At 37.7% G+C, this 123,014-nt stretch overlaps 2 protein-coding genes across 9 annotated transcripts in view; both read right to left on the reverse strand.

Annotated features, from left to right (window-relative positions):
- Positions 1–13,679, reverse strand: part of LOC136850668 (AF4/FMR2 family member 4-like) — a 231,403-nt gene extending 217,724 nt beyond the window's left edge. For 2 of the 7 annotated variants that reach the window (XM_067124449.1, XM_067124445.1), the window contains exon 1: positions 13,155–13,679. In XM_067124449.1, the coding sequence (XP_066980550.1) occupies positions 13,155–13,171 (17 nt within the window). In that variant the 5' untranslated portion in view covers positions 13,172–13,679. The remainder of the gene's footprint in view (positions 1–13,154) is intronic. The other 5 variants (XM_067124448.1, XM_067124439.1, XM_067124442.1 and 2 more) reach the window with 4 other exon arrangements.
- Positions 13,680–42,504: 28,825 nt separating this feature from the next.
- On the reverse strand, positions 42,505–119,515 carry Idh3g (Isocitrate dehydrogenase (NAD(+)) 3 non-catalytic subunit gamma). 2 transcript variants are annotated; one of them, XM_067124450.1, is made up of 10 exons: positions 119,283–119,515; positions 111,864–111,899; positions 111,269–111,375; positions 110,894–111,006; positions 109,771–109,964; positions 102,843–102,976; positions 93,006–93,237; positions 90,391–90,577; positions 73,673–73,795; positions 42,505–43,283 (listed from the first exon to the last, which is right to left on the reverse strand). In XM_067124450.1, the coding sequence occupies exons 1-9, from the start codon at positions 119,361–119,363 to the stop codon at positions 73,710–73,712; spliced, it is 1,170 nt and encodes a 389-aa protein (XP_066980551.1). In that variant the 5' UTR covers positions 119,364–119,515; the 3' UTR covers positions 42,505–43,283; positions 73,673–73,709. The 2 variants fall into 2 exon arrangements, with proteins under 2 accessions (XP_066980551.1, XP_066980552.1); XM_067124451.1 differs by having other exon boundaries at positions 73,714–73,795; positions 119,283–119,500.
- Between the last annotated feature and the right edge of the window lie 3,499 nt (positions 119,516–123,014).

Here is a 123,014-nt window from a genome sequence, read left to right on the forward strand (position 1 = left end):
TCACCAGAAATAAATTCCTCTAACTCTTCATCAGCCGGCGGCGGGAATCGAACTCCGGCCCATCGAATGACGGTCTGAAGCTCAACCAACTCGGCCAACAAAGGGCTCTGTTGCTGAGTAGTGAGACAACACGACACCTCAACAAAATACTTCCCGGGATGCAGGCACTATGACACAGGAAACGACTAGTTCCAGCAATCTTCTAAAAAAAGATTAATGATTGTGGGATCTGCAGACCATTCATTTTGCATTTGGGAGAAGCAAATAACTACAATGCAGAGTTAAATCCTATTTTTATGAATAATGATCCTACCAAGGGTAATAACAGGAAACAGTAAAAGGTCTACAAATTAATCTCATGGAATGCTAGAAAACCGCATATAAAAACTTTGAATGAGTTCAAGAACACAGCTTTCAATGGCTAAGTAAAGTGGTTCTAAGGGACTCATGCTTAACAAAACCAAAGACAGCAAGTGCACATAATCAAGGCACTGTACTGTACTGTACAGGAAGCACCACAAGGACAGATAAAGGCCTACAACTGTGTAACCAACACCTAATTTAAGATGGGCTTTTAGTAAAATGTGGCCCAGAATTACCGGCATCCTACTATGAGGAACAGTCACTTAAGAATTAGTTTTGATACCCTATGAAGAAACTCCTGTGTCACTGATCAATAAAAGAACATTAAGTAAACTAGATCTAAATTTAGACAAAGTTTCCTTGTATTATGCTAAAATGACTTAAGATATTTCCTGTAGTTCATTTTCAAATTACTGTAGCACTGTATAATCTTTCAGCAAATTTACAACCTTCCTGGTGATTTCCAATAGTTTTAGCATTCTAACCTGGGTGTGACTTCAACTCCACATACTTTAATAAGTTTGCTTCCCCATGTACCCTGCCAACATGAATTTTAACACCATGATTGATCACCAATCCAGTTGAGAGTTTTCTTTGGGCTGGAACAAAATATTGCTTCAGAAGGGGTCTCAAACTTTGTTTCATGGGGTGGAGGTTATTGGTTTCCAATACCTCTACTGTTATGCTTCCACACTAATACTTCCCAGTTGGTATAAAGCCCGAGCCACAACTTCCTCAACAGTGGTGTATACAGAACAATGGTCAGACTTTGGCCTTCACAATGGCTGAAACATCTGATAAAACCGTTATATCTGTCAGAAATATTTGTGGGCTCATTTATGAGGAGACAACTGGCAGAAATCCTGAGATGACCTTCCACAGATCAATAACAGAAGATGTAAACCAGTCTCTGTATTCAGCATTCAAGTCTCCAGAAACAAGAGATGATCTGAGGGGCTGAAGTAAAGATGGATTCATCACATGCAAGAAAAGCAAAACCAATTATAAAATCAAGTTAATACTCCAAAGCATGACACTCAAGGTCATGAAAATTTCTCCAAGGTAAAAAATATTTGCATTACACCTTACAATTCCTATCACAAAGAGCTGATGGACCAGGGTTCAGTTCAATATTGCCAAAGAATATCAACATTGGCAATACTAGCAGTATACAAAGTAGAATAAAATAGAATACAGAATTTAAAGCAAAGGCTGAACGCTGGGACCTATGAGGTCATTCAGAGCTGAAAGGAGAAACTGCCAGTAAAATGGTTTTAAACGTGTTACAGAAGGAAAACCTCACAGTTGCACTATGACTCAACTGTTAGGAGAGGGTGGAAAGTATGATGGAAGGAGAATATGAACGGAGGTACATGAAAGGGAATTAAAGAGGTTGCAGCTAGGGGCCAAAGGGATGCTGCAAACAACCTCAAGTGCCCCACATAAGGTGCACTGACAGCACTACCCTCGCAGGGGTATACAAAGTAGGGTCTTGTGATGTACACTGAAATCTTAGTGTCAATGTCTAGGACCTGTATGTTTAAACACTTACAATTTAAAAAAAATGTAAAGCCATGAAATTTCATCACTTTGATGTTGACGTTCACTATCACCCAAAACAAATGAAGCAGGTAAGGGGTAATGGTGCATACAGTGATTATATAAAACTATTAAATCAAAACACAATAAATCTGCTCACCAGAACAAAATGAAAGCAAGAAATCAAGGCAGCATGAGTTCTTTTGCTGTATTTGCCATAAAAAAATACAGTAGTCTGACATTACATATGCTATATTATTTACCATAACATGATATTACAGTACACTAAATACAATGCTTATTATAAAAATTTTCACAAAACAAACTTACGCCATACAAATGCTTTATAATGTAAATAGGCTGAATCTCTAAAAATGAATATTTGCAAAATAAAAAATTAATATTGGCAATAAATTAGGCTTAAGAAAAACTCATGTGTACTCAAGACTGGAATAATAAACATTTGGGGTTCACCAGCCATGAAGTTGCTGTGTGATGCTAGTTTTGGATAGACATGCTCCTTAAAAATACTAATTGCAACTTCTAATCATACATTTTTGCTGGAGCAAACCTAATCACATCATACAGAATGTCATCAGGGTCCTGTAAAAATTCCTCACTATTTCATAGCGTGACAAACTCTTCAGAAGAAAGGCACAGCATTACACCTTTTCCTTAATGGAGTAAAATGTATGATCTTCTAATCTTTATGGTAATTATTTAACAAAACTGTTTCAGCATCACTAGTGTTCTTATCATATTCTCACCTTTGAGATTGATGTGAAATGGCTCTCTCCACTTTTGTTTTGTCTTGCACAAATCCTGCCTGATCTTCCTTTGTTCTAAGCCTTCACCTAAGCTCTCTTCCCATGATTTCCTGGGTAATGCAACATACAGTATCTTGTTTTGCTGTTTCAATACAGTACTGTACCTACTTTTCTGACTAGTTGTTCCTTCTCTCTCCTCATCATATCCAAACCATTACAGTCTTCAACATCTCACTTAATTTCCTGCTGCTGTACCCACCTATTCACCACTTCCAAATCCATATTTTGAGTTCCCAACAGCATATATCTTTTTCAAGTATCTTTTCTTTTCCAGTGACCATATTTCTGATTCACATTGTAGTACAGGCCTTAAACAGGCAGAGTAAAGACTTTATTTTTTGTTCTGTCCACTAAAGGGATGATTAAACAGTAGTTTAGCAATCTTACTCAACTTTATCCAGGCTATCATGCACAAAAGTCCGTTCCCTTAGACATCCAGAGAGTGAGCATGAATCCGCTGACTATGAAACACCGAAGCAGTTGAAAAGTAACTAATGAAGACCCAACAGATGTCATACTGAAAGGGCACATGGGAACAGGACAGAGGAGTGGGAAGCAGGTATTTTTCTTGTGCATAGGGTTGTCTCCATATTCTAATATCGTTAAGAAAGTCATCATAAAGTTTTTGTTGTTGACGATACTGGGTTTGAGTGTAAAATGTGCAGTTAAGTAAATACGCGAAATAAGAGAGTGCTTAGGAAGTCAGTATTCTTGAATTTGTATTTCTTATGGATTATTGTATCTTATCAACAGATATGACTGTCCACATGATCGATACAAAAAATTTCAGCAACAGTGTTTACGGTGTGTTCTATAATCTGCACTGGCATTTGTGCATGTCCCAAGTGACCTCCTACCAAAGGTTTGCCTCTTACCGCAGCTATGGGTAGTGCCATCCTATTAGACTACCACTTACCCAGAAACTCACTCACTCTCTCTCAATCAATTTTTTATGTCTTAATGTTATTATTTTTCTCTGCTTCTTTCTAGTTTTTATTGAATATGAATTTCTTACATTGGTGAAAGTATCTGAATCTCTCATTCTGTGTTAGTATTTCAAAAAAAAATTACGTATAGCCATAATTTGCAAGTGTTTAAAACCTGGCATTCAGTTGTTATCACCATTATCGTGCACCTTCACTATGGATGTTGGTCTTGTTGGCGCAATCATGTAATACAACTAAATATAATAGATCTATGAATGTTTACATATAGAGGATGCACCAGCTGCAGTTTGTGGTTGCTACCTCAATAACGTAAGTTAACTAAAAGTTTTGCTGAATTGCTGCTATAAATGTTATTTTTCTTATAAGAGGTGGCTTGCAGATCATATAAAACCCCATACACACTGATGCTGAAATGTTTTTATCAATTTTGTGGACAGTCATGTCAGTTGATAATAAGATAAAATAATCTATAGGAAATGCTAATTCATGAATACTGACTTCCTAAGCACTCTTATTCTCATATTTATTTTGCATATTTCCTTAACTGCACATTTTACACTAAAACCCAATACAGTATCGTCAACAACAAAAACTTTATAATAACTTTCTTAACAATATTAGATTATGGAGACTTTACTCTGTGCTCAAGAAAAAATACCTGCTTCCCACTCCTCCTTCCTGTTCCCATATGCCCTACGGTTCATCTGTTGGGTCTGCCATTAGTTACTTGTTCAACTGCTTCAGTGAGTCACAGTCAGCAGATTCGTGTCCACTCTCTGGACGGTTAAGGGAACGGACTTTTGTGCACGATAGTACATTTAGTACAGTATCTCTTGTGACATGGTTCATTACATTTGGTACATACGAGGTCACCCAAAAGACCCATCTCGCTGTATCCATGTAGCATTTTTTTTTTTTAACAGTAATTTTCCCTTTCCAAATACCACGAGTTTTGTTATGCTAACATTTTCAACAGCCTGTTTCTTCAATCCATTCTTACACATTTTCAACATTTTAAACAGCAAAACCCTGATTTTGCAGTTACAATTAGGTTAATACATATTTCCTCCATTACATGTTTAAGATAACAGTACAGGGCTCATGATCGACCTTTGTTAAATAGCAACTTTTCAAATGATGATACACTTTTCACTTTATTACCTCTAAACATTATTTGACTATGCAATAATATGGTGTGTCCTCAACTTACAGCGATTTGATCTTACAGCGCTTTTTCAGTGCTGTTACCAGCGTTTTACAGCGCCTGCATCAAGTTTATGGCGCTTACAGCGCTGGAACTTGATGCAACATCAAGTTAACGGCACTTACAGCACTGTAACTTGATGCAATTTGAGTTATGGTGCCATAAGCACCGTTAATGGAGAGAAATCAACTTACGGCGCGGCACTGGAATGGATACCCCAGCCATAAGTCGAGGATGCACTGTACCACAAACTCAATAGTCTACTTAGTAACTTTTGTCTTTGTACCAGTAATTTTCACTAACAGTCTTGGTACTCTCAAATATCATCTAAAGACAGACTTATATATGTGGCATAACCTTTTCCTCTTATGATAATTTTCCTGTAGCTGGTTAAGTGTAAAGAATGCTGCTATTAATGACTTCGAATAAAACTGAAATACTAACTATTGACCTGAAATTATTCTCAGCCTTGCTTCATTATTGACAGAGCAAGCTATCGCTACTCTTATTGCTCAATAATTTCCACATTTTTGGAGGCCCCCCTTTTACACTGAATACAAATCCTATTAATCTTTCAATATACTGTAATCCACTCCTTTTTCCTTTGAATATTATTACAGTAAATTTGGGCCCCTTTTAGTCTGAATATTATTAAAGCAAAGTAAAATACTTTTCCTACTCTGCTGGTTTTGATCCTCCCTTAATCAAATGTTCAAACACAGTAAAATACTGTAATGTGGTTAGCTCTCCAACCGATATTCATAAATCATTAGTCATTCAGATGGTCCTGGGACTTGTCCACTTTTTGATCTCCATAAAGCTACTTATCAACCATCTAGTACAATCCATATTTTATCTCCATAGGGTACTTTTCAACCATCTAGTACAATTTATATTAAGGTACTTTTCAACCATCTAGTACAATCAGTATTTTATCTCCATAAAGTACTTTTCAACCATCTACTAAGGGATTCAGAGCTGATGAAACACGATTTTTCGGTAGTACCTTTTTATGAGAGCATCGGATAAAGGTGAACATTGGCAAGTGTATATTTTATAACCCTAATTAATTCTTGCAAGTATTATTTAGCACCTAACCTAAGTTCAATAGTTCTGATACTTATCAGAGTAAAAGTGTGCTTCCTATGTCAGAATCATCAAAATCGAAGTTAAGGGTTTTGAACACCACAATGATGTTAACCTATGGCATCATGGGGCTCTACCCACAGTGAAGAGAAGTTTATATATGGGGAAAAAGTTTCTTCACTGTGGCTCTGCCCACCTGCCGATGACATATTCACTAACTGATATTAGTACCCATCCTAGGGTTCAGCGATACCAATGATGGCGAGCAGGATTTGTCATGGTCCCCTTGATTGCCTTATCATTCTCAATAATTTTACTATTTTCTTATTATATTTTGCGGTGATTTCATCGCAACTTCTACGGCAGTTGTTGGGACAAGATGTTAGATTGGAATTCTTCCATTTTCTTGATATTCGTGTTGTTTCTACTTTACAAACAATTCAATGTATGTAATTCATCCACTTTATGAATCAGTCTATAGCTCATTTGTTAGATCTACATCTATTCAGGCCGGGAATGCAAAAAGAAAATCCGTTTGGTTTTACCTAAGGTTTTGACACTATAGCCTTCTATTTGCAGCAAGTCAGGAGCAGTCAATTGAAGTAGAATTCAAATGAAAAGCAATGATACCTTATTTTCCTCGACTGTTAAGAGGTGTGAAGGCCATTGTTTTATTTCAGTTAATGTAACTCATTGCTATTTTTTTTTTTTATATCATGCAGCACCCTAAAAAGCACTTGCATACTCACTGCAAATAAAAGGTAATGGTAGGAGTCAAGATTTTGAGGGTAAGCTATTATTTACCTACTTAATATCAATTAAATGTAACACGATTTATATTGATAAGCATGGAAAGGAAAATCAGTTTGAATGAGGAACATATTGTTAAAATCATTGTTTTAATAAATATGTTTTAGATGTACACTATACATAATTTATTTACAAATGTCTTCATCGTCACTCTCGAGGAAGAAGTTATCATTCCATCCTCATCGTAGCTGGCGATGTCAATGATGATTGGTTCTACGCTCTCACAGATACTGTGCGACTTCCAGTACTCCTCCTCAAAGTGACAGGATTGTCTAACAGCTCCTCCCCACACTTCTGGGGTGGCCAAGTAACTGATACCAACAATAGAAATAATTACCTATTCACGCTATAGGAAATCTTGCCACAGGCCTTCTTGCTTGTATACAAAGTGGCAAGCCATAGCACAAATGCAGTCTTGCAACCACAGGGAAAATTCCATATCCTGTTGGCATTATCAAATTTGTTGAAGCCTAGACTGTGTAAGTATATCCATTCACCTACTAGTGACTCACTGCCTACCTGGTGGATAGGCAGAGCCTCATGATGTCATATGTTTACATCACGAATTGTTTTAGGACCCTTGTCTGTGATTTTCTTGGTTCCGGCATCGGCGACTTCATTTTATTCAACAAATATCAAAACTACTTAACTTAGTTAGTAAATAATACTTGCACAAATTAGGTAGTTATAAAATATACACTTGCCAACTTTCACCTTTATCCTATGCTTTGATAAAAAGATGTTACCAAGAAACCGTGTTTCATCGACTCTGAATCCCTTGGTAGTACAACTCATATTGATATAAGGACATGAAACTAATGTTGGCATTTTTTTAAATAAAGCCTTAGGAAGAATATTAAAAGTCAAATAACGGGACAAAGTGAGAGATGGTACTACAAGGATACTCCTTAGTTAGAGAATTTTAAAAGATAGTGTCAGCTGGGCTCCTGTGGTCCTCAGAAGAGTTGGAAGACCCAGACCTACTGGGAGAGGAGTGGTTTGTGGAACCTAACCACAGGAAAGATGTGATGGCATAATTTCAATAATGCCTTTGCATCATACAGCATTGGAGGCAATTTTGATGATTTTGAGCTTTATTTCATTGAGACTAATAAAGCCATAAGTACGGTCCACTTCAAACTATACAATACAGTACTGAAGAAAGCCCTTTCAGCACATTACATTACACCCAATTTACAGTATATTAATTAAAATAGATGTACTTAGGCTATTAGAAAACAGCTAAAGAATGAAGATCTATAAACTGTGACAAATACAAAGAGGAACCCTTATGATAATGAGGCATAAAAGTACAATACCTGCAGTGGTCCTTGTGACTGCCTGAGGTAGGTGAGAATTCCAGTCTTGAATGTGTCTATTGCCAAGCCACCTTTGCTCAATTTAACTATGTTGAACTTTCTTTGGAGAACAATTATCCACAGCATCAATGGCCACCATCCAGCTCAATTATTTCTAATCGGTCTGAACACTATTAATGGTAAATAAATGGCATAATCAACAACATAAATAGTTTTACTTGTTTTAGGACAAAGTGGCCAGATCAACATTTGTATGGCAAGCATGATATCCAAAAAATTTTAAAACTCTTGAATTAGCTTATGAAGAAAATTACCAGAGATTGCTGCTTAACAATCAGTATTTGTGATGTGTACACAAGAATCTAGAGGTCATCTTGGTACATGTTACGTTTAACCCTATAATCAATCATCCAAATCATGGCACATGTAAACAGGTAGTCCTCTACAGACAAAAGCTACATTTCAAGAGCTCAATTTAAAGTCCAGCAGCTCTTGCCTAGGATCCAGCAGTGTGTTTGGCCTATGGCATACAGCACTGTGCAGGAAAAAAAAACATTCTATCAAGACAATTTGGTCTTTGTGCATGAAATAGTTTGTAATAAAAAATGTTTTTAATCTTTTCTTTGAAAAATGGCAATGAATACATGAAAGTTTATATCCCCTCCCACAGTTTGTTAACTTAAAAGTTTGTTTGTCAAGGACTACCTGCATTTTACAGAAATATTGGTAGGAATGTATATATAAACCATTTTAACTCCCCTTGTTTACATGTTTCCTCATCACTAAGGAGGATTTTTTAAGCTGGACTCGTCTGATATACAGTACTGCAATTATCTTTTTTTTTTTTTTTGCAGTTATGACACATCATTAACCCATGACTAAACCTTTTCCAAATATCTACACAACTCAGCCAATGACATAATTCCTTTTATGTCTTGTTGCTGGGTGGTAATTTCACAAAACCCTTGTTTATTTTAAATCTGACCACAACATTTTGACTAATAAATGCATCTCTTTTCTGGTGCAAAACAAGGCGATTTCTATAGATTTTTAATAAAAAACATTTTAAGAATGTTTCATTGCCTTTTTTATCTTACTAAGTACAGTGTACTGTACATACTTCACTGTCAGGGCAGTTGTCTCTGCATTAATGGCCGCTGAATTCCAGAAAAACAATGTATTTAGATGAATGTAGGTTCTCACAACAGCAATTACATACTTAGGATGAGGGTACCGTAACTGTAATAATATTTACTTTTCCTCATATTTTATGGTGTAATTTTAATAATTAGATATTCCCATTGGAAATATTTGGCTAATCAAAGAAGGGAAACCAGGAAACCACAGTCTTAAGGTATGGCTGATGAAGGGATGGCCAAAAAACAAAGGGGTGACAAATAAATGAAGTAAGCAAATATTTCTCTATGATTTACAACACCCAACCAAGGGCAGAATTGGTTGGGAAAGCCTTCCTGGTCAAGTAGAACTGAGAACCCTAAGATAGGTTGAGTTAGGATTATTCCACTATACAATTTACATCCCCCTAAATCATGTTTAGTTACGGCTTCCCAGGTAGAATGAAACTCCTCACGATACAATACCCTAAATTAGTTAGGATTCATGTGAATATTTCACTACAGTACTTCCCTAATGCCCAAATACCAAATAACCCTGTTCTCCCCCCTGGTTGCAATTATAATTTGTTGGGGGAGGAAGGGGGGGGGATTCAAAAGGAACAACCAATGAAGTTATAATTCCTAAAATCAAATTAACATTTTAAAACCTAAAACTTGCCAACAGTTTTGAAGTTTCATTATACATAACACAAATCTTCCCATAATCTAACAGTAAAGGTAGCAAAAATAATGTGCCTTTGAAATGGGTCCCTTGCTCTCCCTATTTTGTGTTGTTATAATTGCTCAAGGATATTTTCTCTATGGTACCTTATGTTTGGTTAAATTCTTTACTATTCTCTCAAAAAAGTTCTGTAAATAATGAGATGTTAAGATATTAATTCTTCTTTATCTTCCTAATGTGGCTGCTGCATAATAAAGATGTTCCTCATGTTGTTGTATGCTGGGCAATACAGAAAATGCTCAAAGTTGACAGTTACCTGTTCACTGTTTCTTTTTATTTTGTCCTGTTGTTTAGCTCTTAGTGTGTTCAATCCATAATGATTAACAGATGCATTATAGTTTTATTGGAACTAGCATACCTCTTCCATAATCTTCCTAATAATTTTCAAACCTGACTTTTCATTTACTTCTTTTTCCCTGCTTTCATGTCCAAACCATCCCTTTTTGTTTTTATTTCCTTTAATTCATTAAAAGTAGCACAAAATTCAACTCTTGTAAACTCTTCAATTTGCAAAATCCAGTGTTTCTTGTTTTTGAACTGATATAAGGTTACTATTGAGGAATGCTTCTGAGAGAGTACAGTGATTTGCTTTCCATATCAATAAAGTGACTGGATACTCTTCTTTTTGTACTGGTATAAGATTACTATTGAGGGAATGCTTCAGAATGAGTAGCCATTTGTTTATCATATCCATCAAGTGCCTGGGTGAAGCTCATATTTCAGATTGAAGCATGCTGTGTGCCCTGATGCTTGCAATATTGTTCTGCAGTCAATATTATCTATTTTTTGCAATTCAGTCATTTCATTTTTGCTAAGCTGCATCAACACCATAACATACATGAACATTTGCATTAGTAGTCCCTTTCAAAACAATCTCCCTACCATCAACCTGCTTCAAATTTTACTTCTGATAGCAATGTTTGCCAACAGTTTTGCCTTGATCTGAGTCCTTTTCAGGTGTTCTCTCAGCAATCTTTTGAGTTATTATTTGTAAACCCTAAGTATCTTATCTGCTTTACTAGTTTTATTTCTTCAATGTATTGCACTACTACATCTTCTATGTCATCTATAAGGTACCAATCACAGACTACATATTGATAAAAAGTATTACTTTTATGCCACTTTCACTAGCCTTTCTCATTTGTCCTCTATCTCTTCAATGATCAGGACATTCTGTAAATTAGCATTATGATGATTTGGCTGACCCATTACAGCCTTGCCCCATGCCATTTGTTATATTTTCCATTTGTTCTCTATTAATGATACAGTATATTACAATAGTTATACTGTATATATCTTTGCAACAGCATTTATAACCCCTACATGTAGTCTATATTTTGACATGACTCATGTTTTATTTGAAAAACTGCTATACTACAAATAAGGGGTCTTTCTTCTATATATGTCTCTTGTATACAATGTTCTAGTACCATATGTACAAATTATTAATCCCAGTTCCTTGCCCAGTGAAACCTGACTGTAGCTTGCAAGCTTTCCTAAATCATATTTCTGATATGCATTTCTATTTTCGACCTAAAATCCTATACAGTGGGATATCGATTCGGTTGTGAAGGTTGTTTTCAGATTTCTAACTGCTGTTCTTCATAATCCTACCCTTTATTTGCCTATACTATGTAAAGAAATTCTGCCCAATAAGTTTTAATTACGGGGCTCTAGTTGAATAACTCATATGATATTGGCTTTACTGGTGCTCTAATTTGTTTTCATTTTCTCTCCTTGGTTTTTCATGTCTTCTTAAGTTACAGCAATTTCTTCCTTGGGTTTAATTTCCAATAATGTAATTACTGCATGCTAAATGAAGTTAGGAGATTACAGATAATTACAATGTGTAAGGAGAGCAAACGAAGAAGAGAGGGATTAGCCTAAGAGGACCATGCTTAGGAGGAAAAAAATGTTGAAGGAACGGTCTTGGATTATGAAGCTGATAAAAAAAAAAGCATGACAGCAAAACAATAGCCATAGTGGGACAATTGAGGAGACATAAGATTAAAGGAGACATAAGATTCAGATCTCAGCCATCCTTTGAATAGGCCTAGCTGGTAAGTTACCATATAGGCCTAAATTAGTAACATATACATATACTTCACAGTACAAAGGACTATCACTGCCATAACTATAGGAATGGATAGTCCCAGAATGACAGCTTTACGTATAGTATCCTGCACAAAGAAAAGAAAATAGAACATCCTGAATAAGCTGAAAACGGATGGCCAGATCAATGGTGTCTGAGAAAGTAACAAATTGATGAATGAACTGTAGCAGTTTGCATGCAAAGTAGCCTTGGGTATCTGAAGATGTTCAGGCTACACTTGGCTAGGACTAAACATCAGCATCCGTAGGTAGCCCATACACTAAGGCGGGCTGCTCATTACTGGTATTAAGGCTATTTAGCCTATTTAGACATGCCAAAAACATTCCTTGTATGCGTGATGGGTAGACTGATGAGGTGACCTCATCTCTTTAAGAATTTAGTTCTGCCTAACCAGTTGGCTAAACAAATACCGACCTCGCTAAGCTTCATTAGGCCCAGCTTACATACCAGGAGACCGGAATAGAAATTATCTTCCCACACAAAGGCCTGGGTTAGGCTAGCAGAGAATGACTAGAAGGGGGTTAGTCCACAGACTAGCCTAACCTAGGTAGCCTAGTTAGCCACGCAAGGTAGTCCTCAAATAACCAGTAACCAGGCTGTGTCATGGCTGAAATAGTCAACTAAAAGTCTCAAACCCATCAATTCGCTCTTGGGAAAGCAGGCTATAGCCTGTACCTAAAATACGAGTATGAGAGAGAGAGAGAGAGAGAGAGAGAGAGAGAGAGAGAGAGAGAGAGAGAGAGAGAGAGAGAGAGAGAGAGAGAGATATTTTTCTTTTGGAAAACTTGGCCTATATAGCCTGTACCTACTCTATGAGAGAATATAATCGCAGCAGGATGGGATAGGTAAAAACTGAAGCCTTATTTGGGTGTTGATGCGTATGCTGAGAGAGAGAGAGAGAGAGAGAGAGAGAGAGAGAGAGAGAGAGAGAGAGAGAGAGAGAGAGAGAGAGTCTACTAGGACTGGGCCTAGTCTCAACTCCATCAATTTGCACACCCTTCGCTTTTGGGAAAGTATAGCCTGTAATAAACTTTGAGAGAGAGAGAGAGAGAGAGAGAGAGAGAGAGAGAGAGAGAGAGAGAGACTCACCTGTGATTGTTGTACATCCCGTCGTCTCCTTTCCCAGAAGGCCAAATCGCTGGGGACTTCTCCTTCAGCGAGAAAGGGCACCAAAAAAAGTCACAAAGTCTAGCCCCACGAGGAAGAGGGGGTTCCCATGGCCCTCGGACGCTCCCTCGGAAGATTCCCCGCTGGAGTATTTCACTTCAGTTTCACTTCACACAGATGACATTTGGCGTGAAGTGATGATGATGATGAAAGAAGTGGCACCACAACAACACTTCTCTCTCCTTTTCACTTCACCAGTAACATGGCTAGAAATCTCATCAGTACGCGAAACCACAGCGAAACAACACCGCCACGTCTATGAACCACACAAAATGTCGGCCGACAGTTAAATGGTCTAAATAACAATCATCAAACTGGCTCGAATGTGCTTTTAAGATTTTCGTCAATGTTTGTCCTCCGCCATTCTTACTAGTTGCTTCGAGGCGCAGCAACGAATATTCCTCCGCGCGCACCCCCTTCAGGGGATCGAGAGGGTTGCTCGGAACTGCGGTTCGAACACCAAGGCAGAATTCCGTAACGCTTAATATATGTGGCTCAATTTCAAACTTCTTTCCATCACATCTTATTTTTATGATAAATACGTGCTTCTAAAATCACCTAAAATCTATATTATAGTTAACCAACATTCCACTCAACGAACAGGTTCTGTTCCGAACTCTCCAAGGTTCGAAATTAAATGTTCGAAATTCCTCCTCTTCCCGTAGCCCTACCACAAGTAACCTTCGGTATAATAATTGTAAATTTACCTATCTCATCATATATTATGATGTATTCAATCATACTCTTTGTTTCCAGGTTGTGCCACGATTACTATAACTCTCAAACATTAACCTACATCAAACCATTTGTTACAACTGAATAGGGAATCCGCATCAACATGTATGTCTGATTAGAAAGGAGTCTTTCACCTTCTATTAGTCAGAGTGACTAAATGAATATTCGTCATTATTACAAATGAACAATTCAAGAGTCAAATTCTTCACGAAAATACCTATAAATCATGCATTCACTGCGTATATGCAAGGAAGTCATCTTGCATAATCAAATGCTTCTTCAGTAATGCATGCAGCTTATACATAACATACAGCGTAATTTGTTCTGTTAAATAAAAGCAATTTTAAACACAAAATGCACATTGACATGAAAAAGAAGAATCAATAAGACTAAACTGTCAAAAGAACTAGTTTTGTACGCGCTTTGTTGTGTGACGTCACTACTTTGGCAGTCTGCCAGAACAAACGGAATAACCAGACACATTAAAAATATTACGCGCTACGTTTGAGTTTACATGTTACACTTCACATCTAAACATCCTATTGAAGAAATAACTACAGCAACTCGATCATCCTGAATCACATGATTATTAAGAATCCTATTTAGAGCAATGTTGGTACAGTCATCTTTAAAGATAAATTAGAATACAGGTGTATTCCCGAGTAGCACCAGCGTGAAGTTTAAAAAGAATATGAAGAATCTTAGTTCTAGCCCGCTTACTCGATAAAATAAACAGCGGGCAGCGTAAGTAACCAACAGTAAGTTATAATAAAAAGCTGGATTTTCAGTATTCTCCAGTACACCAAGCTTTTTGCAGCAAAATCTTAGAATTCCTTTATCATATTTTATGTTGTTATGCAACTGGAAATTTGCCTTATACAGAACGATTTGACTCCGATATTTTTTTAGAAGGGCAATCAGATATATTAATTATAGTATACAAAAAATAAGCAATATTTACAGCGTTTCTGTAGCACTATCAAACATAGTACCTGAAACTTTTTCAACGACAACCCGGAATTACGTAAGTATGATTAAAGAGTTCAGATGACATAATGCGCTTCTTGAGTGGGTGCCCAGTGTATAAACGCAACTTCCAAACATGACTTTTGCATAAATAATAATGACAGAAAGTTGTTGGAGGTATTTGAATCTGCTCAGCCTCAAGGTGCAAATCTGGACGGTCAGTTCCTTGAGTAAACAGACCGCCACAGACGACCAATTAGAGAAAGCGTTCATCTCGCAAACTGAGGTCCAAATAAAATTAGTCACAAAAATACAATATTTTTCTTTTACTAGTTACAATGAGATTATGATACATTGTTTAAGGAGGTGTTGCAAATCTTGCGAATTGCTAAAGATGATGGACCATAATCTGCATTATTTTGCATAGTTCAAACATTACTTCCAGCATTAAATTCTTTTTGACCTTTGACCAATAAGTACAAGATTGACCTTGGTCTCACAATAAACATCTACACTAAATATGAAGTCTCTGCCTCTTATTATGCAAAAGTTATACCCAAGGATAAAAAAATTACAAATAACCCCCAGTCCGAGCCTGGTTTATAGATACCAAATACAGACTGAAGACAGAAAATTATTTCAAGAGGTATAGACTGGAAAGTTTAGGTTTGTGTCAATCGTGGTGCAGATAAATGGCAAAACATAATAGATGTCAGTGTATGGATATACTGTATTTGATATAAGGAACTGACAGAGGAGTGGGCAAAATATTAGCGGCAAATGTAGAAAAGGCACTGCCTGACTGGAGAGCAGTGTGCAGCAGATTACTGGTTGCAAGAATTAAATCAAAGCAGTACTATATGAGTATTATATTGTGTTGATTACCAAAAATTAATCCTTTGAAGAAATAAAACATGAATTTTATACAGAACTGTAGAAAGATATATGAGAACTGCTGTTGGGGATGAAATATAAAATTATTAAAGACAATGAAGCAATGAAGTATGTAATGGGACACGAAGGTCTGAGAGAGGCTGCAGGTGAAAATTGGGCTCAGTTTATTAGTTTATGTGGCAGTCATGGAAACGAAATACATCACACAGTCGTTAATTGAAAGAGAAAAGGAACACAGGAATGTTAGGAGCTACAGAAGAGTAATTTCAGCAGTGATCACCAATTTATAATTGCCATGTTAAAACTGAAATTAAAAGCGTGCCACAAAAAAGTTCACAGAGTATCTAGGTTTGATACAAAAAAAAAGTTTCCTGAAATGATCAATGGATAACAACTACCTGATAAAAAGTACTTGAACTTGGGGTAACAAGACGGAAACCTTGGATATCAGATGACGTCTAGGATACAATAAAGGACCAAGAAAAGCAAGCGGTATGTAATCAAATCTAGATATTGATGTTAAACTTGTCACAAAAAGAAAGATAAAAGAGAATACATGGAAAAACAGGCTGACAAAACCTTGTATTCACGGAGTGGCATAGGTGTTAAGGCAATCCACGTAATTGTTAATGAAATACAATTGGGTGCAAGTGTGTTCAACAATACAGTACACTTGAGTTTAGTTCCATTCTGGATCTATTTTAGCCCTGATGATAGCCGTATATGAATAGCTGGTACACATGGCAGAAGAAAATAAAATTAAATAATCCAGCAAGATTTTGTCTTTTTCCTCAGATAGGAAGAGATCTTGAAAATTGGAGAAGCACAGCATTGTCTTAAAATAGTAGACATCACATGTGTACCAGCATTCAATAATATTTGTTTCTCAATATCCAAAGTTATTTTATCTTTCTCTGGAGGGACAGAGTTCCTTATAAGATGATAAAGCATCAATGCCTGGCAAGGGAAAAGTAGAGAAGAACATATAATAATGAAAATAGACTTAAATTTATGCAGGTATACTGAATGACTATAAATACAATCCCAGAAATGAATTTTCTTTATGCATAAGGTAAGATCTGCTCTATTTTGAGATAACATTTCTTTAATAAAAAAAACATTCGTACACTGAGTAACAGCAGTTTAGGTTTGCTAGTGCAGGTGCATAAACAAAAGCAGATTCATTTATCGCAGAAGTATACAGCTGATGAAGCTATTACAGTTGATTAATCTTTTACATACGTATACAACAAACAGTTAATTAACCCAAGAAGTTCATAGTTTCAGTAGTTGCAGGATGGAAAAATAGATAAGCTTTGGAAAGATATCACATGCACAATCTCACTCACACACACACACACACACATATATATATATATATATATATATATATATATATATATATATATATATATATATATATATATATATATATATATATTTATATGTATACTACTATATATATGTGTGTGTGTGCGTTCATGCATAACATGTAGGTATATTATGGAATAAGAAAATAAAAGAAAATGGAGGGGAAAAATAGTTTCCTGCAATCAAACCAAAATGACTACGAACATGGCTGTCATTAGCTACGTTGCCAAATTCTTCCCGATTTACAATCCGACTACAGTTATTCTGCAGCCGTCAATTCAGGTTTTTTTTTTTTTTTAATCCGGTCATAAAATCTTACTTATCTCTCCCACGGGCTGTGCAGAAGAAAGAGACCGTTCCGGGATAAGGCCGACTTATTTTGCAACCTACCATCACTTGAGGAGCCAATAACAGTATTTTTTTCCCCATCGCATTGTATCATTTATTTTCATCAGTGAGTCTGGGTTAGGTATTATAGATTGTGCATTTGTGTAAAGTTGACGGAATCGGATGGCAAACTGATGAATGTAATGCTGAGAAGAGGAGTGGCTGGAGATATACCTGATCATTATTAAGATGCTGAGAAAGGTGACGTGGAATTGACACCTTCCATGGAAGGTGTGAAAATGTGTCTGTAAAGTAATTAACGGAAAAGAGAAGAACATACAAGTAGAAAATGGATCTATTGCAGGCTAGGGTTAAATATACAGTGCTGGAGGGAGCATATGAGGAGCCTGTAAAATTCAAAGAACGGGCCACAAAACATTGAGGGGTGAAATGAGAAAATGAATGTTTTGAGAAATAAAAATGAAAAAACACAAAAGCCCAGTAAACAGAAGTGGTATTTAATTAATTAATTAATATCTACATAGTCGTCAACTTATAACAGACATAGAATTATAATATTTTAACACGTGTAAGGGTTCCGATAAAGGAACAGCGACTGACTCCAGATGAGGGCAGCCTCTTGGCAAAAAAAAAAAAAAAAAAAAAAAAATGAAAGTCGATAGCAAGGAGCCAAAAAAACATGTACTGTATATGCGACAAAACGCCAAACTCAACAATGGCAGTTGAGTACAATATGTCACACTTTGACAAGTAACATCAAAAGACAAAGGCTTAGATATAAGAGACCGTGACATTACCAACTCAAGAGTCAACCGATTAGATCATCCTTCATACCATTTCTTTCTAGACTGGAATCCTCCGCTTTCCTTTGCGTTTCCGGAAGGATTTAGCTTCTATGACTGCTTAAGAGGGGAAGTCCAATAATATTTTTTACAGTAAAAAATTTTAATATGAGTAAGTGAGATCATCTCAGTCTCTTTTCACACAAGCCATAAAATCGGAAAATACACAGAGTATATTGCAATCACCCTTTAACTGGACCAGGCGCTGAATCTCTTACGTCTGGATAATCTGTAACAGTTAGGCTGTGAACTGAAAACTATATCTAGAATATTTAGGTTAAAACAATCTGAGTGCATAAAATTATTCACAATCGGGAAAAATGGAAATTCTTACTTAATTGCCAATATTCCTAGATTTCAGTTTTAGTGCTTAGATTTACTTCAAAATAATTCTGCAATCTGGTTTTTCATTTGCTCTAAAAAAATTATTCAGCTGACATGAATAACACGTTTATAATACGAATATCTTTGACATGAAACCCTCTATTTCTGTTAAGATTCAACCTAAGTATCCTTATTCATAAATACCAGACATAAACATATCACCGCTCATTAACTAAAAAAAGGCTTGTGTTTTCAAAGACTGAGCTTAAGTGTCGGACACAAAAACGCTGCATATTTAATGACCCGGAGCCTCAAGATAATTTCAGAGAAGGGAAATCCACACGAAACCTTTTAGAAATATATAACACCTCGGCATGCACATTATGAAGAACTCGGAGAAGCTGTAATCACAAGTACAGCAAAACGAAGAGCAAGTGCATGATAAGTTTTCATGCCAAATAATTAGAATTCATGGGATGGCATAATTTACATGCACGCACACACTGCATAATTGTACATACAGATGTTACTGGGATACTGGCACCGCTTCTTGGTGAGAATAACAAGTAGATTTCAACACTGTCTGCTCTCACGACCAGATACTGCTACTCGACGTTTCCATTACATTGTGTAATAACTGTCCTTAAACGAGCATTTTGCAGCATATGATTTATCGTAGATTATAGTAAACATACTGTCGAAAACAAAGAAGTAAATATAGGCAGATTTAAGACACTACATAATAGGTTTTTGGAGGATTTAACGAACCAATAGTTTTTAGAAACTTCAAGCGAGCAAAATAACCCCACTCTCAAAATGTTGCCGTTTCACAATTAAAACCAGCAAACTCAGAAAGGTGTTAAAGATCTGGGACCTTTAACTACCATAGTTTTTTTTAAATCTAGAGGCAAAATGGTAAAATTTAGCCCATAATTGACCCGTGACCTTGGAAAAGTTGGTCAAGGTAAAAAAAAAAAAATTAACATAAATCATCACCCTGCAAGATACCTACCTATTAAGTTAATGAAAATCAGATAAAGATGAAATTTTAGTATTTAAATTGAGTTATAACTTGTTATGGCTATTTATATTCTTCGGTCCCATGAAATTTAAAATGTTTTACTCAACACTGATGCTTGTGGAGATGTAGACCCGAGGTATTCAGCCTTGCTTTCCTTTTTTTGAGATAGCTGCTAATTACTTGGCACCTAAGCACTCTGTTATTTTTCGTAAGTTAGCTAGAAGGGGTTCTATTTGCACATTGTGGACAACTGACAATTTTACTCCATAAGTTAAATGTGAGAGTGCTAGTTAATGCCTGCTGACTACCACCCAGTTTTAAAAAAAACCGCATCATTCTAAAGTTTGTAAAAGTCAGAATGCCCACGCTGAAAAGAATCATCTGATTCTTTGTTTACAGTTTGGCTTTGGCAAAGGCCTGGTTGCTTGTGATGCCTTTCTTTCTATCTACTTCCAAGGTTATACAGAAATCTTTGATTCTGATCATGGTAAGGGTTGTACAGAAACTATATGATTCTGGTTATGAATTTCGTATGACTGATCTTGAAAAAAAGCTGGGCAGGCTGAATAAGAAGTGGAAATCAAATAGAGTGAAAATGCATGCAAAAGCATTGTTATAGATTAATCTTGTACGATCTGTATAGCTACATGAACATGAATCATGGTATGACAATGAAACTATTACTAAAACATTTTGCTGGTTTGAAAATAAAGCTATGGGAGAATATTATTAATCAGATGGCAAGACACGGTGATAATGATGCATAAGAGATATTACCGAAGTTCCATATGTAGACGAGACAATGAAAGGGAGAATGCGACAGTGTTAGCTGGACTCCTGTGGTCACCAGAGGCGCTGGAAGAGCCAGACCTACTTGAATGAGAGCCGAGATGAGAGTCTGGAGATAAATAGAAATGTGGAAGCAATGGCACAGGAAAGGCAAGAGTGGCAGAATTTAACCGAGACCTAATGCGCCACGTGTCGATGGAGGCGATGACGATTTCTTTATGGTGCACTATGATAACTACAAGAATGTAATCTCTGGTGTTCCTCAGGGTAATGTTTTTCGGCATTACTGTTTGTATTATACAGGCACTACGTGTGATTTGGTACAGAAACAAGTTTGTTACTTATGCTACTCTATCCCACCTCCTGATTGTAGACCTGTGTTTGATAGAGATTCAGCTAAAATTAGGGCACTGTGCTAATACGAAGAGAGAATATGAACAACTGAAAAATTCAAAGTATGACTGTTAGATCTTGGACGGGTGAATCTTTTTATTAACAGCTTCTTCAATCAAATGCAACCAATTTAAAATTTTAGGTCATTGTTGACTGAAAATTCATTTCTGAGAATTATTATCTAATGTGTCTCCTTTTCAGCTGAGGAAAAATGGTAGAAATTTTTTTTAAATTTTGGGAGACTTGTCTATCCTCAGGAAATGTTTTAATACTTTTATTCTGCCCGGTTTCGAATATTGTTACCTAGGTTGTTCTCCAGTAACCGACTCTCATCTTAAACTGCTGAATAAAAACTGAAAATGTCATCAATTTCTTATTCCAGATCTCTGGCACCGACCTTCAATTAGCTCGGTGTGCATACTTTATGACTTTTTACTTTTGATCATCTTTTGCATTCAGATCTTCTCGACTACACCATCCAGTGTAGTAGTAGATCTGCAGTTAATTCTTACGGTATTGCTATTTTTTTTTTTTTTAAGTTCAGTACTACATAATTTTCTTGGCGTTTTATTTTAGCGGTAACCAAATAAAGGAATGATTTTCCAGGTAAAGAAGTTGGATCTTTGAGCAAATGAAGTGCAAATGCTTCTTTGTTAAGCAGACTCACAGTTTATTTGTTTTATTTGCGTTCCCTTGTTATTCATCTTGTCCTTTACTCCTGTGTTGCTTTTTCCGTCCTGGGCTGCTTTTCCTGTTGGGGCCTGTGGGAATGTAGTCTTCTGCTTTTCTAAATCCTTTCCGCTTTATCCCTCCCGCTTATTCGTTTCGTTGGTTTTTTTATTGTGCATAAGCTACCATCCTTTATCACAATAAGTAGGTGTGTGTGTATATATATATATATATATATATATATATATATATATATATATATATATATATATATATATATATATATATATATATTATATATGTTTGTGTCAGTTTTACACCTGACATTTATATATTTCAAAAATAAGCCCTAATAAAATATTGTCGTATATAATATTACCTTAGAAAAATCTTACTCACCTGACATTTACATACTATAAAAATAATATATAACAAATATATTGTATATTCTCCTTACCTTATAAAAATCTTATATCATATATAGTATATATATATATATATAGTATATGCATCAGCCTTATCTACGCAGACAGTATGGAAGCCTATGTCTTTTTTGACTGATACGTAGGTAATAGTGACATTATCATTTTACCCATCCGAACAGGCAGACATCACTGTCACCCATGTATCACTCCACGAAGACAAATGTTCGAATCTTGATCATGGTAGATAGGGTTGATGCTCCTGTCATATATATACAGTAATATTCTTTGTGCGTGAGTTATTTCCCCACTAACGTGAATTCTAAATTAATGACTTCTTAAGGCTTAATAACTGAATCTACGTATGCGTGTATACATGCATACAGACACACACACATACACACACACATATATATATATATGTGTGTATATATATACATGTGTGTATATATATATATATATTATATATATATATAATGAGATATACTTGGATAATGATAATAATATTCATAAATGTATGTATCTATACTATCATATATGAAGTTCGAATAATCAAGGCTAATACGGGTGGAAATACCAGATAACTAAAATGATTAGATCGTATCATGTTTGCCTATAACGTGGTGTTGTTCCGGAGGAGCCTACGCAGTTCAGTTTAGAAATGAACGTCACTTCACAGAGTCAACTTGCTTGAAACTTTACGTGTTTCTTGAAACATTTAAACTCACTATTTATAATAGAAAAGTCAGTCGTCATCTGAAATAGGAGATCCACTTTCAACTTTTTATTTAGTACAAAAGAGCAGCGAAATCTCTGTTTATATAAGTACATCACTTTCCAATGACTTCTTACACGGTGCTCTGGAAGCAAAAGCCGTTCCGCTATATTGCTGGCTTAATCTAAAACAACAACCGCAAATGGCTTTAAATGAGCATATAGATATCGTTTCCATTCCCTTAAGGCACTTTTTTCTCCGGAAATAATCCATTTCGCAAAACTTAGCATTACATAAATTTCTCATTACGTGTCAACCAAAACAAATTCCTTTAAAGGGCATCGGAAATCAGGTGGGTCTGGTCCACACTTCCTACCGAATTTCGTCGTTTCTTTTTCTGAACTTTTCACTTATATGTCCTGGACAAGTTCCTGACCTCCTGCCGGTAACTCGCTGTACCGAACCTCATCCACAAATTTTTCGGTTACGGTGTACAAAGAACGTTATTCTTCTTCATATACCCACCCATACACACACACACACACACACACACATATATATATATATATATATATATATATATATATATATATATATATATATATATATATATATATATATATCAAAAAAAACTCTGTCCTACCTGAACTCCTGTCAGGTCTGTCTTCATCTATCTCCCCTTTCTATGATTTCCTGGGCCTTCCTACAAGTCTTCGCCCTGCTGCTTCTGTATCGACTGCTTTTTTCTGATTAATTGTTCCTTATCCCTTTTCATCATAAAGTAAAACCTTGAGATATCCGTCTACTTTTCCGCATTTGGACACCGCATTCTGCAATCATTTCCAGATTCACAATATAATCTCACCGTGCTCTGGCCATGAATCCTAATAGTCATCGAATATACCCCATTTTCCTTGTCTGTGCCACATTTCTGCTGCATGAAGTAGAACAGGTCTTATGTGCCGATCAGATAACTTTGTTTTCTCTACTAATGGGATACTTTTAATTGCAAATGGCCTAGCTACGTCTCTCCATTTCATCCATGATGCAGCTATACCTCTTCTTCGCTGAACTCTTAACTCCTGCTTCACAGTTCAGTGTGTCCGCAAAGAAACTGTACACCTCTAAGACCTGCCATCAATCATAACACGTTTTCCCACTTCCTCCTCTTCCCCATTCGCTCTTTCAGTACATTTCGAGCCCAGAAAATCTCTTTATCCATATGTATTATGTAATCCTGAGCACTTCTTTTGACATCATGTTACATTCGGTACACATTACAGAGTTCACTCCTATATCTTTCCCACAAAAACGGTATGGCCACTTTCCTTATTGTATTTTCTCCTTTGCTTACTTTCCACTCACCACACGCTATGTTCGGCTTCAGGTGATCTTTATTCCTCTCCTTTCCATTCGACTCTTTCCTTTAAACATTTCCACGACCTTTTCTGCACCCTTTTATAGCTTCCTACGTCTCTGTGATAAACAGCAAAAGGATAAGCTTCCTCTTCGATAACAGCGGTTGCTGTTGTTTTTATTATCTTTATTTGAAATTATTTTTCTTTGTGCTTCCTTGACATCTTCGGTCAGGTGGAGCGCTTATGATGATGCCACAGAATAGGTCAGTCATTTGTAAACCCCCTTCTGGCCGACCTGTACAGGTAAGTCTAAAAAATCCCGCCTTAAACTTACCTGAACTTTAGCGACACCTGAGCTGATCCGAATTCACCTGCTGCTTAATTTGACCACTGGGCCATAATCATTACACGCAGTTATATTCGAACAATCAAAACCAACAGTGACCTTTTTTGATAAATGGCTTTCCTTCACAGTGGGAGATTGTTTCTATTTCGGACAAACAGTTTAGTGTTCACCTTTACCAATTCAGTACAACAGTAACCAATTTGTCTTCCAGATTTACTTTAACTCACCTGTAAAATGGTTCCATTCCAACTCCACCTAGAAAAAAGTAAAAGAGATATATTACCATTTACATTCTAACTCTAGTTTTGGTTTCGATTTCGCTGTAGAAGCAGCCACGTGATGCAAGTGTTAAAACCACCATAATCTAAGCATTTGCTGTCTAATGTACAAAACAATGTATCGAATATTTTACAATTGGTGCAAATGAATTTCTTTTGAGCATACAGATTTCCTTTTTTGCCCCGGTATTTAATGAATTTATAGACAGCCTGCTGTAAGTGTAGCGGTATAAGGATGCTACAGATTAAAACTTTGTCTCCTGAGATCTGCGAATCTTCTTTATAATACTTTGATGTGTAAGAAATATTTCGTAACAAACGTAAGGTGCAGGAACAGCTAACAGTCTAACTATACCGTTAGACCACACGCTTTAGTGAAAATGTCCCGTAGACACCACTGTAACTACACCCTTGTTGTACCATTCAAAGCAAGAGAGAGAGAGAGAGAGAGAGAGAGAGAGTGCTACAGATTACACAAATAATATATATATATATATATATATATATATATATATATATATATATATATATATATATATATATATATATATATATATATATATATATATATTTCAGAAAATATGGCTGCTACAAGTTTTAAAGGACACATATATGCATTTCATAGCTTCAATGCTTTAAGATGTGATGAAAGAATTTATGGAGTCAGATGGAAGTAGGTCGAGAGACTCGAGGTAAAATCTTTGTGTTCAACAAATAGTTTGATTCCTCAGCAATATTGCGGTCAGGTGATCTTCCCAGTGTTATGTATATTCGTGAGTACGTGCGTTAATTTGATCTAGATTACGCCAAAATCTGCCCTAAAAGTGAGTTTGATCGTTCATTAACGTGATAGAACTGCAGTTGTCTAGACGTAGCTTTGGAGAGGATCCAGGCTTAAATCGGCAGATAAGGTAGAGTTTGAAATCTCTGTTTTTATGGGAGAAAATTGAACTTGTGATTTTTACTATGATTTTCTAATCATTATGAACTTTTGAACTGGTGTGGGAGATTTAATATGAATATTCATACCTCTTTGTATTATTGTTTTGTCATGTTACGTTTGCCATATCTTGGCTATGCATTTTACACTTTCCATTATTGTGTTTTGCATTTCATATATTTTTGGGAGTTTTCTATCATGTTTGATTCTTCCGACAGATGTCTGTGGACAGATGTCGGTGGACAGTGTGGACTGTTTCGAATAACATGGTAGACTGGTTTTGACATGACTAATTATTGATTTGGGAGTATGTGTGAGTTTGGATATTTTCAGGCTATTAGCCATAGTGAGACTTCTTTAATCAGAAGTGTTTTTACAGTTCAGAGTTTAGTTATCTAACTCGATAATTCATTTATTATGCATTTTAATCTTTGCTTTGTTTTGTTCATTTCTTGTTGGGTTATTTGAATAATAAACCTATTTTTGTAGAAACGATTGCGTTTCTTTAAATATTTAATTGATTTGGTGAGAATGAGTGCAATTCGGGTGGGTGAACTTCGGAAAACGATGAGAGAGAGAGAGAGAGAGGCGATACACAGAGAGAGAGAGAGAGGTGATACAGAGAGAGAGAGAGAGAGAGAGAGAGAGAAAGAAAATAGATGTAAGTGTTGCCGTGAGCGAACGTTCATACGCCTCCGTTTCATGAATAAAGATCGAGCACGTTACGTACACCTTCAAAAAGGTGTTAATTCTGTCCTCGTTACATATATGCGTGTGGATGCGTGTGTGTAACATCCACACACACATATGTACATTCATATACACGTCTACATCAGTTCTAACGTTTGTTTGTTGTTTGCTTATGGAAAAGTATGTTTTTTTTCTCACCCGTAGTGAGAAATAAAAAAATAAACACTTAACAAACAAGTGGTGTCACACGGCCTCGTTTACATAAGCATAGTTTTTATAAAAGCATCTTAGTATCTTACCCCCAAAAGCTACCAAAAAAGGGAATCTTGACAACATTTGCATTAATAGGATTCAACTCACCAACACAAGGACCTTTAATTTTACTCAGATAAGAAAAAAAATTATTGGCACGACGCTGAAAGTGAACCCAGAGCACGTGTTTGTTGTGATACGGCCTTCGACCGTTGGTTGTTTACACACAAACTGGATTATCCCTCCAGTGCCTTCAGGCTACTACAGCTGCTCAGTCACCAACGGAAGACTATTATGGAAACTCTCTAATACTATTGTTTCGTGTATCTTTTGGTCAAAATTTTAATAGGATTTCAAACATGACCAGTTTAGCTATTTACACAATTACGACGGCTATTCGCTTCGTAAACCGACATGTTTTAATTCAAAACCGTTATTTTTTAATCTGGAAATTTGGATCTCAAAAGATGTCATGACATCTTTTCCTATCAATGTTTTTTATTGTGTTGTTATTGTTTCAAGGAAGCGGTAACTGGAGACTACATAATTTTTTCCAAGCAAATAATTTATACAAACCAAAATATATAGTAAAATGCTAAATATTTAAATTCTATGTCTAATAGTCAATTCGTGGTTTGTACAAGGTTTGTACACGACACGATTGCGTCATTATACGACTGAAAAAAAATCCTGTTTTAATCACAGCACGATAAGAAAACAAATACATTTATGGCATATTAATCACTTAATGGCAATCAGTGACGTATGCGTTGATAGCAACTTAATTCAAGTCATTGCACGTCATATTCGTTAAAATTATCGCGGCATAAAGAAAGACTGTAAAATAGCAAATATTTAAATCAGCCATTTATTGACAAAATCACACAGTTAAACGTGTTTTGAAAATGGCAAACGCCAAACTTTGTTTTTTGCTTTTTTTTTATTAGCGTTTATTTGTTATTCTTTTCTCTGATTTCTGTTTTCATTTTGCTTAAGAAACTGAATATTCTTTCCACATTTGTCTTGTGCCGTCATATTCTTAAAAAGTTATTAACTTGTAAGTCAAGTATTGTAGGTAAAAACTGTACTAAAATATTTCTTCCTTATGCGAGTGTTATTGCATGAATGCGTTCCTTCTCTCCGTCATCTTATATAATGAGTATAATATTTTACAACTCACAGAAATATGAACTACCACAAATAATAAAATATGCATTATCACTCAAGAATTTGCAAATAATTTGCCTTAAAAGGTTTTGTTCCAAAGAAGTTTTGTTTTTAGGGGGGTTTCATCGTAAGGGGGGCAAGTCCTGCACGGCTCTTGTCTGAAAGGTTTTGTACTACGCAGAACCCAGGTCCTGACTCAGACTTTTTCTTCATCTAGTCATTGGCAGCACTCGATAACAATGTCTGTTTCATTGCCGTAATTTGCTTTGTCTGAGATATTGAATAGTTTTTTTCTTAATACCTATAGTAATATATGCAATGTTGTCCATATGTACAAGTTAAAACGCAAGTTTGAATATTACTTATCGTATTGCTTTAATTGTCGACGTTATTTGCGGTAAATTGCTACCTATTCACAGCACTCGATAAAAATGGCTGCTTCACTGCCGTCATCCTTTTTCGGAGTTAATGAGTAAAACGTTATTGTTCCCCATATGTAGCCGTTAAAAAGCAAGTTCAAGTACTACTGATCGTATGGCTGTAACTGTTAAAGTTATTTACCGTATATTGCTACCTGTAATTAACACTTATTCCACGACATTTTTCCTGGATTAAAAAATCGGTATGAAATTGGAGAAACTTGAGAGTTTTTAGCGAGATTCCATATTCAAAGCGAATCCACCTCTCCCTCAAGAACTTCACCACTAACTCAAGGTTTTCCCTATTCCTTTTCATCTAAACCATACTGAATAGGTCTCCCTTGCCGTCCTTCCTTCACAGAACTCGAGATGAAACAACCTTTTCACCAAAGCTCCGTCGTCCATACTCTTCATGTTATCAAAGAACTAAAAACATTGAAACATTGTGATCTATCTCTTTGCAAGTGCAATTAGTTTTATTACAACTTCGTTACTAGATTTTTGAACTCTTCCATCTTTGTTTAGCCCCTGTATAATAAAAATAATTCAGCTCGGCAAATTCTACCTTTTCTTTAATTTTCACAGAAGATAGTCTTATATAAAATATTCAATTCATCTTACACTTTTATTCATTTGTATGGTTATAAACTATATCTGTTTTTAGCACTTGTTTTTAACATATGACATTTATGTCTATGACCTCTGATGTCACAACACCAGAGAACCCGGAATAAATCAGTTAACCAGCCAATTTTCCTTCAAATTTTAACAAGAACACTGTAGTTCCATAAAGGAGAGTTCACTCGGCAAACCTCTCCACACTTGAAGGTTTTTCTTTTTTTCTCAACACTCTCCTTCTTTCATAACTCTTGCAAAGTTTCTGCTGCCTTATTAGGTTCACCTAAGAAGATGAAAGTGCTTAAACTTCTTCCCCTGCGTGTCCAAAAGCACTTGACGGCAGAAAACTTAAATATTTCCTGTATTCATCAAGAACACTTTGTGTACGTGCGTGTGGGAGAGAGAGTGAGAGTGAGAGAGAGAGAGGATGTATGACTCCTTTTAGAGAACCTTTTTACTTTTGATGCCGGCAAAGACCTTGCAAAGCCTTTGATCATTTTATTTTGCCTCCGTTGAAATAAAGAAAAACTTCCTTTGTCTCCCATTCCCCGCCTCTTTTGATACTTTTGGAGTACATTGTTAAATATTTTGTTACACCCTTTTGAAGATTATATAAGAAGCGTACGCGCACGTACTCACATATATATATATATATATATATATATATATATATATATATATATATATATATATATATATATATATATATATATATATATATATATATATATATATATATATATATATATACATACACACAAGTAAATACACCATATCCTATAGCAGGAGTGGCCCCTAAGAAACAAGAAATGCAAGTCGCTAAAAAACTCACTGTTTCGATTTCGAATCTAATTTGAACTTCGCGTGGGAAAACTTAGCCAAAATCTTCCGCTTCATGCAGAAGGCTTAACAGAAGCACATTCAGTCCGTTACACAAGCACATACATATACAGACACTGACCTCCATTGTACGTGCTTTGTGGTTCCTGGATGGGCCCTCCTGCCTAAACACCTCTTTCATTCAATTCCAACAACACTGTCGCTCTACCTCTTCTTTCTCCCAAAGATCCCAATTGACAGCGTGCACATTTGCCATAGGCCTATAGTCCTATGCCCACACGACGTCACCAAACACCAGCAAAATGCCGATCATCTTTTCGCTATGCTAATCTTTGCAACTCATGTTCACATTACTATATTCCTCACCTTTGCAGCTCTTCTACCTCCAAATATATTACGACGTCAGTTCAGCTCGCAGCTTCTACCTTTCATCTTTCATCCGCATTCAGACAACAGAATGAGAGTTGGCTTAACAATCCCTTCCCCCAATTTAACACTCGCTTTCATAGAGGCTTCACTTTTAACCTTTTTACTATCTGGCTAGCTTCACCTGTTCTGTTACACATCTATTTCTCCAACCTGATATATATATATATATATATATATATATATATATATATATATATATATATATATATATATATACAGTATATATACATATATATATACAGATGTATGTATGTATACACACTCATATATATGTAAAAATTATATATACATACAGACACATATATACAGTATATATGTATACACACACACACACACACACACACATATATATATATATATATATATATATATATATATATATATATATATATATATATATATATATATATATATGTATATATACATACAAGCCTTCTGTGGAGGTGGGTGAAGTAGCCATTGACGTGCTATTTTTCTGAACAGGGTTCATCTGTTCCGTATGTGCCTGTGTTTATTATTTAGCAACATTATTAAAATCAGGCCTATAAAAACTGTAAACGCACTTGTTTCCCATTTTTTTTTATCTAGTCGGATACACTGAAGACTTCAAGACGATATCAAGAGGCAGTCACACCCACACGCACAAGCAAGCAAACTCTTACATCATTCTGAATGCTGGCTATCCCTAAATCAGTGAAATATTCATTCCGACCCATAATGACAGTTCTCAGGTCACAATTCCCAGAGAAACAAAGGGAGCACGGGATATCGGATGTCTGCCCTGATAATATGGTTACAAAACCTTTGCATAATGTATCACAAAAGTTACGGATTCACTGCACACTTATGCAAAAATTACTTCAGAAATTACACACATTCCCTGAAAAACACCGTTTCACTCTTGCACAAGCAATCAATCACTTCTCTTGTTTTCCGACAATTTTGACACAAAACGTTTGGTAAAAATAAAAACTAAAGGATTTTTACGTTTTCGTCAATCGGTTTTATAAAATATTGACGCCATCTAAAATGAACAGAACTTTTGCGCAAATTTAACTTTAGTAATATCAACCGACTTTCAGTAAAGCAATGCTCTGTCATGGTGATAGTTGACAGAGGAAAGGGATAAATATATTTTGAAATAATATGAAGCTTAAGGCTTCAAACTTTAAAATAATGCACATTTCACTTATCAAAACAGTGAAATTTTATAATTAATCTCAAAGCAGAACTTGAGAACGCTTACGATTCTTCATAATGAATGGTAATGAGAAGTATACTATAACAAAGGAAAACGTTTAACAATCTTATTAAAATTTTTTTCGAGAAACGAACATACTATTTTTCGGCCCTGAAGGTTTTGAAATATAAAAAAAAAAACCAATAAAATAATAAATATTAAATTATTTCATAACCTTTGATTTAAGAAAGTAAAGAGTGCAAATTTCATCGCTGTAAGGACAGGAACATAACGTCACATTCACCTCGTTTAACTGTTATAAACTTTAAAAGATTCTGTATCAAAACTGTTCGATAAAAGAGGAAAGAAGAGAAAACCAGATTTCAAATGTATCTCTTCTGACGAATAAACACTGCCACTAGAGATTCAGTAGGAGAATAGGTACCAGCCCTTGGGCTGGGGAGTTAAACAGTGGGCCTAGCGACACACTGGCCACGTGTCGTAGGCATTGGGACCTGTCCCCCATTGGCTGTCAGCCTACGAAACAGGAGATCAGCGCCTGCCCTATGAGCCTACAGAGGCCTAGGAGGACTTTAATTTTAACCGAACCTCAGCACAGACACTGCTGCTCTAGGAGTAAGAGCCCGTGCAAGCACAAGGCTGGCTTAATCTAAAACAACAGTAGCAACATCGACATTGCAGCATATGACTTATATTAATTTTTAAATGGCTTATGACTTTGAAGAACAAGTAAAACAAAACAGTTTATTTTCCTGAAAATAAACACCAACCCCAAAAATAGCTATTACCAAGTTTCATCAAAACCAAATACATTTTGGGGGTTTAAATTGACTGGTGAATTGGAAAAGTAGGTAAATGTAAACACTTTTATAGAGAAATAGCCACTAAACCCCCAAGGTACTGGCTTATTCATTTTCTCCTATATCAGGTTAAAATAAAATGATCTCTACTGCACATTGACATATGACCTTCAAAAATAAGTCAACGTCAAAAATTCCTTCAAAATATTTACCTACCCAATTTCACTGAATTCATAGCAAAAAAAAATTGCACTTTAAATTAACTGATGACATTGAAAAATGACTCAAGGTAAACAATATCTAAAACAATACTTTAAACTTGGTGTCGAATTCTAAAGAACAGAAAACTCATATTTATTTTATTTCTGAGATGCAGAAGAAAAAACGTGAAAATTCTGGCCTTCGAACAAATTGGCCCGTGACTCGAAGAAAAAGAGGTTAAGGTGAGAAATATGTCATGGGGGTGAGGGAGTTGGGGCGGGGAGGATCTTCATAGGTTCCATTAGAACTATGGAGTTTGCTTTGACATGTGACCTCGAAAAACGATTTGTGGAAAATAATCACCAACGCTCAAGTTGCCTACTTACCAAAATAAGCACAGTCATAAAATGTGACAATTACCTACTGTATAGCGTAACTGACAGACCGATGACTTGCTATTTGCGGCGTCACTTTAATCGTACTGTTACTAAACGTTGGCTCTCATGTCAAATATATGTCTCAATGAACGAGGAAATCTGTGTTTTTCACTAAAAATATCTTTCCACACACACACACACAAGAGAGAGAGAGAGAGAGAGAGAGAGAGAGAGAGAGAGAGAGAGGTTTGTGATCACTGAGGTCTTCGTCATTGTATCATAACATAATGAAGGAATGAACGAATGATATATTATTAGTACATGTGACTTAAAGCAATTTTTTTTTTTTTTTTGTGAAGAGGCCGAGCACAGCTGTCTAAAAGGGTCGCTAAGCGTAATTTTTTTCAGCAACGGCAAACTATGCTAAAAGGAGGTAGGTTAAAGCATTCAAGAAATTCGGCGCAGGGCGGGGATTTCGACATCCTGAAAATGAATGACATGAACACCAAAAATAACGCTCTCGATCCTAACGACAGAGCGAAGGCATCGGAGCCCGGATCCTAGTAAGTAGAGCTGGTTTAAGAGCAGAGATATTTATAACCCATCTATTCTCCCACAAAGGAATTTCTAATTAGTGAGTGATCGTGAGAGGCATCCCAGATAAAATTCCTCGTAAACACTGGACGAGAAAAACATATGCGCGACTATTTTTACTTCGCTGGATTAGGTAAAAATAGAAGCGCCAATTTGCTCTGTCCAGATATAGAAATAGTCCTTTCAGAGTGTCCTCAATAGTGAATTAGATTGCCAAGGTTTCCTTGACCTCCTTCCAACCTATTAATCGACTCTTCTATTGGAATCAGGTAATGCTCAGAGAGAGAGAGAGAGAGAGAGAGAGAGAGAGAGAGAGAGAGAGAGAGAGAGAGAGAGAGAGAGAGAGAGGCTTTCCACTCACGTTTGTCCGTATGTGAGACGAGATCATGGGAACAGAAACACATAAACTAAATAAACGCAAGCAAAAAGAGTTGCATTTATGGAATAAATGCATGCAAGTAATCTCTGTCACAGGGACACTCTCCTAAACTTGTGACATCATCATTCCTACCACAGTTTTCCAGTAATGGGAACAAAGCTCCTCTGGTACAAGAAATTATACATTTAGATGACTTTGCAAAATACAGAAACAGGGTTCTTGCATACAGGGCTACAGTCAAAGTTCCCGTTTGAAATGTAATTTGCAAGAGGCCAAACCAAATATTCCAGAGAACAGCATACAGTACATCGTAGTTAGGAGTATTTGACAAAGGAAAGCAACTAAGGTAGTTTATTCCCGAGATAATGAAGTCACGGCTACAGCTGATATTATTGGAGAACAATGTTACAACAACGGTAGAACAAAAGATCTGAAACACGTAGCATGTCGGTCGTTATCTCTGTAGATATAAGAAACCTGCTAACAACGCTTAGCTTTCTGACAGAATTAGATAATGTTTCTGAGCCCGGGGTTCGTCAAATCCTCAGTACCATTATTTAAAGCGAGCGCCACCAATGCACAATGATCGAATGCAAATGGCAGCTAATCAATACCTCTAGTTTCACTAGTGTTTGTGTCATATCCGCATCTCAAGGCCAACGGTGTGGGTTGAATAACATCACCAATTATCGTTATGACATTCTGGGAACACGAAAACATCACGATATATATATATATATATATATATATATATATATATATATATATATATATATATATATATATATATATATATTTGTCACACGCAACAGGTTCACAACGAAAAATGAAACTGAAATAACTGACCTACTTCTTAAAGAAGGAAATATTTTCTGGCCTCCAAAGAAAGAAAAAGGACCGGTCTATAAAATAAATTGTTACTGTATGGAACGAAAAGCAAATATTAGACATTATCTGTCAAAGATTTTACAATTGTATGGTAACTGCAGCATCATTCTTTTTCAATTTTCATCTGGCTGTGGACAGACGTCTTTACACACACACACACACACACACACACGGAGTGATATTTACTCAGGATGACTAAAAACAGCTTCCATTTAGATAAAATAACTAATAATCAGACATACATACATACACACGAAAATTATATAAATATATAATTGAATGTAACTAAACTTGTATGTATGTGTGTAAAGTTGTGCTCTATAGAAATCCAAACCGCTTGACCGATCTAGACGAAATTTTGCATGTGGCCCTCATTTGACCCAAGGAAGGTTTTTGCGTAGGTTTATATATTTAGATGACTATTTTATCACTGTTTCCTAATATATACACACATGCATATATAAGGTACCCCTCCAGGGTACCTTATTTACTGCAGGTCCCGGCAGCACATTCCTGAGATGTATAAAATGTAGCATTGCACCAGCCCTAGTTTTTTTTGCCATGTCCCTAGGTTAGGTTAGTTAAGTATTCTATAAAAATTTGGGAGTGGGAAACGTAATGAGATTATTTTCAATAAAATTCTATGGTTAGTTTTAAAGATATGGCAGCCTGCTTTTTTCAGGGAAGGGTCCAGGACTGGTGCAATACTCGGTTACATCTCGGGAAAATGTGTCCCGGCAAAGACCCAGCCATGGAAAAACATTTTGGACTGGTGTGAAATGTGGAGTGTCAGGAGCGTAGGTTCGTACACTTTCTAGCTCATTGTCGGGTGAGTAACTTGACTGGAATTCTGCCACACTTAGACTATGTAGAGTATGTGTACTATCATTGAAAATACTTTTCTTTCCTGTGATTGAGAATTCTGTCTAGAATTCATTGCTTTAAATAAACATGTTAATCAAAACCACACGACACATTACTTCCTTTCTAAGGTAAATGATCGACTGTCATTCCGAGTTTTCCAGGGCAGTGCCGGGTTGGTCAGCTAGTATATCATTAAAATTGAAACCGTTAGCCGATTCCCCGAAGAGCAAAGAAAGAAAAAGAATAAAAGAAAATGGACACTGATGCATTCATATTTTTATTGCTTGTTAGTAGATGAACTTATTGTGCAGAAAACTTCCACAACATTGCCGATTCATATACGAGTACCTACACATGAACTGTTGTGGAATGTAATATAATATAGAATTTAGGCCAAAGACCAAGTGCTGGGACCTATGAGGCCATTCAGCGCTGAAAGGGAAACAGATTGTTTTAAAGGTGTAACAAGAGGAAAACCTCGCAGCTGCACTATGAAGCAATATTGTTAGGAGATGGTGGAAAGTAAGATGGAAGAAAGAGAAAATGAACAGAGGTACAGTAACAAGAGTGAAAGGGGTTGCAACTAGTGTCCGCAGGGACACTGCCAAGACCCACAAGTAATGCCTACAGTGCATAAGAACCATAGTGTTTCCTGGGTCTTCCGTCTCCTACATTTTATCACATCTGAATTATACACTCCCTCCACAAGACTGGAACATCTATGCACAATCTAAACCATCCATTCCCCAACATTAACCCTTTTTACAACCTTCTGGATATCTAACCATTTCTCACTCTGTCAATTCTTCTTATACCTGATAAATTACTCAAACAGGTAATTTCCATATTCAGTATTTCTCAGACTGCATCCCTACATTTGCATCTCTTTCTCTGAGATCCATTTATTCGTTAACCTTTCCCTTAGTATTTGCTTTCCTGTAGAACAACTAATTCTCCATAAAGTTCTTGCTCATATTCATCCCTCTGTTTTCCCGACTGAGAAAGATTAGGCTATTTGGGCCAACTGTGTCTCTGCTGACCAAAGCACTGAATTAGGTGCCTAATAATTGGTCAACTGCTATGGGTTGCAACCATGGTGGAGGGCGTGGGACTAATATCCTCATTACAGGCGGAGGGCTGAGAGGACAAGCTTGTAGTTGTATAAATTAGTTTTTGGTTTGCAGTTTGGCTGCATAGAAAACCATCCCTAAAGTAGTCCCTGCGACACCGTATCGGAATTAACGTCTTTCTATCGCATGTGCGTATATATCAGGAAACAGTGATAAAATATTGAAATTAAAATCCTCCGGCTTTATCATCAAAGTAAAAAATCATAAGGTAACCCACTTCAACTATTGGCGTTATTGAGAAAATAGCTCGCAAAAGATTTTAAAAAAATGTATCACTGACAAATTTGTCTCGGACTGTCGACGAGCGTTACTGAAAATAGGAGCTTTTTTTTTTTTTTTTTTTTTAGTAATTTTGGTTTATAGGTCATCTTGCTTCATATCTAAGTTCTAGAGCACTGTGATTTATGAGTTTCCTTCAAATGGGAAGTCTTGTCATCACCTAAGGTGTCGGATTCATTATTATTATTATTTATTTCTTTTTTTTTTGCATATCAGATAGATTTGGATATTTCTGCCTGTGTTGCTATTGTAGATAAAAATTAGAAATTCAGGTGATATCTACCCAAAAATGTAAGTTTAAAGGCCCAATACTGCTAATGAATTTCTTTGGAACTCAGGATTGATATCTGTTTATCCAATTAAAATAATGTTTTATTCAAAACTACCTCGCTTTAAATTTTTCATGTTCTTTACACGTATATCTTTTTTCTGTGCCGTCATATATAACAATAACTTTCAGTGAAGGGTAAAGGCATATCTATCTATCTATCTATCTATCTATTATCTATATATATATATATATATATATATATATATATATATATATATATATATATATATATATATATATATATATATATATATATATATATATATATATATATATATATATATATATATATATATATATATATATATATATATATATGCTTAAAAATCACAGTAGATGCAGGTGACTTTGGTATATAAGCGAATACCACAGGAAAATGACAGGAAAATAACGAAGAGTTTTCCCATCGGCCTATAATAGTTTCGAAGTATTGATGAATTATAACGCTAATTGTCTGCAAATAATTAAGTCTCCATAGTTTTACCTGAGAAAGTAATCTGATGTGAAATACTAACAAACTCGAAGGGGCATTCTAGATATTTTCTTCATGAACTTTTCTTTTTTATTCTTAATGCATGGTAAAAATGTTTAATGTTATCTCTTAGAAATGGGTAAGTGTTTTATCGCCCATTTGAATGAACATAACCGTAATTTGTAAACAAATACGTGACATCCAAACATAAACAGTTAACTGCATAAAGTTTAGCTTATATTCGGATGAGTCAAATGATAAGCTGGCTCACAGTACCTCACATTACCACAGCAACAGCCGTCAAGATTCAAATTAGGCTTAATTAATGCCTGAGATTGGTAAGTATGGTGATAAGACGTACCTAATACCAATCCTTATCGTCAGAATAAACATCGAAAGTAGAAAATAGCATTACATTACATGCAGAACCAAAGGAATAACGTTGTCGGTAGCTTGAGAGAACAGGAGGCAGTTAAACATAAATTTACGTATGAAGTTGCCGAGGGATTTGAACCTAACTTTTTTTAGTTAAAGATCCTCAAGAAAGTTGGTTTTCGTCAACTATAAAACGCAATGTCTATAAAATTTTCGCTAGGCGTAACAAGTTCACAAGGAACACAGAATGAAAGTACCCTACTTAGAGCCGTGGGACGTTAGGTAACATCCCTGGGGCTGGGATTTGCCCGTTTCGATTCTCTCGTGTTCTTGCCGTCATTCTTAAAGGTGTGGGTACAAATATTCTAAAACTTGACTTGCAGTAACTAGGCTTCCTACTTGACTGTGTAAAACATTATCGTGAGACCATTTCTGAATGCCCACTAAACATTAATATTATGCCACAGAACATAAAAACTCAAATCCTCTATACTTGTCAGATTATATCATATCCGGTTCATTAATGTGAACTCGAATGAATGAATGTATGATATTTGGGTCACATGGCCAGGCGGTGTTACAGTATACAGTTTAGGCTGAATGCCACCCGCTGGTACCTATGAGGTCATTCAGCGCTGACAGGAAAATTGAGAGTAAAAGGTTAAACAGATGTAACAGGAGGAAAATCTCGCAGATGCACTATGAAACAATTGTTAGAGGTGGGTGGAAAGTAAGACGGAAGAAAGAATGTGAATGGAGGTTCAGTAAAAGGAATGAAAGGGGTTGCAGCTAGGGGCCGAAGGGACGCTGCAAAAAACCTATAGTAATGCCCAAGATCTATATAAACTGCACCGCGCGTGAGGTGCACTAACGGTGCTACCCAGCTACGGGGACCCCACCGGCGGACCGGAAAGGCCATTATTGTGATGGAGGTGACACGTTACTGAAGACCTCCTGCATAATGGCTGGATTAAAAGTACACAGTTAGTAGACAAATCAAGTATTATATATTTTAGCATCAATGGGTAAGACTGATTATGAAATTTAGGTCTTGAAGACCAAGCGCCGGAACATCAATGGGTAAGAATGGGACACACGAGAACCAATGGAGCGAGATACTTCTTTTTACAGGGGATCTCTTTGATAAACCTAACCCTGTCTGGTTTCTACTGATTATTGAGAACATGTGCATGAAGCAATAAGCACCTTGAAACAGCTGTAGATTTTTCTGCACAACGTTAGCGCACTGAGTACAGGTATTTCTTGAAAGAAGTATACATAGGTCTGGCTTCGAATGATGAAACTTTGGGCAATATGTGAGAAAATCTTGAGTATATGTATTTATTGTTCTTTTAAGAAATTTAACGAAACAGTATTGGGGAGTGATATTCCTCGTTGTTTTATATTTCCATCAGTAGAAATTGCGTGAAATTCTCGACATAACCACACTACTTTTGCTGTACAGTATATCATTGTGATACCCAAACTTCAACTTTTAATGTATGGTTAGTGTTAAATTAGATTATTGCCTTGCATTCTGGTGGTAATTTATAAAATCCTTCTACCTTAGTCATTTCGTTAAATCCTTTGGAATTATCACGTTCTTTCATGGTTTCATACCTAATTTCACACAGACTCGCTGTTGAGAAAAACTGATAATTATGTGGTAAATGCTATACAGATATAAATTGCCATAACTTATGACTCTTGATTTCGTCAGCATTTTTCTGCGGTTGGATCTATCACACTTGTGATTTATGCACGATTTCCTACTGGAATTTTTTTTAACTAACACTATATACTTGCAGATGAAACTTTCACCAAACAGTCGTTCTTTATATATATATATATATATATATATATATATATATATATATATATATATATATATATATATATATATATATATATACATATATATATTTTAAGTTACACAAGCTGAGCTGTTATTGTTGATGTAATATCGTGAAAATACCTTCGACAATATTTTTTATGTACACGACTCTTTAATTTGCGTGTGCAGTAGGCTACAGTACATGGATTTTTACTTTTCATTTAACTAGTCAACCTTCCGCTGCTAAAGATAGATATTCCGGATTTAGCTTGAAAATTTGGCAGAGAGAGAGAGAGAGAGAGAGAGAGAGAGAGAGAGAGAGAGAGAGAGAGAGAGAGAGAGAGAGAGAGAATATCCGCGTACATAGCACGAGAGTACGAGAGTTATATACTACAGTAACCCCTACGGATTTAAAATCGCACATTTTCTCACGATTGAATATTTCCCATTTTCTGTGAGTTTTGTCCTTGTCCCTAAAGTAGTTCAAGTGAATTATTAGTGAGATCACTTGACGCAGTTTGCATAACTCCACAATAAATGTGCGCAGTGTTTGATACCAACTTAATCGTTAATAATAAAAATGAATAAACAGTACAGAGTATGTGGACTTAAAAAAATAAAAAAAAAACACGAATAACTGGAAATTCAATCATCCACGGCGAAGCAACTTAGCAAGATGGCGAGTAACTTGACATTTTAAGAAATGGTCGCAGCTTCACCTGATTACAATCCAGTTCAGTGTTAAAAGAGTTGTAAATATGAACATCAGACAGTTAGATAACCAGGCATTACCCTGATAAAATGATTGTGGGAAGAGGTAATTCCAAAAAAAAGTCTAATCGAAGGACTTCACATTTTGAGCTGAACGAAACTTAGATCGAACTACTGCAATGAAAAAAAATTGTGAATGGTCGAGGACTGAGATAGGTAAGAGTGGGTTTACGGATTTATAAAACGCTTAGTACAAGCTCCTAACGAAGGAGGTGACAAGTAGGAAGGAAGGAATATAGAATTTAGACCAAAGGCCATGCGCTGGGACCTATGGGGTCATTCAGTGCTGAAAGGGAAATTGACAGTAAGAAGGTTTGAAAGGTGTAACAGGAGGAAAATCTCGTACAGTAGTTGCACTCTGAAACAATTGTTGGAAGAGGGTGGAAAGTCTGGTGGAACAGAGAGAAATGAACGGAGGTACAGTAAAAGGAATGAAAGAGGTTGCAGGTTGGGGTCGAAGGGGCGCTGCAAAGGGCCTTAAGTAATGCCTACAGTGCACCACGTGACGTGAGGTGCACTGACGGTACTATCCCCCTACGGGGAGAGGTGAGCAATGTAGTACCCTACACATGGACATGAAAAACAAAGGCAAATGAATCCAGCATAAAGATTAAAAAAAAATAGAATGAAAGAAGTTACAAGCAAACAATACACCCCGTTTTAAGAAAGCAAATTTAGCAATCTGAATTGTGTGATCATCAAACAACCAACCTACATTTTTATGAAGTGAAATAATTGGTGGTGAACATGGAAAAATGAAGTGGAACTACTTACAATAAACAATGAATAAATAGTTGGAAAGAAAGGAAGGAGAAAGATGAAAATATTTGAAGAAGAATCAGGTGGGAAAATAAAAAAATGGCTTGGAATTAGAGAAACTGCGGAGTTAGATATACGCAGACTAAAAATCATAAGGGTAAAAAAACACAGAACATGAAAAGCATCTCAAAAATGTATGAAAAAGAAACCATTAGAACCTTACTGAAAACGGGTCAGTGTGGAAAAAATATATTAACAGAAAAAATATTACTAAAATTGAGAACCTCGTAAAGCTATAAATGTTGATAAATAAATTAATAAAAGACTTGAAAAATGCATGGAAACCCTACCCCATAAAAAATTACAAACAAAACACAAATAAGACAGGCAACCTGTTCAGCTAACCTTTTATAACAAGCAGTCACTTCAGAACTCTTGAGATGATCATCTTTCGCAAACTTCAGGTGTTTAACCTATCGATTAAAAAAAAAACTAAAAATCAAGAGAGAGTTTGCGGCTTATGCAATGTACTATATTTACATATGTATATGTATACATAAACGAAGTCAAAAACATATTCATTTTCTCCAGATCAATCTTTCCACAAAAAACCAACATGAACCTGAGGAAAACTCACATAAGTACAGCTGAAAAAACTTTATTGGTTTTTTTTAAACATAACAATGACTGACTCTTCTTTATAAGATTAAAATGTATAACATGGATGGTCCTAAGGTAAAGTAGCCCTTGTTACAGAGTGGAACAAGGGTCGTGTGAAAACTTAAAAGTATTGCATCACTAAAGTTGGGAAAAATACTGATAAAAATACGTTTAGAAACGCGACAGCGACACAGCATAACCATCACAGAAGAGTGATGGAAATGATAAAATGTTCGGTCTCATCAAGTTTTATAAAGGGTCGACTCACCAGGACTAATCATAATTATCAACATCAAATGTGTTCTTTGTCACATGGGAACCATATTAATTATCATCAAACTACTGCACTAGAATCAGCTTTTTTTTAGTGCTCAAATGAAGCACTAGTGTATTGCCTATGTATTTTTATGTAGTAGCAATATTAATTAAAAAGTCAGTATGGTACACTATCTCAGTAACTGTACTCTGCTACATAATCATCTCGACCGTTGTTGTATGTCTATGCATATGAAGGAAAAAGAAAACACTCAGTCTGGCAACAATTTTTATTACCATGCATACATGAGAGCAGTATATATATATACAAGGACATCTATTAAAGTCAACTGAAAGTGCCAAACATAAGTCATCATAACGTTCAATATCGTTTCCACTGTATACAAACAAAAACTATTGCATTGAAAAACAAATGGCCGAGAGTGCACTGATGAAAGCACTTCTGTGCTGTCCTCAAGAAACAAACTTTTAAAAAAGGCCTAAATGAGACTAGAATTGCATAAATACTTCTTTCAATCTCATGCACTCGAGTTTCCTCGCATAGATGTCCACATATAATAGGCCTAAGCAAGGCCCAATGATTGCTACAAGAAAGACTATAGTACATATTAACATACATATATTAGAATCGCCGAATGATTGTGAAATAAACCATCTGTAATATAAAACACTATTTTACACTAACAATACTTCCGGTTGCTCTAAATAGACAACATTCGTTCTCTGCACAATGAAAATCTAGCTTATATAGGTAGTACTACTACTCGTTGATCCTCCGACTAACCAGCGTGCGTGATTCATCAACAAACTATCCGTTGCCTATCGCATTTTCTCTAATTAAAAAAATATTCCATGTGCAGAATCAATGATTACCGAAGACCACTTCAAAATGAATCCTAAAATCATGGCCGCTGTCTTGCAGTCTTCCAAAACGTTTTGCGTGATTTACCCACAACTTGGCTGTGATCATCAATTGGTCCTGAATCCCGACGATATCTTCCCACCTTCTATTTACAGTACTTCCGCGTTCCATTCTGAAGCGAAACGAAAAATACAGGAATAAAGGAGTAGTTATTTTGCAATCTTGCAGGTTCCTTCCAAAGTAATCTTAAAAGTCATGTCTCAAGATCTTATATTACATTAACCACAATTTCCCTTATATATCTAGAAATAAATTAAATTGAATATAGAATTTAGGCCAAAGGCCATGCACTGGGACCTATAAGGTCTCGATCGGCGCTGAAAGGGAAATTGACAGTGAAAAGGTCTGAAAGGTGTAACAGGAGGAAAACCTCGCAGTTGCACTAAGAATCAATTGTTAGGAGAGGGTGGAAAGTAAGATGTAAGAAAAAGAATATGAAAGGAGGTACAGTAAAAGGAACGAAAGGGGTTGCAGCTAGGGGCCAAAGGCACGTTGCAAAGAACCTTTACCTCCCTACGGGCCATTATATATTTAGTTTTGTTAATTATAAGGTTAAAAACCAGGTGCATAAGTACACCATAGAAATGAAAGTACAGTTATTTCATGCACAATAAGACCTATATTAAAACGAATGGGGTGAGCAACACCAAACAATACACGGAAGCAAAAAACCATCAAAATTGTGTCGTCACTGGTAAAATCAATATACAGGGCAGGAACGCTATGTAAACATGCTAACTCGTTATGCAAATAAAATCAATAATTACAGGACTTGGCTAAAATAAAAAAAACAATACATATAGGATTGTTACTCCCTTACAGAATTAAAATCATTGCGACACATTGTACCATATGCGAATTGTATAAATATGCCCAAAAGACTGGAACAGTTGGTTATAGATTGTTGTGTACTGTAATCGTGACGTTATTAAATAACTTCTTGGCCATATGATGATGCATTTTAGTATTTTCATTTTCGTTGCTGTTGATTTTCCTCGTTTCAACATCATGCTTAAGGTTTTTTTTTAATTTAGCCAGGTCCTGTAATTACTGATTTTATTTGTATAACGGGTTTGCATGTTTACATAGCGTTCCTGTTACCCTGTATATATATATATATATATATATATATATATATATATATATATATACACATACACGAGTATATAGGCTACACACAGACACATACATATATATAGTTATAGTGTATATATATACTGTCCTATCTTCTTAATTTCCATTTACCATAATATCCTTGCTCTTGCCCACAATATTTTTAAATTACTCCTCTTACCAGCACCTTTCAACTCAATACTATACATTTTCTCCTCACTTACCCAGAAACAACACAATCATCTGCAGCCACGACAACATTCACAACAACTCCAGTTTACTATTAATGTTGTTCTTCCGTTTTTCGTACAGATACCTCAGTCAATTTAATCTTCATACAAAGGAACAACTCTCACCCATTCTTCTGGAACCTTTCCCACATCCAGATATACTTTACACACCTTGGTCAACACGTCGGTTACACTTCACTGCAACTACGTCTTCCACTTTTTAATATTTATTTTTTAATTTTTCGAGTACTTCGACATACACATTCGTATTTACATATTTCCTCAACTCTTACACCCTTCAAATCTACCTCGACATTCAACAACTCAAAATCCACACTCCATCAAAACAAGACTGCATTATCTTCCGTCAGCAGCTCTCCTTGGTGTCCGTCACCTGTGTATCCATTTACTCTTCAACCTTAACCAATTGCTATCTTCTTTATCTCATCTTTTCTTGACTACTTTATCCCTCCTGTTGGATACCTATATACAGCTTTTATTCTCTCACGTAGTCACAACTCAAGCATTTCTATTTTCCTTTCATCGAGTGATTTAAAATCGTAGGCGGAAGGAATAAAACAAATTGCTTATATATATATATATATATATATATATATATATATATATATATATATATATATATATATTATATATATATATACTATAATTTGTTTTATTCCTTTCCGCATCGATGAAAGGAAAATAGAAATGTTTGATTGTGACTACGTGAGAGAATAAAAGCTGTTTAAAATCAGTTGGTTAAGGTTGAAGAGTAAATGGATACACAGGTGAACACCAAGGAGAGCTGCTGAAAGTCTTGTTTTGATGGTGTGGATTTTGAGTTGTTGAATGTCGAGGTAGATTTGAAGGGTGTAAGAGTTGAGGAAACATATATATATATATATATATATATATATATATATATATATATATATATATATATATATATATATATATATATATATATATATATATATATATATATAATGCAATACTCATAGGGCAGATATATATTTTTAAGGATGACTTTAAAAAGGTTAAATTAGGGCTTTCTCAATACTAGAGAGTTAAAAGCAACCTTAAATATAATTCCTTGTCCAACTACGAAACAAACTACAATATTTTGGTCGAGAAGTATATCTTTTCTTAGAATTCGTGTTCGATAAGCAATTCAAAGAGTTCTTTCCAAATCAGCAACCTGGGTGCAGACCGTTTCAGTGGTACAAGCAGAGACTGAGGACCTGAACTCTTAATAAATTTATCATGCCAGTTAATGAAAACCCACAATCATGGTAATGTTCTAACATTAAAAGTTGTCTTCTACTAACAAGGACGCGACACGCACTGAATGCGGAGCGCATCCTTGATAAATGTGACCTTTGCATAAGGCAATCACCTCTTAAGCGTCTACATCTCTATGACAGTTACAACGCGTTCCACTCGCGAATACAGGAGGCCGCCTCTGGGGAGTTTCCGTTTGAATTTTGATTCAGAACAAGCAAAAGATCAAATGCATAATTCGGTCCTAAAATCTTCCACAAGGTCTGTTATTCTCCATTTGGAATAACAATCCTTGGATTAATGACCTTACATAAATACTCTAGCAATCACATTTCCCGTACAAAATTGTGCGCTACAGAAAATAAAGGCAAAATTTTTACTAATCACTGAAAGTGTGAGGTGTAGAAAATAAAATCTTAAACCAATTTTTCGTGGCATTATTCCCTTCCCGTCTCACGCTGTTCATAATTTTCCCCTACTGGTTATGGTTAACAATGAAAGATTCTCAATGGGTGAAATGTTCATCAATTTAAAAAAAAAGTATAAAAAATTGGTAGCAAATATTGACGCTGAATAGTTTTTCTCCTCTCTCTCTACGATATATATATATATATATATATATATATATATATATATATATATATATATATATATATATATATATATATATATATATATATATATATATATATATATATATATATATATATATATATTCCATAATATTTATATAATTTCGAAAACGATGATGGGCAACCTTTCAAATTTCGGCAGACTCGAACTTCACGGGAAGTAAGTGGGTAGAATATGTACAAAGTTCTGGAAATTTTGAATAGACAAAAACTAACACGTCTACTCTCAATGTTATCAAGATAATTTTAAAAGACCCACGATTCGATATCTAAAACTCTGGAGTTACTTGTACAAAGTGGAACAATTCCGAATAACTAAAACCAAATTGATTCACTAGGCTCTCTGGCGATGGTCTGAGTACCAAACGTGAAATGTGTGTCAAGACAATTAACTTTAAACTTGTACAAAGGAATTTCGGTATGTCTCGTTATATGGCGGTTTTTTAATTTTTTAACAGACGGATGTATCTTTAAATAAGAGCATGAATATGCATAAAAGAAGTGAAACATGCATACATACATACACAAACATACATGCATACATGCATGCATACATACATACATACATACATACACACACACACACACACACACACACACATATATACATATATATATATATATATATATATATATATATATATATATATATATATATATATATATATATATATAGAGAGAGAGAGAGAGAGAAATTTAATTATATCAACGTGAGTGAGTGTGTGGGAGGGGTCAAAGGCCCCACCATAAGCGGTGATGGCTTAACTAAGCAGTGAGCATCTCAGCAGCAGCTGGTAAAGGTGTTTAGGGTGCGTCCAGTGTGGGTTGAGAACTCTTCACATCACAAACCCCAGGATGGGCACCCGGAGGGTTCCCCCCTCTCCCCCTTCCGCCCTCCAACGGGGCTCCAACACATTCCCCACCACTCGCTCTCAAGTCTCCCGACCTGCTCCTTTTCTTCCTTACTTGAAAAGTCTCTCAGACAGACATAATAAGACATTCACTCCCAGTCTACACCGTGACACGGCAGTGGAAAGTGGCGCCTTGCATACTTTTAGTTTCAGACAAAGATGTGTTAGCGAAATGACACTGATTCACATGAGAGATGGTAAGTACAGTACTATTTCCTAGAAGAATCGTTCGTTATTTATACGACACGTATCACGATTACTCATAAGCCTGTCATTGGTGTACAGTATTATAAGTGAAAATGTTTTTGTAAAATTGTGTACAGTAATATGTGAAAATGTTTTAGCATATCTGGGTACAGTAATATAAGTGAAAATGTATTTGTAGATTGATGCACGGTAATACAAGATAATATATTTCTGTAGACTGGTGTACATAAATATATGTGAGAAACAGAAACAGTACAAAATGGATAACAGTTGCAGTTACGGAATAATAATAATGGTGGTGGTTGGAAAAAAATCAGAAAAATTTACGGTGTTTTGAGTGCAAACATAAACAGAAGGCTTCATATCTGAGGAGACCATGGACTTCGGAATAAATGTTAATATTTACTGTTATCATTATTCAAAACCTGACTAAAACTGAACATGAATTACAAGTTTATTAGTGAAATGAACAAAAGTGACACGATTTAAAAAAAAAGAAGTCTAAAACAAAACATGGCAATACAAGTAAAAAAGAATTATGGCATGAGTTAATATAAATCCAAGGATGGTGGAAGTGAAGTGACTGTGATGATGTAAAGACGCCTACTGTACAAAAGTTGCAGAATGGTGAGGGTCACGAGTTGACGGAGTTAAGAGTGGCGATAGCGTAATTAAAAGGCTGACTCGGAGCGTCAAGTATGTTACGACGAGAGAAACTTGAGTTTACGTCTCTATTGTTGCTTCATACATACACTACATAAATGAGTACGAACACTGGTATGTGCTTGAGACTATACAGTGGCGCTAGTGTTCTGGCAGAGAAGCTCAGGCCTGTTAAAACTGCTTGAAAATGTTGGTAAAAAGAAGTGTCTTGGGAATTAATGTTGGCAAAAGTCAAGGGCACATAGAGCCACAAAAATGTAGTAATTTAATGTTACTAAGGATTGGGAGAGGAAGTCGGGAATGAAGTGACCGATTATTCAAGTTACTTGGGAGTAAGTTGAGAATAATGTAGGCGATACATAAAGGGTAGCGAGAACTACGTAAAAGTTCAGAAATAAAGTTATAAGGCAAGTGAAAGAAGAGGTTGAACTTAGGAATGGAGAGGATTGCTGAGCGAATATCCTGGATGAAAATAAAAAAAAAACGAAATTGGTCAATGTAAATAAAAGAAGAGACGTAGATGCTGTCTGGATGAAATGACTGCGCAGCACGTGCGCTACAGAGGGGGTTGAATGATGGAAAAAAAAAAAAAAATAGAGATAAGACGATGTGCTGAATGTAACAATAAACGTACGGGGATTGAATTGACAAACTTGACTCTTTCTTTCGTGGAAGTGCATGAAACAGCAGTAAGGCTGTAGAGGCTTCCTATATAGTGATTTAGCTTTGATTCGGTGCTTGAAGAATGTCTGCTGCAGTGAAAGTTTTGCTAGTTTATCTTTGCAAGTGAAGAACACACTATCCAATAATATTAGGCTTGCAGGCATTACTCATAATGTGAACAAATCTTAAACTACACTTTAAAGGAGGGGATTCTGAAAAGTTTGAAATACTTAAAGTGAACCACTGGTATACGCATTGAAACTTGAGTTTGTTAGTTTTAAAAGGTAATAATGAACTAGATATCTGATTTAAAATGCTCGACTTGCACAGCGCTAGCCCTAAAGGATGTTTTACAAAACGGAATGCAATTATTACCTTACCTAATAATTTACAGTTACGCAAATTGTAAAATTGGACAGATTTTCTTTATAAGGGGTCTGTATGTGACACTTGTTGTATGAAATTTTGGCAATCACACAGTTCTTCTTATTGTTATACTTCAAAAGGCATTCACAAATGTTTTTGTTGTTATACTTCAAAGAGCATTCACACACTGTTTTTACTGCTACACTCCAAAGAGCATTCACATAATGTTTTTATTTAATTAAAAAATACTCATAGCAGCGTGAGCCTTGAAATGGAGAAACAAATCCACAGTTATGTATGGTACATAAATTTAAAATAAAACCTCCACAGAGAGCTTTAGGGAATCTGTTCGATTTCCCACACATAAATGTAGATTTGTTTCTCCAATGTTTTTATTATTATACTTCAAAGGGCATTCACGAAATGTTTTTATTACTGTATTAAACTTCAAAGACCTTTCACATAATGTTTTAACTATCATACTTCAACGGGCATTAACACAATGTTTTGATTGTTAAAGTTGAACTGCATTCTCCACAGAAGGATATCAAGTCCTGAGGGGTCACTGTAAGTAACTGTGTCTTACATGAGCATGTCCAATTCTCTGACAGGATAATACCACTTCTACATGTCTATTTTTGTACTGCTTACTATCAAAACACTCCTCTTGGTTTCATAGTCTGTAATTTGTTATTTTAAGTTCAATTATTCCACAAATTCTTCCATTTACCCATTACGTTGGACTTGAGTGACATTACTGTCATTAGTGGGATTTTCCATGTCTGATCGATCTACCCATTACAGCTACAGATCTAACTGTTGCACCTACATCTTCATTTTTGTACATACTGATGTGAACAATGATTCAGCACAATTCAACATTTATGTACTCCTTCACTTAATTTATGGAAAGTATGTCACCTGCTAAACAACTGGAATTTTTGGGGGCAGTAATTTTAAGCAAACTGTGTCCACGCCCAAACTGAGTTGAATTATATTGTAATATATAAGTCCTCATTAAGGGCTTTGCATAAAAATTCACATCATAATTATGAATATAAGAAGTGGAAATTGTTCAGAACCAAATAAAACACTATATGATGCACAGAAAGATATACAATAAAGAATTAATATTTGTGCAATACTAATGCAAAGTTTTGTTGGAATATCAGTACTGTTTTATGTAAAAAAAAAAAAAAAAATTAAAAACGACCTTGCTTTGTTTTGTACTTAGGAAAATTATCCTGACTATGATGATAAGAATTTAATAATGAGTTAGCTGGCAGCTGAAAGCACACAGCATTTACTTCTTATTCTTAGCCAGCATTGAATATTAGTCATCAATGCTTAATTTTACACATTAAAAGCTCTTCGGATGTATCACTCTGTATTTTTATGAATATAATTATCTTTAATTTGGTCCAAACCTTCAATATCTGACAGAAGGGGGTAAGCTGAAGCTGTATGGTACGGTAATTTCCAAATATGAACTAGGTAAATCTATTTTCTTTACTGGCCTGCACACACACACACACACACACACACACACAGAGAGAGAGAGAGAGAGAGAGAGAGCTTAGTCATGCTTATATGCCTACAGATCCCTGGTTTTCCAGCCATTTGAGGAGTTAAGCGAGCTGCATACAATGTCAGAGACATTTAAATACTGAGGACTCAGAGATCCATAGATGCCTGTGGAGGGCCACTGCCACTGGTCTCTTGTCTGTTAAATACAAGATTGAAGTTTAAGACATTCAAAGAACACGAATTTAGGCTAATTACTCGTATAAGACGTGAGCTTGCGAAACAAATACTATTATCAATATTTTTCATTTCAGCCAATTCAATCTATTTATTCATGTATCTATTCCACTAAAACCATGGTCACCTCTCATTTCAGAATGTGGAGGCTTTTGGCATACAGTTGTTTTCAGTACTAATATACATGAGTACTTATGAGTGTATGGGTATGTGGATTCCTGATGAAAATGCAAACTACATAAATGTCAAGGGTAAACCTAGAGGCATTTACAATCCTAGGATACTTGAGGACACAAACATCAGTTATGATAATGTCAACTCTAATATGGACAACTGGTCAATAGATGAAGAGTACATCATTAACCCCACAAGGAAAACTTCACTGAAGCAAGGTATGCAAATTCAGAACCACTCTCTCTGGTGAATCTCACATTCAGCATCACAAATTTTAAAATAAGTTGGTTAACTCATAATCCAATTATGTAAAGCTATAGTGACAAATGCAAATTGATAAGAAAATGTGATATTCACTCTGGGTTAGCCAAGCAGGTGAAATAGCTTATTTGTTTCAAAGGTAGTTAACATTTCCTCTGTTTCTGTTTAAAAAAAACTGAGTATTATTGTACTGCCAGCCCATTTCTAACCAAATGGGATGAGAAACCTTATGCTGCTCATAATAAAAAATATTAAAACTTAAGTAAATAACTGATGTTGCAAGGTATGTCACAAGTATAGAAAGAATTTCTTCAGGTGATATTTAAAATTGGTAACTATGGCTTTTGCATAAAATACAAGGTGCTGAACTGCAAATAAGATAATGAATGACCATGGATACTATTCAATATTATGCCAGATTCTGATTTTCTGCTTCAACTTATTACAGGTGACTAAAAATAAATGACCTAAAATATGCAAACTGTACACATTGTCAACATGATCATCAGCTGCCTAATATGAAACACTAAAGATAAAACAAGAACAACTCAGCATTTTCCGCTAAACCATAAAAGAGCCCAATATGAGAGTCCTGAACATAAACTAAAACTGCCTATAACCCTAAAGAAGTCTTTCTAACAACTTACACGGGTGGTAACTGAAAAAATCTGCATTATATACAAGTATTAAAAGAACTTCAAATATGGATGAACATACACATCTCCTTAAGCACTTACTCCAAAAAAGGCAAGTAATCATCAAACTGCAACATATGATTAACAGCTGGCTGGTAAGAGAACTGTATGTAATAATTCATTTTACATTCTCGAAAAAATGTATATAACTGACAAAAGTATATGGTCATTCATAACTGATTGTAGAAACAGCTCACCCTTGTGGATTCCAAGGCATGTAACTCAATTGTATGGTTAAACTACTTTTGACTATTAGAGACAATTGCAGTAAAGGACTTCATGTTTAAAATCTTCAAAATAACAACTTGCAATTTTGCAAAGATCTTAAGTTAAAATCAAGTGTAAATCTAATATGCTGTAAGATTTTCTTGATCCAAAAATATGAAAAAGTGTTAAAACTGGACTGAACTACATGAAAAACTGGGAGTCAAAATAGTGGATGAAACAAAAGCTCTACTAAATACATGAGTGCAAGCAATGTTAATTAAAAATGAGGTTCTTTCAAAAAATATCTTTCAGGATATTCGCTTCCTGGTACAAAGTGATATTTGAGGGAGAGGTATAAGAAACTAAATAGCTGATTAAGCTTGGGAGCCTTTGGAAAATGTACAAAGAAGGACACAAGAGTAATATTACCAATACTTGCTTTCGGTATCCTAATAAAACTTCTGACAAACTGCAGTACTTATCACTGTGGTCAGGCTCCCATTCCCATTTATATACTACCTTAGTTATAAAAGATGCTTTAACTAATTCAGCAAATTAAAAACTTACTCCTTTAATAAATTTTGCATATTCTAATCCTTTTATTTCTTGTGGTCCACTTAAAATGAGCAATTATATAAATGAAATGCCCAAATTACTTTGTCTCATGAACTTTTTCATTTTATGCAACTTTAAATACTTTAAACAATCTCTAAATGCAGTTGCAACTATTATCTGAAATTTCCATCTTAACCCCAAAATCTGTCTGCACTAGAAACTCACCCTCCACTGACTGAGCAAAAATACTTTGACAATTTTCTTTGATCACTCACTGTAGTGTTATACTTCATACTATGTTAATGAATTTGGCATCAGTTCAAAGCTAAAGAGTTAGTCTTCATCAAGATATGTTTAGAAATGCCAAAAAATTAAAAACAAACATTGATATCATGAGTAAAAGTAAGAGTAAATGAAAAAATTTGTTACTTTCATTAAAAAAACAGTCAAGATAAACTGGAGAAAAGAGATATCCAATTTCTGTTTACAAAGTGTAAAAGATTCATAAATTGCCTTTCCAATGATATGAAATTCATTACCATTTGAAATGCATATGACACCACAAAGCACATTTAAAAAAATGTAAAATATACTTGAGTGGTGAGTGGAATAATGGTACATGTCACTTTTTAAAAAAATTTGCCATCAATCACAGTACAACATCAAGCATCCATACACACCATACTCAGATTCTGTTATGACACTTTTTAACGATTTAGGAGGCTTTGTAAAAAAAAAATCTTTTGATGACAACTATAGTCGTCATTTGAATCTCAAAGGTTGGTAAATGGATGATGACTATAATCATCATCAGAATCTAAAAGGGTTAATATAAAGTAAAATAACTGAATAATGGTCAAAATTTCTTTTTTCCTTTCCAGTCTTGAACAGCCTAGGGGACCAGTGGTGGAGAATAACAAATCCTGATGACCCAGCAAGGAATGCAGAGCCAGCTATGTGGGATGGTCATGGTCTACAAAAATCCATTATACAAAACCTTTCAGCAGATTATCAGCTCATGCAAGACAAATGGGAAGAAGAAGCTGTAACATGAGCTAGTATTGTTATCGACAAAATCTAAGTATAGTACTTTAATGTTAAGTGTCTCCACAGTACTTAAGAGAATGATAAATGCATTTTAATCAAGAGTGGACATATATGATTATTAGTGAGAGATCATGGATGTTATGCCCTTTATTTAAATGAGCCAAAATTTCTCTACAAATTATCTTTAAGACTCAAATGCTTAGTCATAAACCCAATAACATTGTCTAAAGTCAAAACCTATAACTGTAAAAGACAAAAAAAAAAAAAAATAATTGCATAATCTGTCCACAGTCCTTCTCATGAAGCAGTACTTATGTGATAATTCTGAAGGTGCTCCTAACAATGCCAAATATATTCAAACTAGTTAATCAAAAGAAAAAGATGACCACCTAAAAATGTAAAATGTTTTTCTTTATCTATTAAGCTTACAATAAGGACCTCAAAATATTGCAAGATACATATTCTTATATTAAATCTCTTTTAAATGATGTTAATTTCCTTTCCCATACCCTAACATTGTAGTTTTTTATGGATGGTATTATGTTGGAAATGTGATGGAATGGAATACAGAATTAAGGCCAACGGTCAAGTTCTAGGATCTATGAGGCCATTCAGTGCCGAAATGGAAAACAACAGTAAAAAGGTTTTCAAAGTGTAACAGGAGGAAAACCTTCTCAGGTTGCACTGAGATGATTGTTACGAGAGGACGGAAAGTGAGATGGAAGAGAGAGAATATGAATGGAGGTACATTAAAAGGAATGAAAGGGGTTGCAGTCAGGGCTGAAGGGATGCTGCGCAGAACCTTACTTAATGCCTACAGTCCACTATGAGAAGCGCACTAATGGCATCCATACAGGGGTTGGAAATGTGATGACACAAGCTTTGAAGAATGAAGCCCATATACAAATTGAACACAAGTAACATATATGAAAAGGCATTTAGAAATAAGTTTAGTAAAACAGACAATGGCCGCATGGCATTTACTGGAGGCCATAATTTAACTAAGTTATGGCAGAATAACAAAATATCAGATACAGTTCAACAAAGCCTGACTTATAAACAGGGTATCTGTATCTTCCACATATACCATACATTTTACTTTTTATGGAACTTTCAATTTTTGTTTGTATATTCATGTGGTTTGCTAGTTTCTATAATACCTACCCTGGTATTTACTCTTGTGATGCTTTTATTGTACTGCAGTGTTAATTTCTTTTATTGTTTTCCAATGTTTCATATCTTTTATCTCTAGTGATCATTCCTAGCTTAAGAATTTCTTTTAAAAAATTCTGGTTACTACCAACATTCCTTGCTTACACCGAGCACCAAATATATGCTTCTGTCCACCTGTCATTAGCCCTTCAAACTGAGGAAAACTGCCAATGAGGCAAAAGAAAATGTTCGAACACGAACGAAAAAGTGACAGGATCATGAGGTAAAGTGAGTAAAATTTGACATTTCCACAGCTAACTTTTTGACAGTTCCTTTTCCAGCTCTTAGTCTTTTTTCACCATGCTAGCATTTAAATATTTTTCCATTGTTTTTAGTTTTTCATAAAATTCTTTAACGGGGTTCTTAATCTTTATCACCTCTATTATACCTGTCCATCAGTTATCTTCTAATGACATATATGAACCAATATATGGATATATTGTACATTTATGGGCAATAAATCTGCCGAAATATTCTAAACCAAGTTATTCATCATCAGTCTCTTGCAAACTTTTACTAAAGCTATTTTCTTTTTCTTCTCTGGTAAACTAAAGATTATGGCCAAAAGACTCAATTCACGTTGTATTGACTCATCATCATTACTATAGGAAGGAGAATGAAATGTGCCAGCTATTATGTTATTTCCTTTGCAACTGTTGTCTGTGTTATATTTTGATCCCAGGAAAGAACCATCTTTCCCTAAAATATGACGTCTAATACTTTGATTCACGGCAACTTTCGATGGGTGCTGATAGCAAGCTCCCATCTGTCATAGGCAGGCAAAGAAAAGCTCAAGGCCATCTTAATTCAGTCTGTATGTAATTATACATGATATATAGAATTTGTCTTTTACAGTTTGTAGCCATTTGGGCAGAGACTGTGAGGGAATTATAAATCCATTTTGAAATGGGTGAAGACCTTTTACTTCCCAGAACCTTCATTGCTTTTGCTATTTCTACCATACGTTTAAGAATTTTGCCTTGGTTTCACATGTTCAACCCATATGCATTCCTGGATATTCTTTTGTCATATGGCAATGGTTTCCATGGATCTTGGAAAGTTGTGAAAAGTTATTACTCTTTTCGTTTTACCTTACTGGAAGAACACCCATAAATAGCACAATAACGAGGCATTTTATGTATAGGTACAGATACCGTAAGCAATAGCACTGAATGTTACGCAATGGACAGTTTCAGTTTACCAGTTTATCATAATAGGTACATAGAAGAGCTTCACCCTTAACACTAGGACTCTCTGTCATCATAATCCAACCCAGTGTTTACCTGTACAGGAAAGGGCATGTTTTGGTATTCTTTAGGCCTTGAACTATAGGGTAATTCCAGCCTGCTTTTTTTTTCCGAACTCCAGCTTGGTTCTCCCGACTCCCTCTTCTCCTTAGGGTCTGATTTCTTCTTAGTGGAAAGCACGGGGAAAGAAAATTATCCTACCGGGCGTGACGGGTAATGGAGGAGTAGTCTGTAGTGTCAACAGTGGTGGGGGAGAGAGAAGGAATGGGTAAGTTTTCTAGAGATAGGGGTGGTCTTCTTCTTCTGCCTCCTTTCATGCTTTCCCCACCAGGGAGATGGCCATGACATGCACTCTCCACAAGGCCTCACGGAAACATCCCTGACCCCTGCATGAGACGCACACAGAATGGGGATCAACGCTTAAAGGTGACATGAATTTTCTGCAGGGCTTGTCCTTGCCCATGCAACGTCGCACTTCGGGTTTCCCGTTCTCTTCTATCACCTCGGTAAGAAAGAGAAAGCTCACTAACGCTAGGGTGTGGGGGAAAAAGACACGAACATGTGCGATCACGCAGGTGCTGAACAAGCACTTTCCCGAACCCAGAAAAAATCTCACAGAATGACACAAAAAACTTGGTAATTACATTATGAAAAACTTGGGATGGGTTTCCCTTTCTCTTCCGTCACTGTAGGAAGAAAGAGAAAGGTCACTAACACTCAGATGTGGGGAACAAAGACACAAACACGTAATCATGTGGGTACTGAACAAGAGCTTTACCCGACCCTGGAAAGATCTCACTCACAAAGAAAAAACAACACTAAACTGTGCACTGTTCACATGTTTCGCGAGGAGGGGCGCACATGGGAGACACTTGCTCCTTTGTGCCTTTGTCCTGCCCTCAGGAACAAAGACCAAAGCCTAAAGCACATTAATAGTGATAATCACCAAAAAATTGAAGATATCAACACTAAAAACAGTAAACAGGGTCAGACAAACGTTAGGCACTGGGAGTACGTACTCCCAATCACACAGAATAAAAGGAAACTATTATGAATGCAAAATGAGAGAGACAAATTGGAAAAAGTGCAAACATGAGTGCAGCTGAGAAGACTATTGGAAAAGGAGGCCAGGGTCAGGTCACACCATGTGACCCAGGTAGCGTTAGGATTTTGTTTTTCGGAGACAAGTTGAGAACAGCTGAAGTTAAGGTAAGGAGGAGTACTCCATATATGAAAGGGTAGGTTCGCATACGTGTCAGAACAACTGCCAATCAGGCAATTAACAGGTTTCACTAAAGCTAAGTAACCAAATTCTGTGAGGGCTATTTCCTCATTCAATTTTGCTAAACTTCCCTCTCTCCATTTTCAAACCAATCATGTAATCAAAGTGACTGGAGGTGGGAACTTATAAAACATTTTATTATTAAGGATTATCAAACAATCTTCATATATGCATTTATTCCTAAACAAACATGAACCCTTATTATACACACAGCCAACTAGCAAACATCTTAATGTGTTCAAGACAAGCAAAACCTCCAATTACTGTACAGTAATCTAAATTACTTTAACAAGATCGTCGAGTCACATTTCTAGTGTCTCACAGGTCTTGCCTAGTCATTGGTTTAAGATGAACAGCAAAGTAGAAGAACCCAAAGGGAATGGAAGAAATGTAAAAGGAAGAAAGCAATGCAGCTGGGGACAGAGAGATATGCTGCAAAGTACCTTCAGTACCAACTACAATGTTCCATGCATGGTACACTGTAAAACCAGTACCTTCTTACATGAAAATTTCTATACCTTACCTTCAAATGGATTAAACTTGAAAATGCCAATGACTTATAAAGCAAGCATCCACAAAACAGAATACCCTTATATGAATAAAAACATGAAAGAAAATAATGAATAAAGGTAAGGTTTATTAACACTGAAGCTACATTTCTGGACTGAATCTTAGGGTTGCTACCCAAAGATTTCTTAAATAAGAGCTTAACCAATTAACTGCAAATCATAGTTTTTTACGTTTTGTATATATCTTTGGTATTACAGTCAAGTCGAATATGTTAGTATAAGTTTTCCCTTTTTTTTTTTTGATGATGCATTGCTGAATTGTAGGGTTGTGAATTTCCACTAAATAAATCTTGAAGTACTGTACAGCTGTTTCTCATCACACCCAAACTTCAAAAGAAGTTAAAAATAAAAACAATGCATAATCATTTATTACTAACCTCCTTTATCCAACCTAATCTTCATACTTTTTTATATACTATACAGCCTAACCTAGTAAAATTTTATGCAAAGGACTTATGAAAGAAACCCAACCATTTCCTGAACATTATTTATATCTCCTATGAAGTCCCACAAGCTTATCCTACTTCTCATTGTGAATTTAAAAAATTCTAGTAAGACTTCAACAAGTTTTGTTTTATACCACATTAACTATGAAATGTAACTCCTAAGACATACTAGCAAGTTTACTGACTAGAGTAATCACTATGTACAGAAAATGAACAAGAATCATAAACTTGATATATGATATCTTGAAATTACTTCTTCAAAATTCTCTTGGTACTTAAACTTTAATAAATTTATAAAAGAAATTAAAAACTCAAAGAATATAAAAATTCTGAGAGCAAAATGAAGATAACCTAGCTCACTTATAATATTTATAAACTGAAGTACGAGACAAGGATATTTTAGGATCTTTTGTGACAAATGCTCAAGGGTGCGAATACTATTTCAGAATGTTCAAGGCCTTAGAGGAAATGATGGGAGATCACTGTAGGAGCTCCCTTATTCCCACAGAATCTGGCATTGTTTTTTACTGTAGACAAGTTATTCATATAACTTCCATAACATATGTATAAAGGACTATACTATTAGTGTCGTACTATACAAATAAAGATATACATCATATTTACTCTCAATGAGTTTGGTACCTAATATGTACAGGTTTAATCTAAATTAATAATAATATTTGAAACTTACATTTAGAAAATCTCAAAAGACTAGTTGCATATATACCTGTATTAATGTTCCAAAACGAGGGTTACTGTTTTGTTAGGATATTTTCTCTCCTTTGCTTTTTGCTTAAGAATCAATATTTTAACACTTATCAAAACTAAAACCTTAACACGAGTTAATAAAAATAAGGCACTCGTTTCTATTCATGTCAGCCAACTGGCCAGGTGCCTATACAGTTTCATGAACCAGGTAACTTGGAAGACTGATGAGTGAAGCGAGACCATAAGTCTTGGCATTCTGTAGGGTTTCTATATAAAAACACAAGAGTTAGAAGTCTATTTAGGATCCATTGCTGTATTTTTTTTCTAATCTGACTGGAACCACTTATACTTGTCCAAGAAAACAGACAAGCTGTTATATGAAAAAGCTCAGCTGACCAAATATTACGGCATGAGCAGTGTTCTTAGCTTGTTAAGTCAATGACTGAAGTGCAATCTAACTAAACAGGCTGTGGAGCTAACTGAATGACTAAGGCTGGTCAACACATTTTTTAATCTATCCACTGAACTCAGTTAATTTCGTTCCAGAATTTAAATTCTGTACTTAATATCATAATCTATTCTCCATGACTTCGCTTTGCTGTATAACTCAACAATTAGAAGATGAAAACTAAGGTACTATCAGCTTCTTTTAATGAGTTTCTGGAATGTATTTCAGGTATCAAAACCCTTCAACATACCAAACTATACAGGGTAGGATATTAGTTCTTCACTGGAGGGGTGGGTAGAGCTCTTGGCTGGCACGCTGTTGGCCCAGAATTCGACTCTCCAACCGGCCAATGAAGAATTAGAGGAATTTATTTCTGGTGATAGAAATTCATTTCTCGTCATAATGTGGTTCGGATTCCACAATAAGCTGTAGGTACCGTTGCTAGGCAACCAGTTGGTTCTTAGCTAAGTAAAATAAATCTAATCCTTTGGGCCAGCCCTAGGAGAGCTGTTAATCAGCTCAGCGGTCTGGTTAAACTAGGATATACTTAAGACAATGAATACAAATTGGTTTTTTATATGGACATGCCTAGACCTTCACAAACTACTATAAAGTACATTCAGGATTCATATTCTTCCCTCCATTATTAACTACTTCATCTTGCTAAATCAATTCAGGATCACAATTAGGTAACTGAGAAATACCCAAGTTAATTATTGTTTAAGAGAGCATCTCCTAGTACTGACAATTTAGGGAGAGAATTAATATCATTAATATACTGTAATTGAGGCCTAGAGTGAAACTAATTAGGTTTGAGGCCTGTATCATGCTTTAAAATAACTAGGTTAAGCGTTGTCTACGATACCCTAACCTAGTTCCATAGATGGAAAAAAAGAAAGGAAAACGGTTTCTGTAGTTAAAAGCTATATACTGTACAGTACTGTATAACTGAATTGAATATGTTATCATAATGTACACCTACTGCAGTTTACTATTGGCTAAGCTAGCCTAGTCTAATACTGATATACTGAAAATTAGAGAGAATGCCATTGATATGTTGGGGATCTGAATATCAAAATACATTATTCTGCGCCAGACTTTAAATATCAGTATGAATTATTTTCTTGCTATACTTGTTTTTATTAAGGCCCTAAATCTTACATATGGTTGATTCATTTTCTGCATTCTGGGGGAGACTAAAACATTGTTTTAATGCAGTACTCATTAAAAATGGGGTTTAATTAGTCACAGGACAGGTTATTAAAATTCTTGTACACACTTCCTTGTAACTACCACAAAGCTATGAATCTTCTCATGGACTACAACAGATTATATACCCAGATATACACAATGTTCCAATCCATCTACTTTACAGGGTATTGATATTATTGATTTTATTTGAATACTAACCTTTCATTTTGTTCATGTTCTCTCTCCTTCCTAACAGGGAAGGTAGGTTTTCATTTAATTATAATTTCTTTGAATCGCTTTACTCATAAGGAAAGCAGATATCTTTACGTTGTTTGAATACTGGACTAGTTCATTTGGTGTGGGTTAACAAGATCTAAAATGAACAATTTCATTTAACTTTAAAGTAATTTAATACCTCCCCTAGTAGCATTATGCTTCTGTGGTAATTGACTTCAGAAGGAAACAGTACTGTATTTGTGTTTTCCCTTTAAAATTGGCTTCTGCCTTTCCAGCCTCTGAAATATTTGGAGACTAGTTGATGTAATCAGCCTCTGAAATATTTGGAGACTAGTTGATGTAATCAAAGTGGAAGAGATGAAGAGAACTTAACAAAATGAACTGGTGCATTCACCTGACAACATACCTACAATGTAAGGGCCCAATATTTTTCAAATTTAACTTTTTAAATTGTAAATCCTATGGGCTGTAATAAAGATTACACCCAGATATACACAATGCTCCAAGCACTAAAAGCACTGGAGCATTGTGTATATCTTTCTGTCTGCTGAGACCACATTCAGAATAAAGATCAGGGTCTGAGATAAGACTTTCACCTTGCTCAGTAGTGGGTACTGAAGTGGTTCCACATTCTGGACTCAAGTTGATTATTTTTGTGGAGGACTTAGGCTCTAATAAAGATCTAGCTTTTCATTATAAATTGGATCTAACCTCATAATACTGTTTCCAATGTCCCAAATAGTGGTGAACTGCAGTCAGCAAACCATTACACCAATCATACCAGCAGGGAACACAGCAGCAGAAATCCCCAAACCACCTCAATCAACACAACCAAGGTGGTCCCAACTCTTAGAAAGCAAGCTTTATGAAAAAAAAACACTTCAATATGCCTGGGCTTCCCAAAACATTAAACCACCTCCCCAGCTATATATAACCATACACGTTTGCTTTCCTATTCACTCCCTTTGAAGAATTACTACATAAACAACAGCTTCATTGTCCTTTGGAAATTTATTATTTCATCTACCTATTGACAAGATGAATATAAGAAGAAAAATAGGTGTGTATAAACTGAACACTGTTGAAACAGAAATCACTGTATTATTATTATCATTATTATTATCACCATTACTATTATTAAATACCTCAACCAGACCACTGAATTAACATTCTTAACTTTCATACAGCTGAATTAAATTATCTATTCTCAATGAAATACATCAAGATTTTAATTAATAAGATGCAATTCCTTAAAATGAATACAGTACATAAACTAGAAATGTTGGAGATTCTGACAAAATTCCTTGAAAAGATTAATTTCAAATACTTGATGTATGTTGCTGGCTGAAAGTTGGACAATAACAACGGCACACTACATGTGCTGGTCTACATTTTTTTCATTTATAGATCGGGCTTTGTGGGTTATTCATCAAATAACCATGAGTCATAAGAAAGAGAACAATTCAGACAGGATAATATTACTTCAATATGCTGTTCTTTTTGAATTGAAGAACACCACAATCCAACAGTTGGTTTAATCTATTTAAACTTATTATTGTCTGATTCATTATTCCAGAATTCCTGTCATTTACTGAAGATGATGTGTTTTAGAGGTAGTAACAAAACACTGACAGGAACAAATACACTTGAACTGGTCAGTGTGATTGTAGCTTTGGCTTTCAATATCAATATACATGTTTCCTTCAATGTTCACAAGTGCTGAGACCCAACATATTTCAATATTTATGCTGGCTTGATATAATTTGCAAAATAAAATTTAATCACTTGAACATATGGATTTTTAGGACAATAATTTAAGAGGGCTTTTAAAGCCCTTCAAGTCACTGAGAATTACAAATTTCTTTGGTGGCACGTTTTTAATAACCTTTCCTACTGACCATATTGCAAAAATGTCTTCTGTGAAAACTTACATCGTTGGGTAATGAAAACTAGCTTTTTTTACAAGAAGAAATTACAGTCAATCCTACATCAGAAGAAATGTGGATCCATCTGTATAGATTGTATAAAGAGGGCTTTACATCATAAGCCCTGCTGTATGTTGTTGATCATGTTTAGGGGTATATGCATAACTTTTGGATAGGTAGTACTAGTGTGTACAAATATGTAATTTATGCAAAATCCAGGGAAGGGGAAATCTAGTGTTGGAGGAATTGTTATGTTGATGTTTGACTCAAAATTCTGCCAGCTCTAACTGGGAATAGTGGTGGATGCTAATTTACATAAATGTTTCTTTGACTGAAAAGTTCTCAATTTGGCTAGTCACTTGTCTGGCTCTTTATTGCACCTCTTATGGTTACTTACTCTTGATGTAGCGAGGGAGGTGGTTTGCACTTCCAACTTATACTGATTTTAAAGTCATGTCTGATGCTGAGCCATGTACTTGGTTTCCATAGTCTAAAAACACATAGAGCAGTTGCTCTGTATAGTAATATCTGGGTTGATCTGTCAGTTCCCCAAGTTGAAGTTGTATGTGACAGCTTTCTTATTCAGTTTAATGCTGACTACATAGTTTTCACATATTAGGTTGAAGAATGGATGGCATTGTCTCATTCAATGTTTAAGAAGCATACCTTCTACAAAAGCTAAAACTTATAAATTGCCAAGCTCCTGGGAAATAAAAGAACCCATGAAAAACAGCAAAGAAAACTTGCAGACTATTACAGGTTAGCCACCATAAAATAACTTGAATACCCATGACCACATACACCTCCAACCATCAATGTTATCCCGAGAAGTAACTGGTTGACTGGATAACATATAACAAACCAAAATTTGAACTTTAAAAGCTTTCCAAAAACACAACAAAGTTTTAACCCACAATGAAGGATGGAAGTACGAAATCATCCTGACACTCGAGTACAATATTTATATTTTTGAGGTGAAACTTACCCTCCATCATCAGCTTTATCTGTGGCTACTTGGGGCAGGTTCGACAAAGTGTTAAAATTGAAACAACCATTAACAAGTGAAACGCTCCCAAAGGTTACTTCCCCACCCTTTAGGGGAAGGGGTAAGAGCGAGTGTTTTGGTTCATCAATCATCCCTTGTCAGTGAACATGGCCAGCCGTGTGCACAAATGCTTTAAAATCTTTTTTTGTTTTCCAGGTTAACAATGGATCATATGATTTTGGTCTGTATTTGGCAATGTGGATTCTTCTTCTCTATCTTCCCTATCGAAATCTGTTAGATTTTGTAAGGTAAGTTACAAGACCCGATTGGTAACTGATGTGCATATTAAGTAATTGACATACAGACGCATGAGCTCCTATAGATCATCAAGAGGTGTTATATGATTCTGACAACCTTCATGATCATTGCAAGATTGGTAATTGACGTGCATATTGAGTAACTGATGTACATACGCAAGAACTTGTATGGGTCATCGAGAGATAACTTATGATTCTGATGACCTTTGTGATCATTGCAAGGATTGGTCTTTGGGAGAGTTAAGGAGAATAAATTGCAGAATTAGAAGACAAAGACTTAGGTTTTCTTTAGAATTAACATCTGGTCAAGACGTTAGAGATAAGTCTATAGTTTCTTCTTTAGTAGATATACAGTAGATCCTTCTGCACCAAAATATCAGCTCAGGTATTAGACTAAATTTAATGCAATGAGATAGGTTCGTTTAAATATAGAGTTGCAGCCTTGCTTCTGTCCCATTGGCTCCACCTGCCGACAGGCCTGTTAGTTCCAGGTGTTTCCAAACGAGGACTAACATCCCAGGATGTTGAAGGACTGTGCCATCTGTCTCCTGCCTTTGGACAGGTTAGATCACGATTGCATAGGACAGTTATTATAGGTTTAGATCTTGTGTTTGACACTGTTGTCCCATGGTTATTCTAGTGATTCGTCTGAGCCAGATAACCAATCAACAATCTGTTCTGAGTGCCGCTGGCCTAGCAGTACTGAGTCTGTAGTTAGCTATCAGAGTCAGCATTCACACCGACAGTTCAAGTTTGTTTTGACAAGGCCACTGTTATGTCAGTTCCCATTCTTTTGTGGATTTTGAGCTTAGGCTAAGTGTGTCAGATGTCAGTTTTCGCCCATTAGTCCATGAGTTTCCACAAACAGTGAGGGTTCGTACAGGTGTCTGGGAGTCTGAACGAGTCCGAAGGGCCAGTAGCGGGTCCGCGCAGTTGTCTGTGAATCAGCAGGTGTCTGTATGGCTGGCGGTGAGTCTGAGTAGTTTTTTAGGAGTCCTCAGGAGTCTGCATGGCTGAAAGAGAGTCCACACAGTTGTCAGCAAGTCCACATGGTTGTCTGCGAGTCTGCAGGTGCCTCTTGGCCTGCCATGAGTCCACTCAGGTGTTGGCGAGTCTGCATGGACAGTTGCAAGTCTGAATGGGTTGCAGCGAGTCCTGCACTTTTGTCTGCAACTCTGCATGGGCATTAGCGAGTCCAAAGCTTCGGTGAGTCTACACAACGCTTCCGCTGGTCCGTGAGTCCTATTAGTGAGAGAGCTCTTGACTTTAATTCTCTGTCTGCTGGATTAGGAGAACTTTAGTCCCTGGTCTTGGGAGACCATTTATTTCTGGGGCTACTTTTGTCCTTGCCCTTCCAGTCAGCATTTTCCTTGGCCTCCTTTTCAGGAAGGGGAACATTTAGTCTATCCCCTCAATTTTAAGGAATTAGTTCAGTTGTGCTTAGACAAATTCCTCAGTCCTTCCTTCCAGTTATCTGTTTCTGTACTTGGGAGACTTGACTCAGTGGGTTTGCCTGGCCAAAGATTCTCCTTTGGAAAGCTCTCTCTCGTCTCCCTTCCCGTCTGCTAGGATGACTATGGTGTTCGAGAGGGAGATTTTTTTCCCCCCCTTTTCCTGATCCAGCTGTTAAGATCCTTGTTTTTTCCAGCCAAGAGAGGCACAATTGTGTCTGTTAAGCCTCTTTCTCATTTCAGGAGCCTTAGAATATGTATTAAGTTTGGCTAATGCCATCGAAACTATTCTCTTCAGTGCTTTGTGCTGGATACTGTTAGTGTTTGTAGGAGTTTAGTGGACTCATTCCTTGGGCTAAGGATCCTTGATAAGCCATAAAGATTTTTGTTTCCTTAACAAGGCCTTTTTTGGGATGGGATAAGTGAACTGGCTCATGTCTCAACTCATCCTTTGGGAAGGAATACACAAGCTAATCTGTTTTCGATAGCTACGGGGACAGGGAAGGAGCCACTGTAGTGCTTAGTACTTTTCTCATCCTTTTCCAGTCCTCCAAGGGAGGTCCCCTCTCTTCCTCTTTCTATAAACACACTTTGGACAACTCTACCTCCTTCCCCGGTCTTCCTTCTGGGCTCAGGAGGGAAGAAATGTCGTTTTTGACAGCAAGGATCTAGTTTTTTACTACCAAAGGGGGCTGTGCATTTCCTCCACTATATTAAGATTCCTAAATCTGATTAGCTCATCAAGCCTTAATGTGCCAGTGGTTCCAGACTGGACCTCTTCACTCAAGTGAGGGAACACTTGTTGCAGACTCCCTGGTAAAGGCAGTTCCTTGGAAGGTTTTTTTGCATTCCTTTCAGGAATTCACTGCCTCTTCAACCTTTCAGTCATACAGAGCATCCTAGAAAAGAGACAGGTGTTGGTCAGGAAGTCTTTTCTCCATTAGAGAAGGTAGCATTAGAGGAAGTAACAGCTACCATGCTGGCCTTTTTACATAGGCTATTCCTAGTGCCAGGCATAGGAGTTTGGATGGTGGTCCTAGACACGTACAGGCTCAACCACTGTTGCCTACTGTTTCCCTTTTTTCCATGTTGTCAACCTCCATGGTCTTTAACCTTCATGGAGAAAGCACATGAACAATGCATACTCTTGTGTCCCCATTCACCAACTTTCTGGAAGTGTCTATTCTTTGTCTTTCAGGGAGAGAAATATCAATGTCAAGCTCTTGGTTTCAGGCTCAGTTCCTTGCTCCAAGTATTTGCTGGGGTCTTATCCCCTTCATGTATGTTTTCTTATTGGGAGTAAAGTTACTTCTGTATCTGGACGACCGATTATCTTTGTGAAGTCCAGGGGGTTTGCATGAGGACAAGATAGACTGTAGTGGGCTTGGCAATGCCCTATGCTTACTAAAAGGTCTGAGTTCATCTCTCTAATCTATGCAAAGACTGACCTACCTGGGCATGTGGACTGATTTTGTTCTGCTCAAGGTTTTCCACCACAAGCACAAGTAGACAATCTGTTGGTATTCATGAGAGAATTCTCCTCCTCAGGGTGCATGCCCCCTAATGCTGGTTGTTTTGCCTAAGCCACTTGTCTTCTGTGGAGAAGTCAGTTCCGAGTACTTAACTTTGGATGTTACCTCTTCAGTTGCACTGGCATGGAGAGAGACTTGGCCAAACTTGAGTTGTAGTATAGAGCCTAGAAAGGATCCTTTTCCTTCATTGGCAGTTGCCTCAGACGAGGAGGGGGGTATGGTTATTGAGAACCAGTCTCTTTAAGGTGTGGTCGGCAGTAGAAACGAGTCTTCTCATTAACTGCAAGGAGTTGTTGGCTACCCAGAAGGGATTTAACTAGTTTCTGTCTCCTTGGGCATGCCGTCTCTAACTTATATTAGAAGGCAGGGGGCATAAATTCGGAACCTTGGGAGACATCATCAGAGCTTTAGCCTCTGGACAGTGGAGAGGAATATTGTACATATGCCTCAGTTGTTTCCTGGTTGACTATGTTTGGTGGACATGTTTAGTCATCCTGGACAGGTACTCTCCTGCATTTGATCTTTCCTTTCCCTATAAGCTGCAATGGCAATTAGGAGTGTTTAGCAATCCCTTGTTGATCTCTTTGCTGCTAAGCTGAATCACTGTCTCCCCAGTTATGGGCCCTCAAGCCTGGGCAGTAGATGATGGAATTCAGGATTGGATTCAGGATTGGACACACCTATTCATGTATGCCTTCCCTATATTTCTACTGTTGAAGGGGGTACTCTAGGGTTGGGGACTTCTGGGAACTCCACCATGTTTCTAATGGTGTTTTGGTGGCGGAGGATGCATTGATTTCCAGTCCTTCCATATTTCAGTAGAATTCCTAGGCATTACCTCTATAGTAATCTGCTTCGTCAGGCGGGGAAGGGGAAAGCCTTATGGAAATACTGAAATGCTTCGACTAACCTCATAGCACTGTCTTCCAGCTCCTGAGCTCCAGAGACTTTTATTAGTCATCTACGGACTTTTTCCCTCCTATGACAAAAAGAAAAGTTTATTGAATTCTTGTTCAGTATAGCTGGAGCTGTATAGATTATGATGCAAGTCCAGAGGCAGTCCCAGTCTGCACTCCTATATTAACAAGATTAACAATGTTTAAAAGTATGCACTTCTTGAGAAATGACAAAGGATTGTCTGTTTCCTATATCTAGACTATATTCCATACTGACTTAAGCGAAACTGTTCACACTTTTCAGCTGGAATGCTGCAAATTCTGCTAAACCACTTTTATGGAACCTGTTTTTGGCTTAAGACTACTTAGTGATCCTCCTTTCTACTCCACAGAGAGGTTTCCCTCAAGGCTCTTTCATAGAACACTCCTTCTCAGGCAGTGGCTTCGACCAGAAGAGTAAGGTGGTTACATGCGATTTATTCGTTAGTAGGGTGTTAATTTACTGGAGCAGAACTATCTTTTTATGCATCCTTTCATGCTAAGATGATGTCAAGACCAAAGCTTTTCCAAGTGTTTTCTCTATCCCAGCTTTAGAGACCCTCACTCCTGGAAAAGGAGTTTCTTTGATGCCCTGTCAGGGTTCTAGGGATTTATACATCCCATCTTAACCAACAAAGAAGCAGTGTAAGAACCTATTTTGCACCGTCAAGAATCCTTAGGTTCCTAGGTCTTAGATGCCATGGTTTTCTTTATTAATCCTTAATCCTGAAAGCACACCTTGCACTATCTCCAGAGGATTGTCCCCTTTTGTTGGTGAAAGTTCACAATGTCAGAATGAGAACTACATCAGTTTTCATTACCACCTCTCTCTTGACTGTCAAGTCTTGGCTGCACAGTGGAGGTGTAGCTCTGTGTTCTCTTCTAACTACTTGTGAGCCATCTTTATCCAGCAGGGACTGCCATACACTAGCAGCTATAGTGCGGCAGGGAAGGTTTCTACTAGTCTTCCCCTTTTTATGTTACGAACAGGTATAGGTTTTCAATATCAACCCCATCATGGGTAAGTGAGGTAGGCAGTTCCTGGGTTACGTGAGGCTACGTCATTCTGGACTTAAGGCGCTTGGCTCATGGCGCCGTTAACCCCAATTTTTCAGTGCCATAAGTGGATTTACGGTGCTGTTACCCGCTTTGCAGCAGCGTTACCTGGACTTACGGCACTGTAAGTGCTATTTATTCCCATTATAATTATGATCCTTCAGGTTGCGCCGATTTTCAGCTTACAGCGAGCAGCTGAGGAAGGAACCCCTGCTGTAAACTGGGGACTGCCTGTAAATCATACTCTACTTTGTTTTGACTGCAGGACTGTGCTTAGTTGTACAGTAAACCCCGTATTCGCGTTCTCATGATTCGCGATTTCTCTATGGAACATGTACACACATTAATTGCGGAAAATTCGCCCAATCGTGGTATTTTCTACTGAGAAATATTCACTAATTACTGTATTTTCATCTCATTTTCTTGACTAAATGCCCTTTTTGTAATAAAACTATTGAAATACTCAGGTACCCAAGTAGTGTTCGAAATACGATAATTCGCCTTAGGATAATTCGATTTTGCGATGGGGTAAGCAATTAATACCAATACGACAATATTTAGAAAATATTTTAAAATTTCACAGGGGCGAGAGAGACCAAATTACAATAAACCAACTTTTTTTCCTCCATCTCTTTATCCCATCTTCTGATTAAAAAAGTAAAAAAGAATGATAAAAGTATTGTTAGTAATGTTATACTCGTATAAATGCATACAGCCATCAAACAACTAAATGAGAAACTGCTGTTTTGCTTATAACCGAATCTGATAACAACAGCTGTTTTGCTTGTATTTCAACCATCGTATGGTGGTAAACAATTACCATAGTTATGTTACAAATGATGTTATGTAGAATAGGGCCGTTATATTTTTACATTACACACTATATTCGCTATGGATAAAAGATTGGAAAGGAAATATACTGCTAAATTTAAGCTGCAAGTTGTAGCTGCAGCTGACAAAACAACGTTCAAGCTGCTAATGACTATAAATTATCGTGCATTGGCAACATGGATGAAACTCTACCATAAATAAAATTGGAGAGAAAGTATTTTAATCAAAACTACTGGGCATGAAAGAACACGTTACTGCTGTTTTCACGCCGATAAAAGATAAAAAAAAAAAAAATGCCTAAATTAATTCACAACGTGACGTATTTAAGTTATATTTCGACTTAAAAACACTTCGTATAATGAAAAATAACCTTGACCCATATAAATAAAGTATCTAGAGATTTATTTACGCTAACTAGAAGCAAGAAAAGCAGCTCTGAACCGAGTTAAATACGGCAAAATAAACTTACCGCCTAATAGATTTCCCAACCAAAACATTGATCGCTAAGATCGCAATATTTTATAATACGAAGGCAATATAAGAATATATATAATATTATTGGATACAGTGAAGTAAAGCATAAAATTTTAAAAGATCCATGGAAAAGATGCATATTCGTTATGTTGAAGTTTGTATAATACAATATTAATATTTGAATACAGAGTACAGTATAATGTAGGCTAGGCTACCATATATGTATACAATATACCATGAGTGCAGGCTAAGCTAACTCTTGTTTGTTATTCAACTTCTCTTTGTATTGAGTTATTCTCAGTCACTCTGCATGAGCCTCCAGAATTAGCTGATATTAATAATTACTAAACCGTGTATGTATAGAGTATACTTTAAAGTGTAGGCTAGGCTACCATATAAGTAAACATGGTACTGAACACCCTAGTGTAGGCTAGACCATATTCCAGATACATTTCTCCAACAAACGATAGGTTTTTTGGAACCTAACCCCATCATAAATAGGATAATAGCTGTGCAAGCATTTTTAGAGTTTTTTTTTTGTTTGAACTATCAAAATAGGCAGTTCTAAGCACTTTTAGAATGGTTTCAAGTATTGGCGGATTTTAGCTCTTCGCAGGGGGTGTGGTATGCAACCCCCGCGAATACAGGGGTTTACTGTAATTGCTTTGTTTCTCTTAGGTAGAAACAAACGAAGTTCATTAGAGCAAATAATGTTGGACTTATGTTGCAGAGTTATTAATCCCCATTGGAGAGAGCTACCCTGAGCTGATCTAGAACCACCTTTTTCAGGAAAAAATTGGTGTTCTTTTGGGTGTGAGGTGCCACAGCAACTAATCAATTAGGTATGTGGTTACTCCTTAGGGATCATGTTTAATTTTGGTTTTAGCTCCCATCAACTCTGCAGGCCTGAGGCACATAGGCCAAACTTGCCATTCTGCATTGCAGAATCTCAACCAATGGCTATATTCAGGGTCCACATTCCACCTCCTTGCAATAGTGGACCTCACCTGATGAAGAACCTCTTTGAAAAGAACTTGCCACTGGATTATATGCATCAGGTAAGCAGCAATAAGGATATTTCTAATATCTGACAACCTGATTATAGGGAAATCTCTGGCCCTCCTCCAGCACACAATGTTGGAGTCAGCTAATGACGGAGGGCAAGTTTCACCTCAAAAATAATTATTTTTACGATAAAATAAATTTTTTTGGTACTTGCCATCCATCACAGATCCCTCCCTCCTCCCCTCTTAAGAGATTAAGAAATGACTGATGAACCAAAACGCTCGCTGTCTTACCCCCTCCCCCTAAAGGGTGGGGGAGTAACTATTGGGAGTGTTTGCTCATTAATGATTGTTTCAATTGTAACACTTGTTGAACCTGCGCCAAGTAGCTGCAGATAAAGCTAATGAGGAAGGGTGAGTACCTAAAAAACTGATTTCATCATAACAATCACCATTTTGTACAGACATCTCTGGGCAAGTGACAAGGAAAACCCTACATCTAAAAGTACTATTTAGTGTCCCCTAATAATACAATACAGAATGTATCCTACATTGTACCACACTTTAATGCTGCACATCTGACTCAACACCTACAGTGTGGGCTAGCTGATAAGCAGTCTTGGTTTCTCAGTTCTGTGAGACAAATAGTGCTGTTGTATTCATCATTGGTGCTGAGCCAATGGCTTAACAACACTGATCATCATTAACAAAGTAACTCAACAAGAACATTTTATAAAATTTCTACTCTTGTCTGGCCCAAAGAATTTCCTGAATATGAGTAGTGAAAATGAGTAGCAAAATAGAGGACAAATGGCTTGGTGGGAATACATTCAAGGGAACAATTGAATGTAAAATTGCGAGGACAAATGGCTTGGTGGGAATACATTCAAGGGAACAACTGAATGAAAATTGCGATAATATTCCAAGTCCTGAAGGCAGGAACAAGAACTCAACCTTGTGTGAAAAGTAAAAGTAAGGTAGGTGCTGACAAAAGAAACAGATACCTTTGATGATAAATCTAAACACAAAATCCTCCCCATCCAACTGTTCATTTTAGAATTAAATTTTAGCAGCCTCCTCTTGTGGAAACACTACCTTGAATCAATGCCTGCTACTCAGGCCTCTAAGCTGAACAGACCTCACAAGGTGACCCACTTTTAAAACTCATATATTTCCACTATCTTCAAGATGATCAACTTGCAATGAAGATGATATAATTTAATCGTAATTTTGGTTCTGGGACAACACCTTTTTATGGCTATGAAAAATACCAAAATAAAGGAACCCCATAATGGTCTGATTAGTATGAATGTGAAAACATTATCAATAAAAAAAATCACTGTACAACACTGCAACAAGAAAAAATCACCACTTTAACTGGTGAATGAGTGTAAAAAATAATACAGTACGCCAAAATCAAAAGGCTTAAAAACTAATTTTTCAAAATGCAAAAAAATGTAAAGTTTAGGAAGTGTACCCATGGGATACTTAACACAAACAACTGCTATCTGTATTATTAGTAATACTTTCAAAAGGGAGAGTACAAAAATAGCTGGAGTCAGTGGTTTAATGCTGCAGTAAATTAAGGGCTAAAATAAACAGAGGAACAAACACAAAAACAGCATTTCTGAATTAAGAACATTGTATAATACTTAATCAATGAAACATTGCTACAATAAATAATTATTTATACACTGTAAAAATTTGAAATGCTATGAACAGAAAATTTATCATGAAGTAACATTCCTACAAAGAATTAGTGCTACAAAATTCATTCACTACATACATGCTCTAAATTACAGATGCAGAACTAATAAAACATGCAAGTCTACACAAAAATAGTAAACCAAAAACCAAAAAAATATAAAGTACCAATTACACTTACAGGCAAAACTGCAAGCAAGATATCAGAAAGGTTTCTTTTACCATTTAGCTGATGCTGTGCTGTCTCGGATAGACTTGATTACATTTTGTATGACATCCAGGCTTGTTGCCTGGCCACCCAAATCTGAAAATGTCAGAGTTATGTTATTACGTAATATCATAAATCAAAACCAAATTCACAAAGATTGAAGCACAATATTTGTGTCAAAGTTAAATTTTGAATTAGTTAAAGATAAATGTCTTTTCTATACACACCCACCACTCAAATTAGCCCCAATTCGTGGTCTCCACAAATCCTACAGGCTTTATTCCCAATTAAAAATAAGATCATATGCTGGCTGGCTAGCAGTACGGCGCATACCTCATGGGCCCTTAAGGGCTAAGAAGGTATGAGCCCCTTTTTTCATTCAGATTTTTGCCATAGTTTGAAAAATTCAAGACATTTCCAGGGCGAATATATGATATAAATAACAGGTTTGTATTAAAAACATAGTTTTTTCACATTACAATTATTATTATCATTATTATTATTATTATTGTATTATCATCCAACCTCTCAAATCTGGGAACCTTGGGACCAGGTCACTGCCGGACCAAAGAAAATCCAGAATATAGAGAATATAGGATACACCCCTAAAAAATGAAGTCCCTAGGTAAACATAGTCTTGCAAGCTAATTCCACATACAAATAGCCTAGTTGCCAAGTTAGCCTACTACTTGGCTAAGTTCTGATAACACTTCTTTTCATTTTATTACTCATATATTTTCACTTTATCATTTTATAACTTCATACTGTATACTTTTCCTTAAAATAGTGTACTTTATTTAACACATTTAAGCCTATATTCCCAAGTTAGCCTAACCATACGTCAACTAACTAACTTTTCTCAGAATCTGTAGAATATTATTGGTGACTTATCTGCAGAATATTATTGGTGACTTTCATCTCCTAAATTTACTATCTTCATAATTATCGCTCTTAGTTTCTTCGTCATTTATTTCGACTGTAGAGGGTAATGAGCTGACAAAAATAAAGAATGAATTTTGGCGATCACTCAGCGCATTTGGCAGTTTGCCGTCAAGTGTAAAAAAGCACATCGCCACCTATTGAGGGAAATGAACACTAAACATTCGCTGACAGGAGGGGAAGGATAGAAACCTTTTCTAGAATAGATAAAGCTTTATGTCTGTGCTTCTTACCTCTAGCATCATATGATCTGATGGGTGGCATATCAAATGGGTAAATAAATAGCTATAGAAAAGAAATGATCAAGACCGTATCACCTATAACCTTTTCAAGCACTCTACCAGTAAGAATTCGTGCGTTGCCAATTGCCTCATTGCTTTGATTAAAAGTTTTGACTTGGTAGAGCCTTCTCAAGTGGAATCTTTAAAAGAATATATTTATTCATTTAAAGTTGATATCGAAAACATATTGGATGTGACAGACACATTTTCATTACTAACAATTATTTTCATAAAAACACGAGATATGGCAAATTTTTTCTGTCAGAAAGTTGAAAACAATTTGTGGTGCTGCCCTTGTGGCTACTTAACAAACTAATGGCAGCTGATACAAAACTGAGCCAAACCACAGGAGTTCCAGGACCACAGAATGCCGATTTTAAGAGGTTCGACTGTATTATTATTATTACTTCATATTAAACAGCTTAACCACAACACTGAGTCAAAATAAGTAACTCTCCCAGGGCTGGACCAAAGAGTTTCACCTAACAACTTGCAATTCTTCAGAAACTTGATAATTGGATAAATTGACAATGAGGAAGATTTTGACAAAATTTCCTCAACCAATATATTTCCAAAGCTTAACCTTCACATGATTCAACATGGCTGAAGTTAGGATCAAGTGATATATTTAACTGTTAGCATTGAACTGCACTCTCTGAAAACAAGGATTGGTTATTGTGGGCTCTACATAAAGTATCCATGGGTCAAACAAGTGTGACCAATATGAAGAGAAGATAACCTGACTTTAGTGTGGTGTTCCTTTTGGTTTGAGGAATGCTCTAAAGCACCCATGGGTTTGATGTGTTTGAATTTGTTATCAGGTCCATTATTCCATAAACTCTTCCATTTATTAAACATGATGGATTTAGAGAGATTAAATTACCTTTATGGGGGATAGTCACCTTTGACCTATCATGGCAACTGTAGCTTTGACTATACTACTGGCATTCTCATTTCCCTTTAACCCTTAATGGAAGGGAAACCTTGTATGAGTACAGTATCTATAACAGGTTTTGGGTGATGGACGGGCTAACTCCTATGAGTGTTAACATTATATATGCCTCAAGATTTGAATGAATTTAGTGGGAAAGATGTTCATAGCACTTCAATGGTCCACAAAGACTTATGGCAACTATAATGGTTAAGCACTGGAGAGACATCAATCAGTATGTCTCAAGATTTCAGAGGGGAATGTACTGCCTCTCTTCAGCTCCAAGATGCCTTATTTATTTGCTCATAAACATATCCAGGGATTGCTATTGGTTTTAGTTCTTATCTTTTATGATAGTATGTCAGCTATAATTGTAATTTTGCAAAGAAAACTGCACAGAAATATTAGAAAAAAACATACATGGCTCACAAAAAGTTACTGCATCTCCCCATCTCAGTAAATCTCATAGGTATTTTACAACAAATATACTCAGAATCTGTTGCTGATTTTAGTTCTTATGTGTTAAGATACTGCATGAGCTGTAATTATAATTTTACAAAATAAAATAAATTATTGAAAAAAAATATGTTAACTTGGTAAAATTAGCATATTTTTATGAGTGTCTTGTAAAAGAGGCCCCACACAGGTTTGTGGTCACTTTAAACTTCCTGTGAAAGGTATGGAAAAATTTTTAGAATTATTTTCTTACACAATGTGCATTTACATATCTTCCTCTTTTCACCGATGTTTTTTTTTTTTCTTAAATTGCCCAACCTAAAGTTTGCCCAGTCTGGGGGTGTGTTTAATATATATTTGCCCAGCTTTCGGGTTAAACGCCCTATGGGCTTCTGTATTTTTATTATTTACTTATCTTTATATTTTATCAATTAAATTACAGTTCTTCATGAATGTTAAAACTAGAATGACTGAAAATGTACAAGGTTGACAAAATTTCCCTTATCAATTTAATTCCAAAAGTTGATAATCACTGATGGTTATATTTGGGACATTCAAACAATACATATTTAACCATTATCATCACTCTGCACTCTGAGCATTTGGGAGGAGGCCCATGTGGACTGTTCATTAAGTGTCCATGTGTCCAATGATAATGGCCTATTTGAAGTCATGTCATTATTACTTGTGTGTGTGTGTCTCTCTCTCTGATATGATGAACTCCATTTTCCTACATAGGGTTTTATCTGTTTCAATTTATTATGTATAGGTTCCTCATTTCATATATTTTGTTATTTATTTACAATGATTGATTTTATATATCTTATACAGTACAATCACTAATATGGATGTTTACATTTGCTCATCATATGGACTGCTTTGGCAGGGATTCAACATTATATATATATATATATATATATATATATATATATATATATATATATATATATATATATATATATATATATATATATATATATATATATATATATATATATATATATATATATATATATATATATACATATATATATACATATATATATACATATATATATATATATATATATATATATATATATATATATATATATATATATATATACATATATATATACATATATATATATATATATACATATATATATACATATATATATATATATATATATATATATATATATATATATATATATATATATATATATATAGATATATATATATATATATATATATATATATATATATATATATATATATATATATATATATATATATATTTGTGGAGTTCAAACTTAATCTAAAAATGCCTGGATGCATAATGGCAACCTGCTACTTAAACCTGAACCATGGATTGTTTTAGGATTCTGTGCCTCCAATTACTGTCATATGCCTTTTCAAGAGAGAAAAAACAGTCACATGAAGCTGTTTGGATACAAATGCTTTACAGACAGAGGTTTCAAGGTGAATTAGAACATCAACAAGCAAGTGCATTGACAATAGCCACTCTATGTCAATGTCAACAGACCTTTCTTCTTGAGGAACTATACATTTCATGCACTGACCATCATTTCATTATCTTACACAAACATGTTAATGCCATGTAGTAAAACCTGGTAGCTAAAAGCATATGTTTGCCTAGCATATAGGTTAAAATAATGGCTAGTTCACATACTTTTGCATAGCCGTGTTCATGAAAAATTTTATGCTTAATATAAATAACTTTATATTTCTTGGAGCAATCACTCCAGGTTATCAAGGTTGCAAAAATCTTTCATTAATTGGGAAGTTGTGAGTTCCTTATTTTTTGAGAAATCAAGAGACTTCTGATCTTCTCTATGACAATAACAGTGACCTGAAGCCTTACTTGACATTTTATAATCTGAAAATCTCCAGCTAAGGCATTATTTACCCATGCCCTCCAGCTTCATTTGGCTTTCTAGTAAACTGTTCTAGCAAAATTATGCGCAGCAAAGGTTTTTCTGTTTGTGAAGGGATGGTCAGCTCATGGGGTAGCAATATCATCACAATCAAACCAAATAATGATAACACTCTACCACCTAGATCCCACTGGTGTTACAAGGTATCTAAGGATTTATTGGAATTGTACTAGAAACGGAGAGGGGTAAAGGTGGTCTGGAGGCACTGGACACCTGGTCTCAGTAGCTTTCCTACTTAAAAGTTCTTCTAGAATGCCAAGGATGTGGCAATGCCATTAACTTCCTAGGCCGCTGCCTGGGATATGGAGCCATTTCCCATACCCAACTTGTAAAACCACTTAATAGGCCTCAAGATGTCACAAAAAGCCAAATTTTCTTGGATACCTACCTCTTGTGCTTGCTAATCTTAATGAAAAAGTCACTTGGGACCAAGATAATGAGGAGAAGCATGCACAGGTAGCAGCGCAAAATCTTACTAGAGACAGCATCTTGTCTTAACCCTCCGCTACAATGCTGTGGAGGAAGGGATTGGAAAGTTCTTGAATCTCGTCAAGGACCAACAGTTCTAAGCTTTACCATGAACTCGGGTGAAAGAACACAAGAGATCTTCAACTCTATATGCCGTATCATGTAAGGAAGGTGACAAAACTCTTCTCTCTTCACCAAGAGAGCTAACATCCCTGTCCAAAGCCTCCCTCAAGGACCTATATGGTCTGTGGGTGAAACTATGGAACAAAAGCAGGCAAGACTACTTGAGGCTCATCAAGTGCATGGAGATGCCAACTGAGGCCAAAAAAAATAGGCCACAACCTTCATCAGAAACACCTTGAAAAGGGTTCAGGAATAACCCTTTATTGTTGAAACAGAAGACCTGTCTTCGCTGCGACAGATAACAGGCCAATGAGAGGAAAAAGCCCACTTCACTTAATACAAATCTGCTGTTTACTTGCAGATGGTACCTGTTGGATAGTCTTCTGTCATGAAGTGCAAGCAATTCCTTGGACTGGCAGTACCTTAACAAATGGGGCTGCCAAAGCAGTGTGGTGCCGTGAAAAGATCTACAGATTGGGATACCACTTGGCAGCTTGTGGCCAGTGAGGAGCCACGAGGGTCATTCTATACTCAGACATGACTAAGACATGGGTGACCACTTGACAAATTAAGCTGAAGGGTGGGGGAAAGGTGTATATATTGAGGTCATCCCAAGGGCACTGAAAGGATTCCTTCACGGCAGTCCATAGGTATTGGATCAGAAAGCAGAATGTTGGAAGTTTCCTGTTTAGATGCCCGGCAAACAGGTAGATCACTGGTGTTCCCCAAGAGCCTTTCTGCAACATGCAGATATAGGAATTGCTCCAACCCTACAACCTGCTTATGATGACTAAGCTGGTCTGCCTCTAAATTCTAATAGCCAAAGATGTACCTGGCTAACAGCCAGATAGTGTGGCAAACTGCCCACTCATGTAACTGCCTTGCAAATGGACAAAGGAAGAGACTATTCCTCCTTGCTTGATGAAAAATACCTCAGTTATGTTGTTGCTTATTGGCACTACTGAGTGGCCCATCAACTGTTCCTGACACATTTGATAGGCCAAAAGCACCACATCCAATTTGAGAATACTGATGTGTAAGTGAGACCCATCTTTTGTCCATGCACCCAAAGCAGACAATCCATTCAGGAGTATACTCCACTGCCCTACTGATGAGTTCAAGAAAAGAAGCATCTCCTGAGATGGGGAGTTCAATGAAACTCCCACAGTTTCTGTTGTGCAACCATCTTGCAAGATTATCTTTCACCTCCTGGCCGAGAGGCAGTATATCTTGTGCCTCTCAGCCAAGAGTTAAAGGATGATCTTGCATGGCGGATGCACTACAGAAACCTCGTGGAAGTTTAGTTGAACTTCCCACATCAAAGGAGCAGTGGAGAACACTCCTGAATGGGTTGCCTGCTTTGTATTCATGAACTAAAGAGGATCTGGAGCAGGTGCCTAGTGCTGCCTCGGAATCCATTAAGTGGCCTCAGGTAGAATCCCCTCTGAAAGCAAGCTTCTCCAGGGACAACATGTGGCTAACAATGATCTGCCCAAAAAAATTGGGTTACTCCCATGAAGACTAATAAGAATTAAGCTGACACCTACCTGAACTTCCTAATCCAAAAGTGCAGAAAACTCTTACTACTACCATGTCAATCATTATGGGCAAGGACTATGTTTTATGCTTGTGCTGAGGGTCACAACTTTTTCCTGTTTATCACTAGTCCCAGATGGTGACAAAGTGAAAGCAGTTGGTTCAGATCCTTAGAGAAACTGCACCTTGAAGGACACCATGATTAGTCAATCAAGGTACCATAGCAGTTATATCTTGAGCGAACAGGTCCAACTCACTGCTATAGCGAACACTCACCTGGACACCTGGTTCCGGAGTGGACGCGTCATCGTCGTGGGACCTCTCCAGACGGCGGAGGAACGACGGCCGCCTGGATCAAACGTCCACAATACTACCCCACTGCGAAGACAAGGGAGGGGAGAAGAGGAGGAGTGGCTCCCCAATGCTCCGCAGGGTACCGCGCCTGGGGTGGCGCCGCGCAACTGGATCTCCAGTTTTTCTCTGAAGGGATATGGTAACCCGGCTACTATATCCCTACAATTAATCCTAGCCGGTGACATAGAATTAAACCCAGGCCCCTACACATGTTCCATCTGTAGCACACGAGTCACAGCTTCTCGCGCCGGGGATGGATCAGTCCACTGCAACTTGTGTGGTGAGTGGGTACACCTTTGGTGCACCACACTGAGAACACTAAAAGACTACAATGTACATTGGAAGTGCATCATATGCCGTAACACACACACACAAACAAACAATAACAATACACAACAAGCACTTCCTATTCAACAAAACACCAACCAACCAACACCACACATCACCATCTCCCATCTACCACACTTTCCTCCAATCCCAGAACACCATCACCCATTCCTACAAATCAAACATCCCCACAAACCCCAACACCCCATAGCACACACTCACCTAACGCCCACAGAAATGCACCACTAAATACACGCACTCACACACTTAGACATAATCGCCAACATAAACATCTTACAATTAAACATTGACGGCATTCACAACAAACACATTGAACTAAAACATTTCATGCACAAACAAAAGATCCACATAGCCATCATTCAAGAAACAAAACTGAAACACACACATAAAACACCCAACATACCAAATTATACAGCCATCAGACAAGACAGACAACATGGTGATGGAGGAGGCCTCATCACATACATACACCATAACATATCCTACATTGAAAAAACGCAGCACATCAGAACACTAACACAAGTAGACAGACATACAGAACTACAAGCATTTAATATCAAAATAGGGCACAATAAACAAATCACAATCATCAACACATACATCCCTCCAGAATATTCACCGGGTTTACCAGCAAACTTCACAATTAGACTGCAGGCGTTGAATACCCTCCCAGATATACTTCTGGGAGGAGATTTCAATGCCAAACACACAGACTGGTACGCCCACCAAGACATCACACAAAGAGGCACAGACATCTCAACACAATTAGACCAGCTATACATACTAAACAACACAGATATGCACACACACACACACACCAAGCCAACTTTAGTCTCACTTCCCAGACATAACATTTTGCTCACCCAACATAGCACCATCAATCACATGGAAAACACAAACAGACCTATCATCAGACCACCTTCCTATTTTAATAACACTCCAACCACACATGACACTTTCTCACATACAAGACACACCATCCCTAACTACAAGCGCTGCCTGGGATGAGTACTTGGAAACCACTGAGGCTCATTTCCGGGAGTTAAACCACACACACATAACATCATCACAGACACTAAACAATACAACAATACAATTCAACGACATAATAAACAATGCAGACAAACGAAACGTTCCTAAAGGCAACAGAAAACCCTACAATCCAAACTTCAAGCCTGACATAAACAGACTCATAACAGAACGAAACAATTTAAGAAATACAACAACCCCACACACACAAATCACAACAAATCGCATACATGATTTAAACACAGAAATAAACACCAAATTAACTCAAAAACTGACAGAGAACTGGCAAACTTTTCAAGGTACACTAGACTACAGAACCAACCCATCCAAACTACACAAAACTATCAACAGTCTCATCAATTCAAAAAGTGGGAACACTCAAAGTCACGCCTCAATCACCACATCTGACAAGATCCCTTCATGCAAACAAGCCAACATCTTAATAAACCACTACGCAAAAATCAGCCACCTACGCAAATACAAAGAAGACAGACACATCTACAGACGCAAACAACAGTTCTCATTAGATTACACAGTAATACTAGCCACAACAGAAGACACTGCTAGAATCATTAAACAACTTAAAAACTCGGCAGCCATGGGCATCGATAACATTTCAAACATTCATTTAAAACATCTAGGTCCCCATGGCACACAAACACTGACAAACATAGCCAATTATTCATATGCACACTGCATTATACCACACATTTGGAAACTGGGGAAAATAATAGCACTTCTAAAACCAAACAAAACACCTACACAAGCAGCTTCATACAGACCTATAACTTTATTCTGCACACCATCAAAAGTAGTAGAACGCCTCATCTTTACGCAAAAACCACACCAGACATACCACTGTCACCCACTCAACATGGATACAGACCACACCACTCCACAACAACACTACTCACCAACCTTACACAAAAATACAAGATGGCATTAACTCCAGACGCCCACCACAAAGAACACTGCTAATCACAATAGACATAAGTAAAGCCTTTGACGCCATCTCTAGACCACTTCTCATCAACAAAGTTAACAACACCACACTACACAACAACACCAAACGCTGGCTCGCAAATTACTTAACAGACAGACAAGCATTTGTACACTACAATGGCGAGTCATCCAAAATCAGAAACTTCCCGAACGGCGTCCCACAAGGCTCCGTCCTAAGTCCAACACTTTTTAACCTATTCATGCATGACATACCAACACCACCTAACATATACATCTCCTCATATGCAGACGATCTAACAATCATATCAATACATGCAGACAAAAACGTATGCTCCACACAAGTACAGACTTACATAACACAACTTGAAAACTGGCTCACACAAAACAGATTACAGGTAGCACCAACAAAATCCACAAGTACACTACTCACAAGTCACAACAAAGAACATCAGTACAGACCCACAGCAACGCTGAACAACACTACAATTCCACACACACACGAAACAAAAATCCTAGGAGTCACATACAACACTTCAATGTCATTTGCTCCACATGTCAGTAAAATCATCAAGAAATGCAGACCTAGACTAAATGCACTAAGATCACTAACAGGCACAACATTTGGACAACAAAAGAAATGCTCATCACAGTATACAAACAATACATCCGCTCCATAATAAACTACGCCAGCCCAGCCTGGCATCCTGCCATATCCAACACACAACTAAACAAACTACAAATAATACAAAACACAGCTCTTAGAATCATCCTTGGTAGTACACAATCCACACCAATAGAACACTTACACGCCGAACCAAGATTCTCACCATCAGGCAACACTTAGACATGAGAGGCACACAATTCTTGGCATCGGTCATAAACAACACAAACAGCCCATGCTATTACCTTCACGACACACCTCCAACACACAGGCAAATAGCGAATACACCACACAGACAGTATACAAATATCTTGAATTCTATACCACCACCCACAAACATCACAAAAACAAAAAGCACATCCATACTCACCTCACCAGACAAGCACTTAATAACCTTCCCAACAACAAAATACTGGCACCCCCCCCCCAACATAAGCAGCACAGAAACACAGCTCTCAAGATTGGAGAGAGTACACCTGACTCGACTTCGCTGTGGTCATCACCAATCACTAAACACCTACAAACACCGTGATAGACAACACCCAAACAGACATATGTCCACTCTGCCAAGTTAGTCCCCACACAATTACACATCTCTTAGTAGATTGCCCTAACTTGGCAGCCCTTAGACAACAACACAACATCCACACTACCACACAGTTATGGTCGGATCCAGTAAGCGTGGTGTCCTTGCGCGGTGCAAGCTTCCTTCAATAAGAAAGGCAAGCGACTTGGACAATCCTGATAAATAGGCTACAAATGGGATCAATTCAAGGGAAATGGTAGGGCACTGGTCCTTAAATGGCAGCCTGCAGCCACCCTGAAGGATAAACACCATCCAGGGATTTGTCCTTTGTCTCTACCCCACTGACTAATGGTGTGACAGGCAACTCCCAAGCTGCTGCAACAGGAAAAGAAGGCCCCGGGCACCCAGGGCATGCAAAGACTGGGGCAACCAAAACGATTATCTGGCCTATACGGCAAAATCTAAGGTGAACTCAATGGAGGGCACTGAGCATCAGGGAGCTGCTCTGGTTGCTTCCCTGATGCCACTGTGCTCATAAATGGCCCCATGACCTATCAAAATTATCTCTCCAACTCTGCCTCTTGTGGTTCCACAAACAATCCCTACTGACCCTATAACCACTTCCTCAAATTTTACATTCTCCTCATACACTCCTCCCAACCATCTTTTTTAACCACAACATATTTTTCACCCACTTTCTCTTTACATTGTATGCTCATCTAAATTCCTTCTAATCAAACTTATTTGTCTTAAGTACTGTATTATGTGGTGTGCAAGATACACTACCTTTAATGATGACTTTGTTTCTGACCAGGTATAAACCTGTTAGGCATCTTCGATGGTCTTCCCACTACTCCAACATCTAGTAAATTTTACCAGGTGTAGTGTTGACCATTCTATGTTGTATGGAAGTGTAACAACACTAATTAACATTCTTTGTTTCGTGTTGCACAACACCGGGGAAATAACAAAACCTGGACGTAGGTTTAAGAATAAAATGGTCAACTCTTGGTTGCAGTGTCCCTCCTACACTACCTGGCAACAATAATGGTCCTGGATTACTTACAAATTTAATGAACATTAGCTGTAAGTCATAATCTCTTATGCTGAGACTGTAATTGAGCCTGATTATTCTGATAAAATCCCCAGTGAGGCCATGTTTCCTAACAAAGAAGCCCTTCCCAATTAGGAAGCTTCTTTCAGGGCTAAAATTCTTCAAGAAGCAAGTGCCTATTCGTCTTCTGACAGAAAAGCCTGCAAATTTCGAGTACCATCCCCACATCACTACATAAAAATGAGGAGGATTTAGGGAAGTCAAGTGAAAATCATAATGCACAAGGACTGAACCAGGTGAAGCAACAGGTCCTTGGCCTTTGGAATACTGTTGACAGAGTTGGCCAACTTGAATCAGTCATTCAGTAGAAAAGATTTCTTGCTCCTAAAAATCGACACCATCCACCTATGGGCAACAAATTCCCTGTGAATACTTAAAGAGGCTCTGTACATGAACTCAAAGCGCCTTGAACAGCAATACTTCCTCTGTAAATACACCTCGAAGGATTGAGGATGCACTAGTATGAGAAAAATGTTTTCTGCATGTCCACCAAAACTTCTAATCATTCTTTTTGAAGGTCACTAAAACCATGCCGGAAAAACCAAAAAGTATGGGGACTGACATTTTAAATTATTCAGTCTCAATGTGTCTAACAATGATCGCCAATCTCCAGTTGCTATTCTCTCTATTACAACCTCCTGTTAAAGAATGAGACTTCTGCTGAAGAAGACAAAGGAACAGCAATAGGAGATTAAACCAGTGGAGGGTAACCAGAAAAAGGAATCTTAACTCTCCTTCACTGCCTCCATCATGTAAGGTTCTGCTCCTAAGTCTCTCTAAGCATGCCAGGAGGCTTGCAACTCGCCATCTACCAGAACCTGAGTGCTGTACTTATCTCCAAAAGGTATAAAACAAGACTTGTACCAATATATCCTCCATTATTGCCTTAACCTGTGCAGCATAAGCATACAGAAGCATAAGTGTTCTCACTTCTTACAAACCGAGTTGGTATAAGCATGAGAACATTAGCCCACGGCATCAGAAACGCATTAAAAACTAACACTCTTCCTTGTTAAACTCCTACTGGCACCTCCTCCTCTTCTTCTTTTAACGTGCTTTTATTCCCATTTTTGTATGGGGTAAGCACGATGCCTTCTTTTGAAGGACTTTTTGATTTGGCTTTGGGGTAGACCTGTGGTCTCGATCGGCTGCCCTGCCTGACATCGCTTAGACCCCAGTACGTATGTTTCATGTATCATACCCGACCCAACGCCCTTTCTTCCCAGCAGCGAGAAGTTACTGGCACCAAAAACCCTTAAAGCTGGCTTCACAAACTCCCTAGGCTGGTGCCAAAAACACATTAAGCTGGTGCCTCAACCTCTCTAAGCTATTGCAGAGAAGAGGCAATATACTGAGCAACAGTTCAATAAAAGATAAAAACTTCAACAATCTAAACTGAGACTCCATTCAGCATGTCCAAAGCACTTGTCAGTCTCAAGTTCGTCTCTTCACAGGAAAGAGAAAAGAAACCCAACCTTCTGCCGAAGACGGTTTAAGCGGCTGTATCCCAAGAAGCGGACTATGTGACTTCATAAAAAATCAGAAGACAAGCCCTGGCAGACCTAAAGGGAGCTTTGTGTGCCCGAGTACGAGAAAAGTTACAAATCGTGCTCTAATTGAAAGAAAAAGTTTGGGTTCTCTTTTCCAAATACTTAAAGGGCACCGAAATACTTGAAGAGAAGCGAGACCTATTCTCTTATGTGGCCTCTTTCCTCAACTAAATGAGTATACAGTGGACCCCTGCCTCTTTGCGGTTCTGGATTTGCAGATTTCTCTGTGGAACATATACAGCATACACATTATTCATGGAAAATTTGCCTATTCGCAGTATCTTTCATAGGGAAATATTCACAAATTACTGTATTTTCATATTTTTGTGACTAAACGCAATTTTTGTGATAAAACTATTAATATATTTAGGTATAAGCATCTTTAGAGGGCTTTTTGGTGTTTTGAACTATCATAATAGGCAGTTATAAGAGTTTTTAGAGGGGTTTCAAGTATTCACAGATTTCAGCTATTCATGGGGAATAGTGGTAAGCATCCCCCATGAGAAGAACCCTAAAAGGACTCAGAGGTCTGGTTAAAGAAATCATTTATAAATAAATAAATAAAAATCCCCGATGAATACCGGGAGACGATATCATAGTGAAACGCAACACTCCAGCAAACGCTGATCGAACTGAAGAAGACCCTCCAATTCAAATTCTTCCGCCAGAGGGTGACAGGAAGAGACAGCTGGCGACAGGAGGCAACAGCAGCCGAGTAGTGGCATTGCATCCATGACTCGATGAAAGAGAGACAGTCTGAAGCAACTCAGATGAGTCCACACAAGTCAGCTAAGTGAAAGAAAACAAGGCCACAAAAGAAAATTGGAAATGTTGGGAGGCGGGGGGAAGAGGAGTTGCAACGACTCTCCCGCCTTGTCCGAAAGCAAGTCAACATACTTGAGAGCATTCCCATATCACACATCCTTTGAAAGCTATGTAGCCAGAATAATATCTAGCTTGGAAACAACACAAGATACTGTAACCATGGTAGATTTGGAAAGAGAAACATTAATCGAGGCAGCAGTAAGAGAGTTGCTGATAGCCAAACAAAAAGCATGCAAAGAACGAACAAGTGCATTTTGACGGAGAAAGGGGAATGGGCTATCAGACAGGGATTTAGAATGAGCAAAAGATGAGAGATTGGTTAAACAATCGACTGAGTCGACATATCAGAATGAGTAAAACTCGCTACAGACATTTTTAATAAAACTGTCTATACAGTACCTATATAATTAGTCCTATAGGTACTAACAGCCTCATACTAGGTGCCGAAGACGGCAGAAGTCACATACGTATCAATGATTAATGTTTACCAAAACAATCTTTCAGCTAACGCATTATACGAGACAATGAGCTTGAAAAATGGAGAGGCAAGTGACAGAGGGCACAGAACCACATCGCACTGAGAACCAACACAGTTCCCTGGCAGTGGACTTCTTCCTCAGAATCCAACTGTTGCAGGGCAGGTCTAGGCTTGGGCTACACATGAGCCAGGGCACCGACACCTTATCTCTTATGAGAGAACAAGAAAACGATCGCACATTATGGGGGGACCCAGACCGGTTCCCTAACCAATTCAGACAAACCTTGTACTGACCAAAATAAGGTTCACATCCTGTTCTAAATTCTCTAATATTTTTTTCCTGAACTGAAAGGGGAGCGGAAGGTGGAGCTAAAGAGGAAGGCTCAGTACTAACTAAATCATTAGCAAAGGAAAAGCCTAGACTGAGTATGGATAACTACCAACGAAGGACCTGGAGAAGGGGGAGAAATGAAAGGTTGAGAACCTGACCCAACTAACTGCTTTCGCAATCTATCTGCTTCCCTTCTCTTCCTATACTAATGAACTTAAGCATAAAGTCCTCCAAAAAACCCTACTTCCTCACATCTATTCTCAAGATTACACTTTGACCATTGCAACTGGCATAAACAGTGTGTATCTCCTAATTAATCAACATCCTGGTAACACAGTAATCTTCCCTACAGAACCTGACATTCTTAGCCTTGATTCCAGTGAATGCATCCTAGGAAATATAAATGTACAGTACTGTGATAGCAGGAAACAGCCATGGAAAATACCGACAACTGCCTATACACAAAGGCGGTAATGAGAATTCTGACAAAAGCAAACACATTCGAAACACACTGGTGGAGAACAAGTGAACTAGACAGTCACCAGGGCAGCCATTTGATATTTTCTTTGAATGCCGACTCACTTATCAGCGTGGAGATATAAGCTAGCTTTAACAGTAGGTAAGATTCATCCCCAATAATGTACTGTATACTCTTCCTCATAATTTTCTCATTCCTAAGTATATACACTTAGATGAATATCCACTCTGAAAACCATATATTACCAACTATGTAACTCTTTTCCAAGAGAATGTCCACAAAAAGTCTTTTTCCATTCTCATTTGTTCAACTCTCAATGCTCTTCGCCTGAAAGAACTGAACTAGGTGGTGATCGGATGAGAATCGGTGCTTCAACGTGGTATGGCCATAGGCCATCCCGTTCTCTTCCCAAGATTCACGTGAACATGGTCGATAGTCCATTCCTGGACACACCAACTTGACAAAACTCCTAGTACCTGAATAGTATTAAAATTAATACTAAAAAAAGACACTGCAACAGTACTCTTCCTAGTTTTTTGTGCAAACACACCTAGGTCAGGTAAAGAAGAATGCAGAGGATGTTTGTTTTTAGAGTCCATTTTATCCAACAACAAAAAAATGAATTCACTTTTTATGTCAATGCCACAAGTCTATGTTAGGAGCTGGCAAAAAAATAAAAAATAAAAAGACCTGACTAATGACACAACTCTATCCAAGAGTCTGAGATGAGACTCGGTTCCCAAAGACCACACTGGAAAACATACTCCAAACAAGGAAGAGGAGGAGTTGAAACACTTTGATTTAATAACTTCCTCCTGACACACGAACAGATAAAAATATTAAAAATCATGTATAGGCAGTCCCCGGTTAATGCCAGGCTCGGTTAATGGCGATCTGGTTTTAAGGCGCTTGTCTAGCAATGAAAATCAGCAATTTTTGGCACCGAAAATCGCCAATTTCTGCTTATCGGCACTGATAATTGGGTATTGGCGGCGAAACATACCTAACAGAGGAACTGATAAATGAAAATCGGCGCTTAGCCACCAAATTTGCCAAAAAAGACCCGAAAATCGCCGATTTTCAGTTAGCGGCGATTTTCTGTTATCATCACACCCTCAGAATGGAAACCCCCCCCCATAACTGGGGACTGCCTGTATTGTATCATGTTCTAACAGTGAGCATTAAAAGTTTTCAAACATACAAAAACCTTTCACATTTAATATAGAAAAATTCCTGAAAATCCTTGGGTTTTATTTATCAAGCAAACTGGTACGCAGTGAAAAATAATATGATATACCTTTATGCAAATTTATAATATCAAGGTCAAAGTGTAATTATAAAACTATATATAAGAACTAACCTTGAGTGTGAATCATATCCACATTTAATGTCTTATAAATTGCATTCAATATCAAATTTGCATGGTCCTGGAGACCTAAATGTTCTAACATGTCACAAGATGCAACCAACATAGCCACTGGGTTTGCAATGTTTCGTCCTGCTATTGCAGTTCCCGTATTCCTAGTACCTGGTTCAAAGACTGCAAACTGAAATTGAAAAATACAGCACATGATTTACTTCAAATTATTTTCATGTTCCACACACAAAATACCATACTTCTGCTTTACTCATGCTTTTAAGGGGCCCATCCAATTTGGAGAAGTAAAATCTCAAATTCCTGGGACACTGGTGTTATATTTATACCAAAACTTAAGGACAACATATGCATCAATTACTACCCAAGAAACTCATTCTGCAGCCCATTTTTCATCATATTTAGTAGAAAAAATGGCAAGTGCCCACTCCTTGTATACCAATTACTCTACATGAACTAAACTAAGGGTAAAAGGACCTGTCTTGGCTATCAAGGACATTAGAAGAAATCTTAGCAAAAATCCTTGGTTTGCAAGATATAAATTTCTAAATACAGAATTCATTTTTAAAATGATGAAGCAGCAGTTCCTTGATGTTACATCAATTATGTTCTGAAACACAGGCTTCTAAGGTTGGAGCAGCTGGACTAAGGGCTGATGCACAGCTATGCTAATTGGTCTAAGTTTTCAAGGTGAATAGCTCAGTTTTAGTGTTATCATCTAATATCAATGGAGAAAAATCTCATTAGCAAATTTGTGGTGTCATTATCTCAAATCCCTATCAACTATAAAATTTTGATAAACTCTGATGTAATACTTCATACTTAAATTGTCAAATGACATAACTAGCAATAGAAAAAATGTCACAATTTAGACATTTTTGGATTTTCATCTTTCTTTTACCTGATAGTCCCTTTCAAAAGTTAAAATAATTCAACCACATGCTGAATAAAACAATTAAATAATTGTTTACAATGATTTAATTGTGAACAGAGACATGCCAGCTTTTCTTGCACAATGATTTTTTAAGCTTACAAATTGAGCCTACTCATCTCTTTTTTAACTATATACATACAGAAGAAACAAACAAACTAATTCCCTTAGTTATCTAATCCATGCCTCTACAAGAAAACTAAAAAAGAATCTCATGAGATTAAATCTAATGACAGCCACTGACTAAAGGTGATGTATGAAAAGAACCACAAAGCTTTGCAGTACAGAAAAAGGAATAGTTATCAATCCCGGCAATCTGAGGGTTACTAATTCTCAAAGGAATTATGGAAGGTGGTAGCCCACACTGCTGTAAACAGTTCTGCTATGAAAATACTCTTAGGTAAAAAGAACCTATTTGAAGAAAAGGCTATAGATCTGACACAAAAAAGAAATTTAAAGCTGAAAGCTACAAATGTAATTTGCCAACCCTGCACTAGTCCAACTCACTTCCTATTGTATCCCAACGGAAAATATCAGAGCAGACAGATTATTGTTACAGGTGAAGAGAAAACTATTTTTTTGAAACCCAAAAGGAAAGAAAAGACAACCAGATATACAATGAATAATGAAACTTAACATGAAAGAGTATTTTATAGTGTGGCTACACCTTAGCCAGCCAAGTGAAAAGACATGGTTCCAACTACTACAGGCTGAAGATATCCAGCCTGTTAGTTGCAGTGGTGACAGGAGAGGACAACTATGACTTGACAGTGTTCAATGTGAAACTACATATCTTTATTTCCACTCCAGAACAAAGCATGGAAAATGGGAATGGACAGAAGGGGCAGTCATACACCATGTGATCCTCTGCTTAACCCAAAAAAACCAAGAATGATGTTCCTTTGGAAAGACCTACTTAAAGAAAAAATCCAGCTATAAGATAGTCATACAAATAAAATTACAGATATTTTCTAAAAGCATATTAACTGGGAGGGCCAACACAGAACTACATTTACCATTCAAAATTAACCGTAAATGAGCAACAATAATATAAAAAACAAAATCAGCACACAAAAGTGCATCATGCCACTTATTTGAATTCTCATGAAGCTACAAGGGCACATTCACACTATACGAGGAAAATTTGTGCCAGTTTCTAACTCCAATTGGCAATAGAACTGACAGTTATATGGATACAAACTTAGAAAAAATAGGGACAAGATGAAGAAGGTGAAAACAGGATATATGAATGTAAAGAGTGACTGACAGAATAACTAAAAGGAGTACACTGAATAACTAGACCGAGCATCAACAAGGTACCTGAAAGATCACAATATGTCAAATAAGAAAATGGTTGCTATAAACTTAAGTTGAATCTATTAATTCTACTGCACTACTTTAGACATCAATTTTCACCAGATGGGATCCAGATTCCTTCCAATTACTTTTTAAGATGCTGACTGGGTGCCAGAAGCTGTGTTTCAGAACACAAGTTATCGATGGATTTGGTTTTGTAACCAAACAAATTTCACCAAAAAATTATGAATTCAGTGCACTGTGCATCTTAATAGAATAACCAGATTAACAATTATAACCTGATAATTATTTGGCTTAGCATTTATAGTAAGTAAACCACTCAACATTAATACCAGTTTCTTAAATTACTTACATGGTCACCATAGTTTCTACCAGAAATCAATCCAGCTCCTCCAACAAGTCCACATATAATGTTTGAAACAACATTGCCATATAAGTTGGGCATAACCACCACATCAAACTGCTGTGGTTTTGAAACGAGCTGCATACAAGTGTTATCAACTATCATATCACTGAACTCGATGTCAGGATAGTTTTTGGCAACATCTCTGCAAGTTTGCAGAAACAGTCCATCTGACAACTTCCTGAAATGAAATAATTCTTCTTTAGCTACAAAAAAAAATGTATTTTTTACAATAAAACGGGATAATTATATATTTATCAAGTGTACAATACTACTGTACTATTCCCAGCGAAAAAATTTTAAATTCAACCAAATATTACGCAATATATTTTATCCACAAATAGCATCAAATATATATGAAGCTTAAAATGACAATTATTACACAAACATTACTTACAATTTCCTATTTTGTGGTCAGTGAAAAGGTCAAAACAATCTAGTTCACTCAAAGAAAACAGTAGTTAAAAGGCAACTATGTGATGTGATTATCAATCGATGGATACCCAACAGCCAATTTTATCACTTTCTTGTTGTCTTCACCAATTAAAGTGGTGCCATGAAGTGAAATTTAAGAAGTTTACACAGCCATCATGAACCAGTTAGTCCTACCCCATTCCAGTCCAGCTATGCTGTGGCTGGAGTGAGGGTTCTTGTAAAAACTGGAGGCATGGTTGCTAGCCCAAAATAGAGAACTCTTAACTGAAAGGCCTTTTTGCCGACATGACAGATACACAGGAATGTGGTATGTATGCATCTGGTAAACAGTTACTGATTAGTCCCTTTTTTGAATGAAACAATGAACTGAAGCTGCAGTCTCTACCCTTGAAGGGACTATGGGGAATACTGGTTCAGCAACATGAGGTCAATGATGGGATGCTAACATGCCCTTAATTGTCCTGGAGACTACAAAAAGACAATAAAAAGAGAAAACTGAAGGGTTTTCACAGACTACCTTTATCACATGCTTCTCCAGCACTGATATCTCCTAGTTGTCCAATGCTTGTTACCTCTTTCACTTTGACCTATAGGATCTGAAACTAACTAGCCATGGGGCAAATGGAGGTTCTGAGTCCATAAAGGAAAGATTAACATTCCTTGACAACCTGTGTAACCACAACTCCCAAAATCTCTGAGGACAAACCCCCCACTGGAGAAATTACTGAGTTCACTGGGGAAAGGCAACAGCTTCACCTTCTACTTCCCCTTCCAGGGGTTCTGCTGATGGTATGGTTGGTTCTCAAGATGAAAGGGTGACTGTTGTCTCCTAGCAGCAGGTGTTCATATCAGGGTTTATGGAAAAAATTCTAGCTGGAGTCAATTTAGGATTGAGCTGGAAAAAAAAAGAGGAAGTACTGCACTTGTTAAATGTATGTCCTTCTGTTGATCTTTAATGACTTCTGGTACAGGAATATACTAGTAGTTGTGGTGCTCTGGTTCCTAAAAGTTGCTCTTTGTTGCTGAAGTAAGTTTCACCATTACCTCCTTAACCTGCTTTTGTGGAAAGTTGGTGTCCACAAAATTGGATAATCAAAGGTCTAGTTTTACTTGATGATGACACCAAAAAAATAAATCCTCCAAGGCTGCATCCCTCTTCTTGAGAAGGATGTTTACCAGCCAATGTGGAAACATCCTAAGAACCAGAGCAAACACTTTCATACAAAGAGAGCAGAATCTTGCTACTAAGGCCCATACCTGCCAATTAGGAATTACCAAAATTTCACTCTTTAACTTGTCATCTCTGTAAGCTTTGGTTGGCTGAAGACAGGGAAGGAGCTGGCAGCCACTTTTTGAGTCAGTCCTTCAGTACCTGGATGCAGGTACAGCACTTGGCTGGAGCATCATGTTGTTTTGTAAAACCTTTGAATACAGTAGTTAAAACAGCATAGGTTGCACTGTTGACTTACCACTGCCCATCCCACAAATATTTCTCACTATCCATTACTTACTGTCAGGAATATTGTCTGCTACAGCCTTGATTAAAGGAAGCTCATTCATTAAATGGGTCTTTCAACCTGGCTGGGTCAGACTTGAGTTCCATTAATGAAACAAGTTTCCTGTGTTTCAGCTGCCTCTCCATATTAAACACAAGATATATCTAGTTCAGGTCAAGGTTAAACCCTTAAAAGCAGGTCTTTTGCTTGTCACCTTCCTAGTAGCAAGGGAATCCTATAACAATTCTTTTTGCTAATATAGCCCTCACAGCTCTTGGCACTCGTGAAGCTATCATCATTGGCTAAATCATCACTCTCTCTCCCAAAGCAGGCCACTCTTGGTGAGGTTCTGCCCTATGCACTTCCATTTGGACAGTCAATGGGACGACACCATCATACAACAGTGGATACCTCTACTTGGGTGTGAAATAAACAGCTCTTTCCTAGGTCAGGAGAGATGATGATGATGAGTAATTCTTGCTACATCATTAATCAGATCATTTACAATATCATCCTCTAGAGTTACACTGGATAGACAGGGTGGCACTGTGACAAACTGTAAGACAGCTAGGAAGCGCTGCTAAACCTTCATTGAAGGAAAAAGGTACCTTCACCACAGCAGAATGCACAGGTTCAGCCACAATATAGTTCTCCCTCTGGTTGGATACACAATCAACATAGGTAGGACATGTAAGACCGGGCAAATAGTCTAGTTCTAGCAACTACTGCACAACTCATATGGGTCCTTCTCAAAGTCAGACTTGGAAGCAGTGAAAAATTAAGAGGCAGAGGTAGTACACCTTTGCTGTGACATACCTACGTAACATGAATAAACAGACAAAATATGCAGCAAAAGTACAAAAAGCAACAATCAAGACTAAAAGAGTTACACTGAATGCTTAAAATAAACTAACTGCAAAAGGCAAGAACAGGGCATTCTATGCAAGGAACACAAATACAGAAAAACCAAAAAATTTCACTTAAAATAAAACTTCCAGATAATTCAATAAGGATGTAAAAATTCTTTTAAATTAAGCTCATGAAAAAGCCTAAGATTATCCCTAGCTACTTTAGCAAAACCAAGCTGAACAGCATAATGATCTTTAATTATTAGTTGCTAAAAATACCAAAAAAATACATCAATACCATAACACAAACTACAGTATATGCAAGAAAAAATTTACTGATACTTGAAAACAGTTTTAACTATTATTCATAAAGATGCAGTTCTTATACAAATTAATTTAACAACTGTTATGATGGTAGTTACTACAACAGACCAAAACTGGAATTACAGTCGACCCCAGCTATTTGCAGTTCGGGATCCGCGGCTTCACCTATTCGCAGATTTTTCTGTGGAACTTATCCCCGAATTATACGCAAAAAATTCGGTAATTTGCAAATTTTTTGTCAAGAAATATTACTAATTACTGTATTTTCACATTATTTTTATGACTAAATACATTTATTATGATAAAAAAATTATTTACCAATTTTTGTGATAAAACTATTTAAATACTCAGGTATAAGCATCTTTAGAGAGGTTTTTTGGTGACTGAACTATCAAAATGACATTTTTATAATAAAATGAAGTTTTATAAATACTTACCCAGTAATTACATAGCGAAGAGTTTCTCATGCCTCGGCAGCTTAAATTAAAAAATTCACGGGTTAGCGCTTCAGTTTAGTGCAGGTGACTGGTCTCGCCCACTAACAAGAGTATCAGGAACTACTCGGCAAACATTCGTCATTACGTTTATGCTTTATGTCCATGCGCGGGGAGGAGGGAGGGCTCTGTCCGTAATTACTGGGTAAGTACATATAAAACTTCATTTTATTATAAAAATGTCATTTTTATATATGCAACTTACCCAGTAATTACACAGCTGATTCCACACTGACAGGTGGTGGGGAATCATGGACAAATTCTGATCCCAACCATTAATTCATGTAATAATTTGAGATAATACATAAGTTGCCAGCATTGGATACAATGCTTGTAGTTCCTTGTTAGTTAAGAGAGCCTGCAGTTTAGAATTGCCTCTGGTTGTTGCTCAACTTACCCTGTAACAGCGTGGCAGTAAAGCCAGGAGAGCTTCTACTTAAGTGGGACACTTCACAGCGAAGGAGTACTCCGATGGCTCACGAAGTACGAGATTAAGCTTTGCAATGAAGGTGTACACGGATGGTCGACAGAGCATACATAATTGCCCTTGCCCTGGGTGCAGTACCAATAAAAAAACCAGGCCATGATCCATTCACTGACAGTGATGGGTGCTCCAGGTAAATTGTAACCTCTGGCTCTCACAAGTCTTGGCACCTTACTACCAGGTGAATAGATAGTAGGAGAGGATCCTATGCTTCCTTCTACGATGCCATGCCAGTTACTAATAATGATCGCATGGTACTGCAAGAATCTAACCCTGTTTAAACTTTCTTTGAAAGGCGAGTAGTGAAGATTGATTACACTTCCCGAAGGACAATTGAAAACTAAGGAGGCAGAGGCTGTTCTGACATCCTTAGCCTCTCTAAAAAGGAGCAAAATGCTTTCCTACTTCTCAGAGTGTCTTGGAGAAGGTTGATTATAGACTGGATGTCAGGGGCACATAGTGCCTGAAAGCTATGAGGGGAGGTTGTACTGATGTGTCTACCTTCCACTAAAAGTAGGCCAACAACTCTCCAGAAGCTAAGAGTGGCATCAGAAAAAACAAGTCCAATCACAAGAGAGGACCATACGTTCTTAGACAGGTGCTAGAACACTAAAGTTCATGAAAACCTCCTATGCTTCCAATCCTGCTTAGGTTATACCATAAAACTACAACAGAAAATGAGCTTTCAACTCTTCTCCAAGCCAAGGATGCAGGAGAGCTGGCGTTAGACTACCGGAAGCTGGCGTTAGACTACCGGAAGCTGGCGCCAGGTGCACTGAGCTGGTGCCAGGCTGTGGGTGGAGCCAGCAGAGCTGGTCGTCAGCTAACTAATTGGTCGGGAACTGGTGGGCTCTCATAGAAGCTCAGGGTAGAGCTGGCACCAGGTGAGGTGAAAGTCAGGTGAGGAAAAACACCTCGGGCTGATGGGTGCTCCTGGGAGCCTGGAGCCCAATCCCTGGGTGTCAAAACCTTCCTTTCTTCCATTAAATTCTTGAGGGAGAGAGACAAAGAATGGATCCAGGTCATGGAAGGGTCTTTGATCTCAGTAAAAATTCCTTTATTTCTGAAGTTATCGGAAAGACATGGCTGTCCTGATGAACTTCCAATCCCAACAAGCTCTTAAATAAAACTGGAGAGGTCTCATGTGAAGTCTCCCCAGTCTTACAAATTTCTCCAGAGAAGTCAACGTTCCCAAGAGATTCATCCACTGGGTGGTGGAGCAAGAACGAAGCGATAGGAAGAGGTCTACTTCTTCAGACAGTCTTCCACTCTTCTGAGTGACGGAAAACCCGAAAACTCAGAGAGTCTATTAGAACTCCCAAATAAAGAATCTTCTGAGTGGGAGTCATTTGTGACTTCTCGAAGTTCATTGTTAGTCCTAATTCCTGGGTCAAGAGAAGAGTTTTGTAAGCCCTTCATGCACTGATTCTTTGTAGGTGATCGAATAGCCAATCGTCCAGACATAACGAGATCCTCACTCCCGCTACATGTAGCCAACCCGCCATAGGATCCAACACTCCAGTGAAGACTTGTAGGCCTTCGAGAGACCAAAACAAAGTGCTCGAAATTGAAAGATCTGGTCCTCGAAAACAAAACATAGGCATTTCCTCGAATCCAGGTGAGCCGGAATACAGAAATAAGCATCCTGCATGTCCAGGGATATCTGTATTTTTCACTAATTCTATTTCCTTCTTGTTCAGAACAGAGGACACTTCCTTTGACAAGGCCGAATGCTTCTCCTAACCGATGGAGTAAGCTGTCAATACGACAGAGGAGTGTCGGTCAATGGCGGATACTCCTTGAAGGGGATAGAGTATCCCTCTTTTAAAACTCTGACTACCCACTGATCCAATCCTCTTTTGCTCCATCTCTCCCAAAAGAGACGAAGGCTGACCCCACAGGAGCACAAAGGACTAAATCCTCACTTGCGAGAGGAAGATCTTGCAGAAACAAATGCTGTTTATCCAGAGGGTCGCTGTAAACAAGATCCACAGTTTGCACTTCAGGATGCCCATGACATTCAGGGCAGCTACTTCAAGCGATCCATCTCTGACGGCTCTACCTGCGCAAGAGAGAAAATTCTCCAGGCCTGCAGCTTCAGCACACAAGAAAGGAGATTCTTGAAGCTTCTTGGCGACTGCTCCCAAACACCAGTCGAGAAAACTCAACACCTCGAAGGCCTTAAAAATACTCTTCAACAGGTGATCCATCTCCTGAGCTGAAAAGAACGTTTTCGACGATGCAAGAGCTGATCTCCGTCCCGAGTCAATGAGCACAGAAAAGACCCCCTGGGAGGAGTCAGGCACTCCCAGGGAAGGAGCTTCTCCTGTTGCATATGACAAGTACCACCTACGTGAGAGATGAGAGGGGGAAAACACTAAAACAGGCCCTTCCTTGATCCCTCTTGTCAGAAAGCCATTCCTCTACTTGGTGAAGAGCTTTCTTCGAAGATGTAGAAAGAACCATCTTAGGAAGACTAGTCGAATCCATAGGCTGAAAGCTCATCATGTAAGACGAGCCTGGAGAAGGAGTGGATGGAGTGAAAAATCCAAGAACAGCTGAAGAAGGCACTTAAGGAGTGCTGCATATGGCAGAGCAGACATATCCTGCTCCTCTTCTTCCTCAACAGAAGATATCGGAGATGTCATCAAATCTGATCAAGGGGCAGTCTGCACTGCAGGTTTCTGTAAAAGATGAAGGATATTATCCAGTTTTTTGTTGCAAAGGCTCAAGTGCTGGGTCCAAAGCAGGGCGCTTGGAAACTTGATGAGGTTCAAGCGCTATCAGAAGTTTGGCAGCTTCAGAGCGCTCCAACAAAAGAGAACGTCTGACCCTCTCAGGGTGCTTGGCAGCATCAGGGCGCTGAGCCGCATCAGGATGCTCGGTTGCATCAGGGTGCTTGGCTGCAACATGGAGCCTGGCTGCTACAGGATGCTTATCTGCTTCAAGGCACTCAACATGACATCCCACCAAAGCAGGATGTTCCGAGGAAACAGGGCACTTCGTGAAACCTGGAGCTGCTCGCCCAAGAGGTGTAGAGAGCTAGAACCTCGCTCCTGGCGCTGAGGAGAAAAATGCTCTGGAGTGTCCCACTTGCTGCACAAAGGTTGAGGACTGAAGGAGGGCTCCCTCATTCTCTTGTAAGGGAGATATGGGAACTGATCTTTACCCGAGAAGCGTCTCTGAGTGGGCAAGAATCCTCCATAAAATGACGAAGATGGCTTCTATGAGGCGACGCTTCTTCAGAACTTGACAAAAGCCCATGCACTTCCGAGACGCTTTTCCAGTGGTTGTCTCTAGTCGCAACCTGGGATGCAACAGGTTGGACTGGGGCGACAACAGCCCGTGGGCAGACCCCACTGACCTCCCTTGGGCTACCGGTATGCCTCCTCCCAGGTAGAGGGGAGTATGGCAGTGACCTGCACCAAGGAGAATCAGCCGATGCACTTCCAAGAGGCCTTTCCAGTGGCTGTCTCTAGTCGCAACCTGGAATGCAACAGGTTGGACTGAGGAGACGACTGCCCGTGGGCAGGCCCCACTGACCTCCCCGTGTGCCTCCTCCTAGGTAGAGGGGAGTATGGCAGTGACCTGCACCTAGGAGAATCAGTGGGATGAGCAGCTGCCCCCTCCACTACACATCCAGAAAGACGCCTTTCCATGGTGTCTTTTGATACCTGAGACCGACAACAGGCTCAACTGAGGGGGCAAATATCTGTGTGTAAACCCCCAACCTCCCTTGGACTTCCAGTAAGTCTCCTCCCGGTGTATGGGAGTATGACAGGGACCTTTGTCTAGGAGAATTGAGGGACGAGTAGACATCTCCTCCACTGCACAATACTTGACTATCACAAGGTTAACAACTGTTAACCTAAAACACAAATGGCAATGGCACGAGAAGGAAGCGAGGGAGCCAGGCGTGGGAGCAAGTGGATAAAATGGGCAGGAAGGTTAGCAGTGGGAGAGAGATGACTTAGATGGCGCCAGGGTACCAGTAACTGGCGCCGAGCGCTGAGAGCGAACACCGAGGCACCAGAGAGTGAGCCCCAAGCGACTGAAGCAGGTGCCAAGCGCCCGAAAGCTGGCGCCGAGCATTCTGCAGTTGGCAGCCGTCAAGCTAGTAGCTCGAGCAGGCGCTGAGCGCTCTGCAGATGGCGTTTGCCGAGTCAGTAGCTCGAGCAGGCGCCAAGCGCTCTGCAATTGGCAGCCATCGATCCAGTAGCTCAAGCAGGCACAGAGCGTTCTGCAGTTGGCGGTCGCTGAGCCAGTAGTTCGAGCAGGCTCCAAACATTCTGCAGTTGGCGGCCGTCAAGCCAGTAGGTCGAGCAGGCGCTGGGCGTTCTGCAGTTGGTGGCTGTCGAACCAGTAGCTCGAGCAGGCGCCAAGCGTTCTGCAGTTGGAGCAGGAGAATGCTGTTGGCGCTCATAGAAGGAGCTAAAAAATGTGTAACTCTTCACGATTCCTGTCATCCTCTGAAAGCACGTTGTAACCAAAACAATGAGCACAATTCTCTCCCACTGTATTCCTGCCCTTAGTCTTTTCAGTTCTCTGCAAAGGAAAGTGTAATAATATGTTCAATTAATTTTTTAAGAACAAATTTATGAAGTACACAGAGTACCATTATACAGATATCTCAATTCCTTTAACATACATATCTCAATACTCATCACACACTGAGACTCGCTGGTGCATTTCATACTCAAAAAATCGGTCTGGAGTGAATACAAGGTTACATTTATTACACTACTCGGAAAAGGAAAGTTAACCTTACGGACCAAGGTTACATTTATTACACTACTCGGAAAAGGAAAGTTAACCTTACGGACCAAGGTGATATATACATGTCTCAATTCCTGTCAGACGTTTGAGATTTACACTTATGCCTCTCAAAAATTAAAATATCGTTGGGTAGATAACGCAACAGTAATATGTTACGCTAAAGAGGAGGCAGTGAACACAAAACTGTAAGTTTCTTTCCAAAGGAAATTCAGTTTGGTAGCAAACACATTGTACGCTATTCAAGTTGAAGTACACATAGTATCATCATACATACAAGTCTCACATTCTAATTAAGACTGAGACTTGCAGATAAGAAACAAAATCATGTTACTGGTTCGGCAACCAACACAATGTTTACATTCACCAGTAAAGGCGAAATCGTCGTTAAACTATGCTGTTGTTAGTTAAACAATTGATTATGAGTTCGCTACTGTTGTGAAATATGACAAATTAAACAAAACAATCAAAAACTGTCCTGAATGCTGTAAGCTTGAAGGCTCCCGAAATTGGCGATAAAACATCACCAAATCTGGTCTCTGACCGGCAAACTTAAGAACAAAGCTGACAAAGATGGTCTGTGTTGACACGAGCGTCAGCAGAAACGTAATGACGAACGTTTGCCGAGTAGTTCCTGATACTCTCGTTAGTGGGTGAGACCAGTCACCTGCACTAAACTGAAGCTCTAAACCGCGAATTTTCTAATTTAAGCTGCCGAGGCAAGAGAAACTCTTAGCTATGTAATTACTGGGTAAGTTAGATATATAAAAACAGGCAGTTATAAGCATTTTTGAAGGGGTGTCCAGGATTCATGGATTTTAGCTATTCGTGGGGGGGTTGTGGTATGCATCCCCCGCGAATACCAGGGGTTGACTGTATACATGTAGGAACAACTAAATATACTTTACAACTGATTTAAATTAGCATCTTACATGATATTTGCCTTGTGGACTATAGTGACTTTCTTACGCCCATATTTCAGTGCATATTCAAAGGCATACTTCGCAAGTCTTTCAGATTCACTTCTTGTGATGATTTTCAAACACTCAATCACACCTTTCACGTTCTGGAAATGAAGTACAACAAAATTAAGTTAAAAAACCATCAAAACAGTAGTGGTAATCTTTAAGAAGACTGTCATAAAACATAAGTAATAAAAAGTAGAATATACAAATGTGTTTTATTAAAAGCACTCATAGGACACGATCCTTAAGCCATTGAATTTATGAAGAAATGTATATAATTAACACTGATTAAATTTATGGTGTAAATCTAAGGGCATTACAAGTAATCTACTTTTGCCCCTGTGAAAGATGAAATTCACACACTATTAAAATACGTGTTAACTGAACCTTGATTTACCTAGTAACTGTTTCCTACCACAGAGTATCACTTTCATGTGACAAAAGTACCTGTATAAAAATTACCTGGTGCTGCAAAAAACTAATACAGTATAAATGACATTTTTATAATAAAATAAAGTTTTATATATACTTACCAAGTAACTACATAGATATAGTTTCAAACTATCACAGCAGCCTAAATTCAAAATTTGCGCTAGCGCCTCTTTTGTTTTGTGTAGGTGACTAGTCCCGCACACCAATGGGAATACCAGGAACGACTTAGCAGACAATCTCATTCTGTTTGTGCCCTATGTCCATGAGAGGAGGGGAGGGCGGGCTTCGATCATGTAGTTACTTGGTAAGTATATAAAAAACTACCATTAGAAAAATGTCATTTTTATATAAGTAACTTACCAAGTAACTATATAGCTGAATCCCACACTGACAAGAGGTGGGATACATGAACATATTCTACTCCAAAACATTAAGTCATGTAATGAATTTGAAATAGAAAAGTTGCTAGCATTGAAAACAATGCTTGTTGTTCCTTTTCAGTCAAGAGAGCTACCGCAGGAGAATATACATATGTACCTTAACCTGTAGTGGCGTGGCGGTAAAGCTGAGGAGCGCCTCTACTTGAGCGGGTGCTTCATAACAAAGGAGTACTCCGATTGCTAACAAAGCATCTGTGAAGTTATGTAACTCAAGGAGTTATCCAATGGTTAACAAAACTTAAAAAAGGTGCCCTTGCCCTGGGCACAGTACCATAATGAAAAACAACCAGATAACACTGTCACCTACAGTGAAGGAAAATTACAACCCATCCACTGAGAGTGGCAGATGCTCTGGGTACACTGTACCCCTTTGGCTCTCCAAAAATCGACACTTCACTACAAGGTGAAATGAGAAAATCCTATGCTTCCTTCTGTGATACCATGCCAGATACTAATAATGATCGCAAGGTACTGCAAAATTAACAGTTTACCTTTCATTAAAATTGTGAGAAGTAAGGATTGATTACACATCCAGTAGTTTGATTGCAGAATGGAAGTAAGGGACATCTTGTGCCTGAAAGCTAATGAAGTAGATTCTTCTCTGATATTATTAGCTTTCACTAAAAGTAGGCTAAATGCTCTCCTGAATCTGAGAGTGAGTCTCAGAAAAAACCCCATTTAGGATGAAGGACAATGCGTTCTTCGAGGGCGAAATGGGTCCTTGCCAGAACACAATGGGTTATGGATGGTCCTCTGGTCTTTAGGTCCTGCTCAGGTAAAACCTGAAAAACCAACCGTGTAGAGAGCTTTCTACTCTTCCTCACAGTTGGTGAGTGCTCCTGGGTGCTTGGAGCATGAGCTGGTGCCAGAAGAGCTGGGCACCAGTTCAGCTATGAGCTCGGGAGCCGGCGGGAGCTCCTGGAAGCCAAGGATGTGCGTTAAGTTCTTTGAGGGAGAAAGAACGGATCCAGGTCTTGGATGGGTCCTTGTTCTTGGCTAAAATTCCAAGGGTAAACAAGCAAACTGGGACTCCTTGTGAAAAAACCTACTCTAGAATGATGGTTTGGATCTCACTAAAATGATTTTGCCGAAGCCAAGGTTACCAGGAAGATAGCCTCCCGATTAAGGTCTTTCCCAAGAAGAGGCGCGCAGTAATCACAGGAGGAACCTGTCAATCACTTCACCACTACATCCAGGTTCCAGGAGACTGGATTCCTTTCCTTGCTAGGACTAGTCAAAGGACTTGATGCCTAAAACTGAAACTTAATTCGGCACCCTTTAAAGGAGGAATATGAGGTGCTTTAGATCTTACCTAAAAGAGGCAATTCGGGTCACAGATGTCTCGAAAGGAGGAACATAGAGTCTGAGACACCTGCCACTGAAAATTGCTCGTTTATTCTAGTAGACGGAACTAGAAGGTTGACAGCTGCTTTACAATAGTTCCTGTAGAATATCTAACAAATCCCCCTTGTTCTGACAAGCTTCCGGACAATCTGGGGCCTATCTGGACAAGAGCGAGCCACCCTTGGTGGTATCTCTTGAAGTGAGATTGACTGAGTAGACACGGACTGGGAAAGGAGTCATGGAGAGTTCACCAACAACCATGGCAGGTTTGGTAATAATTACTTCTTGGTTCAGAACAGGGTTATGAGGGTCATCGTAACGTTGCGAGGAGCCTGAAACTTGTCCGCACTTCCTTGGCTATGTTGAAGGGCGGAAAAGACTTGGGGGTCCAATTGGACCGAACTTGCCACATGGAGTCTGCTGCCCATGCTAGTCAGCCTGCCCCATAGATTCCACAGATCCCAACAGATCAAGAGATTCAAGGTCCACTCGGTAGTAAGAACAAACTTCTGACAGTTTAGTTCGTCCACCAGGACTTATTAGTTGGCCTAAATAAATTGAGACTAAAAAACTCAATTTGATTGTCACAATAGAACTTCTCTTGCTGATTGGTGGAGAGAAAATGAGAAAAAGTGTCTACTCACTAACGTAATAAACGTTAGGACTGTGGTCTAGACTAGACAGATTACTGCAGTCTAGGAGTAAACTTGGATTGAGAAGCACTGAAGTCCTAAGCGAATCGCTTTCAGCTCTCTGACAAAGATGTGAAGACTCCTTTCTTCTGGGGACACATCCCGGAACAAAATTTAGTTCAGACAGCCACCACTGTAGGTCCAACCTAAATCCAGGGCTTTGGGAAAAAATGATGGAGTCCAGCTGTGTTTCCTTGTCCTAGTTGGCTTGTGATCAAAATGTTAGAACAATTTTCCTTCGAAGGAAGTCAAATAAGTCAGACGCCCAGGAAAAAACTGATGTTCATGGCCAGAAAATGAAGAAAAACGTAAAAGGAGCGAGGACCCGAGAGAAGACTTGTGCCATAGAGGCCAAAGCCTAGGCCACCGAACTGGAAGATACTGTCCCAGATGGGACCTGAGATACTCTCTGAAGTCCGGACATGGACATGGAAGGAAGTATCCAGCATATCCAAGGTCTCCATCCAATCGCCCTGAAGAATGGATGACAGAACTGTCTAGTTCATCTCCGTCTTGAACTTCGTTTCTATTGACAAAAAAAAAGGGGAACTGTAGGCCAAGCAGACTCACTGACAACCCTACGGACTAGCAAGCAACCGAGTGAATCTGCAGACACTCTTGGCAGCCGTGCGGACACGTGGACATCCGTGCGGGCTTGATTTCTTATTTGGACTCGATGACACCTAATACAGGCCGAAGACATATGCGGAACTTTACGTGGCAGAAACTAAAATCTATCACGCTTATGAAAGGCTTAAAAATCCATAAGAGACACAAAAGCCTGGGCACGGGATAACAGTGGCCTTGTCCAAAACCAGGAGTGACGAATTCTTCTGCCGTCAAACACGGCAGCCTAGTACTGGCTAGAAAGTGCCGAGTGCTCTGGAACAGGAGTCGGACATTTGGGAATTGGCATCAGACACCAGGGAGTTGGCACTAGGAGCTCGGAGGTTGATTCCAGGTGTTTGGGAATGGGCACCGCTAGGGAGCACTGGATCAAGAGGGTACAAGGCACTTCCTCCTCTAGCTTGGAATGAAGCAAGTTCTTCCAACAAAAGAACGCTCAGGAAAGAAGGTATTGCCTTCCAAAGGAAGTCGGACCAAAGAAGAGACAGCGGGAACCACAGTGAAACTGCAGGAAGGCAGTAAGAAGAAGCTAGCCTCCTTACCGCTTGTCAGGAAGCAGAGAACACCAACCATCAACTGTGTGTATCTTCAACAGCTGTGAAGAACCAAAAATGTTACGGTACTCTCTGTCTGCACCACAAAATCTTGGAACTGGATGATGGAATGCCAAAACTCTATGAAGTCTTTCTAACTAGACTAACGTCTCGTGGATGACAGAGTCCCCCCTAGACTCATCTACTAATGTTCTGAGTAATAAGAAAAGGGGGCTAGAAATTAGAGAACCGTCTCAAAGTAGCTGTGATTCTCTTGGCAGATGGAAAGCCTGAAAATTCCAAGAGTTTAGACTGACATCCAAAAATTGACTCCTGCGACGGAGGGTGTGTTCTGAGAAGAAGTGATATACTGTAGGTCTGTAGGCAAAAATAACAGGGTTGACTGTGACTGTGACTCATGCTCCTGCTGCCAGTCAAGAAACAACCTTACTACAAATTCTTGACAAGATCTTCGACAAGGATGTCTAGTTTCGGCAAATGAAAATCCAAAGATACTAGTCTTGCTCCCTTTTCAACATAAGTCAAACTCTCAACTCCCTGAGAGACTTCTTGGAGGACGAAGAAAACGCCAGTGGTGAGCAATTCTTCAACAAGCTCATAAATTCAGGACATAAAAGTCCGTCTGAAAAAGACAGGACTCCGAGACACTAACTGTCGCTAAGAAAGGGAGCACTGTTGGCTTGTCTTGAACTCCAAGCAAATGTGAAACAGAATGAAGAGAGCCAAAACACTTGCGATCAATCTGTACGACGCTCAGAGACGGGAGTCTGATACTGAAGATTTGGCACCTGGTGATTGGGACTGGCACTGGCCACCTGAAAAGTAGGAGTCAGGCATCAATCGGACACTGAGCACTCCAACACTGGGTGCTCGGATCTCACTGGACACTCGGATCCCATCGAGGGCTCGGATCCCATTGGGTACTCAGCTCCCACAGGGCACTCGGAATGGTTCTTGGAAGCCCACTTCGGTGCCAAATACTGGCGCTCTACCACTGAAGCTGCAGGAGACGAACGACTTGGGGTGTCTCAAAAGCTACAAAAAGGGTTTGGGACTATGCTCCTGTTCTCTGGGCCGCTCACAAGAAAACGGGGAAGCAAGCTCAGCAGCGGATATAGGCCTTTTCAGTGGCCTAGATGCACTTGAAAAGCACCAACTGTGTCCCTTGCCCTCACTGGAATCCGAGTCACTGGACGTCAATGCATGTACTTCCAGTTGGATGCCTTTCCAGTGGCTGTCCCCAGAGTCCTGGGATCTACGAAAAACCAGCTCAGTCAAGGGAGCAACTACCCGTGGGCAAACCCCACCAACCTCCCTTGGACCTCCGGTTTGCCTCCTTCCAGGTTTAGGGGAGTCTGACAGGGACCTTTGTCTAAGATAGTCGGCAGGACGAGAAGCTGCTTCCTCCACTACACATCCATCAAGACGCCTTACCAGCGGCTGTCTGTCGATACCTGGGACAGGACAAAAGGCTTGACTTCCCGTGAGTAAACACCCCCGAACTCCCTTGCACTTCCAGTATGCCTCCTCCCTGGTGCTAGGGAGTCTGACAGGGACCTTCATCTAGGAGCATCGGGGGATGAGTAGCTGCTACCTCCAGTGAACAACACTCCACTATTATAAAGTTAACTTCTGTTAACCCAGACACAAGACTGGCAATGGCACAGGAAGGAAGCGAGGGAGCCAGGCGCGGGAGCAAGTGGATAAAAATGGCAGAGGGGCCAGCAGTAGGGAGAATTGGCACCAGGATCCCAGTAACTGGCACCGAGCACCTGAAAGCGGGTGCCAAGCACTCTGTAGTTAGCGCCAGTTGAGCTAGTAGCTCGGGAGCTGGTGAGCACTCCTAGGCGCTCGTAGTATGAGCTGGAAGCCTGGTTGCTAAAAATGTGGAACTTTTTACAATTCGCGTCATCCTTGTTTTAGTAAAGCAAGTACAGTACTGTACCAGAGCACGGTTCTCGGCTGTTGAAAACGCCTTCTCTTGCTGAGGCTCATCATAACCAAAACATTAAACACAATTCTCTCCTACTGCATTCCTGCCCTTAGACTTTTCTGTTCTCTGCAAAGGAAACTGTAATAATAAGATATATAATTAATTCTTTACAGACAAATGTTATGAAGTAAACAAAGTACCATCGTACAAACATATCTCAACTCCTAACAAACATAATTTGATTTGCAGATATGTATTCACTACCGAAAATATTGGTTGGGTAGTGAATGCAACATTTACAGTATGTTATATGTGCTACTCGGTAAAGGAAAATTAACCGACTGGTTGCAAATTCGCTACTGTAGCGAAATTTATGATAAACTTGAATCAGATCTTAATAACAAAACAATAAAACACTGATCCTGACAGCTGTAAGCTTGAGGGCTACAAGAAATCAGCAATAATACCTCAATGAAATCCAGTTAGATAAGAGGCAAATAATGAGAAAAGCTGCTGCAAGTACTTGATGGTTACACCATGCACGGCAGAAACAGAATGAGATTGTGTGCTAAGTCTTTCCCGGTATCCTGTTAGTGGGTGGGATTAGTCACCTACACAATACAACTGAAGCCCTAGCGCGAATTTTGAATTTAGGCTGCCGTGATAGTTTGAAACTATAGCTATGTAGTTACTTGGTAAGTTACTTATATAAAATGTAATAATTTAAATAATTAAGTCATTTAAAACAAATGGACCAATTAAACTCGCATAACCATCCAAAGCAAGTACATTCCATATATAACAATTTCTGCAATCCAGAATTTTTTAATAGGTACTGACTTTACACATGATTAACTTTATTTCTTTCCTCACCTCATGTTCCAACATGGCATACTCTCCTTCAGTATTCTGGCGAACTAAAATAATGTCAACATCACTGTATTTTGAACGCACGCCAGGATAAGATTTGCAATGTAAAACATTTGCAAAGAGGTCTAGTTCAGTCCTGAGGGCAACATTGCGTGACAAAGTAGAAACGTTGTCGCCATACTTGCTCTCTATGCTGCCTGAGTAAATTAAAATGAAATTCAGCTAATAACAAAAGATCATTGCAATATTTCTAAAAATTCACTATAAAGACAGAATCACCAGGATTCTCCATTTATCAATGTGATGATACAGCTTCACGACAATGTTACAAATAAAGTCCTAATAGAAAACTAAGCATAGGCATCACCAGAATTTCTGCATACTCTACAGGTTATCCAATATTAATCACACATCACACCACATCAGAATGATAACAGTGAACTAAAAGTTTACAATCTACGAACAATTTAATAGAGGGAAAAGCAAATCAAAGTACTGTACTCTGAAATAATTTTTTTTTACAATTTACCAAATATTTAGTTCTCATTCTGAAGCTACAACCAATTAAGGTCTTCCCCAAGCCTCAAAAACTGCTCTTGTGCTATAATTGAAAAATAATATATTCTTGTGCAGTTGTGAAGTGTCAGTTCTTAGGACTTCCTGGTTAAGTCATCTAAGAAGTACAGTGCTCAGTAAAGGACCCCAGCTTTGGCTGCTCTGTCAGCATCTTTACTTAGGCTATCTACATGAACTTTACCCTGCTCTAATTTTCACCTCTTATTTAGGAAAAGATGCTTCAGGCAAGCCCTAAAAAGCCTAGAACTGTGGCTCCCTGGTCTCACTGATTAATTAAAATATAATAACAATCATATCACAACCAATAACAATGCTTATGTGTAATAAAGCAGCCTATGCAGCAATGCCTGTGAAGCAATACGGGCTCCCCCTACATATGGGTGTTCACCACAATGAATATTAAACCTCTTTTGTCTACTGATAACTATTCTTAGCTAATACAGTACTGTATTATTCTGGACAATATAGTGTTATGAAAACTGCAAGTAGTATGAACATAGTTCACTGCTAAATTTATCAAACTTATTTCATTAAATGCTTAATAACTAACCTTTAAGGGCTACTCCATTTCTTTTAATGCAGATCAGTGCATTATTAAAATCATCATCAGATGAATCCTTGGTTAACTGAATTTCCTCAAAATCCACAGGTACACCAGCATATCTACAAAAATAAAACAAAGTATTAAAAACAACAACAAAATATACCATATGCAGTAATTCTACACTATTTCTCTTAACGAAAAATTTAGTTCCCCAAAAAATATTCTAATGATATACTTTGACATTTCCAGTAACACATCTTTACAAAATACAATAGTATCTACCTTGTTCAAAGATAAGCATGATCAAATTTAGCTGCATTAACAAGAACAAGACAAACAAAAGATTTGCAATTGCATAAAGATAATAAATTACAGCTGTACCTGAATATATTTTGAACATAACCCATCATTTCTGGTCCAATTCCATCTCCAGGGACCATAGTGACTGTGAAGCGGCCTCCATATTGAGCAACAGGGAAGGGTTTTGCCTGATAGGAATAATAAGTGGCATTATGAAGGGCAGCTACAAATGTTCACCCAGTCCAGGAACTGATATATCAAGATTTACAGGCAACAAACACTTCATTCTATCTTAACCTTAACCTTTTCATATGACTATTAATATGAGTTCCATATGTCAAAACTAATAAGGGTGTTATAGCATCATGATCTTAAATTTACATACCATGTCAAAGAATGCATCATGAAAAACCTGAGTTAACAGCAACTTACTTAGAATTATTAATTTAATATTAATTTATCAAAATATCAATACAGTAATTTACTGCACTTGGAAAACAATAGTTATTTAATCCAGCCCTGTCCATTAAGGCTTTTGCAGGGAGAATTGTTTCAGGAAACTACAACAATGAAACTGGCTTCAACAAATTAACTTTTTGTATAGAATGAAAGAAATATCAAGTCATCATCATGCACAGCAAATGTCACTAACTGTACTGTATCATAAACCACTTACCGCTGTGAATGTCCTCTTTTGTGAAAAATTTGGTGCCTGAAAAGTAAGAAAGCACATTTTATAAAGCATATGCCCACAATAGTGGTTATAAATATATAATTACACACAAATATACAATTACACTTAAATCATAATAATGTACAGTAATTATCTTTCCACAAGCCAATGTTAAAATGGCTAGATAACTGAACCAAATTTCTAGACTATCATGAGGTTGACTGATAAGACAGCTTGAAAAGAAGGATAAAGTTTGCGAAAGACCAAAACAGAAACAACTGCACTAGATGGGGGAAAAAAAATGCTGCTGAAGCATTAAGGGTTGTTACACAGGACCTTTAATACCCCTCCTGCATGGATCAAGTTCATTAATCTCATTATTATAAGTAGTTTATTCCTGACCACTAAATGAAATTCCCCAGGTTTGGTTTCAACAGATGAGAACAGGGTACAAACAAAATATTTTGAAAAATCAAACGAAACTTAAGTCCCTTAGTTACATCCAAACTAATTGCTCACTCACCAGATCCAGCTATTTTTTATTCTGAAGACAATTCTTGCATTTTAAACATATTACACACTCCACATATGGAAATTCCTTATACAGTTCTCACATCAGTTGTGAAGCTGATCTTATTCACTCTTTTGGGAATATAAATCATAACACAGATATAAAGCATCATATTCCCAAATGACTAAGTACTCAGCAAAAATCTCAAGGGATGGGGGTTCCATCATTACTGTAACATATAGTGTATCTGCAGTGAACGACAGATAATTTTAATTGTATACGTATTAAAAATCTTTTAACATTAAGAAACCTCATCCAAAATTGGCTTTCACACTGGGTAATCACCTAAACTGAACTTGACTGTCTAATTATTCAATAACACTCATGCTTGTGTCTTCAATAATATAACCAGTTGCACACTCAAGACAGGTGGAAATCAGAACTCGTCTGCTTAAGAGATTGGCATGGAGACTGTGCTTCTGCAGATTTAGATCATAGAATGTAAAAGGGTTTTATAAAAATTCTTTAAAAAATGAGAGAGAGAGAGAGAGAGAGAGAGAGAGAGAGAGAGAGAGAGAGAGAGAGAGAGAGAGAGAGAGAGAGAGAGAGAGAGAGAGAGAGAGAGAGAGAGAGAGAGAATTTTTAGATCAGCATTTATGTCTTATTTTATAAAAATCTCCCTATATTCCATAAAATACAATTAATCTCAATCTCTCTCTTAATATTTTTAATTACTATATTATGTTTTTATTTTCTCTCTATCTTGCCTGCATATAGAATCTTCTTTTAACAAAATTCTTTATATGCCAGTATCAAAAAGGCATCAACCTATTTCTAGACTTAGCCAATGGAGGGGTGCTGGGAAGTGGCTTCTTGCACAGTAGATGGGTGTCTCTCCACCATCTGTTGTTTAAGTGTGCTTGGTGGAGAAGAGGGATGAAGCAGGTTTTTAGCACCTTTCCTTTTGCTTTTCTCTAACAGAGACAACTAATTTCCACTTCTTTACTACATTCTTTAAATTTTGGTATTATAAGTAATAGTAACATACATTATTTTTCTGCAACAGTATAGGTATATAAAAATGCTATGTACATTTCATACATTTAGTGTGTAACATATAGTCTATGGGTAATGAACTCCATGTTTAACTATCGTAAAACCCCCACAACGAGAAAAATTAGAACATTTGAAATACATGTAAGATGACAGTAATTTAAATATTGCCATGATTTTTGAAAGTCAAGTGATATATCAATAATATACAGTACAGTAGTGGTATGCACCAACAGAAACGATAAGCAATAAAATCAATCACACTCACAGAGACTGACTACCATGATATTTATATATTTTTTGCTTTCTTTTTCTTTCTTTCTCTCCTCCCCCCTCCCTCATTTTTTTTGGCTCTGGTCTTATATTCATTGCTTCTGAGGTTGTGTAATGGTACAGACTAACTTCCTTTCTCGCAACATGAATTGCTGACTTGTGATTTATAGATGTACAGTACTGTATTAGCTGATGTAGCTGCTCATTAGTTTTCCGTTTACCTCTTTCATTTCTTGACTTCATTAACAGTCATTTTATTTAAAAGATTCAAAACATAAGTCTAACACAGGATAAAGACATTTTATTCCCATACTAAAAATATTGTGGGTGTGCACTTCACAACATTCTTCTTCTTCTTCGTTTAACGTGCTTTTTCCCATTTTTCATATGGGGTAAGCACGATGCCTTCTTTTGAAGGACTTTTGATTTGGTGTTGGGGTAGGCCGTAGCCTCGATCGGCTGCCCTGCCTGACATCGCTTAGACCACGGTAGCACATGTGTATATGTATCATGCCAAATCCCCAGCTCCCTTTCCCCTAGCAGCGAGGAGACGTGAGCGGTTTAGGCCGACAGTTCGAGACGTGTAAGGCATCTGTTATGTTTTTTAGGTGATGTTGGAGTGGCTTTGTTTGTGTGTGTATTAGTCTGTAACACCCATTTGCTTTCAGCAAACCTATCTGTTGATTACATACATAATCCCGGGGTGTCTACACGGATAGCAAAGTGTCCGCCCTCTGACCGCCCGGCTGTGGATTTGAACCTGCGACACAGACTTCTTATGAAGTCCGAGTCTGCTGCTCTACTGACCGAGCCATCGAGGCTCCGTGCACTTCACAACATTATACATACAAATATTGTACACAGTACTATTCTATCTTGTTTTTATATTCATTCACTTAGCAGCATGAAAAAGCTTGACAGCTTGACAAGAAAACAACAAGTATATATTATTAGTAATCAAGTCTTCTCTCAAAGATGACACTGGAGTAACAGGATTGGACAATGATTATGGCAATCACATACACTTCACTATTTTTATATCTGTAGAATTTTTTGTGTTCCAATAATTGCATCTGCTATTTTTATTTTTAGATAATCTATATGAAATGTTGTAGAAGTGCATATAATTAAAATTGTGAAGACTTAACATATAATGATGGAATGGGTGGGTGACAAGAATGTATGCCTCTTTTGTCAACACTGATACAACAGTTCCAAAGCTTATCTGAGGCTTGGGGGGTTTGACTTTCTGAACATTTAAGATATCCTACAGACAACAACAATTTCATAAAATTTTTGCCTATGCTAACCTGTACTTTAAACTTACTCAGCTCAAGAAATTTATCTGAAATATGCATTACTTCCAAAGAAGTAGCTTTATAAAAAGCCCACTTAATACTGTAACTTATAAGTACTGTACTGCATATAATTTGGATTAGCTGGGATCTGATAAGCTGAATGCAACTGTATACAATTTTCACCAATACAAATGATGTGATGGAACGCATTCAAATTGTGTCAACAAGGGGTTCTGGTCACATGTTCATTCAGAAAACAAAATCTCAAATAATCAATATGAATTTGGAGTGCCATGCCCCCTGGGAATCTCTTAACCTCTACAGAAAATTTGACTGTCGTAACACACAGACTGCTAATTACAAACTTTCATGTGTTGCTGGATTACATTTTAGTAGAGTTCTTTATCTGCTACTTATGTGTTGGACCTTTATTTTCTTAAGTTTTGTTTACCCCACCCACTAAAACATGGTTTCCCACAAAACAAGCTGTTTGCCCAAACACTAATGGTCAAAGCTCACACACCAAAAGATGGACCCAGCATAAACATTGCAGAAATTAGCCTACGTTATGCCTAAATTACTAATAGCTTACCCTTTAACTAATTTTCTGCAAACACCAAACTAAAGAGTGCCAGTTGTGTATGAAGATGACTGTGTATAGGAAAACAGCCTAGGCTACTTCATTCCTCCCCTAATAGGTAGATGCTAAACCTATACTGAGGTCAGGTTGGTAGACTCAAGCTAGTTAGGATGTACGTAAGCCCCTTGAAGTGATCATGGGTAATATACTGGTTGTGGCTACTTTGCCAAGACCTGATTTTACACTTTCAGATCTGCCCTTGAATTGCAGAAAGTAGGCCTATGGGCAACCATTTTGTTTTTGGATTTGTGTGTTTCAGAAAGTGATCTGCAGATGCCAGTTAAAAGAAACATGCCATTCATGGCAGGATAAGTTTGATCTTTCCTTTAACAGTAAGAGCTTTTTACATATATCCAAGAAAATATAATAAATGATAATTAAGTGTATGCATAGATCAAAAATTAATATATGGCCTTGTACAGCAATAGTCTTTATAATTATATGTTTGTACAATATCTTTAATGCAACCAAGTCTTGCTATTAGAAACCTGTAAGAAACAGCAATTTTCTTCATCAGTATTCATTTACTATACATGAAAAATTATCTTTAAATATGTACACTGCTGAAATGAAGTTGCCTGCCTATCCTTCAACAATTTGGGTCATTCAAACATTGTCACTTTTTTTATTAGATTAAATGGAGATATTTGAAATGGGCTATGTCACAGCCCACCCCCAGCCATTCAATTGTGATACAAAGCCTACCCTATGTTCAACAAACTGTGGAGACAAAAACAACCTTAACTAAAATGATCTCGATTTAATAGTTACTGGTAATAGTATGATTATTTAATTTCTCACCAATATGAAATTCAATACCAAGAATGACCAAATGAACATTTCAGTGCTTTTTCCATGGATAATATGCGAGGGAAGTGAAAAATAAACTTACCAATAAATACATGAATACTTGCAATGTACTCACGGTGTTGTTAATTTGAAAGTATCCATAATTTTATGGACATCCTTTTGGAAGCGTTGGCCAATCTTGGTGCTTGTGCAAATCTTAATTTTTCTGTTACATAATATGTAATGTTTTTGCCAACAAAACACTAGAACTTTTGGTAAAAATCCTGGATGTTTTCTGACTTCCACCTCACCCCCCCAAAATATTTCAACATCCAATAAATGAAGTTTGACAATGGCTGCCTTATATGCAACACATGCCAATGGCAAGACCCTACCTCTATTAATCTAATATGCAAAATCAACAGCAAAACCATTCAGTAAAGCTGCCGAATTTTTGCAGGTTATTTCCACAGCTTGCAGTCTGCTTAAAAGCAGACTAGGCATTTTTAACAGGGATTCAATATAATTTAACCTTCCCTTAACCTCACTAATTCCTGGACCCATCCAATGCATCATGTACAGCAGAATGTATGCTCAACTATTCTGCGGCAATATCAACTCCTCTTTATCAATCTGGAATTCCAGTACAGTAATCTCTTCAATTGATAAATTTCTAGCTGGGCAGAACTATATAGTAGCTCCATGGTGGCGACTGCCTTCTAACTTAACTTTTCCTACAGTTTTCTGGTTGCTAATTATGAATTTACCTTTAATTTTTGGCGCTCGAGTGTAATTAACCTGTAATAAACCCCTAAGTTCATCCAACAAGGGGTTTCCATACATGATCTTCACAAGATAGAGCACGGGTATGCCTGTTTCGAACGGTTCATATCCCATCCGGCAAGTGCACTAACTTGTTAGCGTATGGGTACCCAACCCCCCCAGGCCAGTACTAAACACGGCGAAAGGATATTCCATTTGGCCGACAACAAAAAGATGCACCGCCAGTATTAGAACCCATAAAAGTGTAGAAAAAACCAGCTGAAAAGGTAAAAACAGGCACGGAGCTAATATATAGAATTACCTCCAGCTGTACTGCCCAACATTAAGGCGTTCAATGTGAAAAGGGAGACAGGGCTGCCTCCCTTGCATGTTAAGGCCCACAATGAATGGCTAGGTTGAGTTGAATTTTGTGCAGTGAATTTTACTTTTATAAATTATGGCAATCTAGGTCAGGTTAGGCAGGTGGAAGGGGGAACTCCAAAGCCCCTGGGGCATGAAGACCAAGTGCTCTAGGTTAGGGTAAGGGTAATTCTATATATTAGCTCCGCGCCTGTTTTTACCTTTTCAACTGGTTTTTTCTACACTTTTAGGGATTCCGATACTGGCGGTGCATCTGTTTGTTGTCGGCCAAATGGAATATCCCTTTGCCGTGTTTAGTGCTGGCCGGGGGGGCTGAGATTACCCATACGTTAACAAGTTATTGCACTTGCCAGACGGGATATAAACCATTCGAAACAGATGTAGCCGTGCTCTGTCTTGTCCGCGTATGAGCTAGACTGTGGCAATTGGCGTTTTTTAAAGGTAAATATTTTACTTGCTTTACAAGAAAAAAAAGTTACGACGGGGTTCCGTTCTTGCGCCAGGTAAGTCGAATTCTAAAATCGCGTCGTAAGCCGGAAAATCGTTTTTCGAAAATCGTCAAAAATCATAAGAAAACCTTACTTTTAATGCTCTGGGTGGTCTATTGAAAACGATGTAAACTGCATTATTATTGAGTTTACATCAAAAAACCTTCAAATTATGATTATTCTGCCATTTTGGGGCCATATTTTTCCGGGATCGGGGGCGATTTACACCAGCTTAGACCCACCCTAACCCCGAACATGTGTAGTCTTCAGCCAGGAAATAATTTCAATGATGAATATATTTGAAAAGCGCCAATTGCCACAGTCTAACCTCGAACGCCAAGAGATTGGAAGCCGAACCGTACACCCTAGTATTTTTAGAAACCGGGGACTGCCTGTAATATTTTGTTTTACAAGAATTTGAAGACTACACAACTAACTAAACTGTAATTGCCTTGAACGAATTACCTAGGGTAGGTCTAAGCCAGAAGTTCGCGGCAAGCCCACCACCCCCTCCATAGCTAATGCGGCAAAATTGTAACCAGTAAACACCCCTAAAAATACCAACATAATGTACCCTAGAGGTGTTTACTGGTTACAATTTTGCCATATTAGCTATGGAGATGGGGGGGGCTGGGCTTGGCGCGGAATGCCAGCTTAGACCCACCCTGCGTCAGGTAATTCAAGTTGTGTAGTCTTCAAAGGCCGACAAAATATTACTTTCAATTCTTGTAAAGCAAGTAAAATAACGTAGAAAAACGCCAATTGCCACAGTCTAGCTCACCGCGGACAGCCGGCTTAGAATTACCAAGATTGGAAAGGTAGGATTACAATACACCCTAGTATTTTATTATATGACTTCATTGTCCTTTAATGTGTGTAGTGATTGACACTGATTTAGGACATACCAGTATATCACAATCTTGTTGCTGCTTACCCTAACATACCCTATCACGTATTGACATTATAAAATAATAATACCCAATTGTTATGCATACAGCCTAGACTAAGGGGGAGATAGAAAGGGGGGGGTGCTGCACCCTCAACAACAAAGCCTTGTCAGAAAGGCATAAACAACAAATAAGCAGTGGGTTATAGCCTAAATTATCTTAGTATTACGTAGTGCTCTTACCGAGTCTGTAAACTACTCTACACACAGTTGTGCTCCCATAGGCTAGGTTAGGGGCTAATACAGTAATATGATGGACTAACGCCCTTAATTCGCACTACCTGTGTCGCCGCAGCTTTAGATCCTTGAAGGAGAGGTTTTATTTTCGACAAAACCTGCAGAGTCCGGCTGACAGATGTCATATTGAAGAGTCTTTTGAAAGAAGGTACTAGAGGTCACCGGTTTCTTCAGTAAATAAAGATTGGGGTTACTGAGTGCGGTACCATTCGACTACAAGGCGGTTCGGCAATCGAATACCATTTCGTACCTTGCATTTCACTTCTCTTCCTCTTCTGCTTTTCGTGAAATAGTCATGATTCAAACAACCTATCCATTCTACTTTTATAACATTAATTATACTGTACAAAAAAACCATTAAAGATAAAATTTTGGTATGGCAATATTTCATTTGGTAGGGGAGAGTAATCAAGGCTTATCTTATACACGATAAGACATAAAAGCTGTAACAAGTACAGTATTAGCGTGTCTCGTTTACAATAACAGGTTCCAATATAAGGATAGTATTCGATGCAGATTAGCCAAAACGCGATGACAACATGAAATCTGAATTTCTGCAGTCGTGATCACTGATTATTTAAGCGAAGTCAAGATCCATTTCTACATGGTTCTTGGGCAAAGGACTCTGAGCGCGGTGTGGAATGGAATACAGAGTTTAGGTCAAAGGCAAAGCACTGGGACCTAAGAGATCACTCAACGCTAGAAAGGAAATTGAGAATAGGTAGGCTTGAAAGGTGAAACTGTAGGAAAACCTCGCAGTTGCATTTTGAAATAATTGCTAAGAGAGGGTGGATAGCACGATGGAAGAAAGATAATACGAATGGAGGTATAGCAAAAGGAATGAAAGGGGTTGCGGGTAGGGGCGAAGGGACCCTTGCAAAGAACCTTTAGTAATGCCTACAGTGCACCCCGTGAGGTGCACTGACGGCGCTAGCCCCCCACGGAGTATTGAGCGCGATGTGGTTCACAGTCACACGTTCCGCTAAGTCGGTATTTTATACCAACCCCTAAAATGTGGACCACATAACATTGAATATATATGCATGGCCGCAACTATTTATTTATTCGGTATCACTAATCCTATTTTCACTGCCGTAGCAGTCACTAAATTTGAATGTTTTTTAGCCTTTTCTTAAATAAGAATTATTTTCACTTGACTACTTGTGGTATATACTGAACAATTGTGTGACATAGGATAAAAGCCCATTTGCCCCTCTGCAAGTTGTGGAGGGTCCTCCGTCCTATACAACACAGTATATTGTTATAATGGTTCTTAGCTGAAAGGCATTTAACATTTCCCTTAAATATCTTGGTTTTCCATTATTAATCGATTTAGACATTCACATACCTTGTGTATAATTCTTGCCTTGATTGGTAGCCAGCGCAATTTCCTGAGTACCAGTGTTATTATTTCATATGGAAGTAGGGTCATAAATTAATCACGATAATTTCTATTTTCTTCATTTGGTAATTCCTTAGGCCACAGTAGATTGAATAACAACAATTTAACCCACAGGTGACTTTTTTATGAACGAGTATTTTATGGTATGCTCGTCTAAGCATTTCTCTACAAATGCAATATTTCTCGAGCGGCATCTCTCCTCTTTCACATTTTATAGCGTTGATCGCCCCCAGATCTTTTTACAGGATTCGACATATTAATTATAGCGTCCCAGACGCTGAGGTTCAGAAGGTCCACCAGCCTCCTGAGGTCACTTTTTTTTTTATCTCATAAGTGAATATTCGTTCTTACCTTCTTTAAATTTTAACTTTATTATTTTCATCCATTTCTTAATATCATCACGATCTCAGTCAATTTCTCCTCGGTCTTTTCTACCTTTCTTAATGTCAGGTAAAATTCTGTATCATCACTGAAGAGTTTGCTTCACGCTTCCTAAGTAGGTGCGACAACTCTGCTTTGTAAATACAAAACAGTACAGGACCAGCGCACTTCCTTGTGGAATTCCTCTTTTCGATCTGTTTGTGCTTCTTATTTTGACGAAAGTGTTTTAGATGTATCAGTGCATCACTTTCTATTTCAGTAGTTACCAGATTCTCAAGCAACGAATGCACCATTGTGTCAAAGGCAGCATCAAGGTCCAATAAAATTAAGATACCACACAGAACCAGGAAAAAGGGAAGAGGAAATGGAGGTAAAGTAAAAGGCTAAAAACTGAGAACAGCTAGGTACCGAAGGGAAGCTCTGAATCTCCTTTATAACACATACAGTGCACCACGGGCTTTCAATATATTGGCCAACTTCTCATTTTGAGGGAATGTCTTATTTTCAGTGCTGAAATTTACAATTTCCAGGAATACATGAATTAAAAACAGAAAGAATCCTTCCTGATTATATCTCACATTGGTACTGGATCATTACCACAATGTGTTAACTTTACCTTATACACGATCAACCTCATCTAGCCCACATCGATGTGACGACAACATATCGATTTATTAACTCGAAACGAAATATTGTGATCATTGCTTCATACGAAACTATTCACAACATTCATAATTCCATTCTCAAGGAATTCAAAATATCTGGTGGCGAATTCATCGTCACAGAAGCATTCTGGTGGGTTCTTTTTCTTTTCATTGCAAGTTTAATTGTCTAAAACTCTGTGCAAACTAATCTGAACCCACTTCATTAACATTTTGTCTGTAATATTCAAGATTTCCATATCTTGTAATCATCGTTTCCTTATTTCTTGACTGAAGAGCCATAAGTCTTAGTTATATGGTTTTAGTACGTTGAGATTTCAGAGTAAAGGACCCAAGAATCGAATCTGCACCCCTAAAGACAGTCTTTGTTAGTAACAAGTCAACTAAAATCCTAATGCATACCATAATATGAATATTTACGACGCAAATATCAATGTACAACAGCAACACAAGCAGGGAGGTATGCAAGTAAAAGAACCCTTGTTTACCAAGACAGAAGAGAGGAAGAAGAAGAAGAAGAGAGAGAGAGAGAGAGACAGTTTCAGCAAAGGTGGACCAATGCGTCTGAAACTGTGATATCATTGTCAATATAGAGACAAAGTAAGCAAAACGTTTTGAGACATGCTTATAGTCATGAGCAGAATCACCCGTAAATGGTTACCGACGTTTAGCTAAGCGTCAGAGGAAGGGAAGGAAGGAGCCATTCACCCTACTCCTCAAGGTCCAGAGGAAAAGCCTTACCACCCACGCCCAAAATGCAGTTCTGTTGATGGGAATGACTCATTGACAGAGTTATAAATGCACAACGAACGGTGGTGTTGATGCAGGATACCAGAAAGATTCGTCAGTGAAGATGGCACCTTACTGAAGTTGAGCTACTTAGTTCAAAGTAATCCCTCTAGAGATGGCAGATTGAGCTACTTAGTTCACTAAGCAATCCCCTAAAGATGACAGATGTTTATATCTAATGAAAGAATTAAAGAAAATTCCTTTCTTGAATAAAAGAAAAGATGGTAATTCTAAGTAGGCCTATTAGCTCCGCGCCTGTTTTTACCTTGGAAACTGTTTTTTTCTACACTTTTAGGGCTTCTGATACTGGAGGTGCATTTGTTTGTTGTCGGCCAAATGGAATGTCCCTTCGCCGTGTTAAGTACTGGCCCGGGAGGGGGTGGGGGGCCGGTACCCATACGTTAACAAGTTATTGCACTTGCCGGGCGGGATTTGAACCGTTCCAAACAGACGTACCCGTGTCCTGTCTCGTGAACATCGCGTATGGAAACTCCTTGTTGGATGGATTTCAGGGGTTAATTACAGGTTAATTACATTCGTGC

This window comes from Macrobrachium rosenbergii, chromosome 22, assembly GCF_040412425.1.
Source record: "Macrobrachium rosenbergii isolate ZJJX-2024 chromosome 22, ASM4041242v1, whole genome shotgun sequence".
In the NCBI taxonomy this organism is placed as follows: Eukaryota; Metazoa; Arthropoda; class Malacostraca; order Decapoda; family Palaemonidae; genus Macrobrachium; species Macrobrachium rosenbergii.

What these genes read in the sequence shown, in the direction of transcription:
- Idh3g (XM_067124450.1), bottom strand. Translation starts at nt 119,363, where the DNA reads ATGACATCTGTCAGCCGGACTCTGCAGGTTTTGTCGAAAATAAAACCT. An exon ending in AAAAGAGGACATTCACAGCG is followed by an intron (nt 111,376 to 111,863) that starts GTAAGTGGTTTA and finishes TATTCCTATCAG; the next exon opens with GCAAAACCCTTCCCTGTTGC. An exon ending in GGATATGATTCACACTCAAG is followed by an intron (nt 73,796 to 90,390) that starts GTTAGTTCTTAT and finishes TGACATTTTCAG; the next exon opens with ATTTGGGTGGCCAGGCAACA.